At 45.0% G+C, this 136740-nt stretch overlaps 5 protein-coding genes, 1 long non-coding RNA gene, 13 other non-coding genes and 2 pseudogenes across 26 annotated transcripts; 5 read left to right on the top strand and 16 right to left on the bottom strand.

Moving 5' to 3' along the window:
• Positions 1 to 7047: 7047 nt before the first annotated feature.
• On the top strand, positions 7048 to 7121 carry TRNAN-GUU (transfer RNA asparagine (anticodon GUU)). Its single transcript has one exon. It is a non-coding gene; the product is annotated as a tRNA-Asn (tRNA).
• Positions 7122 to 8334: 1213 nt separating this feature from the next.
• Positions 8335 to 11790, bottom strand: ABT1 (activator of basal transcription 1). The gene is made up of 3 exons (XM_025986540.2): positions 11462 to 11790; positions 10659 to 10864; positions 8335 to 10501 (listed from the first exon to the last, which is right to left on the bottom strand). Exons 1-3 carry the CDS (start codon positions 11712 to 11714, stop codon positions 10121 to 10123), a joined length of 840 nt encoding a protein of 279 aa, XP_025842325.2. The 5' UTR covers positions 11715 to 11790; the 3' UTR covers positions 8335 to 10120.
• A 2531-nt stretch (positions 11791 to 14321) lies between these two features.
• TRNAY-GUA (transfer RNA tyrosine (anticodon GUA)) lies at positions 14322 to 14412 on the bottom strand. Its single transcript is given in 2 exon segments — positions 14322 to 14357; positions 14376 to 14412. It is a non-coding gene; the product is annotated as a tRNA-Tyr (tRNA).
• Positions 14413 to 21718: 7306 nt separating this feature from the next.
• Positions 21719 to 21809, bottom strand: TRNAY-GUA (transfer RNA tyrosine (anticodon GUA)). The gene is given in 2 exon segments: positions 21719 to 21754; positions 21773 to 21809. It is a non-coding gene; the product is annotated as a tRNA-Tyr (tRNA).
• Positions 21810 to 25352: 3543 nt separating this feature from the next.
• Positions 25353 to 25425, top strand: TRNAA-AGC (transfer RNA alanine (anticodon AGC)). The gene has a single exon. It is a non-coding gene; the product is annotated as a tRNA-Ala (tRNA).
• Positions 25426 to 27183: 1758 nt separating this feature from the next.
• TRNAY-GUA (transfer RNA tyrosine (anticodon GUA)) lies at positions 27184 to 27273 on the bottom strand. The gene is given in 2 exon segments: positions 27184 to 27219; positions 27237 to 27273. It is a non-coding gene; the product is annotated as a tRNA-Tyr (tRNA).
• Positions 27274 to 38888: 11615 nt separating this feature from the next.
• On the bottom strand, positions 38889 to 45002 carry LOC112910360 (large ribosomal subunit protein uL15m pseudogene; annotated as a pseudogene).
• On the bottom strand, positions 44518 to 44589 carry TRNAP-AGG (transfer RNA proline (anticodon AGG)). The gene has a single exon. It is a non-coding gene; the product is annotated as a tRNA-Pro (tRNA).
• A 564-nt stretch (positions 45003 to 45566) lies between the features above and the next one.
• On the bottom strand, positions 45567 to 45640 carry TRNAI-AAU (transfer RNA isoleucine (anticodon AAU)). The gene has a single exon. It is a non-coding gene; the product is annotated as a tRNA-Ile (tRNA).
• Positions 45641 to 46141: 501 nt separating this feature from the next.
• Positions 46142 to 46213, bottom strand: TRNAA-CGC (transfer RNA alanine (anticodon CGC)). The gene has a single exon. It is a non-coding gene; the product is annotated as a tRNA-Ala (tRNA).
• A 2048-nt stretch (positions 46214 to 48261) lies between these two features.
• TRNAK-UUU (transfer RNA lysine (anticodon UUU)) lies at positions 48262 to 48334 on the top strand. The gene has a single exon. It is a non-coding gene; the product is annotated as a tRNA-Lys (tRNA).
• A 7116-nt stretch (positions 48335 to 55450) lies between these two features.
• Positions 55451 to 65891, bottom strand: HMGN4 (high mobility group nucleosomal binding domain 4). Of its 5 annotated transcripts, XM_072728928.1 has the most exons (3): positions 63547 to 65891; positions 59818 to 59862; positions 55451 to 57161 (listed from the first exon to the last, which is right to left on the bottom strand). In XM_072728928.1, exon 3 carries the CDS (start codon positions 57074 to 57076, stop codon positions 56804 to 56806), a length of 273 nt encoding a protein of 90 aa, XP_072585029.1. In that variant the 5' UTR covers positions 57077 to 57161; positions 59818 to 59862; positions 63547 to 65891; the 3' UTR covers positions 55451 to 56803. The 5 variants fall into 5 exon arrangements, with proteins under 5 accessions (XP_072585029.1, XP_072585032.1, XP_072585033.1 ...); XM_072728931.1 differs by lacking the exon at positions 59818 to 59862 and having other exon boundaries at positions 63547 to 63716; XM_072728932.1 differs by lacking the exons at positions 59818 to 59862; positions 63547 to 65891 and adding an exon at positions 62880 to 63497.
• TRNAV-CAC (transfer RNA valine (anticodon CAC)) lies at positions 63951 to 64023 on the bottom strand. The gene has a single exon. It is a non-coding gene; the product is annotated as a tRNA-Val (tRNA).
• On the bottom strand, positions 64505 to 64577 carry TRNAR-ACG (transfer RNA arginine (anticodon ACG)). Its single transcript has one exon. It is a non-coding gene; the product is annotated as a tRNA-Arg (tRNA).
• Positions 65892 to 68433: 2542 nt separating the features above from the next.
• Positions 68434 to 68507, top strand: TRNAT-AGU (transfer RNA threonine (anticodon AGU)). Its single transcript has one exon. It is a non-coding gene; the product is annotated as a tRNA-Thr (tRNA).
• Positions 68508 to 72362: 3855 nt separating this feature from the next.
• TRNAL-CAG (transfer RNA leucine (anticodon CAG)) lies at positions 72363 to 72445 on the bottom strand. The gene has a single exon. It is a non-coding gene; the product is annotated as a tRNA-Leu (tRNA).
• Positions 72446 to 73566: 1121 nt separating this feature from the next.
• Positions 73567 to 74048, bottom strand: LOC140594610 (guanine nucleotide-binding protein G(I)/G(S)/G(O) subunit gamma-5 pseudogene; annotated as a pseudogene).
• A 2984-nt stretch (positions 74049 to 77032) lies between these two features.
• BTN1A1 (butyrophilin subfamily 1 member A1) lies at positions 77033 to 89152 on the bottom strand. 3 transcript variants are annotated; one of them, XM_025986513.2, is made up of 7 exons: positions 84882 to 89152; positions 84391 to 84738; positions 82342 to 82623; positions 79999 to 80148; positions 79461 to 79481; positions 79342 to 79368; positions 77033 to 78878 (listed from the first exon to the last, which is right to left on the bottom strand). In XM_025986513.2, exons 1-7 carry the CDS (start codon positions 84946 to 84948, stop codon positions 78205 to 78207), a joined length of 1569 nt encoding a protein of 522 aa, XP_025842298.1. In that variant the 5' UTR covers positions 84949 to 89152; the 3' UTR covers positions 77033 to 78204. The 3 variants fall into 3 exon arrangements, with proteins under 3 accessions (XP_025842298.1, XP_025842299.1, XP_025842300.1); XM_025986514.2 differs by lacking the exon at positions 79461 to 79481; XM_025986515.2 differs by lacking the exons at positions 79461 to 79481; positions 79999 to 80148.
• A 5209-nt stretch (positions 89153 to 94361) lies between these two features.
• Positions 94362 to 102472, bottom strand: LOC112910285 (endogenous retrovirus group V member 2 Env polyprotein-like). The gene is made up of 2 exons (XM_025986520.2): positions 102133 to 102472; positions 94362 to 96746 (listed from the first exon to the last, which is right to left on the bottom strand). The coding sequence occupies exon 2, from the start codon at positions 96499 to 96501 to the stop codon at positions 95158 to 95160; it is 1344 nt and encodes a 447-aa protein (XP_025842305.1). The 5' UTR covers positions 96502 to 96746; positions 102133 to 102472; the 3' UTR covers positions 94362 to 95157.
• A 334-nt stretch (positions 102473 to 102806) lies between these two features.
• Positions 102807 to 115878, bottom strand: LOC112910282 (butyrophilin subfamily 2 member A2-like). 2 transcript variants are annotated; one of them, XM_025986511.2, is made up of 7 exons: positions 115747 to 115878; positions 114658 to 115005; positions 109465 to 109746; positions 107923 to 108123; positions 107514 to 107534; positions 107392 to 107418; positions 104203 to 105862 (listed from the first exon to the last, which is right to left on the bottom strand). In XM_025986511.2, the coding sequence occupies exons 1-7, from the start codon at positions 115829 to 115831 to the stop codon at positions 105243 to 105245; spliced, it is 1584 nt and encodes a 527-aa protein (XP_025842296.1). In that variant the 5' UTR covers positions 115832 to 115878; the 3' UTR covers positions 104203 to 105242. The 2 variants fall into 2 exon arrangements, with proteins under 2 accessions (XP_025842297.1, XP_025842296.1); XM_025986512.2 differs by lacking the exon at positions 107392 to 107418 and having other exon boundaries at positions 102807 to 105862.
• LOC112910335 (uncharacterized) lies at positions 107981 to 116345 on the top strand. Its single transcript, XR_003233238.2, has 3 exons — positions 107981 to 108069; positions 114850 to 115052; positions 115674 to 116345. It is a non-coding gene; the product is annotated as an uncharacterized lncRNA (long non-coding RNA).
• Positions 116346 to 136740: the final 20395 nt, after the last annotated feature.

Here is a 136740-nt window from a genome sequence, read left to right on the forward strand (position 1 = left end):
ATAAACTGTGATAAAATACACAGACAAGGGTGCTTGTCACAGTTGTTCATAAAATGTACGTGTCTGGCACTAAGGGATCTACATGATATGTTGTCAGCACTGAAAAGCAGGTCATACAATGGTATGTATTATATGACTCCATTTTAATATCTGCAGACATACATAGGAAAAGCATTGGGAATATACACATTAAGATGGTAACAGCAATTATCTCTGTTGGTTTATAGGTTTATTTCTTAAATATCTAATAGTGAACATACTTTTGAAATTGAAAATGCAAGATTTGGGGTCCCTGGGTGGCGCAGCGGTTTGGCGCCTGTCTTTGGCCCAGGGCGCGATCCTGGAGACCTGGGATCGAATCCCACGTTGGGCTCCTGGTGCACGGAGCCTGCTTCTCCCTCTGCCTGTGTCTCTGCCTCTCTCTGTAACTATCATAAATTAAAAAAAAGAAAATGCAAGATCTATGTTTTTTTAAAGATGGTAAAATAGAACATCAAATTTACCATTCTAACCATTTTTAAGTGCACAAATAGCATTTAAGCACATTCCCAATGTTGTACAACCATCACCACTAACAATTTCCGGAATTTTCCTCATCCCAAACAGAAACTGAATCCATTCAACAGTCACTTCTCATTGCCTCTCTCCCAGCCCCTGGAAACCTTAATCTCTGTCTCTATGAGTTTGCCTCGTGTGGCTTCCTCACATTGTGGAATCATCCTATACATGTCCTTTTGTGTCTGGCTTGGTTCACTCAGCATCATGTCTTCAAACTTTATTCCTGGGCATCATGTATCAGAATTGTGTTCTAAGGATGAATAATATTCTGCTGTATGAAAATACCACATTTTGTTTATCTACTCTTCTGCTGGATGGAAATTTGGGTTGTTTCACCTTTTAATCCATGTACTTTAAAAACTGTTCTTCCTGTAGCTTCTAGGGCCCAGATGCAATGAAGTTCTTACGTTTCTGCCTATGAAATTAAACTGACAACTAGATTCTCCTTTTTTATGTTTTCTTATTTTTTTAAGATTTTATTTTTGTGTAATTTCCCCCACGCATTGTGGAGCTCAAACTCACAACCCCAAGCATGTTCTACTGGCTGAGCCAGCCTGACATCCCTAGAGTGTCCAAAAAGGCCTCTTATGTTAGTAAACATCCCTGAAAGGATTCTCTGGCACTCTGTGTCTCCAGTTGTTCTCCTCTTTTTCTCTCTTATTTTTCCTCAATGTTCAAGATGTATACAGTTTCCTTTTACTGGGGAGATAAAACATATACATGAAATGCTTTTAAAATAAGATACCAATAAAGAACTTAATTGTGATACAGAGTTTGTCCAGGCAGAACCCAGAGGAGGGAGGCATCACCCAACTGAGCTTCCGGTTAGGAAAATCCATTCTGGAAGCCCCATACCTCATATTCAGAACCTCTGGTTGGAGTTCCCACCCGAGGGCCAGAGCACCGCAGCCTCTCTGCTCCCTACAGTTGAACTTACAGCCTGAAGTGGATAGTTTCTTGCATACATCTCTCGTGATGTTTGCATGTGGAGATTTTCTGAACAGGACATCTGCTATCTTACTAGATACTTTAGGAGTTAAAGTATTAGCTGTAGGAAATGAAACAGCTACAGGGAAAGCAGCCTCTCTTAGAGGGAAGCGAGGTGGAAAGGAAGTGACATTTGTTAAGCACTCTTATATATGAAGGACTATGATTTCTTTCAAAGAACATTAAAACCTGGTCGTAGAGTAGAGTACCATCTACAGTGACTCCACACCCGTTTGGAAACAGGAGCATGCTGTGGCTCGGCCTAAAAGCATCTGATGGGGGGTTTGCCTGAACACGCAGGGCTTTAACCAGATCCAATGTAGTCTATTACAGTCACAGAACTTCTTTCATTTAACAAATGTTTACTGAGTGCTGGACGTTTTTCTAGATGCTGCAGAAAGATCAGTGAACAGTTCATGTGTTTATTAAGTTTACATTATGATAGGAGGTTGGGGTAAACGCAAAAGCCAACAGTCATAATAGCCATGAAGCCTGATCTCAGGGAGCAGCTCTGTGAAACGTGGTGCATTGTGAAAAGAATACTGAAATCGATTCAGGAAGTCAGGCAGTTACTATTTGCTCTTCTACTTATTTGCTTTTCTACTTCAAAGCCAATGACAGTAAGATGTTTTTGGTCCCTATCTTCTTCAGTAAAATGAGTGGAATTAAATTAGTCAGTCACGAAAATACATTATCCCTTGCATTCTGTGATTTCCTCACTTTGAATTTTGCCAGAGCTGACAGCATCGACCCAACTCCAACCCACTGCCCACCCTCCACAGGCTGTGAGTCCAGCTGGTGGATTCTGCAATGGAACTTCTCACAAAGAGTGCATCCACTGGTTAGTTGGATGCTACTGCTACGGTCCTGGACAGAGTTAGCCCTTTGCCCCCTGTGGGTATTGACTCAGAAAGAAACCAGAAATGTATAAGCAGAAACAGATCCTAGAGCTTCTGGAGCTATAGAGGATTTTTTTTGATCCATCCTTTCGGGAAAAAAGCAGAAGTGATGGTTCACAGGTCCCATGAGAAGACAGCCTCCAAAGACCTCAGGGGAAGGGTATGAACTGTGGGAGAGGGAAAGGGGTGAGGTGTAGGGTAGGATGGGCAGCTTTGAGCCAATTCCATATTTACCAAACTTTACCAATCCGGTAGATGGCTTAGTTAAAAAAAAAAAAATCAGTCAACATTCTCATTATGTGTCTGTGAATCTTGTGTATCACATCAACTCCAGCTCTCTCCTAGCCCTAGTGTGCAGCAAACCTCTGGGTCAGAAACCCAGGGGAAGGAAATAATTACCATATTTGCTCCAGATCTGGTAGCAAAAAGACCCTTTGCTCTTGGACATTTTTCTTCTCAACCCTCCTTTTTTTGTTTTTTGTTTTCTTAATCTGTAAAATAAATCAGTGCCACCAAGAATGTGGTTGAATACTGATTACTAGGCTTCCATTTTGCAACTAGGCTCTAGAAATTGGGCAGGTGTCATGTTCCCATTAAATCCCTGAGGAAACTGAACGGTCCAATAAATGTATTAAATGAGACATGAATTCTGCATACATAACAGAACAGGAAACATGTTTTATCTCATTATGTCCCTCTCTGGAACTTAACTGATTGATTTCTATAACCCTATACAGCAGGAGGGGAATAGTAAAAATGTGTCACTGAATGAAAACATAGGCTAAAGCTACTGTCAGGGTGAATCATACTTTGCAGAGCAAAAGGCATTTTGGGAGAATTCCAGATGTGTCCACTGTGTCCTCACTCCAGGACCAAAGCTCTGTCCTGAGTGCAAGAACAGGTGACAGTGCTTAGGAGCCATCTCTTTGATCCTGTTTTGACGCCCATCAGGAACGTCCTTCTTTTTTTTTTTTTTTTTTTTAATAGGACTAATTGATTTGATAGATTTAAATTAAAAGATTTGTCTAGAGCATTTGTAGGTTCATAGAAAACTGAATCAGATATACAGAGTTCTCATGTACTGCATCTCCCTCTGCACACAGTTCCTCCTATTCCACCTTGTATCAGTAGCACATTTATTACAATTGGTAAGCAAATATTAATTCATTATTATTAACCTAAGTCTATAGTTTACATTAGGACATTCTTTGAGTTTTGAGAATGCATGATAATGTGTGTCCACCATTACTGCTTTAGACAGGATACTTGGCCCTAAAAACCCCCTGGTGCCTCACCTTTTTATCCCTCCCTCCCACTCTGAACCTCTAGCAACCACTGACGTTTTTACAGTCTCCACAGTTTTACCTTTCCAGATTCCATAGGGTTGGAATCCTATGGTCTATAGCCTTATGCATTAAGATTCTTCCATGTCTTTTCATGGCTTGATAGCGCACTTCGTTTCAGTGCTGAATAATATTCCACTGTCCAAATGCACCACAGTTCATCTGTTCACCTGTTGAGGGACATCTTGGTGGTCTCCAAGTTTTGGCAAATAAAGCTGCAAGAAACATTGTGCGCAGGTTTTTGTGTTGACATAGCAACTTCTCTGGGTATATACCAAGGAATCCAGTTGCTAGATTGCATGGGAAGACTATGTTCAGCTTTGTAAGAAACCATCATTCTTCCAAAGTAGCTGTACCATTGTACATTCCCACCAGAGACGGACGTGAGCTCTCGTTGGGCCGTTTGGGCCATATTCTCACCAGCATGGTGCTATTATGTTTCGAATTTTAACTATTTTAATATGTGTGGAATAGTATCTCATTGTTATTTTAATTCGCAATTCCCTAATGACATAGGCTGTGGGGCATCTTTTCATGTGCTTATTTGCCATTGTACACCTCTTTTGATGAGGTGTCTAATCAGATCTTTTGCCCATTTTTAAATTATTTTCTTGCTGTTGATTTTAAGAGTTCTTTGCCTGTTTTGGATACCATTTATCATGTGTGGATTTTTTGGTAAATTTTCCACCCAGACTGTGGCTTGTCTTTTTGTTCTTTTAATAACTCTCATTTTTTTGAAGATTTTATTTATTTTACACACAGAATGAGAGCACAGCAGAGGGAGAGAGAGAAGCAGACTCCCCAGAGTGAGGAATCGAGACCCTGAGATCAGGACCTGAGCTGAAGGCAGATGCTTAACCAGTTGAGCCACGCAGGCGCCTCTATTTCTTCCTTTTTTTTTTTTTTAAGACTTTATTTATTTGACACGAGAGAAGTTCACAATTTATGTGCTATATCATTTTGAAATTATTACACATGTAAAATGTCCCATCTCTTGTGGACTGATATTCTTTGTTTTTGTATCTGGCATAGACTCAAACACAGTACTAGACACAAAGTAAGAATGAATAGACTTGGCTTGTCTTGACTCAGAATATTTTATTCTGTCATAACTATATCTCGCTTTGCTTTGTTTTTGTTTTGTTCTACACTCTATTCATCCCTGGGCTTGTAGCCCCTCAGGTTATTCTGGATTTGTTTATTTTTTAAAATATTTTATTTATTTACTCAAGAGAGACAGAGACATACAGACATAGGCAGAGGGAGAAGCAGGCTCCCCACAGGGATCTCAATGTGGGACTCGATCCCTAATCTGGGATCACCCCCTGAGCCACCCAGGCATCCCTGGATTTGTTTGGCTTTTAAGGAAACAGTGACATTTAAGGATGTGGCTATAGAATTCACCAAGGCTCAATTGGATTCTGAACAGAAGGGTTTACACTGGGATATGATGATGGAGAATGACAGAAATCTGATCTCACTCGTCAAAAATTCCTATTCCCTTTGAAATGCCTTTTGCCTCTGTTAATAGTGCTGACGTACCACAAGAATTTAATTGACTTCTCTCTGATGTGGGATCAGAATAATCAGATATTTCTAAGCACATTTTAACCCAAGAGGCAAGTGTTTCAGCTTTCCATTTCCCAGATACGTTAGTTTGAAGTGTGGGTAGACAGACACTAGCCAGTAGATTAACTTATATGACACTATTCTCTTTACCCTAGATCAGAAACTCTTTGAAATACCCCTCATTGTCATGATGTAGTAGGAAATATACTAGAGCTTACTGGTTCAGAGTTTAGGATTACGAAGTCCACCTGTGTTACCGCGTGCGAGTCACTCAACCTTTCTGAGTCAAAGTTTTATCTAAGACAAAATAGTACATTACTTGGCTTATTATTCTCCTAGCAAAGAAAAATGCATTGCATCATAATAATTGTGATCATCTGCCTCTACCTCTGCTCCCAGCTGGGGAGTCTTTCTAGGGACATATTAATGTCAATTTTGCACTACCTTCCAGACCTTTCCATGCACTCTGTATTCCAAAAACACTCAAAGTCTATACTGAGGACCTTAAGTGGATTTTTTGACCTTGAAATCTCCAGTATCTTATTTCACTCAACCAACATTTTAAATTCTTAATGTTTCACTACTTTTCTTCCTGAAGAAGAAATTCTGTCTCAAGATTGTGACATAGAAATCCTGAGTTTCCGGCTTGCTGGCCCGCTCTACACTACTTATTTGTTCATGAGAGACAGAGAGACAGACAGAGATATAGGCCTTCCTGCAGGGACCCCAATGCGGTTTCAGGCCCCCAGCCCCAGAGATCAGGGCTGAGCTGAAGGCAGACGCTCAACCGCTGAGCCAACCAGGCATCCCCATGAGACAGATTGATAAATAGATATAGAAGGAAGATCTCTATAAAGAGAGGGATTGAGGTAGGGAGGAGAGATTTATCCCTCATTAAAAGCTTTTCTGGAAGAACCATGACTCACACAGCCACTGACGTTTTAGTGTCTTGTTACACAGCAATAGCTTAATGAAGCGACAAGGCTAAGTAGTTGTCTACAGATCTGATTGCATCCAAGTTAATCCTTTTTCGCAGAATATCATGTGCTGTGTACTTCCTGTGACTTCATCAGGAAGCACACAGTGTTAATTTGTGCCGCTGTTAATGATGCTAAATTTGATCCCTAGTTTCAGTGGAGAGGTAAGTCTCCTCTCTGTAGAGATTTGTTTTTCTCTTTCCAATTAGCCAGATAGCTCTGCACTGCCACTTTGGTACCTGAGAATCTCCTGTTGCCCAGCAAGCACACTTTTATTTGATAATTTAAGGATGCATTGATGAGCCTCTAGATTTTCCCCTAAGTGGTTTTCCTTTCTGTCGCTCTTACTGCTATCTTCATCTATACAGAATCCTTAGAGGGGCTGCTCTATCAACTCAAGTGTCAGCGAAAACTCTCTTTTTGACTTGAAAATAAACTCTGTCCCGATGTCCTTGTTCTGATGGTATCACACTCTGATGGTAAAGAGAGGTCCTGCGCCCTGCTCCCCGCCTAATCGGAATTCCGAGGTTCCTCTCTATGAGTAAGACTTGTAGTACCCAAACTTGTTTTGAAAACAAACATAGGAACAAAAAAAAATCACGAGGGAACATTTTTTTCCATATATAAGCCTTACGAAAACTACACTCGTAGAATATCAGGCTGAACTGGAAAAATGAAATGATCATGTTTGAGGAGGGACTCTTTGCCACCAGCGTCTCTGTGGCGCAATCGGTTAGCGCGTTCGGCTGTTAACCGAAAGGTTGGTGGTTCGAGCCCACCCAGGGACGGTGGTTGCGATTTAAGGTTCTCGCGTAGTGGTTTTACTTCTGATATTTTGTCTGAATAGGTTGTTTCTGACCATTGTCACAAATTAAATGAAAATCGAGAATGCAGATACGCGTCATATTCTCTTGCTTGGTGATTACGGATTTGCCGAGTCCCTTCGCGGTGCCCTCAGATACAAGCGCAAACCCGTCCTTTGTACCTGATGCTGCTGACTTTGTTTCCACATTACACCTCCTGTACCTGCGTCTGTTCGTCCGGTAGCTGCATACCGAGAAGGGCAGCAGCGGGCGCTTGGCCAAAGTCCTGCAAAGCTTGCACCTTACACCGAGCCGGCCCGGCCTCCCTCAGTCGGGTTCTCAGGTCGGACCCCCACGTCCGTAAGTGATAGCGAGGAGTGCTGAGGCTTCTACCTGGAGCACCTGGATTCCAGGGACTGGTATTTTTGCAAACCATGTTTCCTCGCTTTTAAGAGTAATCCCCAAAATGGTCTCTTGCACTTTTCATAAAAGGCATTTTGACATTAGCTACCAAAATTAGCCTGTGAGTCCACTTCTGGAGATGTATAGAAGTACTGCATTTGTACAAAATTGACCTATGTCAGGGTCACTCATGGCAACATTTAAAAGAGAAATAAAATAGTAAATGTAAAAAAGGAATTTTCCTGCCCTCAAAGGGCTCAGTCCCCAAGGAATCAAGCTGACATTTCCTCGGGAAATTCATTTTCTTCCACCCGTTTTATTTTCATTTCTCACTGGACCTGTGAATTACCCAATTTACCAGGCTGTAGGTGTGAGCTAATCATGCAAAACTATTGACTGGGAGCCTGAGATGCTGACCTTGAATATGCCACCTAGCCTGAGAAGTTTATTTCAAATACTTAAGCCCTATATGTATTTTACTTTCTAAGTTTTTAGCAACCTAAGGGAAAGAAGTTTCTTAATCTTGATATTCTCTTTATCTAGCAAAGGTGGCAATGGGCACTTAGAATTCTGAGTACATAAATAGCTGATCAAATTCTGACACTGGATTTTTCTGGCTCACGTGGAAGACATTAGGACCCAAAGAAACAATCCACATGAAACAAACTCACAAGAAATGAACACAGAAACAAGGGTATGGAGTTCTTATAAGACTGAGGCTGTAACATTACACACATTTTTGTTTGATGGGTGTGAAAGGTATAGGCATTGTGGAAAATGTTACACCAAGCAAACATTTTTTACTGTATGGTCATTTTTATTCTCTCAAAACAAGTGCAGGACTAAAATTTTACTTCAGAACCAAATAAGTGGATTAATCCACTTCACCCAAAGAACAAATGAGTAATTATATTAAGCATAGTGGGGGAAAAAATAGCACAAGCAAAATCCAAATTATTACATTCTACTACTTCCTATAAGTTTAAAAAACTAGATATTGATCAGTTTGTTCAAGATTTTTTATTTTTTTTTTAATTTATTTTTTTTTTTAATTTTTTATGATAGTCACAGAGAGAGAGAGAGGCAGAGACACAGGCGGAGGGAGAAGCAGGCTCCATGCACCGGGAGCCTGATGTGGGATTCGATCCCGGGTCTCCAGGATCGCGCCCTGGGCCAAAGGCAGGCGCCAAACCGCTGCGCCACCCAGGGATCCCCAAGATTTTTTATTTTTAAGTCATCTCTAAACTTGACATGGGGCTCAAACTCACAACCTCGAAATCAAGATTTAGATGCTTTACCAACTGATCCAGCCAGGAACCCTGCCCAGTTTTAATGTTTGTTTTTATCATTTAATTCCTTAGTTTATCGTGACACTTCACTTTTCAGCTTCTCTTCGTGGCTTACATAGACTCTGTGGCCTCCAGAGCTGCTTTGAATATTGTTTGTGAACCCTCCCTCATCTAAGCCATAATTCATAAAAGTGCCCCTGAGGGGCATCATTTGGGCCTGACTACCTCCTAGGTTTTGTCTGCCTTTACAATGGTTTCTTGAACTTCAAACACTCCATCCATGGAGCTTTGTTTCCAACATCAGGACTAAACCAGGTTAATTTAGATTTTAAATTCACTTTTCAGGAATGATTTAGAAACCCGGTGAAAGTGATCCATCTCTGGAAGACTGTGATTCAGAATCAGCTCCATATTAAGCATGGCTTACCATCCAAGATAGAGTCAACCATGCCCTCCCATGGCCCCTACTTTATCCCTTATATATATCTACAATGATGCCCGTAGTACCTCTGTATATTTATTTCTTATGTATCTGTCTCTTTCTAGTGGTCTATAACTTAATGCCAAGGGCCATGTATTATATTACCTACCATTCCTACCTACCATTCCAGTCATACAGTGACTTAGTAAATGCTGGGTTAGATAACTGATAAAATGGGCTAAGAAATTAATTTGATAGATAGACAAGGTCCCAGGCTGAATTGAGAGGGGTCAGGGAGGAATGGTGTCTCTGAGACCAGGGGATGAAGTTAAGGGGAGTGAACAGGACATGAAGAAATAGAAGTCAGAACTTACAAAACGCCTCCCATTTCCAATAAACTACAAACACATTTTTTTCTTTTCTATACAAACATTTGGAAGGTGGCTCCCAACGCAGTCCCACCCCATTAACCCGTCCCTGTTAATCTTATCTAAAAAGAAAGGATGTTGCTGTTGCCCTTCACCTAACAGTTAGTAAAATAGCTTTCTGCATTAGATATTATCACTCCAGCATGAAGTAAAGGCTCTTCCTGGGTCCAGAAAGTGGGATTTTTAGAGGAGCCTATTGGGCAGGAAGCAGACAGTCAAGAATCAAACAAAATAGGAATCTGCAGTTAGTCATACTCATGCTAGTATGAATTAGGTGCCTCAGCCAGGCAACAGAAGTTGGAGGGGGGACCAGAGATCCATAAGACATCTATGTCTAAGCACCCACTAGAGATTCCTGGTCTTAGAAATGAAATGTCTGCCTGAGTGGTCATTATCATGTAGACAGGAAGCAGGGCCAGGAGATGAAAAGGGTCTCTCTCCCTTTTAAGAGTCCCTGACTAGTGAGGGTTCCTCTGTGCTCTCTGAAAGTGATGGAGCTCCAAAGATCTTGGCAAGCAGCCCTCGGTTGGAACGTGCCTGGTCCTTGGCATTAGCTAAGCGAGCCCGTTCACTTCCTCCCGGCCGAGCTGCCTTCCGGGCTCTCAGCTCTTGCTCAGTAGGACGCTGGGCAAAGTTCCAGGAGCCATTCGGGCGGGAAGAGTCCCCATCAGTAGCAAGGAAGCGCTGTCCCCGTTCCACACTTCGAAGATAGAAGTCAGTCTCACGCTTGGCCTGGGCAACCTCGGCCCTGAGGCGCTGCCTGCGCACCTGGCGCTCAAAGGCAAGATGTTCGCTGAGGTGGGACCACGTGAAACGGTGCAGGTACTGTGGACAGGAAAACAGGAAAAGATCCAGGTTAAGATATGTCAGGAATGCAGAGGTGAAGAGAGAGAGTGAGGCCAGCAAGAGGGAATGAGGTGCCTATGCTGGGGCTGGGGAGGTGGGAGGATGAGATGCGGCAGGCGAGCCTAACCCCCCTCACCTTGAGATTCCATAGGTCGTAACGGAAGGGGCTGCGCCTTTGGGCTCCCATGGGCGTGTTGTGAAGACTGGCCGCCACACGCTTGGCTACTCGCTTGTCCCGGAACTCCACCCAGCCCTCGGTGTAGTCCTTGCTGTACTTGGACCGCTTTTTCCCTCCTGTGGCTGAGGCTGACACTGCCTTCTTCTTGCGCCTCACGAACCCGTCTGTGAACCAAAGGCACAGCAGTGGTTTAGGGGGCCGACGTGGCACCCAGTCAACTTCATCTACGACCCCTAGGGCCAGGAACCCACCGCAAGGCCTTTCCCCGTACGCCATTTCCCTACGTCAAACTCAATCTTTTCTTCAAACGTCAACTTCTGCATCCGATCGGCTCAGGTCATTCTATTTAAAACTCGCACACGCCCCCAAACCCAACTCAACCAGTGCTCAGACGAAAGCTGGGGTCACCTGGCTATACACCGGTAGACTCAGGTCACGAGGGCAGAGGTGATGGGTTCCGTTGTGTTTGAAAAAGCCTCAGATTTTTATTCAGGGTGAACTCATTAACAAGCCGGCAAATCCGGTTCAGGAAACGGGGGCGTGCGGAATGACACGACAAGCCCAAGTTAACCATCCAAGCAAGAACTACTCATTGTGTGTTACTGAGCTATCCACCCCCGATCCCGCCTCCTGAAAGGTGAGAGCTTCACTGATGACCAAGGGAGTCGGGCGCCGGCCTGGAGCCCCGTGCCCCCGCAGCGCCCTGGCTCCGCGCCAGGGAACCCACCCCCTTCCCGAACATCCAGGGCCCGCGCTCTTACCCTCGGGCTGGAAAAAAACGCGTCCAACCTCTCCGAACGCGCTGAGAAGGTTCCGTACATGCAGAGGTCGAAAGCGGGGCGGGAGGTGGCCCAAGTACACAATACCCGGCACCACCCGCTTCTTGGCGCCACACGCCGCCTCTTCAGATTCCTCCTGCTCCTCCTCTGCCTCTGCTTTCTGATCTGTCCCTTCCAGGGGCTCCTGCCCCACAACTTCCTTCTCCAACTCCTCGGCCTCCATGCTAGCGCACATGAGACGTACGACAGCCGTAAAGCGCCGCGCCGTCTGCCGCACACCGCGTGCGCCGGCCGGCGGCGAAGGGCGGGGAGATGACGTCATAGTACATAGAAGGACCAGATTGGATGCAGCAAGCGGAAGTGGGGGCCTGGTCGGCCGCGGGATTCGAAGCGGGAAGGCGGGATCAAAGACTGGAGATGGTGAAGCCGGCTGCGGCTGGCGATGGGGAGGCGGGAGTGGAGGAGTTGGTCCCCGGGGGTCACTTACCCTAGAGAACGCCTCGGCTACGTGGAAACACGCAGGAGGCGGCCTCTTCTGGATACGTTGGAAAGCTTTGGGAAGTCGGGCGAGGTTTCTGTGTCTTAGCGATCAACCCGACATTTGACCTACGGACCTGGGCAAGACTCCGGTTGGGAGATGATACACCTTTCAAAGTGGACTTAAATTTCAGTTTTTAAAATTGTCTTGAGTTTTGACGTTTCCATTATTTTTTTGAGAATTCGAGCTCTGAATGTCTTTAGGTTTTGGAGATGTAGTTTAGCTTTAAAAATACACGTTTTTGGAAATTTAGATAAGTTTAAAGATTTCAATTGTGACCTCATTTAGTGTAAAACCTTTTGTTTGCTTTAAAATATTAATTATAAATTTGATTTTGTGAATAAGATTACCAAAAGATGTGCAACAGTTACTTCTCTGGTTTTAAAAACGTTATTTCGGCGCCTGTCATACCTTTGTATTGACACGTGATTCATATTGATACTACGAACACATGGTTTCCTGTGTCCCTCGGCCCTGGCGACTCGGGGCGTCGCGCTGCTCTAACTCTGGCCCCCTGGGCCCTGCCCTACCAGAGGCCGGGAGTAAGGAACCGCGGGGCCCGCGATGCTCACGCCTGGCTCCCGGCCACCCCCGCCCAGCCCCCTCCCAACCGTCTCCGAGACCTCTCCCGTGGCGCAGAAACCGTCCGGGAGGGGGCGCCGTTCACCTGCTCTTGGCGCCGCGGTTCCCCGCCACGCCCCCCCCCCCGCCCCCGCCTTTGCACCTGCTGCAGGGCCGAATGCAAAGCCCCGAGGCTACCAATGTGGACGGCTGTGCAGCCGGCTTTCTAGAAGGGGCCCCGCGCGAGTGTGAGGATAATATAAACCCGCCCTCCCTGCAGCCGGACAAAATTTCCCATCCCGTTGAGACGGACGTGTGCGCACACGAAGCCGGAGGACTGCAGCAGGGGCCGGGGTCGAGCTATCATCCGAGGGGAAGGCTCTCCCAGTGTTTCGTGTTTTTTTTTGTTTTGTTTTGGGGATCCCTGGGTGGCGCAGCGGTTTGGCGCCTGCCTTTGGCCCAGGGCGCGATCCTGGAGACCTGGGATCGAATCCCACATCGGGCTCCCGGTGCATGGAGCCTGCTTCTCCCTCCGCCTGTGTCTCTGCCTCTCTCTCTCTCTGTGACTATCATAAAAAAATTAAAAAAAAAAAAAAAAAGCAGCCCTGGTGGCGCAGTGGTTTGTTTTGTTTTGTTTTTGTTTTTTTTTTAAGATTTTATTCATTTATTCATGAGAGACACAGAGAGAGAGAGAGAAAGGCAGGCTCCATGCAGGGAGCGCGATGTGGGACTCGATTCTTCGACTTCAGGATCCACTGAGCCACCCAGGCGTCCCTCCCAGTGTATTTCTGCCTGAACACGGCGCCTCGCTCTTTGATGCAGCGGGCGAAAGATCGAATAAACCAGACTTCTCCGGTGCTTATACTAGTTTCATTAATTTTATAACGGAATTTTCTATCAGTTGCCCGCCGCTGCTTTTTTGGAGGAAGGATGGGGGCGCTAAGAGATACAGACTCGGTCCCGCATTTAATTCTAAGGTCTTCAGGGACGCCTGGGCGGCGCAGTGGTTGAACGTCTACCTTTGGCTCAGGGCGAGATCCTGGGGGTTCAGGATTGAATCCCACATCCGGCTCCTTGAGGGGAGCCTGCTTCTCCCTCTGCCGGTGTCCCTGCCTCTCGTCCCTGCCTCTCTGTGGGTCTCTCACGGATAAATAAGTAATTAAATATTTTTTAAAAAAATAATCTTTACCTCTTCAAAACACGGAGCGGCGGTGGATAAAGTGAGAGCACGTCTAGATTTTGCTTCACAAGGTCGGGGGTGGGAAGGGGGCATGAAGGGGAATAGATGATGCTAGTTGTACAGGTGTGATGCCTATGATGGTAATTTGTGCTGTTTTCTCCACCTGTGTGTATTTGAAGTTGTCATCAATAAAATGTTTATTCACTTAAATATCAACAGAGAGCCCAGAAAGGCCATCCAAAAGGACCTCCAAAATAAAATGAAAACCTTGGGCCAAGCCTGCTTTCTGGTTCTCCAGACTCCGCATGACCCTTTCCAAAACTTCATGAAAAGTCAGTCTCCCAGGAGACCCTGTCTGATATAAGCAGCTTCTTTTGTACGAACCTGAGGATCCTTTATTTTTTGTTGTTATTTTCAGGCCTACGAGTTCATCTGTGAGCACAAACGACAACCTGCCCAACTGTGTTCAAGTTTTCTTAACAAAAAAAAAAAAAAAAAGTTTTCTTAATTTTCATTCAGGGTCCAGACTTGCTGCGTCAATGAAAACCTTTCAAAAGGCTTAGTCCTCCGAGCCGGATTCGAACCAGCGACCTAAGGATGCCCACATGACCAAACATCTACAGTCCTCCGCTCTACCAACTGAGCTATCGAAGGATCGAGAGTGCAACTTCTTAGAATACTTTAAATAATGTTTATCCCAGTGGTTTTTCACTATTTTAAAAATAGGTGAACAAAAATGCTAGAAATGTTCTAAAACGGATGGAGTGGTGATCATAGAGATATATTAAATAATTAATACCTTTAAAGACTTAAGTTTTGTGCTTTTTACTGTCTGTTTTAGGTTTTTATTTTCTTAAATTTTTTGCTTTATTCTTTTTTTTTTTTTTTGTATATTTTTTATTAACGTTCGATTTGCCAACATAGTATAACACCCAGTGCTCATCCCATCAAGTGCCCCCTGCCCACCTCCCCTTCCACTACCCCTTGCTCGTTTCCCAGTTAGGAGTCTCTCATGTTCTGTCACCCCCTCTGAGATTTCCCACTCATTTTCTTTCCTTTCCCCTTTAATCCCTTTCACTATTTTTTATATTCCCTGTATGAATGAAACCATATAATGATTGTCCTCTGATTGACTTACTTCACTCAGCATAACACCCTCCAGTTCTATCCACGTTGAAGCAAATGGTGGGTATTTGTGTTTCTAATGGCTGAGTAATATTCCATTGTTTATATAGACTACATCTTCTTTATCCATTTATATTTTAATGGGCACCGAGGCTCCTTCCACAGTTTGTCTATTGTGGACATTGCTGCTATAAACACTGGGGTGCAGGTATCTCGGTTTTTCACTGCACCTGCATCTTTGGGGTAAATCCCCAGCAGTGCAATTGCTGGGTCGTAGGGCAGGTCTATTTTTAACTCTTTGAGGAACCTCCACACAGTTTTCCAGAGTGGCTGCGCCAGTTCCATTCCCACCAACAGTGCAAGAGGGTTCCCCTTTCTTCACATCCTCTCCCAACATTTGTCGTTTCCTGTCTTGTTAATTTTCACCATTCTCACTGGTGTGAGGTGGTATCTCATTGTGGTTTTGATTTGTATTTCCCTGATGGCAAGTGATGCAGAGCATTTTCTCATGTGCTTGTTGGCCATGTGTATGTCTTCTTTGGTGAGATTTCTGTTCATGTCTTTTGCCCATTTCATGATTGGATTGTTTGTTTCTTCGCTGCTGAATTTAATAAGTTCTTTATAGATCTTGGATACTAGCCCTTTGTTATGTCATTTGCAAATATCTTCTCCCATTCTGTAAGTTGTCTTTTAGTTTCGTTGACTGTTTCTTTTGCTGTGCAGAAGCTTTTTATCTTGATGAAGTCCCAATAGTTCATTTTTGCTTTTGTTTCCCTTGCCTTCATGAATGTATCTTGCAAGACGCTGCTGTGGCCAAGTTAAAAAAAAAGGTGTTGCCTGTGTTCTCCTCTAGGATTTTGATGGATTTTTGTCTCACATTTAGATTTTTCATCTATTTTGAGTTTATCTTGGTATGGTGTAAGAGAATGGTCTAGTTTCATTCTTCTGCATGTGGCTGTCCAATTTTCCCAGCACTATTTACTAAAGAGACTGTCCTTTTTCCAGTGGATAGTCTTTCCTGCTTTGCCGAATATTAGTTAGTTGACCATAGAGTTGATGGCCCATTTCTGGATTTTCTATTCTGTTCCGTTGATCAATATGTCTGTATTTGTACCAGCAGCGCACTGTCGTGATGATCACAGTTTTGTAGTACAACTTGAAATCCAGCATTGTGATGCCCCTGGCTCTGGTTTTCTTTCAATATTCCCCTGGCTATTTGGGGTCTTTTCTGATTCCACATAAATCTTAAGATTATTTGTTCCAACTCTCTGAAGAATGTCCATGGTATTTTGATAGGGATTGCATTGAATGTGTAAATTCTCCTAGGTAGCACTGACATTTTCACAATATTAATTCTTCCAATCCATGAGCATGGAGTATTTTTCCATCTCTTTGTGTCTTCCTCAATTTCTTTCAGAAGTATTCTGTAGTTTTTAGGGTATAGATCCTTTACTCTTTGGTTAGGTTTATTCTAGGTATCTTATGCGTTTGGGTGCAATTGTAAATGGGATTGATTCCTTAATTTCACTTTCTTCAGTCTCATTGTTAGTGTATAGAAATGCCACTGATTTCTGGGCATTGATTTTGTATCCTGCCACATTGCTGAATTGCTGTATGAGTTCTAGCAATCTTGGGATGGAGGCTTTTGGGTTTTCAATGTACAGTATCATGTCATCTGTGAAGAAGGAGGGTGTGACTTCTTCTTTGCCAATTTGAATGCCTTTTATTTGTCCGATTGCTAAGGCTAGGACTTCTAGTACTATGTTGAATAGCAGTGGTGAGAGTGGACATCCCTGTCGTGTTCCTGATCTTTAGGGGAAAGGCTCCCAGTGTTTCCCCATTGAGAATGATATTTGCTGTGGGCTTTTTGTAGATGGCTTTTAAGATGCTGGGGAATGTTCCCTCTATCCTTACACTCTGTGGCGTTCCAGCTGTTCACTCTTTAAATCTCAGATGGAATTTGTAGGTTTGCAGGATGATTTGCAAGTTATCTAGGTAAGTTGTTGGGGCCAGGTGTGTTGAGGACCCTTCTCCTCCATTTTCTGGTGAGGTCCTGTTTTAGGTGTTTAAAAAAAAAACACCACCACCCATGTTCCATGTCCGTTTGCTTAGGTATAATATTGATAAGACCATCACCCTTAATTCTACTGCTGTCCTGCTGTCCCTTCCGCTTACCGCCGCTCTATTTAACCAATAAATGATAATTTATCCTAAATATAGACAGCGCGGTTAAAGAGGGATCTACCACCCTGAAGTGGACATACTGCCGAGTTCATTTTGAGAACATTGCAATTCTTTTTGAAGGACAATGAAAATAATGTATAGACACAAATGTACTAGATCGAAAACAGAGGCATTGTGCGTGTGCTGGTGTGTGTTTGCGAATTGAGTGGCTCCAATACTACAGTGAGGCAAATAAATGAAACACCCGTCCCCAAGTTTAAAAAGAGAAATGTAGATATTTGTTCATAGGGATGCTGCCACGCACTGCTAGGGAGCACCTATAACGGCATTTGGCTTCCTGGCAGAACATGGATGGAGAAAGCAGGAAGCCATCTGGATGGACTTTTCTTGACGATATATTTATAGAGAAGATTTCTGGTAAATTTATAAAAGAGTATTTCTTATTAAAAAACAAAGTACTGGGACACCTGGGTGGCTCAGCAGTTGAGTGTCTGCCTTCAGCCCAGGGTCTGACCCTGGAGACCCAGGATCAAATCCCACGTTGGGCTCCCTGCATGGAGCCTGCTTCTCCCTCTGCCTGTGTCTCTGCCTCTCTCTCTGTGTGTCTCTCATGAATAAATAAATAAAATCTTTAAAATAAAAATCAAAGTACTTCATAACTGGGCTTTTGAAAAAATAAATTTTTCTTCAAAAGGTGCATGAGAAATCTGCCACACATAATTCATTTTTGTTTCAGTTATTCAGTTCCCTATCATGAGAAACTAAGAATATGTGGTCTGGTACATTTCTTTCCAATAATCTAACCTGATATGGGGGGACTGTGAGAAGCTGGAGTAGAAAAGGCTTAGAGAAACAAATAGCTTCTGTGTGAGACCATCTCTTCCATGTATCAAGTGTCCTGACAGAGCCTTGAACACCACAGGCATGAAAGCAGCCAAAATCTAGGATCTAAGTTCATGTGTCTCTCAAGTAAAAGCTTCCCCAATTTTCTTTCTTTTTTTTTAACTGGAAAAAAATGTTTAAATTTTACCTAAGTCTCTTAGAACACACACAGATGGACATGATTTTCATTACATAGGACGACATTTCCTTTCCAATGTGTCTCCTCATCTTGGAAACCTCCCTTGCAGCTAATCCAAATTTCTTTCTCTTTTCTGTCTTTTGTAAACTTCCAAACCAGTGCTCGATGATTCCATATTTTTCTCATCAGCTAGTGCTGGGTTAAGCACAGACAAGTGCTTGTCTGAGATTCAGCCACTTCTATTGCAGAGTTGATTTCAGTCTGAAATGTTTCTATAGCTAACTGATTCCTAGATGGCTCTGACTCAAATTTGCCTGCTCCTGAAGCCTGCAGACAATATTCCAGTGGAATCTCAGCAAAAAAAGAAGCAAACTATTGATAAATGTAACAACAGGGATAATTTCCCCTGCATTATCCTAAAGGCAGATACACCTACATGCGCACTGTATTATTACATTCATAGAACATTCTTACAAGCACAAAACTAAAAGAATAGAAAAGTCAGTAGATAACAAAGTAGAATGTATGGGGAAGGACTAACTACAAAAGGAACATGGGGAAGTTTGAGGGTGTGATATAACTATTTTATATCTTCATTGTCATTGTGGTTACATGACTATAATTTTGTCAGAACTCATGGCACTAAAAAGGGAGTGTTTTATGTAAATGTTGCCTAAATTTTTAAAGTCAAATTGGGTCAGGGCACACCCCACATCCTCATGTGAATGTTGTAAGTAACTTCTTTCAAGGCTCTGTCTCCAAATACAGTCTCATTCTGAGGGCCTGGAAATTAGAGCTTTAACATATGAAGGGGGGCACATAATTCAGCCTGTAATTGTAAATATTTTCTCAGTTCTATTTCTCAGTTCTATTAATAATAATAAAAACAATAAAAAAATTTCATCAGCTGGTGAATGAATAAACTAAATTATAGCACATCCTTGCAATGGATGACTGAACAGTAAAAAGGAATGAACTATGGATGTGCACACGACCAGGAAGAATCTCAACAGCATTGTGCTCAGTGGAAGAAGCCAGACTCAAAGCAGCACGCTTATATGATTGAATATAATTTTCAAAACTCATCAAACTCTACACTTAAAAGGAATGAATGTTATTGTGCTTAAATTATATTGCAGTAGACGTAATTAAAAACAAAACTAACCATGCAAAAACTTCAACATCAATTTGACGTCTTGTTAAGCAGTCGGTTTCTTGCTGCACACAGCCTCCTTAGCACAGATTCCCAATTTACTGGTTTTCTTTTCTTCTGCCTATAGTACTTATTCTTTTTAACATATTATACAATTACACAAATTTGTTTTAACCATATTTTCAAATCTCCAAAGCTTTCAAGCTGATGTTTTCAGTATTATATCCAACAGTTTTAGTTGTCCTAAATGTCACATTTGGGGAAAGTTACCTAGTTGCTTGTGTGAAAAGCAGCCAGAAACAAATGCAAATCCTTCATCAGTTAAGGAACCACCATGCAGCACTCAGATGTCCTAGACTTTCAGCAAATTGATGTAATGGACTTTTATGCTGTCTCCCACATGGAGAAGCCAAGTGTACCATATATGGCGATATATGGTGAGCTGTAAAGGACATTACTGCTTTTTAAAAATATTCTGACACAGTGTTCTAGCATATGTAGAATTATAGTCCATTACTCTTTTGGAAATACATGTGGCCATGCAACACAATTGTTTTAACAAATGATATGTCTCTTCTGGAAGTTTGAGAGTTAATGAGCAATTCACCATGTCCCTCTTTACCCTCACCCTGACAAACTAATTTATGATCTGAGTTGTAGAGGATCTACCAGTCAGGGTCCCAGGATGGAGTGGAGTCCACTAGCCAAACCATGATTTATATGACACAAAAATAAGAGTTTCTGGTTATGAGCCCACACGATTCTCAGGGGGCTCAATAATGAGGGATGCTCATTACTCCACTGTAACTTAACCTATTTAGGTGGACATATACAGGAAATCTGAAAATCTGAATCCACTAAGAAGGCTTATTCACCTCCTAAGAAAATACTCAACAAAAATGTGTGGACTGTGCCAAGATATATGGTAAGAATTTTCAGATTTTTTTTTAAAACAATTGTCCATGTTATATCACTGAGTGATGAAAAAGCTCAGTGACATTTTGCGGAAAGTCTACCTGCTGGCCTAGTGTCATCTTACACCACTTTAAGAGATGTGGGGTTTTTTTTTTTCAATTACTCCAAGAAATGGGTTCTAGGAAAGTGTTCTGAAATAATTCCTACTCATAGGCTGAGGCTCTTTGTGGAATTCCTAAATGTGTTGAGCTAAAAGTAGAACCACTTCACTGGAGCGAATACAAATTTGGATTGGAAGTTGTACATACTATGGCAATTTTTCAAGACTGGACACTGCTACGTGAGCTGGGACTCCAAGAAAATTTATATTATATATAAATTTAATTTATAAATTAAATTTAATTTATAAAAATAAAAAAAAAATTTAAAGGATTTAATTTAAAGTCTCGGACAGAGGCATTTCACCTGCTCCAGGTCCCAGCCATATCAGCCATAGTGGCCGCCAAACTGTCCAAGAATTCAGTCCAAACTGAATTGTCCAAACTTGTCCAAACTGTCTCAGAATTCAGACTGTTTTCCTTTTTTCTTGGTAGCTTCTCCCAGCCACTCGGTCTTTGGGAACAGGCTGAAAACTATAGCATGAGTCTTTAAACCCAAACTCTCCTGATTCCTTGCTGCTCCTGAAAATTACCAATCCAGGTAATTTTTTAAAGTGGAGTTTTATACCAGACTGGGAGTGAAAAGACTGACCAACGTTACATGACTACGTCACATATTTGTGCCCTGTGCACTTCCGTGGCTTGAAAGCTGGAGGAAACCTGGTGGTTGACTTGTTTCCACTTTTAGTTCTGGTGCTGGGCCTGTACACGTCTGAGCTCCACTGTTCTCCCAACGCGTCCCAGCCCCGGGCCACCCCCAGGTATGGCCTCGGCCAGCCTGCAGGGGGACAGCTTGATGCTGATGTGTGCAGGGGGGAGGGAATGAGCTGGGCCTGTCCCCTCTTTCATCCTTCACACCCGCTCCTCGGAAACACAGAAGCCGGCGAGATGAGAACACATCTCCAGGTGGTGCAGAGGTCAGGGTGCGGGGTGGGGGTGGGGGCGTGGATTTAGTTTACCTGGTGCCGACAGGGTGGCTGCGCCGGGGCTATGGGCAAATGAAGTTCATTATGCTACTTCCCACCTTGGGGTATGTCTGAAATTTCTTCAATAACAGGCCCCTTCAGGGATCCCCAGGGTAACCGGGGGCCCCTACTCCCCAGGGGCGCGCCCCCTTGGAGCTGCGCTGCGCTGCGCAGAGAGAGGTTGCGGTTCGCGCCGGACTAGTAGGACGGAGACGGCTGGGAAAGTGCCCCGCAGACCCGCCGCCCTTCCCAGGCCACCGCGGCACAGCGGCCGCAGTCGTCCCGGATGTACTTCGTGCTCGTAAATAAGAGAGGTGCTCGCGTTCTTGTTTGAGCGGAAAGTGCGACCTGTCCTCTGTAGACGCGCCAGGAGGTGGGATCAAGGGCCTAAAGGTTAGGGCGGCTTCGCTGGAGGAGCCCGGGATCTCCAAAATTGTCGTCCTTCGAGCCGGATTCGAACCAGCGACCTAAGGATGCCTCCTCCCTACTCCATCTACAGTCCTCCGCTCTACCAACTGAGCTATCGAAGGACCCCGGAAAGGCTTCTTGCAGGATTGCTAAAATAATGTCTATCCGGAGGGTTGCCGTGTTGGTAACGTTCAGATTCGCTTCTAAAATTGCAACTTTGAGCTGTCTTCCTAGATACCGAGTGTATTTTCTATAATGAACTGGGTAACTGGTCCATGGCTTTAGAAATACATGAAATTCATTGGGTTGTACATCTCAGACGTTAGGATATAACTTATGTCTATCTCAAGGAAAAAACCCAAAGGGTACCCATCCCATGTCCACTTACCCTAGGAATAGCAGAGCTCAAAGTAATGCCCTGGGTTACACCCGGCTTCCTTCCTGCTCTCTGGTGACTTCCTTCTTCTTCTCTCAAACGCGCCAAAGTTTGTTCAGTAAGTGTTATAGTTGCCATAAATACAGACAACTAGGCTGAAGATCTCTGGGTTGGGAACAGAGCAATGCCCCTGGCATTTTGGTACACTGCAGTACTTCATTCTGAAAGTCTAATGGGAAATCGTGTGTATTCATAATGCCAGCGGCGAAAAATTTGGAGTGTTGAGTGTGTGCACGTGTGTGTGTAAAATTTTTTTGGTTGATGTTTGGGTGGTTCATATTATATTGTGTAATTATAGTAGAGCAATTAAAATGAAACACAAATCCTGAAAATTATTAAATGGAGATGTAAATATTCCTTTTCAAAGTTCAATCATTCAACGTTGAAGTTCAACATAGATTCATCAGTTTCCTTGCGTCTGCTGCAGAAATAGACACAGATGGAGAAGATACTACGCTATCTGGAGCAAATATATATACATTTTCCTTTGTAATATATTTAAGGAAAACATTAAGTGGATTTTTGTATGCAATATCTGTACTTGGGATCCCTGGGTGGCGCCGTGGTTTAGCGCCTGCCTTTGGCCCAGGGCGCGATCCTGGTAACCGGGGGTCGAGTCCCACATCGGGCTCCCGGTGCATGAGCCTGCTTCTCCCTCTGCCTGTGTCTTTGCCTCTCTCTTTCTCTGTGTGACTATCATAAATAAATAAATAAAAATTAAAAAAAAAATCTGTACTTATTAAAATAAAATTTCTACAAAATTATATTATTGAAAACATTCCAAAATTTTCTTCAAACAGCACTCACCAATGCCTATTAGAAATGTTGAAAGCACATGGTTGCTCTTGAACTTAGTCATTAGGTCCTTTTCTGTGAGAAACTCAGAGAATAGGACCTAGTGACTTTTTTCAGTGTTTCTAGCCTGATAGAGAATTCACAGCTAGACGAAAAATAATCTTAAGAAGTGGACTGTTTCTCTTGACATTATCAGGTGTCCTGCCCATGCCTTGAAACCAAGTGGAAAATAGCAAAGTTGCCAGCAAGTGACAGGATTTCGGAGTGCTGCTAGATTCATTACTGGGGTAATGAGGCACAGGAAGTCCACAGAAAGGAAACAGGAATGTATAAGCCCACTCTCCCCTGCTCCCAGGCTTGCATTCTTCTTCTAGCTTCCTCCTGGCAAAGCCTAACATGGGGTGAGGGGGCCTCCATAATGTGGTGTACAGAGTCCCAGCCCCTGCCTCACAAGGCAGATTGAAAAATGATTATTGTTTTAGTCTGCTCAGGCCACTGTGACAAAGTATCACAGGCTGGGTAACTTTAACAATGGAAATTAATTTTTCTCACAGTTTTGAAGGCTGGAAGTCCATGGCCAACGTGATGACCATTGGATTCCTGGTGAAAGCACTCTTCTTGGCTTGTGGATGGTCATCTCCTGGCTGTGTCTTCACGTGGCAGAGTGAGCTTTATAAGGGTCTCCCCTTATAAAGACACTAACCCTGATGTGCCCTACCCTTACAACCTTATTAACCTTAATTACTTTGCTATTCCAAACACAGTCATATTGGGGATTAGAGCTAAAAACATTTGAATTTTGGAGGGAACACAACTCAATCCAGAGCAGAGAGCTTAGAGTTGAGTCAATGGTTTAACAACTGGTGAAGCTTCCATGTGAACTTTAAAATAATATTCTTGATTTTCATTTAGTATCTGTGGAAACTGAGTGTTGGAAAATGTAATACCCAATTCGGTGTTACTGGAAACCAGCACTCCCAGCTCACGGTTGAAAGTCCCCAGACAAACCAGTCACTTCCAGCTGAGTTGTGCCAGTGCCCCCATGGATCTGAGCTACGTCCTGTCTCTAAATTCTGCACCTGCACCCCTAATAGAGTCATGGAAAATAAATAGGGAGGGAAAAAATGAGTGGAGGCCCAACTGACTTGCGTCTGCAGCCAGGCAAATTCTGTGCAGGGAAGAGTAAGGAGAAAGCACGCAGGTGATGGAGAGATTCAGGGTAAGGCTGACCTTGAGCCAAATCTTGAAACGAATGGTGGGTTTCTACACACACATTAGGACACCTGAGTTGTGGACTCTCTGGTCTAAGTTGTGGGGAGGAAGGTAGGTGGAAGGTTTTGTCCCTCAGAAAGTTATTCATCCCTTTTAATCAGTCGTGATTGCAATGAAAAAGGAAAAAAAAAAAAAGAACAAACGTAAAGGGTATTTTAAGGATCTCAGAAATGCCTGCACTGCATAGAGACATAGAGTCACTTTCTTGAATGAGTTGTTTCTCCTCCATTTGAATTTTGATCACTTGCTTTCAATGTCATTAAGAGTAAAAATAACAGTAAACCAAAAAGAGGAAGTCTCCCACGATGGGATATTAGGGCAAGAAACAGTTGAAGGTTTGGATGTTGGTTGAAGGCCTTCAGATGGCTTTCTGGAATGTGATGGGTTTCTGGCAATGCCCAGCGAGTCCTCCTCCCCAGAGCTAGCTCCCAACAGTAACCAGCACCTAGTACCCAATAGGTCCAGTAAAAGTAAAAGACACGACTACTACCTTTGTCTTTTTGCAAAGACTCTGCATCTAAGCCTGCAGTCATAATTATCTTAGCATCCTTGTAATGTTTTCCTTAGAAAAAAACAAACTTGTTACACCCTTTGATCAAAATCGGGATTGCAGAAACCAGAATGAAGAAGAAATTAACTGGGACGCGCGCCCCCTCGTGCCCATGTGTCCACAGGAGGTGATTTTAAAAAAGAAAAGAAAAGAAAAGAAAAAAAGCCAGGCAGGGATAGATGTAGGGACTTTGGAAAATCTGTTTCTCGGGCCAGCTGAGTCAACTAGTGGAAAATTTAGGGGTGCAGGGATTGTCGGGAACTACTGCGAAGGCCAAAGCCGCGCCTCATTGCTTGAGAAACTTGGTTTTCCCTCCTGGATGCGCCTGCAGCTTTCTTCCGGTTCCCTGTTTCCTCAGATAGGAACCCAGGGTTAAACTCTCGCCCAGTTTCTAAGACTAGCGTTTCTGAGGGTTCCCTGGCCTGGACTCCGCCTGCACTCCCGGGTCTTCCCGACAGGATCCAGACCCGCAGGGCAGGTTGGAGGTGGCTCGGAGGAACATCACCACTGATCTGCAGTCTGGCGCTTCGTGCGCGCCGAGTACTAACAGGTGGCTCCTGAATCACCCCCAGGTATCTAAGGGAGTGAGAAAGGCGCGGCGACGTCTCGGGTGGGGAATTAGCTCAAATGGTAGAGCGCTCGCTTAGCATGCGAGAGGTAGCGGGATCGATGCCCGCATTCTCCAGTTTTATGCTTTCTCAAACAGGACCAGCATAAAGTTTGCCCAGGGCAAGCCATGCTCTGGTGTCTCCTTGTCTTCGGACAGTGCGGGATAGGCATGGCTAAGTTCTTTATGGAGGATTTCTCAAACGTTTTGCAGATTTGAATATCAGTGTCTGCCAAGTGGATTTACACATCTAAATTTATGCATTAATATTATATTTGCATTCTCAGAATCTATTTCCCACATGTTGCCATCTATTGAGGGCAACCTGAAGTTCTTAAAACTGTGACGAATGATTCCCATTTCTTAATGCGATGGTGAAGAGCCAGATAATATGTAGGTATGTTGGAGATTTGTTTTCGAAACATGCATTTTTCCTCTTCTGGGGTCGTCTTTGGAGGTGGTGGTGATAATGCTGATGCTGATACTGATACTGGACTATGGCAGTATACTGGACTATGGCCCAATTATGGGAGATGGAGGACCTCTATGGTGTTTTGGGGAGAAGCTCAGACCAGGACTATCTAACAAATTTTGCATCCAAAGCCCAAATATTATCCTTGAAAAGAAAACTGGGCCATTTTTCTTCTTTATTCTTTTGTCCCAATTTGTTTTCAAAAAGCAAGAAGTGACTCAGGAGCTACCATTTTAGACCAACCTTCAGCCCTTAATAGGGGTAGTTTCCAATACATTTTAGAGAGTGGTTCTCAAACCACTACCTCAATTCGAGACATCCTGACCTACATCAAAGTTTGAGAATCATTAAAGAATAAGAGTTCTGAAACATGGTAAGGAAAATACAAAACGTTATCAAGGACAAAATTCTCACACAGCTTTTTAAACTTTGGTCTAATATATTTGTAGCTGAGAACTCTTCCATGGTGCTTAGTATCACATTTTTGAGACAGGGTACAAGTGTGATTAATGTATCTTAATGAGATTGACCCAAAATTAGCAAATGCTTTCTATTGTTAAGAGAAATCTCTCTTTTGAGCTAATTCCCAAAATGGGTAGAAAATCCTGCCAATCCCCCTGTCTTGTCTGTTATTTGTAATTGTAAAATTTTTGTTTGTCTTGTATCTATGGTCCTCAAACCTTGCAGCCCAGTAATATCATCTGGAAGTTTTTAAACTACCAATGTCTAGATCCCATCTCCAAACTATTCAAGCAAAGGCGCTGTTGTAAAATCTGCCCAGGTAACTCTGTATCCACCGACTTTCTTAGCCAGGTTGAAAACCACAGTTACATTTAAGAAAAGAAAAGAAAAAAAAGAAAAACGAAAAAAGAAAACCACAGTTACATAAGTAAACAGAGAAGGGGGAGTAGTGCCCCTGAATTTCATACCACCCCGGAGCCTTCTTCACCTGGAAAAACCCCTTTCCAGAGACTCGGGACTCCGAGCCCACCAGGGGGCGCGCGTGTTCCACCAAGTACCCGCCGGTCGCGGCCTTCCTGCCGGGGTCCCGGATCGCGGGAAGGGAGAGCGGAGACGCGTCTGCCGACCCCGAGCCCAGCTGAGCCGCCTCTGCTGCGCCTGGTCAGGGACCGGTATTTCTCGGCGGCCGGCAGCTATCCTGTATGGAAAGTATGGGGCTGAAATGAACTCTGATCGCGCGGTGTTAGTCATTGTTCCAGAAATGAAAAAAAATTGTTTAAATTGGACTCGCTGTACATCGGGATAGTCTTAGTAGATGAGCATCGAGGATATATGTATATGTAGCTAGAATACACCATTAGGGTGGAGGTTTTAAAAAAAAAAAAAACCCGCAAAATTTGAACTCCTTCGAGCCGGATTCGAACCAGCGACCTAAGGATGGCCGTACGAGCTTCCACTACAGTCCTCCGCTCTACCAACTGAGCTATCGAAGGAATCACGCCGCTTGCCCTTCTCGCAGCAGATGCCATCTCTGCGCAAGGTTGGGCGCCTACAGGCGCTGATGGCTCGAGTTAGCTGCGTTGTTCACAGGTCTGCCTGCCCCAGCCGCGTCCATTTTTTTTTTTTAAGCTTCTTTTTTTTTTCTTTTTTAAATATAATCCAGCAACCTCACGGAAGTGACACTCAAAGGTACACTGCCCCCGACGAAGAAGAAAACGGGAGCATCCGCTGGTTTGCATAAAGAAAAATAAAACAAGGAGACACAGGAACGGATAAGACCTGAGCAATGAGCATCTTTTATTAGGAGGAATGAAGGGAGTCAATATTGACTCAACCTACAAACAGGATTTGAAATACTTCAGTCTACAATTCTAACAGGATAATTAACAGGAGGGGGAGGAGGACGAGGAGGAGCTGATGGAAGAGGAGGGGGAAGAAAAGAGTATAGGGTTAAACTCTCCCAAACCATACTAAAAAGTTCCTTCGTAGATAAGCCAGACCAACACACTAATTGTAAACCCAGCAAAAGTCTATCCATAAGGAGCTAAAACAATGTTTTTGAATTCTCTATGTTAACACAAGGTAGAAAGTCATGTCATTCGAATACTAGTTAATTTTGCAAAATGTGAGATTTTAGTTTTCTGGGACTGTCTGAATCTCAAAAGGTCTATTATTCTCTGTTAATGAAATCGATCCGAAGTGGCCTCCGACATGAAGAATGTTTTATTCTTCATGTTCCACTAAACCTCATTCAATTGTCCTATAATGGAGCCATACACGTAGAGCAAACAATCCTCCTTGTGCAAGTAGAACATTGAGACCATCTGTGACACAAAGAAACATTTCTCTTTTCCGAATAAGAATTAAAAGCGAGTTGCTAATCCTTTAATTTGGCCATTAACCTCCTCAAGTCTTTATGAAACATCTATTTGAAGAGGGGTCGATCTGAATGAATTAAATATAAAATTTTACCTCCTCCTCAAGCCCCACTGACTAAATAAGTAATTTTGTAGGTGTAGTATTATCCATCTTGTCAAAGTACACCTTTCAAAAAGTTAAATGCATGATCCTTCCTTATACAGATTTTTTTTTTAAGTCCTTCATTTTGTTCCGCTCCACATTTGGGGAGATTCAGAGGTAAAGAAGACAGGCCTTAAGGAAGCCCTGACGAAGGGGGGGGGGGGGGGCGGAGGGCAGGGGGCAGGTACAGGAGGTTTGAGGGATTCTGAGATGCGTGTATACACATCCGGTATTCTTGCAGGTGAAGAATCTTGCCTGAGTCACATACATGATTCTTTTCTACATATTTTCAAAATAAACTCTATAATTCCATGTGAACACAGGAAGAAGCAGAAAAGTGTGGGTGTCCCATATTTTTTCTCCTTCGTGAGTATCCTTAGACGCAGGTAGGAGAGGAATTCGAGCCCTCCCTCCGCACTCTCTGCCCCTGTCCCTTCCCCCAGCGAGAGAAGAGCGGGGGTGGTGCGGGCTCTGGGCCCAACAGGTGAGGGGGGCGCGGGTAAGCGCGGGCGCTCGGTACTCCCGGACCTGACCCAGAGCGGCGGGAGTCTGGAGACTGGGGTGCAAGGGCTTGCAGGCACCTCCAGAAAACCAAAGCGCGTGGGGGTGCCCCTCGGCCGGAAGGGTCTCCAATGTGACCGCGCCGGGCTCCCACTTGCAGGCACTCGCCCCCTCTTCCACTTTCCTCGGCTTCTTGGTCTGTTCCCCCTCCGGGCGCCGCCCCCCTGCCCGGGAGGAGGGGACTGTGGGAGGGAGCTGCGGGCCCTGGCGCGCGGCGGTCTCGTGACTGGGGCGCGGCCCGAGGGGCGGAGGGCCCGGGCTGCTGAGCTCCGCCCACTCCTCATTGCGCCTCGCCCCCGCGTGAGCTGCGCCGGGGGTTCCCCCGAGACGGCTCCGCGGAGCGCTGTGGGCGGCGGCCTCCTCCCGCTGAGTGCCCCTTGGTTTTAAGTGCGGCCCGAGCTGCCGAACCTCAGGTCGCCCCTTCCTGGGTCTCTACGGTCGGGCTCAGTGAGCGCCTGCCGGTCGAGGCCCCGCGAGGTTGGAACCGGTGCTGGCCGCCAGGTGCGGGGCGGCGGGGCGGGGCGGGGCGGCGGGTGCGCTGAAGGCCGCGGGGCGGCGGGGCGGCGGGGCGGGGCGGCGGGTGCGCCCCGCCGGCGTCCCCGGGAGCTCACGGCGCCCTGCTGTGAAATGTGTCCTGAGGCTTCCTGGGTTGTAATACTTCAAAAAATAGATACATGCCGACCTTTTCTATAGGCAAGGCCGGTTTAACACAATTTAAAAGTAAATACCGAATTATACAGCAATACGGCAGATTATTTATTAGTGTGTGATGATGTAATGGAAAGAACAAAGGCTTGGAACCATTTGGGCCACTTTTTTTTAAAGTTCAAGTAGAATTAGCAGTGTTATGTTAGTTTCAGGGCTGCAACATGATTCAACATTACTCATTGCTCAGTATGGAACAACTGTAGTCACCATCTGTCACCAGACATTAGCACAATATTATTGACTCTATTCCCTATGCTGTACTTTTCATCTCCTTGATTTAATTTTATGACTGAAAGTTTGTACCTCTTAATTTTCTGTATCTATTTCACTCATTTCCCCCACCCACCATCCCCTGGCAACCACTGGTTTGTTCTTTGTATTTACAAGTCTGCTTTTTTGTTTGTTTTGTTTTTAGATTCCACATATAAGGGGAATCATGTGGTATTTGTCTTTCTTTGTTGACTTATTTCACTTAGAATTATACTCTCCAGGCCCATCCATGTTGTCATAAATGACAAGATCTCATTCTTTTTTTATGGCTAATATTCCATTGTACATATGTGTATATACCACATCATCTTTATCCATTCATCTATTGATGGACACGAGTTGCTTCCATATACTGGCTATTGTAAATAATGCTGCTATAAATGTAGGGATGCATACATCTTTTCAGATTAGTGTTTTCATTTTCTTTGGTTTAGTACCAGTAGTGAAATTGACTGGATCATAGGATAGTTCTATTTTTATTTTTTGAGGAAACTTCATATTGTTTTCCACAGTGACCACACCAGTTTACATTCCCACCAACAGTGCAATAGGGATCCTTTTTCTCCATATTCTCACCAACACTTGTTATTCCTTGTCTTTTTGATTCTAGCCATTCTAACTGGTGTGAAGTGATATCTAATTATGCTTTTGATTTGCATTTCTTTGATGATCAGTAATGTTGAGCATCTTTTCATGTGTCTGTTGACCACTTATATGTCTTCTTTGGAAAAACGTCGATTTGGGTTTTCTGCCCATTTTTAATCTGATTGGTTTTTGGGTGTTGAGTTATGTAAATTCTTCATATATTTTGGATATTTACCCCTTATCAGATGTGTCATTTGCAAATATCTCCTATTCAGTAGGCTACCTTTTCATTTTGTTGATGGTTTCCTTCACTCTGCAAATGCTTCTTGCTTTGGTATAGTCCCGTTTATTTTTGCTTTTGTTTCCCTTGCCTGAGGAGATATATCTAGAAAAATGTTGCTCAGTCTGATGTCAGAGAAATTATTACATATGTTTTCTTCTATGGTTTCCTATCTCACATTTAGGTCTTCAATCCATTTTGAGCTTATTTTTGTGTGTGGTGTTCATTCTTCTACATGTAGCTGTCCAGTTCTCCCAGCACCATTTACTGAAGAGACTTTTCCCATTGTACATTCCTGCCTCTTTTGTCATAGATTAATTGGCTATATATATGTGGGTTTATTTATGGGCTCTCTATTCTGTCCTATTGATCTATGTGTCTATTTTTGTGCCAGTGCCATACTGTTTTAATATGATTATTACAGCTTTGTAGTATACCTTGAAGTATGTATCTTATACATAAAAGTTATATGTTTATATATATATATGTGTGTGTATATATATATATATATGAACTATATGGAGTTGTGATATCTCCAGCTTTGTTCTTCTTTCTCAAGATTGCTTTGGCTATTTGGGATCTTTCATGGTTCCATACAAATTTTAGTGCATTTTGTTCTAATTCTGTGAAAAATGCTGTTGGTGTTTGATAGGGACTGCATTAAATCTGTAGATTAGGTAGTATAGACATTTTAACAATATTAATTCTTCTGGTTGATGAGCATGGATTATCTTTCCATCTGTCTCATCCTCATTTTTTTTTCTTCTGTATTTAATTGTTTTCAGAGTATAGGTCTTACACTGCCTTGGTGAAGTTTATTCCTAGGCATGTTATTCTTGGTGAAATTGTAAATGGGATTATTTTCTAAATTCTCCTTCTGCTACTTCACTATTAGTGTTTAGAACACTTAGACCACTTTTGAATCCTATCTCTTTCTAGCTGTGTGACCTAACTTCCTTGTGCCCTATGCAAAATGGGGATGATGACAATAAAGATAGTATGGATCTTTAGGGGCATTGTTGTGGATAACAAATGAAATAACATTTGTAAAGCAAATTGCATGGGGTGTACTGCTCAGTCCCACCCCTGCTGGGTCAAGCAGGGGGAACCCCCACAGGGTGCTTTGACAAATTTCTATCTGGGCCCCACCTTTGGGTAACTCAGAATGGAAACTTCCAGAATATACCATCTGAATCATAAGGGTATCAGGTTAATCCTTAAAACAACAGGTCCCAAACAATGTCACAAAAAATACAGGGACATGGAATTTAGACTACGTAAGTGATCAGATTCGAGTGAGATTAACTAAAGAAGCTTTCCTAGATGGAGTGAAATTCTTTATATGGGAATTTTGGAGAAGTGATTGATAACAAAATCACTTTTGACAAAAAGTAGAGACATATGTAAGCAAGGTCTTAAAGTTACTTGATTTTTTTTTTTAACATTGGGCTCAGTAGTCATAATTGAATGAAAAGTCAGCAATTGGAGTTTTAAGACCAAAATTAATGAAAAGCAGCAATATATACACAACAGTGACCTTTATATTCACAAACACGTATTGGGCACTGACTATCCAAGTGTCATGTGTGCTATGTGCTTGGAACACACAGTGCTAAATAAGACACTCTCTGTCCCCAGGAGCTGTCAAAATGTAAAAGCCCACAGAACAAGTTTGAGTAGGCCATGGAGTTAATAGCTTTGAAGGTTTGACTCAGAAAGTGTGGTATTTAAGTTAATGGAACCTTTGTGGTTGGACCAAACTTTAGTAAAAGTGTATTATTCTACTATTATAAACACTTGTTTTTTAGAAAAAGTCCTGGAATTTCTTGACTCTTGACTTCAGTTGATTATGCAAGCATGTGCTGAGACACAGGTAGTGAAGATGACTGGACAAGGCAAAGCTAAACTAATTCTATTTGCCAACACAGGCCCTGCCTTAAGGTAGATCATTTTGCCTGTAGTACACTGTATAGATTGATTGCAAATATATTATATAAAGACTGTCATAAGACAGTGAAAATACCAACAGATGTAAGTATTTCCAGGAGTTTCTCAAATTAAAATTTAACATTGTTTTCCCTTGAGATTTTGTTTTGATTGATTTGTAAACTTCTTCCTCCAGGATTTCCAGAAGCAGTATTACTTGGAAGTGTAAGCTTGAAGAAAGGAAAAACAGAGTTAGGAATGTAAGAAAAGTAAAGGTAAAGTCTATGAAACTTTGCTAGACATTAGATAACTGTCAGGAAAAAAAAATGTTAACATGTCCATACTTGGACATGTTAGGCATGGCTTGCCTGATAGGCACTAGGCATTACATACTCTTTACTAACTGAGGTCAGGGACTTTCTGGGCTGATGTGTTTCTAGTTAGCTCTTGACCATAGAGATTGCATGGAATCTTCAGTGTGGTGAGTTCCTTATAAGTGGTCATTGTTATTAGTGCTCCATAAAGAAATCTTAGTGAATAAAAGAATGGTCATATATAGCTCTTATGACACTATATGAGGCAGGAATTAATATCCTCAAAGGGGTAACTGGTCCAAGATTTTATTGCTAAGAAATAGTGTCACAGTCTATTCTGATGTCAGACAATCTGTGTGCTAGCTTAACCTATTGATGCTGAACACAGCAATACGTGCACGGAGAGAATCAGGGAGTTTGGCAGATTGCTCTAGAGAAAAAGTACAACACAGAGAACTGTGAGAGGACTTTGAGTTGCAGATAAGTTTGGTGAAAGTTTGGTAATGTAATTGAAAGCTGAATGTGAGAACTCATTATCTGATTGTCCCCAACCCTCTTGGCTACATTGCCTTTCCTTTCATGCAGTCTTAGAGCAGGGTCTTCTCCCTGGAGAAGCTTTGTTGCAATATGGCTCTCCCAGGCCTGTTCTGGCTCCTCTGTGACCCTGTGACTCTGGGCAAGCCTGTTAGCTGGAACAGGTCCCCTTCACCTCCCGCTCTTTTTTCACACCTACTGATCATTAGTTAAGATCTGTGGAAAGTAATTTCTTGTCTTCTACTTGGATTCTTATAGGTGTTTAGAAGAGGTATCCCTTTTATGATCTCCTTTTATTTTATGATTTTCCCTTTCCAAAGCCTACTTTGAGTCTATTGTTTCCACATTGAACGCGGATATATTTCGTTATTTTATTTTATTTTATTTCATTTTATTTTATTTATTTGAGGAATAGAGAGCAAGAGAGCCCAACAGGGGGAGTGGTAGAGGGAGAGGGAGAGGAAGAAGCAGACCCTTTGATGAGCAGGGGGCCCACCATGGGGCCCAATCCCAGGACCCCAGGATCTAACCTCAGCCAAAGGCAGATGCCCAACCAACTGAGCCACCCAGGCATCCCTGAACACTGATATATTTCCTATGAGGGGGCTGAGAGGGATTCAGGCATTATGCCCAAAGGATGATTTGTATGCATTGACAGCCCTTACACGAGTTACCCTGATTCTCATAACATTATGAGTTAAATACACAGAACAAGTATTAGACCCCTTTTAATGGGTCACCGAGATTCTGAGAATTCCATTGGTTTGTCTAGCACCAGGAGATTTCCAAGTGACACAAAACTGTGTGTATCTAACACCTAACATCTTAACCCTTGGCTCAGTGTTATTTTCATTCTCTCTTTCCACCCATTTGCTTTTATACCAACCAGCACAGAACTGCATTAAAAGGTATGGTGTGCCATTCTTTTTTATATAATAGGTTCATGCAGCTAATCAAATTCATCCTATTTTTACTCTTCCCTTGTAGAAGGACTACAGTGAATTCTGTGGCTCAGTGGCCAAGGTCAGTGTGTACCACGATGGTGGCAGTGGCATCAAATTGGGTCCAGCTTTGTGGACAAGTACTACAGAGTTTGGATCTCATTGATCCACATATTGGTGCCTTAAGAAATTGTGATCAAAATGCAGTTACTATAAGATATGCATTTTGTGTTCCTTTACGTGATGGTCATTCAGGTGGGGGACACAAGAGAAATCACAGGGGAGGCTCAGGAAAACAAAAGTTTATTCTACTCACAGGCTCTAGAGCCAGAAAGTACTGTACACAGTGTAGGGTCATGTGAGGAAGCTCCAAGGTGGTCAGGAGGCAGAACCAGAAGTAGGAGACATCTAGACAAAACAAGGCTCAGTAAACAGAAAATTGGCTAACGTGAATAATTTTGATGGTCTCTAAGCAATAGGATGGTCCCTAGTTGCCTTGTACCTGGCTCTGGAATGATCCAATCAGTTCATGATCCAATTTCTCCAATTATCCCAAGAATATCTTTTATATATTTATTTGGTAAATGAGAATTCAATATAGAATCACTCATTACATTAGGTTGTAATGCCTCCAGTCTCTTAATATTCTTATACCCTGACTTTTTGAAGGTGATTTGTCTTCTGGAAAGTCCTGCATTCTGGACTTGCCTCATGGTTTTGTTCAACTTGCTCTATTTTTTTTCCTACAAATCAGAAGTTAAGTCTAATTAAGTCTAACTTTATTAGATTCAAGTTAAACTTTTTTAGGGACAATACTCCATAAACGAGGCTGATATTTCATATGGCAACACATCAGGAGGTGACCCAAATAATTTCAACTTTCATTTTAGATCACCTTCCCACACATGCCTAACTTTTTTGGATGCTATTTCTTCCACTCAGATCCAAGGATTATTCACAGAAGCATAACCAATGGGGGTAGTGCTTTTCCTTAATGAGACATGTGTGATGGGTTCTGACAGGCTCAAAAGAACGAGTATTAATTTAACCCTCAGATTACAACGTTAACGGATTGGTTCCTTGTTCTTTGTTACATGACAGTTGGGGCCTCTTTCCCAGAGGCTTTACCCTGGAACCCAGTTGTGTGTGCAGATCTCTGAGCTGCAGTCCCTGATACTGGCTGACATCATTCATTACATTTCCCTTTTTATTTCACAATCAGAAAATGATACTGTCTTTTCTTTCTGGAATGCCAAGGGGGTTGTCCTGTGGAGCTGCTGGTGCAGATGACCTCTCTTGAGTAGGATATTTCCTTGCTCCCTGGCCTATGGTCCAGCCTCTGCCAGGCTTCCAGGTCTGCCCTGGAAACAGGAGTAAGCTCCTACCTTCCTGTACTTTCTACTCTGCTCACCTACCCAAAGCTTCCAGAAGCACACGTGGCTGTACAAATTGCTGTTGATCTCTTTCCCTGAACAGGCTAACCTAGAACCTTATATTCACAACATTGTGATTTTGTCTCCCTTTGCTTTTTTTCAGAGACTCACCTCTCAAGTTTGAATTTATCTTTAAGCTCACATAGCTTGGTAGGCAGCCCCTCAAATTACTGATGTCTGGCATTTTTTTTATATCTGGCTCAATCCAGTACCATTCCAAGCTCTAGTTATGAACAGAGTCTGTGCATTCTACTTCCAGATTATCTGTCCTGAGGAAAAGCTGCTGTAAGATGGCCTTTTAGGTAATTTAGTAGTATTTATTATACAGTGTTAAATGTATAAAATATTGTGTCAAGGGAAACCTGGGTGGCTCAGTGGCTGAGTGTCTGCCTTTGGCTCAGGTTGTGATCCCAGGGTCCTGGGATCGAGTCCACATTGGGCTCCTCTCAGGGAGCCTGCTTCTCCCTCTGCCTATGTCTCTGCCTCTCTGTGTGTGTCTCTTATAAATAAATAAATATTTTTTAAAAAAAGATTGTGTTAAGTGTCATAAAGACAATGCAGCTAAATCATTCATTCAACAAATATGTGAGTGCTTACTATGTGCCAGAGAAGTTTCTGTCCAAATGTCACCTAGTGTTATGGGTGTTTTTTTTGTGTGTGTGTGTCCGCCTGCTATGAACTGAATTGTGTCCTCCCTTCCTGCAAATTCATATGTTAAAGCTTTACTAAAGTTTACACTAAATCCCCTGTGTGGGTGTTTTTGGAATATAGAAGTAATTAAAGTTAAATGAGGTCATAAGGGTGGAGCCCTGATGCACTAGGGTTAGTTTCCTGACAAGAGAGGGCTCACCCCTCTCTTCCACATGAGGACACAATGAGGAGGCATCTTCTGCGAACCAAGAAGAGAGCTCTTACCAGAAGCTGAACAGCTGGTACCTCAATCTTGAACTTCTCGGCCCCCAGAACTGAGATAATAAATTTCTGTTGTTTATGCCGTCCAAGGTATGGTGTTTTGTTTTGGCAGCCCAGGAATAATAAGACACCCCACCTGCCCAACACTCTTTCAAACCTCCTTTCATCAAGGACTCCTTTGCAGCTAATATGTTATATCAAAGGAGTTAGGTTAGCTGGTGCTCAGGACAAGGCTCAGGGACAGCTTTGGCCTTGGAAGTGATGCCACAGGTCTTAGGTTCAGAAATTCAATTTTTAAATATGTCAACTCAGTTTTAACAATACAGCCAAGGAGCTGTAAAAATAGGAATCAGCCTTCTGTTCTAAGAAACTCAAAAGATGTTTACAAGCCAGAAATCCAGTAAGTTCATTGACAGAAGCATATGTGGTTTATCAATAATACCTGTTCCACCCAGGATAACCCAATATAGATTTTCTGGCACCCCAGAAACCAGAACATTAGGCAGAGGCTGCAGGGCAAGGAAAGGGAGTTCAGGCTTTACAGTAAGACTTAGGGCTTCTTCATATGCACAACATGTGGTCTGGAAATCCTCCACGGTTGTTCCATTGTAGGTAGAATATCTATAGGAATCAGACATGAGGTCTTTGTTCCTTTGATTTGACGTGGTAAACACTGGTAATTTCTTCATGACCCAATTCTGTCACTACCACCTATTTTTAAATCAGCCACAGCAAGGCCCTCCTCTCCTAGGGCCAGGAAACACAGCCGGGGACTCGGTTCTCATCCAATCTGTTACATCCCCTCAGTAGGTAGGAGACAACCTTATTGAAGGCCCAGACCATGTTGTGTGTTTTCCTGTTAAATATCCAACATGAGAAAGGTGCTTATGATAAACGTGTTCATCAGTTGATGTGAAAAATTCCTTGTCTGGTAAAGGGGATTTGGAAAACAGTCAAGGTTCAGTGTACCCTTGTAGGAAACTTCTTGTTCATGCATTTTCTTTTAGGTTCTTATAAGTTCTGGTTTGTTAAGGAATGGTTTAATAACAAGCCAAGTTATGGAATCCTGAGTAAAAATTTAAATAGATAAACTCTTGGTGCATAAATTACTTTATAAATTGAATCCCAGATTAGCAATATAGAAGGTAGATAAGTTAACAAACCAAAATATTGCATCATTTAGGTTTTTAAGTTTTTTCTTTTAAAATAACCAGGAATGATTTCCTGGGTTTTCCTCTGGAAAAATTGTCATGAATCATTCAAGATTTAATTGCAGCAGGATAAATTGAGCTTTTGTACTGTTTAGGTATGACACATTTCTGTAAAGCTAAATAAGCTAGCTGACTGCTGAGTCTTTTACATTAACTGAGTTTAATTTTCACATTACCAGTTTTTATGGCTTATATAATCACCAATTTTGCAAAAATCATTTAAATGAGAAACAAAGGTCTCCAATATCTATGAAATAAGTAAAGTATCAGAATTAGAACACTTACCTTCTTCAAGAAAAAGGCTGATAGCTTCATCATTATTGTCTACTCTTATCAGATGAATTGAGAAAAGGAATGCACCTATAATTTCTGTTTCGGTTTTGCTAGCAAATATTGTAATACTTATTCACTGGTCTTAAACCTCTAACTCACATCCCACATCTTAATAATCCAGAGTCAAAGGCTTTTCACCTTGACACTGGATAGGAGACCTTCCTGGAGGCTGTTGACAAAGATGAGCCAACACTACTAACCGCTCTAACCTTGACTGAGCAGGCCTAGTGGTCACACCCATTCCACCTGCACAATTCATACTGATTTGCAGCAATGATAACACAAGATTTGGAAAAAATATCATGAAAAAATGAACAAGAAATACACTAAAAGCTATCATCTTCCTCTGGCAGAAAACCAGGGAATTTGTTTCTTTAATTGAGAAAGAACCCACACCAATTCAGTTCCTCTCTGCAGCCCTTGCTTATTACATTTAATTTTAGATAAAAATGGAAATAGGGCTACATAGAAATTAAACATCAACATCTAGAGAATCACAAATGAAGACAAGACAATGAGAAATATGCATGTTTCTGTCCTTGTTCTTCCAGAACTCTAACAACTTGTTTTTCTTTTAAGTTCATGAGCTGTAATACTTGAGATTCTCATCTGTAGGTTTTAGGATTTTCTTATCTGCTGTATTTATCACCCAGAGGCAAGATCAAAGAAAATCTGCCTTGGATTCTTTCAAATACTAAGCATTTTGAAGAGTTCATCTTTAGTGATATCAAGTAAAATGTAGCGATACTCTAGGCAAGTTCAACTCTTGCTTTGAGAAATTTGGCAGGATCCACCAGGTAACCACGACTTTGCATCAGTATAATATGGTATCAATGCTTCAGATGGAAGCATTTGTTTTGGAATGGGTTGTCTGTGCAGAAAGAATAGAACAGGTGGGTACAGAATTTCTAGACTTCTTGGATCATAGAAGGCCATAGTAACGACACTACTATTTTTTTCGATTGCAGCAATGGCTAATTCTGATGCCAACCGTACTCCAATTTTAACTTTCATCATAACGGTGTCAGCTCCCTCCTCTACCAGCTGGACACCATAATCTCTTTTAAGTGGCTGGATAGTCATACATCTCCCATTGACAAGCTGAGTTAATTCAATTGGTTGAGCAGGATCCACTTGGCCAAATCGATAAGATACTGCAATCTATTGAGGCTCAAAGGCTGATAATGGCATCTGAAGCTATGATGACCTTCATTAAACTCATATTTTCGGATTTGAATGTAAAATGGAGTCTGGCCCCCCCCCAAAGGCCAGTCTGGGCTGGGTTCCTCTCTGTTGTTCTCCTTTATGGCCTTGGCTATGTTTTCTACCTCTTCTCCAATCTCCTGCCATCTTTCTGGTTTCCTGGAGCCTGGATTGGGCTTTAGGTTGGCGAAGCTCACATGGGGCAGGGTCCGGAGCAGGCGCAGTGCCCTGCCCCCACCCCCTGCCCTGCATAGGACCGGCCATTACCTGCACGGTCCAGGCCCTCCAAGGGCCTGTTCATGCATTTTATATCGACTCTTGATCCTTGCTTTTACTGTGTATATAATGACAATACCTCCAAACACTAGGGAGTCCACCTAGTTTAAAACATGATTCCCTGTACCCAACGTATAGGTGTGATTGATCTAAATAGGCAAAATACAGAAGAATTTTAGAACCTAATATAACATTACACAGAGCAAGTGATAGATTAATGACAATATTCAGGCTCCTGGGTAAGGAAAAAAGGAAGGTTTGGTTGGGAGAGGATGGAGAGTGGTAATTTGTCTTGACGCCATCGTGCCCGGAAGTGGACATTCTTTCAATGCAGTCTGGATATTCCAAGGCTTGTGGCAGTCTCGAGGTGCAGACAGCAGGCAGTATCAGGTGTTCACATCAACACAAATAATGTTATCATCTAACTCCTTCTGCTCTGATTAGACAGACACTAGCCAAGCTTTTATGTGAATTTTGTCTTCCTAAATTTGAGGGCAATTACAACACATACACAGACACACACATGTACTGGGCCACCTAACAGTTTGTTTCTTGGCATAAGTTCATTCATAAAGCAGGCACTCTATCTTCAAAGTTATCCTTGACCGTCCTTCACGTCTCCATTAAAATCCCTTGGACAGTCTGCCAGACATACCCAGAAATCAGGTCACTTCTCCACACCTGCCCTGTGACCACTCAGGTGTGACTTGACCCTTTCGGCCACCAAGAGCCTTCTAACAGGTGTCCTTGTTTCTATCATGTCTCCTTCAGATCTGTTTCTCAACACAGCAGCCAGAGTTATTCTTTTAAAAGCTAGGTTAGTTCCTGTTACCCTTCTACACAGAAACTTCAGAGACTTCCTATCTCACCCAGTTCAAAGTCCTTACAAAGACTGTAAGGCCTCACATTTTTTGACCTCCTCCCATGACTCCTTTCTCCTTAAATGTTCTGCTCCAGCCACACTACTGCAAACATGCTTTTGCCTTCGGCTCTGCCTGATTCCTCTACTTAGAAACTCTTGAAAATAACACTGTGGCCCCTCTGTGTTCAAATGTTACCTTCAGTAAAGCTAACCCAATAATCCTGTTTAATACTATGATGAGACTCCCACCTATTCCCAGCACTCTGATCACATTCTAACATCAATTTTAGTTTACTTGTATCTTTGTTTGTTATTGTCTGCCTCCTTCCATAGAACGTAAGTGGCAGGTATCTTTGGTTTGTTCACTGATAAATCCCAAACACCCAAAACAATGCCTGACACACAGGAGTGGTCAAGAAATGTCTAGAATGAATAAATGGATGAGCATGTTTTATTTGGGTTATCAGGACCTCATCCCTCCAGAGTCTACATGAACTGGCAAGAGGAAGAGACAGAGGCAGAAAAGCATATAACATCAAGTTTCTGAACCCAAAGCTAATGATAAACACCTAGAATCAGTGTTTTCCATCAGATATTGGCTCCTTGTGGAATTCTAGCCTGAGTAGGCAGCCAACTTGCCACATCTATCATGTTAAAATAGAAAGAACAACCTTAAAAGCGCTCGTTTCTAAGTCATCAGAGATTCAGCCTCACTAAGACTGAGATGGGGCCCAGGAATCAAGTTTTTGAAGCTCACCAGGTGATTCACATGTATGGTCATATTTGGATACCCAAGTTAGAGCATGCCCACTGAATTGTCCTGAGGCCTGAAGAGAACATTAGGACAATGTTAATGAAGAGAGAGGAACATAAATGATTAATTGTGCTTTTAGAATAAACGAGGAGGTATGTATATGTGTGCTTTCTCTATTATGGCCATGGGCATTTTGTCAGTAAGTGCTAGTAAACCTAGGGAAGCTTCAAAGGAATGATAAAGGAGGACAGTCATGATGAAATTTTCAGAGGAACAAGGAAATCTCACAGAAAGGGTCAATTTCACCATGGGAATGATTTTCAAGCCACTCCGGAATAGCACAAACCATTCCTATCAGGGATCATATTGCCCAGGCACAGAACTGAGTTAACCTAGTCCATAACCAGAATGGAATTAGACTTCATTTTGGACCTCATTTCTCAATGTGCAGAAACTCAGTTAAGAAAAAAGGAGTGGGCAGCCCCCCGTGGCGCAGCGGTTTAGCGCCGCCTGCAGCCCAAGGCGTGATCCTGGAGACCCTGGAGAATCCAGTCCCACGTCAGGCGCTCTGTATGATGCCTGCTTCTCCCTCTGCCTGTGTCTCTGCCTCTCTGTCTCTATAAATAAATAAAAGATCTTTAAAAAAAAAAAAAGGAGTAAAAAGGATACACAGTAGGAATGAAATGAACGAACGAACATAACTGGTTGGACAGGGCAGGTTTTTCCTCGAGGGTGGAGAGTTCAGAGAAGTTGGAGGTAGAAATGCAATTTGGATTCTGAAAAACAAGCTTAAATCTTTGGATTTTATTGTGAAGGTAACTGCAATCTGTTGTGGGTTGTTTGGTTCTTCCATTTGTCATATATGAAGGGAAGAAAGGTTGGAAACAGCATTACCTATCAGGAGGTACGTTGTGCTATCCAGGTGTGGGTGAGCAGGAACCGAACAGGTGGGTGAGGCAGTGGTAATGGGAAATTCATCTCCCAGAAAATAAGATGAAATTAGAGAGGGAGACAAACCATAAGAGACTCTTAACTCTAGGAAACAAACTGAGGGTTGCTGGAGGGGAGGAGGTGGGTGAGGCTGGGGTCACTGGGTGATGGGCATGAAAGAGGGCACGTGATGTGATGAGCACTGAGTGATATAAGACTTATAAGATTTATAAGATAAAAGACTGATGAGTCACTGACCTCCGCCTTTGAAACGGAAGGAAGAAAGAGAGAGAGAGAGAAAAAAAGAAAGAAAAAGAAGAAAGAAAGAAAGAAAGAAAGAAAGAAAGAAAGAAAGAAAGAAAGAAAGAAAGAAAGAAAAGAGAAAAAGAAAGAGGAAAAAGAGAAAGAAAGATCGTTCATCTCCCATTATTCCCTAACGACACTTGTTGCTTGGGCCAGAAAGTGGAGTCTCAAAACTCTGCGCGGACATTGCCGCCTCTCACCTCTGCCCTGTGTTTGGATTATTTTTTACACCTTCAGATTATACCTTTTCCAACATTTCTGCATCCTTCTCCCTGTATCCGAAACCTTTTTTTTCGTGGGGGTAGTACTTCTGATTCATCCGTGTAGCTTAAATACACAGAGCCCAAGCCCTACCTCAGCTAGGCCAGAAAAATGCATTCCCGCCAGGGGGCGCTGCGCCTACACTGCAAGATGAATAGAGCAAGTCAGAGCAGTTTAGCAGAGAGCTGGTGAACCGTGGCCACTTGCTGTGATTCCAGAATTCCACTCCTTAAAAGTGTTGACCTCCAAAATTCCTCATGTTCGACAGCGGTGTGGGACTTAGTTTCTCAATGTGCAGAAATTCAATTAAGAAAAAGCACTGAGAAAGTAAAGCAGTCGCCCAACGCGGAGCTCAAACCCACGGCGCTTGGATTAAGGGCTCTATACCTCTATTGACTGAGCTAGTCAGGGAACCTAAGGAACGCCTTCCTCAACTTATTACGAGGACATATAAATTCTTCTTGGGCCTGCTAGGAATGCAGGATTTCATATTTTGCTTGATTATTTTTGTTTTATAAAGATGGCATGAAAGCCAAGATGTATAAGCATTATCCTAAAGTACTGTGCACATCCCACCCACTTTCACTACATCTCGGCCCACCTCCATTCTCACCACATGCTGCGATAGACCCCAGAAGGTTTCTGGGATCCAAAGGTCGGCATCTCTGGGCGCTGTTACACTTACCCCAACTCTGGCATTCCCAGAGCCCCGGACTGGTTGCCTATGCTCTTCCAGGCATGGAGGTGAGGAGTCCAGGCCTCCTGGGCCCTCTCTGTGCACCCCCCCCCCCCCCCCCCCCCCCCGTCACCTGCCAGCCTCCACGGTGCCCTGTGGATGCGGCCCTGAAGAAAATCTATGCGGTTTTTTCCCTCCCTTTCAGGCCCCCATGTTTCCTCATTTTTGTACTTCTTCACCATCAAGGCTGACACACACTTCAAGAGAGGAGGTGCAAATTCATTTTAATATAAATTATTTGACAACCACTAGAATATGGGATCCAGTGTTTTTTTTAATGTCTCATTTATCACTGACTACAGAAGTTCATCGAATATAACAGATGCTAAACCAATTGCTGTGTACCAAATATCTGAGTGTACCAACAGTATCTCCAGGAGGCGAGAGAAAGCGCCCCTTCCCAATAAGGAACCAGAACCTGGACCTCCTGAAAGATGGGGGAATAGGCAACGCTATGCTAACGAGGAAAGCCAAGATATCTTGTACAAAGTTTGCCAAAACCCCAACTCTGTAGTTCGGTGTTTTATTTTTCCATAAAAAAGCGATGCATGAATGGTGGATGATACTGAATTGAGATGTGCATCGTCTTCCTATACTTTCCTATGATCACATCCCTGGGTTGGAACTCTAGAGGAACCAGAAACATCAGCCTTTGCAAGAATCCGTTTAGAGTTGGTGGAACACGGAATAAAAGGCAAAACTGAAAAGTGCTTGACTCTCTCAAGTAAGAGTTCCCGTGTTACTCAGATTGAGGGAATATGCAGCCTACACACTTCTACCATAAGTTATAGCAGTTTACTGAATGGCCTCTGTATCCCTTTGCGTTGTGTGAGAATTTGAAGGCCGAGTTAGTAAAAGTGGAATCACGGGAAGTCACAAAAACTGGGCTCGTCCGGGATTTGAACCCGGGACCTCTCGCACCCTAAGCGAGAATCATACCCCTAGACCAACGAGCCACTTATACCGAGGCGCTCTCTGAGTATATTAAATATTTAGTAAAAACAATTTTTTGGTACTCCATTCACATTTGGGTGTATGTAACTATAACCGACCTTTATTTGGACTCTCCCTCCTTTCCTATTTTCAAAACCGGGTAGACGTGGCTTTCAGCACTTCCCCAGTCCTCGCAAGGAGCGCATCAAGCCTTAGTGCTTCGCAGAGGCCGCTGACCCATCCCGTGTAAGCAACAGCCACGGCGGCTGCTCCGACAGTGCAGCAGCCTGAGCTCCTCCTCACCTGCACCGGGCCAGCGTGCGGGGTCGAGGCCCGAGCAGCCCCCTACCTCCGCAGGCGGACCAGGCACGCCGCCGCTCGCACGTCCCCGACCCTCGGGGGTACTCGGCCTGCTCCCGATGTCCCCCACGCCCATAGCGGACGCGTGGGAGCTCCTACCGCTGTGAGGTCGTGGTTGAATACAGGAAATCAGCGGCCCTAGGAACACTGGGAGACACAGGGAGCCGGAGCCGGCTTCGGTGGAAAAGTAGGCTGACACGGAGCCTAAGGACAAGAACTGGCCAAAGCAGAGGGGCTGCGGCCGTCGCCACCCGGCCGCACGGGATGGTAAGTGACGCAAGGCGAGGAGACCGCGCCGGAGAGCCTATAGGTCAAATTAGTGGGAACCTGCTCGTCTCTTAGACGGATTCCTCCCCTGTCCCGCGCGATGATGGACCCAAACCGCCATCCGACACCGTTTTCCTTCTAATGAATTTAACAATTCCTACGGTGTCCGGCTGCTTTTCTGCTTCTCGGAGCAAACTTTCTGAGCACGAGGGCTTGCCCAGAGGGGTTCCCAGGGCTCTCCTACGATGGAGTGGACTCATGGCAAAACGTTTCTTATGGGGACGCAGTCTTCACTTAGAACGCGGGCCTCCTTTTCCACCGGAGAGTCACCAAGAGTATTTAACTCAAGGCGAGGGCAAAGAAAACGTAGTAGTGGCCCGTACGGGGATCGAACCCGCGACCTTGGCGTTATTAGCACCACGCTCTAACCAACTGAGCTAACCGGCCAACTGCGCAGAAAAAGCGTTCAAAGTCTTAACAAGAAGGTATTGTTGTAGCTTTTTACGCTGCAAGCTGATTTTGCCCGCACCGAGTTAGGCTTCGTCCCTTTCCCAATACTTGTCCTATGTTTTTCGTGCCCTGACGCAGCAACGAGGCGCTAGCAATACCCCCCTACTCCCTCTTTGTATTTTGAGGCCAAGATTATCTCTGCCTCTGAAGACCAGCCGGATACTACAAATTGCCTTTCATTAATGGGTCCTGGGCTAATTTCCAGGCTGCTCTGCTTCCGCCATCTCTCCTTCCGGTGTTTTTTTCAACGTTTCCAGGGCTACTGGTTTCAGGTAAAGATGAACCCAAATACCTTAGAGTTATCCTGTTTTCCTCCCTACATACACAATTCTAAAAGCAGTGGCTACAAGGACACTGTGGAAATCGATGAAGAGGATATCAAGTCTAGTGATTCCACATTTTAAAAACATGGTTTCTGATTGTGTAGGTAAAACATCTTGGAGATGCCGGGGATCGAACCCGGGGCCTCATACATGCGAAGCATGCGCTCTACCACTGAGCTACATCCCCAGCTCTGCAAGCCCTGCCTTTCTAACTCTTCCCAATTCTTTGACTCCTATTTTTCTCCCCAGAAACCAGAAGATATTTCGAACGCTGAGATTCAATTTTCCTTTATCTGCTCAGCAAAATCATAACATAGTTAAAAGAGCAACATCCTATTCCAAGTAGAGGAGTCTTCCAGCTATGGGACGTTTGTCAAACACTTAACCTAGAGACTAAGGGATGGAACCAAATACCTAAAAATCTGATGAGAAAAAGGACAGAGAGACTCTAAAAGCTTCTTTCTCATATGTTATCTAACTCGAATTTAAATAAAAATTTGAAAATAAAAACCTTCTTTATTTCCTTTTTTTTTCTCTCTCTCTCTCTCTTTTATTTTAAAGACACGTGAGAGGTACTGCAGTGATCTATAGGCTAATAAGATCCCTGGCAACTTGAAGCTGAATTGAGAGAGAAGTGGAAAAGTGTCTCAGAACAGGGGATATTTATTTACTTGAAGATAAATTGGCTGAAGAAATAACGACCTAAGGCAAGTCTTCCACCTGGATAAAACGGATCCAAGTACTATAAGGGGCTCTCACCCATACAGAGCAGAAGGTCTTCTAGAGTCACAGTTGGCCTTGGGACTCAAGACATCCAGTGCTAAAACTGGGAAGTTAGTCACCCCACTGCGCTTGGGTCTAGTCCCAGAATCCAGAATTTCCAGGCCAAAGCCCTAAGCGGGCTTCTAGAAGGATAGATCTCCTCTAAGAGTCTCTGGAGCACAAGGCTGGGAAGAGGAGGAAGGAGTGGGTCAACAGCAGGCCTCCTGTTTTCTTCTGGACCCTTCTTCCCAGCCCTGGAAATGTTAGGGTGACCTAGTGCTTGCAGGGCATGTGTTCAGGGATCAATAGAATCTCATGCCCAAATTGTGCTGGTACTCAAGGACACCGACTGAGAAGATGATTAAGTAAACAGAGATGACTAAGTAAGCCTGAGATTGGTTTGTTTGTTTATAGATACATAAGTCTGGATTTTATTATGGAAATTTCCATAGTATATTGTTCACAAACTTAGAAACACTGTAATAGACACCAAATTATAAAGAACAAAAGAGAGAGAATAAACCCCAAATTTAAGACAGTGTTTACCTGGGAGGGTGAAGAGATAGGACCCCAGAGGGACAAATGAATATTGGTAATTGTCTAAGCTGAGAAATGCACATGTACACAGTATTCTAATTAGTTTTCTTAAAACCCATATACAATGTAGGATGTGGACAACCAAGGACAGTGGGTATATGGGAACTTTATATTTTTGCAACTTTTTGGTAAATATAAAACTACTCAAAAATTAAGAGTTTATTTAAATTAAAAAGTAATAAATAAATGAAGACAGCTGACACCCAGCACAAAATCAAACCACTCCCTCTGTTTCTCGACCCATATTCAGGTGCCCAAAGTGCTACCTAAAACCTTAAGAGCACCAGCAATGAATCAGCTTCATTTTGAAAGTGCTCTGTTTGAGGCCAAATGTAGAATATTTGAGATATTTCTCTGGGAAACTGAGGAACTGAAGGCCAGCATTCCATAGTTCTTGACTGCACTGAATTCTATATAGTATAGTATATATCTCTATATAGTATTGACCTATACAGATAGTGTGTGTGTGATATATAGTGTGTGTGTATATATATACACATATAGTGTATATACATATACATGCATATATACATATATACATAAACATATACTGTGCGTATATATATATATATATATATATATATATATACACACACATATATGTATCTCTATACTTTATAGGGAGAAAGAATTTGGGGCAACATTATAATTAATATAATATGGTTAGACCTTGGTATTAAAGAAGACCCTCCTTGTGACTTTCTATGCTAATTAGTATATTTCTAAGCATTTTCTAAACGAGCAATGCTGAACCAGAATCACAGGTGAAACTTCTAAAATAATTTCCTCCTTCAAGTTTAGGGATAGATTGACTACTTTTGATGTTTCAGAAGCATTTCATGTGAGCCGGTTGAGGTGCGCAAAAACTTTATGTGAGCCCGGATAGCTCAGTCGGTAGAGCATCAGACTTTTAATCTGAGGGTCCAGGGTTCAAGTCCCTGTTCGGGCGGTTTGTGCTTTTTCTCCCCTGCTCTTGCATTTTTAACGCAGCAAGTTATGTAACTGGAAAGAAGATAATCTCAAATCACAGGCTGATTTCACTAAAAAATGAGAGGGGATCCTGAGCACAACACAGATATCATAACCTAGGATTTGTCCAGAATGTAGAAGGGCCTTTTAGTAAGGTGGCTGTAAGCTGCAGCATGCTAAACATTTCATCCAGAGCACAAGTAAAAGTTTCATTAACAACGGTCACAAGTTATCAAAAGTCAAAACAGAACTGCTTCCTCTGCCCTACACTGGAGTGCTCCTTTCCAATCCTCTACTTTGCTCAGCTCTGGGAAGCCCACATCAGCCCTTAGAATTCAGGTCCCAGTTGCAGCAGCTTCCAAACTTTTTGGCCATTTCCAGTTTGAACTTGAGTTTACATCTGGACCAGACACACAAATGTAGCAGGAACAAAATTGACTAACCACTGACCCTCACATATGCACTGCATTCTGATATTTCAGATTCCCTCCTATTTACAATGCTGGGAACTAGCCACCAGTAAATTGATTCCACATCCCCCTCAGTGGGAAACACTGGGTTTAGAGTAATCACAAAGATGGAATTACAGGGTGATGCATCCTGTGCCAAGTAACCTGCCTGCTCTGCCCCTTCCTGGAAATCCCAGGCCCCAAAAACCTCAAGTGACCTGAGCGCACTGGCAGCAACATCATCTCTGCCCTGCTTGGAGTCTCTGAAGAAACAGAACCTGGCAGCCCTTGCTTGAGATTTCATTTGGTCATTGCCCAAAGCAGAATTTTCAACCTAGAGGATCCAGAAGATAATAGAGAAAGTGGATTTTACATTGCTATGAAAAATCATCAGAGTTGCTACAAGCAACTCATATATTAGATCATTATAACATGGCACTGGATTAAGGTAATGGATATGTTGTATTTCCATTCTCCATTATTGTCCCGATCCCTAAACCTGTCTCCATTAATCTTTAAACCTACAAGTCAACTAGTTCTAATCATTTGTTTTACTAGAAAAAGCCAAATGTGGCAGGCACCTTCCACTCAAGAAACTCAGCTACTTTGAGGTTGGTGTCCAGAGGAAATAGCTACTAGAAGTTTCCATGGGTCATTTACCCTTCTATTGGGCAGATGAGTTGAGGAAAACATCCAGATTTGAATTTTCCAAGCCATGCTTCTAGAAGAAGAAGAAGAAGAAGAAGAAGAAGAAGAAGAAGAAGAAGAAGAAGAAGAAGAAGAAGAAGAAAGAAGAAAGAAAGAAGAAAGAAAGAAAGAAAGAAAGAAAGAAAGAAAGAAAGAAAGAAAGAAAGAAAGAAAAAGAAAAAAGAAAAGAAGGAAGGAAGGAAGGAAGGAAGGAAGGAAGGAAGGAAGGAAGGAAGGAGAGAAGAGAAAAAGAAAAGAAAAAAGAAAAGAAAAGTTCAATGAGTGAAAGTAACTCTTTGTTGGGACATAATTCTTCATGAATCTCTCACATTTCTACATGTATTGCTAGCAAGGCACTGACTGCTCTTTGTTCTGGATTTTCTTTTCAAATATGCTTATACAGCAAACACTGTAGAAGTGAAGACAGAAATGTCTCTCCAGAGCAATGGGTAGGCATGCTTACTGCTCATTATAAAAGAATAGAGATCCATGGTTTAGGGTTTCTTTCTTAGAATCCACTGCATGTACAGATGTCATTCATGGTTTTGCCCTCTGAGAACTAGAGCCAGGGAACCAGAGAAAAAAATGCTCATAATCTGGCTATTGCTATTACTAGAGTAATGGACTTTCCATTGTCTCTAACCCAGGAGTCTTGTGAATTATACCAGCATCCACGGAACCCTGTGTAGCAAGTTTAGCTTTCACGCTGGGTAAAATTTCAGACCTTGCCCATTTCTTGGCACCATCAACCCGACGCTCTCCTCTTCCTTCTGTGTATTCCTTATCTTGGTTAGTTATACAACCACCCACATAAATCCAAAGCTAGAAACTAAGTCCCGTCTCAGACTCCTTCCCTTTCTTCATCCCTATTCCTCCTCCTCTGGATCCAACCCATTACCAAGTCTACCCGTTAAGTACTTAAGAGGAAGGGGTGCAGGGAATTCTGCGAAGAGTTCATTTCCTTTTCTGCCCCCATCCTATCACGCAAATTCAGGCTCTTGCCATCTTTCTGAGGATTATGGCAATAATTTTATTACTATCTTTTTTAGTATAGGGGACAGCTGTTTTTGCCACATCCTCTTGAAAGTCTTCATTTCTAGGCCTGAATAAAGCAGTATATTTCATAGTCAGGAAATCTCCACTTCCAACAACCTCCCTCTAATTCCACCATACAAAGGCCAACTGGCAGAGATTTTTGTGAAATGCAAGTTTGCACAGGCTTTTCCCCAGGGTTAAAACTTTTAAGTCAAACAGGATAAAATCTGAAATCCTTTGCAAGAGAAAGACTCTTCCTGAACTGCTTTGCCTCTACGGTATTTCTATCCATGACATCCTTCTTTTCTCTTGTGTTTCATCTAACCGTATGTTAACCTATGGCTCCCAGGGCAGCACAACCAAAAGTGGTGCTTAGAGCTAAATCCTTTATGCAAAGTCTCCTTTGCAAGTCTTTCTTTGTAAGGATGTATGGTTTAGAAACTGTGGAGCCAAATCTTGGAGCTTTCCACTTTTGTTTTCTTTTCTTCTCTTTCCTCAGGATGTGGACAGCATTCTTTAGCATGCATATCTAAATGAAATAGCATACATATAAGTAAATTTAGATATGTTATATATTTAGTACATATTATATTACACATTTAGTTACATATATATGTAACTAAAATTAATATAGTTAACAATACTGTGTTACATATTTGAAAGTTGCTAAGAGAGTAAATCTGGAACCTTCTCATCACACACACAATTTTTTCTGCCACTATGTAAAATGACAGATGCTTACCAGACATTGTGGTGATCATTTCACAATGTACAAAAATACCAGATTGTTATGTCATATAATTGGAACTAGTACATTATATGTCAACTGTACCTCAGAAAAAAAATAAATTAAAAAAATGACCAAATTAATGGGCTGAATTCTGACTTATTTTTGTGCTCCCTCAAAACCTCATGTGATTCATGTCATCATGGTCACCTAAAAGAAATGTGACCAGGTGCAAGAAAAGTAATACTTAAATTACTAATATCTACATCTCCAGGGAGAGATGGCTCCTCAGTGCCAGGTGCTGAAAGAGGTACCTCTGCAAGGTTTCTTAACCTGGGGCCTGGTCGGTCAACCTGGAAGGAATAAATATTGACATCTTTAACATCTCTGACGTTGAACTAAAATCTGGCATGCCCTTCACATATGAATGTAGAGAGCAAAGGACAGTCAGAAGTCCCTGTGGTTTCATCACCAAGAACAATCACAGGTTACAGCCTGCAGCCCACTGATAAATCCCCGAGACAGGAAGAGTGATGCTCCTCAAGGAACTCAGGGCTGCCTTACTGCTGATGTTTTTACCAAAACCCTAAAGCTATCTTCCCTTAACAGCAGCCAGACCATCAAGGTCTTATGGAGCCTGCTTCCAGCTGACAGATTCCCTAGAAACGGAGGTTTCCTCCACCTTCCCTCCTGCACAAACTAAAAAGTGTGTCACCATCATCCACTCCTCAGGATCACCCCTTCTCCTGCTGTGGATCCTGTCCCAGCTACCATGGAAACACCTGCTGCACCGGTCCCGGGCCCCTGTCACCGGAACCCACATCCGATGACAGCAGCATCACAGACCTGAGCTAGGAGATACGTTGTAAATGGCTCATACTTACTATTCCGACGTGACAGTGGCCGTAAGACACGGCTTGATGTAGAACATTCAATATGTCAACACAGTGTTATTTTACATGCTTGGTAACTGTTTTTGTCGTATAATTGCCCTTTCTCTATTTGTTACTTTCTTAGAATATAATTTTGAGGAGGGCTCTATGGGCAGTATCGCGAGGCCAGAGGGCACTGAAGCCCCTCACGGGTGCACAGGCCCCAAGTGGCTTCCGGCTCTGACAGTCCCCTTCGGTGAGGGTACTGAGGGTTGGCGCCCTGAACCCCAGGCCTCTGCACGGTTGTGAGGGGTCCAAGGAGCAATCCCGGGAAGGAGCTTCCCAGGGCCGGCCTCCCTCAGCCGGCTGGAGCCAGGCCGCGACGCCGGAAGCAGAGGCCTCCCGAAGCCCTAGAGAGGCTGGAAGTGCTTCGTCCTGCGGTCAGGGCTCTGGGCGCGCATGCGGGGGCGCTCGTACTTCCGGGTTGTGCCCCACGTGGGGAGCGCTGGAGCGGGTTGAGGGCATTTGGCGCCGGTTTTACGAAGATCACTGCGTCCACTGTTGAGAAGAGGGCTTTCAGAGCCGGCAGTGAGGCTCCAACCTGATAGCCGGAGGCCAGCCTGGCAGCGCACCTCACAGGCCCCAGATGGTGGGGCCACCACAGGAAACCTGTGAGTGGGTTAAGGAGAAAAACTGGGTACCCTGCTTCCTGCCCCAACTAATAAATATCATGCCTCCTAGTTAACAACCATCAATAAAGGAAACCTTAACCCGGAGGTGGCAGCGCTTTCTCTTCTCTCTCAAGGTGCCTGCTCTCATGTCTGGAGATTGTACTTTTTGCTTTAATAAACTGCCCCACTTGTGTCACTTTGCTGTGCTGTGTGTCTGTCCTGGAGTTCCTTCTTGCGACCAAGAACCTGTGGTGATGCCTACAGGTCTGGCTGAGACAAGGCTCCAGGACCCTGGGGTACCCCCAGTTCACCAGGCAATAAAACTAAGAGGTACAGAAGTGGATACGGGAAAGTAAGTTTCCTTCTCTCTTTCCAGCTCTTCCAGGACCAGGGCCTCCATTTTGAGAGTCACAAATTTTATTATGGAAAACTCTGGATCACTCAAGCTGTTTGGTGTCAGACACCCAAATTCTCAAAATATTCATAAACCAGGATGTCAATTTATTAATTTACAGATAGGAATGTAAGTACCAAGTGGGTCAGAAAAGGGGGCAAGGAGGTTTAAAGTGTAATCACTATTTCCTAATTTGCTCTTCCCCATTTAGAAATATTTGTCTAAAAAACAACCATCTTTGTATAGAAAAAAATAGGCCTATCTAGTTTTATGTTGCTAGAGAAACACTGAAATCCTAAATTCCATATGACCACTTCCCCATTGAATTTAGAGTCCTTTTATTCTTTTATTACTACCCTTAATATATGTGTGTGTGTGTATATATATATATATATATATATATATATATATATTTTTTTTTTTTTTTACTTATGAGAGACACAGAGAGGCAGAAGCAGGGTCCCTGCAGCGAGCCCGATGGGGAATTCAATCCCAGGACCCCAGAATCAGGTCCTGAGCCAAAGGCAAATGCTCAAAACCGCTGAGCCACCCAGGTACCCCTCATTACTATCTTTCTTTAGTGGAAATTACAACCGTTTAACATGCAGAATATTATTTCTTGCACTTGATTGTTTCCTGATGGTGTCTTGGGAAATGCCTTAATTTACACAGGAACTGGACAGATCACATTTGAAATTTAAACCACTGATCTTTTCAACAATGGAAAGCTTCCAGGCCCTGCAGTTGTAGACCTGGCTCTTAATTTGGATTTTTCTACTCATTGTATTATCTCAAGGGAAATTATTTCATTTCTATTTGCATCAGTTTCACTAAATGTAAAGCAAAATGGGGATACTAATATTCAGCTCAAAGGGTCATGGAAATCACTGGACAGATACAGTGTTTGGCAAACAATAAGCACTCAAGAAATACCTTATTGTTAAAAAAAAAAAAACCTACTACAATTTGGCTATGCATTAATTTTTTTTTAATTCAACAGTTCATTGAACATCTACTATGCACCATATTCTCTTAACATCTTCGCAAATGTTATTACTCTTACTAGAAGGCTTTCCTCCACTCCTTCCTTGCTTGACCACTCCTGTTTTCATTTTGCTGCCTAGGTGTCAAAATTACCCAGGAAGTTCTCCCTGAAACCCCTTTATACGCTCTGGCATCAGGCTCGGGGCTTCTGCAGCAGTATCACCACAACACCAAGCACAGTACTGTGTGGTGACTTTTTGCATTTGACTTTGGCTTCTGATGACAGAGAATGCTTTTCTTTGGTCCTGACCTGTTCTTGCTTGGCAAAGAGAAAGCACAGATACAGGTTTTGCCGTTAACCAAATAAAATGGGGCAGAAATAGTTGAGCAGAGGGAAGGACAGCAATACAGCATGGTAACATAGAATTTCATGCAATTCAGTGTGACGGCCATCTAATTTGTCTTCCTTCTTCAACTCTTGCCCTCCCCAGATGGCTGATTGCTTGCCCCCCTCCCCACACTTAGAATGTGTTCTCTGTTGGAACGCTAATGGTATCCCATCACTTTCAGAGAAAAATTACAGCTTGGAGGGTCTTCCATTTCCTGGCCCTTGGCTTTTTCTGCAATCCTATCAGCTGTCACTCTTATCCATCTTCTTTCCAGTTTAGCCACTTCTGCGGCCTTATTCCCTATTCTTCCTCAGCGAGCCAAACACATTTTCACCTCCTGTCTGCTGGAGTGCTTTCCTTGCATATTGACATCTCTTGTTCCTTTATTTCATTAAGTGCTCTGCTCAGATGCCATCTCATCATGAAGGATTTCCCTCACCAGCCTATCTAAATGGCACCCACTTTTACTTGTTAACTTAAGGCCCCTCCTCACATAAATCTGTGTATTTTCTACTTCTCCCCCCGACCCTGACCCAACCATAATATCAGGTTGGTGACAGTAAAAACTTTGTTTGTAAAAAAAAAAAAAAAAAAAAAAAAAAAAAAAAAAAAAAACTTTGTTTGCTCCTGTGCGCTAAGCAGTTGGACAATGCTCAGCATTAGAAAGAGTAAAAATGGGAATAAAACTGTGTAGAAACAAAATTGTCTGTGTATGGTTTGCCTATGTAGAAAACCCAAAAAAATAGAGACATATTACATGAATTAATGAGAGTTTAGCAAGGTTGCTGGATCTAAACATCAAGTTTAGCTAAAAACAGAAACTGCAGTCATTAAAAAAAATACCATGAAAATAGCATAAAAGTCCCTAGGAAATATTAATAAAAGACATTTATGGAGAAAATTATAAAACTTTATTGAAAGACATTTAAAAAGGCTAAATAAATGGAGAACTATATCATGTTCATGGATTGGAAGACTCAACATTGTAATTAGTCTACAAATTCAATACAAATCCAATAAAAATTCCAACATTTTAATTTTGTTTTAGAACTTGTCCATCTAATTCTAAAAGTTGTACAGGAGAGCAAATGGCTAAGAATAGCCAAGATATTCCCAAGGAAGAAAAACTTGGTGGTGATTTTTTTTTTTTTTTTTTGGAGGTGGGATTTGTCCTGAGATAGCAAGATCTTTTCTTAAGTTGTAGTACTCAGGCTTGTATAGTACTGCCACAAAGCTAGACAAATTGGCCAGTGAGTTACCCACATGTGTAGACTTCATTTATGAAAGAGCTGGTGTTATAGATCAGTGGGAAAGAATTAAGTCATTCATAGAGTGGTGCTGGGACAACCACCACTTATCCATATGGAAAAAAAAAAACAAAACATTCAACTGAACTATCTCATACTTTTCACAAAAATCAGTTCAGAGCAGACTAAAACCAAATGTGAAAAGCAAGACTATAAAATGTCTACAAGCAGTAAAGAATAGCTCTATAACTTTGGGTAGGAAATCTCCTACCACCAAGCTAATTTGTATTCAGCTTAGTAAGATATTTTTTAAAACCAGTTTCTTCCAGGAGAGAGTTGATAATCCACAACATTTTACAACTTTCAAACTCCCCTCCCCCAAAAGTCAACAGTCTTCGGTTGCTGTTTTGAAAAGGCAGAGTTCTCAGTAGGGGTGGATGTTTCACAACAGATATGTAAGATCTTTTTGCAGGTCAACTCCAGCATGTTAGAAAGATGCTAAAACTCTCAGATTACAAAAGGGATGATCTGCAAACTACAAGCAGGAACCTTGGCTCTTTTGAGCAACACCATGTGGATGTCATCACCAGAAAGCCTGAGTATTTTAGGAGGCCCAAGGCCACATCAAAACTATTTCAGGAAGTCATGTATATGCTGATGGCATCAGGAAAGAAGACAAAGTTTTGCTTCTCCACAATGTAAGGCTTCTAAGCCAAAGTGGCTGAATTATGTGAATGTCAGAGAATCCCTCCTGGGAACCAAGAATAATCTTCAAACACATCTCATCTTCCCCCATTTCAATCCAGCTTCTGAGACATTCTGTTAGTGGTATTTGCACTTTGCATGAAAGAAAAGACAACAACAATGTGTCTTGTAGGCTAACAACAGAAATTTGAAAAAAAAAATTCTACATTTTTATAAAACTTGATTAAAGAAAAATAGTATTTCAAACAGTATAGTCACTAGAAGGACAGCGCTATCAAAAAAGTACCCTTCACTTGGCATCCCCACCACCTTCTGCTTTCTGTGACTGGGCTGCAGAAGCATCTAAGTTCTTCGCAGCATTGTTGCCATCCTTGCCACCCTCTGCTTTGCCCTTTCTCCTTCTGGGCAGCTTCTCTCCTTTCTTGGCAGGGGTCTTTTTAGGCCTGGGTTCTGGTTTTGGAGGAGCCGGTTTAGCAGACAACCGTGCTGATCTCCTCTGTGGCTCATCCTTCACCTTCCCTTTGTCACCTTTAGCATCTCCTTTTGCCTTTCTCTTGGGCATGGTGGCAGCAGTGCTCCGCAGGTAGCTCTGTCAGTCCAGGGAAGGGGTGGTTTCTGTCTCCTTCCCACTGCTCCTAGAAAGATTTCTTTCACAAACACAGAAAAGTATAAACCATGATGGGAAAGACTGACAAATTTAACTACATTAAGATTCATATTTGACTATGTTAAAATGCATAATTTGTGTAAATCAAAGATACTATAAAAAAGTAAACAAGGTAAGTTGCAAGCTGGGCAAAGATATTCGTAACATATATGACTGACGAGGGATTTGAATCCAGAATATATAATGAATTTCTACAGATCCATGAGAAAAGGACAAAAGGAAAATTTTAAACAGTGAGCAGAAGCATTAACAAGTACTTTTTAGAAGAAGCATGAATGGTGAATAAACACAAAAAAGTACTCTTAAAATGCATACTAACATTTCACACCCATTAAACTAGCGGAAACTAAATTGTCTGACAAAATCAAGGGCTCAGTAGATGTGTAACAATGAAAACACCAAATACTGCTTGGATGTGTGTTTATGTCTATACAAATTAGTGTATTAAATTTGAAAACATACTGAAAAGCAATTTCACTTCTGGGTATTTCCTAGAGGAATTCTTAGAAATGTGCACAGGAAAGAAATCCCTAGAAGAATGTTTATGGCAAATTTGTAATTTCAAAACACAACACCACCCACTGGCCTTCAATGATAGAATAGGTAACTAGTAGCATCTATGCAAGGGAATGCTATTCAGCAGCAGAAACGAGTAGATTACAGTGACACGCAAAAACAGAGATGAATCTCGAGAACATAATGTTGAGCAAAAATGACAGGTTGCAAAATATGTACAGTATAGGTCCATTTACAAGTACAAAAGTAAATGACATGTTTAGGCTACAAGCATATAGTAAAACTAAAAAGAAAAACAAGGGATAAAGATAAAAATCGAAACAGTCACAGCAAAAGGAATTGAGAAAGGGATGGCGGTTGGAGAGTAAAAAGGTCCAGAGAAAGGGGTGGGGGTAGCATTCTCTCCCTTGAATTGCGGGTGGGGTGGAGGAGGAGTGACATGGCTGGTGTACTATTCTCTAGATTTTACACAGAGCCATTTTATGTATCTGCTCAAGAATTAATAAAAATTACTTTTAAAAAGTACATAGCCCAAAGCATAGGTTCAAGGATATACAGAATGGAAAGTGATTTGAGTTTAGGTAATTAGGGCCTAGGCCTATGGCTGGCATTCACAAGCACTGTGTGAACTTTTTTAAAGCTTTACGCTAGGACTAGCTACTCACACTTCTGTCCCACCCCTGAAAACATTTCCTGGGGAATTCTGTAACCTATGCCCTGTCCCATTCCACCATGTTTTATTTTAAGAAAAAAAAAAAAATTATCTTGTCCCTAAACTGCTCCAGAGTATTGTTTTGTTGTTTTGTTTTTGCTGGACCTCAGTATCTAAATACATAAAGGGCAAACATGATGCTTGAGCAAACTTGGTTTTGATTTTTATGTTCCTTGGCTAACAAAAATGATCACCTACAAATGGTGCTAAAACATCAAACTATCTATTTTTCTCCTCAGTTTTTCACCATGACTAGAATTACTGGAAATGTTGCATTTTTCCTTCCTTCTTGTGCAATAGAGGGAGAAGTGTATTAGTATAAAGAAGAAAAGAAGAAGCAAAGTGCCTTGAATCAGTCAGTATTTCCCTCGGTACCTTATAAGAAACTTTGGGAACTGAGATTGAAACTGAGAGGAGAAATAGTTCTATGCTCATGCTGAACAGCAATTCACTGAAAAGCTAATGTGAAATTAGCTGGACCCTTCTAATCCCTTACTGTGCTCTTCCTTTGCCTCTAAATAATTGAAATTACTGAGGGCCGAACAGTCCCTGTTGCCACAGATACATGCTGCAGTTCAAGTGACCCAGTAGACTCAACCTGCTCTTTCCTGAGGACATGCTTCCCTAGGCATTTTGTGAATTTATGCCTGATTTATTCCCTTTTTTTCTCTCTCTCCCAAATGTACCACTAAAGAAATGTGTAAGCGATTCTTAGAGAAAAGTTTTTTTTTTAATCCAAATTCTGACACAAAAAAGAAAATACTTTATAAAGAAAGTAATTGAGAAGGATGCCAGAAATCACATAGGTCAACTCTGGGTATGGTAAAGGTGTGCCCAGAAAGGAACAGGTAGGAAAAGACAGCTGTTCTTATGAGGAAGGAACCAACGTTGCGAGATATTTTATGGTATGAAAATCATTTGGTCTCCTATTAGGGTAACTTGGTTTACATCCACTGCCCTGGTGTGATTATTAATAATGTCCCCATTCACTCTCAAAAGTGTGCCAATGTGAATAAAAAATGATAATGTCACTGTAAACATTCTGCATATATTTTTAGAGGCCTTTTCATTACCAGAGGATGAGAGAGAGGAGACCAAAGGGTGAGCTTTTCTTCTAGGACACACTTCCCTAAAGAATGGACACTTCATACCATTCTCCTTCCATCTCACTCCAAAACTGTGTATCTTAGCCCATGTCCTGGTGTGGGAACGCTCACAGTCTGTTTCCTGGGCTCAGTCTTCTTCATGTTAGATCCCTTGCAGTCCGTCCCAAGCAGGGGGGCCGTGATCGCCACATGTCAAAGGCCGAAACACAGCAGGTAACAATAAAGATAAATTCAAGGAAAACAGGCCACCAGCTAGATGCTGTATCTGAGTATATGAAATGGATTAGTTCCTTGAAACTCACCTTGCAGAAGCTTATCAGGAGACAACAGGCTGACTCTCCAGAGACCTTGCAAATCAGGAGACAGATACACAAATAAGGAAAAAGGGCCAGTGGAATAAAGTAATTTCATTTCCATGAAGGCCAAAGATAGATGGGTAGGGAGGGTTCTCACCACCCAGTGGTGTTAACTGCATAGAAATTATTGGTGGTGGAGTGCCAGGGATTTTTTAGGATAATGAGACTAATCTGTATGAACTATAATTGTAGATAGATGACATTATGCAGTTAACAAAACTCAACTGTATACAGTGAAGCCTAAATAAATAATGGACTTCCATCAATTGTAACAGATGTATCCCACGAGCGCAAGCTGTTATTAATAAGAGAAACTAATAATAGAACCTACGTCCTGCTCAATTTGTCAAAAAGCTAAAACTGCTCTTAAAAAAATAAAGTCTACTAATTAAAAAAAAAAACTATTTTAAGAATTTAAAAAAAAGAAGTGATAATTTGTTAGGCAATAAAATATAGAAGTCATAGGATTACAAATATTCCATCATGCATGTGAGAGAAAATAAATATTATAAACTGGCAGATAAATCACATAAGTAATTTTATAACTTTGGGAATACAGAGATAGGACTTTCAATACTATCACCAGGGCAAGAAATTATCAAGACATGGCAACAATTTTTAAAGTTTTAGGAACTTAACAATTCCCCTTTGTTAAAATAACACATCCAAGGACATAATTATATTAACAGAGAACAGAACAAACAAAATAGTTCATGAAAGTGTTGAATCATTCATTTTCACGTTGTAAAGAATCAGACTGAAATTCTTAAGAAAGCTCACAATTCAACTCTTCATTTAACCAGAGTGCTTGTTCTATAATGTGGAAAGGTATCTTTCCCTCAGCAGCCTCAAGGGAGAGGGAACATCTGTCCCATCCTTTTTAAAAAATATTTTTGTTAGCTATGAAGACTTGCATTTTTCATTAGAAACAGACCCATGAAGTTTAAATTAACCGGCAGAAGTAGCTTCAAAGACCTAAAAGTCAAATAAGAAGCAAATAATCTATTTCATCTGCAACAGAAATATGCAAATGATGAGTAAAATGAGGAGATGCAGGGTACTACAGTTTTCTGTGAGATTAACTGGTGGAAATTTTCCAAACTGTGGCCATAATATATATATAAAACGTCAATCTCAGTCCCCAAAAGTGAGCTGAATTTGTCCCTCACCCAGCCCCCACCCAAATTCATCGGTTGAAGTCCTAACCCCTAGGACCTCAGACCGTGACTGTATTTGGAGATAGGGCCTTTAGAAAGGTAGTTAAGGAAAAATGAGGACATACGGGTGGGCCCTAATAATAGTAGATTAGAACACAGACAACACAGAGGGGTGACCGTGTGTAGAGGTAGCAAGAGGGTGAACATGTGCAAGCTAAGGAGAGAAAGGCCTCAGAAGGGACCAAAGCTGCCACCATCTTGATGACTGACTTCCAGACTTTAGGACTATGAGAAAATAAACTTCCATTGCTTGTCATACGTGGTCAGTAGCACTTTTGTTACAGCAGTCCTGGCACGACCAACACAGGAGAATAGAGCGTAAAGACCTTAGTGGCCTGTGACACATCTTGGATTAGGTTCATTCTGAAGTTTTGCATAGCTCTCAAAATCCTTTTCCTGTTTGTTTGTTTTTTTTTCTCTTTCACTGTAAGCTTGTCTCCAGTATCCCTGGAGCAAATCCTACCTCATCCAATACACACACACCCTTCCATTTCCAGCAACCATGTACAAGGCACATTTAAGCAGCATTCTTCTGCTCCCTTGACTGTTACTGACCTGGATCTCAGGGAGATAGTTCTAACTTGGGTTCTAGTCTCAATCCCACCCCAAAGTCAGAAGGCCACCTTCTTCTCTCTGCACCTTGGGGTCGGAGGGAAGACCTGGAAGAAGACTGCTAACACCAAGGTTAGGAAAGAGAGAATAAAGGACATAACACAATTAAATAAAAAAATTGTAGATGCAGGGTGTGGTGTGCCACAGGAGCAAGAGCTCACATGGCGTCAGCCATTACCTAGAGCCTTTTTGTTCTCCACCTTCCAAATGAATTATCAGCCAAGGTGGGCAGCCTTAGCTTCCATTTGGTATTAAGTGAGGGAGGCAGGGAGGGAAGGGTAGTAGGAAAAGGTAAGAACAGGCAGGGTGCCTCAAAGGGTAGGGCTGCTTCTGCATCTTGCCAGAATATACCTGGTTTGAAGAAAAGCAGAGAGCCACAGGCTTCCAGTAAAACTGTCCCTCATCTGCAACTAGTTGGCTTGGGGCACACATGGTCTCCCAGCTAAGGTACTCCTGCCCACTGGCATCCCAGAAGGATGGGAGAGGACAAATCTGCCAACATCTCCCAGGTTCCTGAGACCCGTGCCTCCTTTCAGGGCACCTCATTCACTCACTTGTATTTCTGAGTGATACAGGAGAGATTTCAAATGAAAATGTCTTGGGTACATTTCTATTGAGCACATGCCAAAGCTTATTATCTTGCTAACAAGGGAATTAAAAAGATGACAAAAGCAAAGGTTTTGGGATGCCTGGGTGGCTCAGCAGTTGAGTGCCTGCCTTCCATCCAGGGCAAGATCCTGGCTTCCCAGTACAGAGTCCCACATCGGGCTCCCTGCATGGAGCCCGCTTCTCTCTCTGCCTGTGTCTCTGCCTCTTTCTCTTTCTGTGTCTCGCATGAATAAATAAATAAAAACTTCAAAAAAAAAAAAAAAAAAAGCAAGGGTTTTTGGAATAGGTATGAAAATGGAGGAAGAAGAGGGACCTGGGGAGGGAGAAAGAAAAAAAGAGTGAAAGAAAGAAACAGCTCATTCGATAAAGACTGCCCTTTCTTTTTTATATTATGGCCGTAAAAACACCGCATTCATACCAATCATTTCAGGGAATCTAGAGCAATGGGACCTGAGAGACCAGGCTTGGCTAACCCCTAAAAATAGCAGCAGTAGTAGCAGCGGTAATAAAAATAATACAAGTATTAATTGTAGTAATAATTCATCTAGGAGGGAAATCCCGAGGATATACCTGAAGCTGTCCACTGGAATGTTAAGACTTCTGCACCAGAAAAGCCTTTGACGGATCCCATTAACACGGAAGCAGGCCATGTATGGCAAAACAGAGGTAGAGGCCAAACACTGGGGCTCAAGACCTGATTTTAAACGGGGGCTACCAGGTACTTTTCTCAAGCTTCAGGGCAATACGCGGAATCCAGCTGGTCCGTTTCTTAACTTTGGGATCGTTTTCTTTCTTTTGGCGGGGAAAGCAGAAGGCCACGATGAAGGTAGCCCGAGGCGCAGCGAGGGAGAAGGCGGGGAGAGTACCTGCCCGCCGCGGCCCGCAGCTCACGGCCTTCCCAGAGCTCCCCCGCCCCGGTCCTGCCCCGGCGTCCCCGCGGGGCTGTGGGCTCGGGGACCCAGCGCCGGCACCCCGCCCCCCCTGTCGTGCCCTGGTCGCCCCCCACCCCCGGCCGTGCCCCAGCGTCCCCGCGGGGCTGTGGGCTCGGGAACCCAGCGCCGGCACCCCGCCCCCCGGGCCAGCAGCGGTGCCGTTACTCCGGAGAGGCGGGCCGGGCGGGCCGGGCGGGCCAGGCGGGCCCTCACGGCGACCCGGCTCGACTGCGGAGGCCCCAGCACCCGAGAGTTGGGGGACCTCCCCACGCACCCAGGCGCGCCCCGAGGCCTCCGCCGCTTACCCGAGTCCGCGACCGTCCGGAGGCGAGGGCGCCCAGCTGCGGCCCGGGCCGCGCGGGTGCCCTCGGCTGGGGCAGGGCGGGCACGGGCCGTGGCGCGGAGGAGAGACGCGTGCGGCGGGCCCTGCCGGTGACAGGAAGGGGACCCGCGGCGAGGAACCGCTTCCGGGACTGCGGGCAACCAGCTACCTCGCGTCGGGGCAGGGGAGAGCCGTCTCTCCCCTCGCGAGACGTCAGGCCGCCGCCCCGGCCGCGGGACCCCGACCCGCCTAGGGCGGCGCCGCCTCAGTACTATGGCCCGGCGACAGGACCACCAAAGGCTGGGGAGCGTATTTCTGAAGACGTGGTGTTTTTAAAAATTACATAAAACAAAATTTTAAAGAATGAATTGCAAAACAGAGCACACCTGTTTCCGCCCGGTTTCGAACCGGGGACCTTTCGCGTGTGAGGCGAACGTGATAACCACTACACTACGGAAACCAGCCGCGAGAATCCTTCCCTCGAAGGTAGTTCTCCCTGCGGAACACGCCCCGCGCTCGCTCTCCTCCGCGCCCCTTCCCCAATCCCTGCAGCCGAGCTTCGTTCGCGGGTGCGTCGGTGCTTGGACCCTGAGCGCTCGCACCTGACAAGGCGGTAAGACGCGCAGATCGAGTCCTTCCAGAGTACATACCTGAGGCCAGAGCCTTAACAATTCACTCTCAAAGTGGCCAGACGGAGGAAAACTAGAGAGACCACGATCTTCACGAGTTTCGACCGGAATGGGCACGCCCCAGGGCGGCGCACACTCAGCGGCCGAGCCGCGGCATCAGCTCTGCAGTGGCGTGGTGATCCCCACTGTGGTAAAAGCGGGGGCTTTCTCGCTGCGGAGAACTTGCAAGAGACTCCGTCTGCCCGAGGTCTGGAACCCTGCGTTGCTCGTCGACGAGGCGTGGAGAGAAGAGTAAAATGGAAGCGCGCACACCGAGCCAGCCAGGAGTCGAACCTGGAATCTTCTGATCCGTAGTCAGACGCGTTATCCATTGCGCCACTGGCCCCGCATGCGGAAGAGGGGGCGCCTGCAGGTCTTCGTGAGGACTCGGGATCCGGCGGGTCCCGATGCCAGGCGTTGGCGCTCTGGTCGCGCTGCCGCCGCCGCGAGGTCGGTCCGGGGCAGCCACCCGCTCGCCGCCCGCATTCCCTCTTCATCCACGCGTTCGCGCCCCAACCTGTGCTCCAGGGCTCTGGAAGCGGAGCCTAGGAGAAAACAGGTGTGATCCCTGCCCATCGAGGAGATTACAACCGTGAATCACTAAATATGTAAAATAATTATGATAAGCACTTGGAGGAAAATAAACCGGGAAGTCTAGGAAAGCCCAGCGGAGTCGGGGATCAACGATAGAGAAACGCGGCCACCGGAGGAAGGAGCCATTGGAACGCTGGAGATCAGGGCGGAAGCCAGGAGGTACCGGTGCGCGCAGGCGACCCCGCGAGGGCTCTGCGTGTGACCTGTAGGAAACTGGAAGTCGTTGGGGGATGGCGTGATCGGACATGCTTTCTTGTCTCTCCTCCAGTCGTTAAAAAATTTCCATCTCAGTATTTACTAAGCAAGACTCGGTGCTAAGCACCTGCTCTGCCTGTGCTTCTCCCGCTGGGCCCCACCGCACAGCATCTGACACCTGTAAATGGAGCATCATCAGCCCCGACACAGGAACGCTCACGGGTTTGCCTTCTCAAATAAGCATCTCTATTCTCTTACGTGTGCGGTTCAGCCTCTGTATTCCTGAGGAGTCAGCGTTATCTCCATGCCTGGGTTGAACGCTGTGAAGTTGAGGGCTGGTCACAGAGAGAGTAAAACTGCCTGACGTGGAGAACATACGCGCTGAGTTTAGAAAATACTTGCTTTCAGCTCGTAAGACTGCAGCAGCCCTTAAGAAGAATATGCATCTTTTCTGCATAAGTCAAAGTACACCTCGTTAGGAATTACACACACACACACACACACACACACGCCCATGGTAGAACAGGGGACTTCTGACGGGGTTTTGTCCTTGTACCCCTAGGGCACTTTGGTGGTTATTGATTGCTTCACAGAATAATACTTTTAAATATAAAGAAAAAAATAACGTAAGATTTCAAGGGGAAATCAATTATATTGAAATATGTTGTCAAAGTATTAAAATGGAATATATGGTAATATTTGTGCTCCTTTATTAATGCACTAAATGACAATATACAGCAGGGGGTCTAATAAGTACTGTAATTTCAAAGCACTTGTGAGCATAAATGGTATTTAAAGAAATTTGTAACAACTGTTCTTATAAAAGAACATGAAATATTCGTGATTTCCAAAAGCGATAAAGTAAAAAGGACTGAAATAGAAGTGTGATTTGTTGCCTGCATTCATAATGGAAGAAACCCCAAAATTTCAGTAATAAGTAAGTCAAAATAAAAATGTATTTTCCCATCCAAGTTCACAGACTATCCGGTCCCTAAAGGAAGCAAAAGACTTCTAAAGAGAAGTTTGGAAACATGAACAATTTGCCTGAGTTTTCAGAAATAAAGCAAACTGGGGTACTTCTTGGTTCTGTTTTATCCTCATCACATACTCAGGATAGGCAGGCCAGATCCCACCGTGTCCCTGGAGCCACGGGTCCTATCCTGCACCTCTAAAATGGGCTTCCACTCAGATAGCTGGAGGCCCTGTCCACATTTGCTCTGCTCATCCGCTCACCAACAAAGACCTCCCTTTGTTTTGCAGGTTTTGAAAGCTTCTCCTGCTGCTTCAAATTTCTTAGCCATGTTCACAAATGGACATGAGCTGGGGGCAGGTTTTCACTTTGTTTTTGGAGATCTTTATACTGCGCCTTCTTTTCTGAGAGTTCCAGTTTCTAGTTTCCAGTCTTTTCTTTAGTGGTTGTATCAGTCAGAGGAACAGAGTCCAGAAAAAATAGAACCAGTAGGAGAATATAAATGAGTGAATGAATGAATGAATGAATGTTTCTAAGACTGGCATGTATGAAATCTGCAGGGCAGGCCTGTACTTTAATAAAGTCTCAGGCAGAAGCCGAGGCTACAGTCTTGAAACCAAATTTCTTCTTCCTCAGGAAAACCTCCATTTTGCTTACTTTCAACTGGTTGGAAATATTAATTGGTTAGAAACAATAATTGGTTCAACTGGCTAGCTTATCCATATTACTGTGGATACTTAGGGTCAAGTAATTGTAGATTTAACCATATTTACAAAATATCTTCACAGTAACATGTAGATTATTGTTCAGTTGAATAACTGGATAGCATAGCCTAGTTGAGTTAATACACCAAGCTAACTGTCACGGTGGTAGACTCCTCTCCTTTTCTGTGTCCCAGTATACTTGTTCTTCTGGTTTCTCTCTCAAGCATATGGAAAATGGCACTGTCTGCCCCTCCCACTCTTGTTTACATTAATGTCAGCAGGCTGTGACACAGAGATCCCCACCTTCTCCAATTTCAGATTTGTGGGATAGAGCTAATGTAAGAGGCCTTTCCATGGTCTTTGCTGGTCACACTTGGAATTGAGTAGAAGAGAGAATTCACACCCAGATTTCTGGAAACAATTGCTCTAAGTCTCAATTTTTTCCCTCTAGCTTGTTAAACAACTGCCTTCCCAGAATTTCAGTGTGAATGTAGACAGCTGCTAACCAAAGGGAAAGCCAAACAAAATACTCTCGGCTCTGCTGTCTTTCTGACGGCCACAGTTTGGTCAAAGCCATATGAGGTGTGGCTGTGCTGCTTATGACTATATTAGCTCCAAGTGCACTAATAATATAGTGGCTACTCTTATCATATTAAGGAAAATAGGTGATTATTCCTTAGAGTCTCAAACTAATTGTATAGACTTTCTATGTTTTACTGAAATGAGAAATCTGTAGAGTCATGGGCTTTTACACCTCACTCCCCCACCTCCCATCATATATGTAGGTGGAGGTAAAGGCCTCTTATAGTGTGACAGAGAACTCCTTCAAATATTGATAGAGTTTAGAAAAACTAAAATATTGATTTCAACATTATCACCATGACAATAGATTTCAAGCAACACAACCAATCATCATTTCATAGGGGAAGTTACTTTCACAGTTTACGGCAACAATTGGGAGTTTCACTGGTGCTTACTGTTCAAATTTTATTCCCAAGGACAGATTTATTTTACAGAGAATAGAATAAATTGGGAACACTTACAAATACTCACTTGAGACCTCATGACAATCTAGAAATTCTTATGAATGTCTCAATTTGACATCTTACCAAACAGATCCTTTGGACAAGTTTTGGGACAAGAAAGCTTCTCTCCCTCTGTAGTTGCAGAGGAGAAGGGACTGCTCTCTCCTTTCTCTCTAAGACTAGGTTTAATTATGAAGTCTTGTATTTTTAAGGTGTGACTCTGGAATTCCACTAGCTAACATTATAAGCAAGAAGCAGGCAGGTGGAAACCAATTTTCTGGAAAGAAATGAGGTTAAGGAATGACTGAATTTTTAATTAAAGACTGAAACATAGGACTGAGAGCTGGCTCCCTTCGGGGACCAGTTCTGGGTGCTGGGAGTATTCTGGTGTCAGTGTGGTGTGTTCCCTCCCTTGGGCCCCGGGTCCCACTCCCACTCCCCGCGGAGGCAGGAGAACTGCCCTGCTCGCAGTTTCTGGGACAGGATGCCTCGGGCTCCCGCGGGAAGGAACTCAAGTTTTCCTGTAGCCGCGCGGTGTCTTAGGTCTTCGTGGTGGTGAAGCGGGATTGACTCGTCGTTAGGGTCTGGGGTCGTCATGGAGGTGAAGCATTTGTGCTGCTCCTGACCCTCTATAGTGAGAAAATCCAGAGATGCACACAACAAAAGCAAAGATCATTCCCTTTCACAGTCGATTTAGGAGCCAATGAACGTGTTGGCTCCGTGGCTTAGCTGGTTAAAGCGCCTGTCTAGTAAACAGGAGATCCTGGGTTCGAATCCCAGCGGGGCCTTTTGTGATTTTCCCACCCTCAATAAAGAGGATGAGTGATCAAAGTGTAGTATTTGGGATAGATTACTCTGCAGAGTTTGGAATTTGACTCTACTGTTTTATATGGGTCTGAGGGTGGCCTCTCTGTTTGCGTAGAGGAAATGTAAAGATGAACTTACATTTCTTTAGGGAGAAAGAATTTCTACCTTATGTCAACATCTTTATTGCCCATGTAATATATTTTTAGCACTTGCTAAAGGAACCAGGGAAAGCTGAAGGCAAAATCACCACGTTTAAACTACAAACTACATCATCATCTCTGGTCATTCTATTCTCTTTCACCTGGGGGAATTCCAAAGGGATGCACTCTCACAATCTGCAGGCAGTATTTTTAGAAAGGTCAATCTCTGGCATGATTGATAAATGTGTTGTTGAAAGCCACCAAAACCCAACCATATAACACAAGCTGTAAATGAGTATTTTAAAAGGTGATTTTGTGCCCAGAATTTTTTTGGAAGGGAAAATCAAACAGAAACAAATACTTGTTACCGTGATTTCAGAAAAGAGCGTGTCAGGGAGAAGCATCTATGTGATTGTCCATCAGAGTGGGTGGCCCACTAGAACAGGCAGACTTGGAAAAGGCAGGCTGACTTGAAGAAGCTCAGAAGAGCTGAGGCACCTACTCCCAAACTTTCCAAGAGGGAAGAAAAAATGGAAAGAAGGAAAGAAGTCTGGAGTTCTACTTGCAGCCAGGCCCCTCCAGAAACTAAGACCAGAGAGATGGAAGCTCACTGTAGCTGTTACCAGCCCTCTTATTCATCTCCCACCGCCAAGCTCCCCACCACCTGGCACAAAAAGTTCCACCAACCTGCTTTTACCTTCAGAGCACATTATTTTATGTAGGTGGTCAAGGGTTGAAATATGATCTCTTGTTCTATCTATGGAAACAAAATGTCACAAAGCTTTGAGGAAAAGTTCAGACACCAACTCTATTCTTATGGAGAATTTCTCCGCTCACTCTGCAGCTTAACTGCCCCTTTTCTTTAGAGGCATCAGCAGTAATGAAAAGGCAGACTCTTTTTCACTACACCCTCCCATCCTCTGCTCATGAAAGCCTTTTTTTCCAGGCCTAGAGTACAGAATTCTATCAAATGCAGAGGATAGCTGAGTCACTGTATAGAAGTCAATACTAAACCACTACTTCATCCCGTTACTGAATTTGACTTAATCTTTACCCCCCTGCTCCATAGGGGTCCAGGAACACCTTTACTGGGATGCTTCCAGCCAAGAGGCCCTCAATTGATTGCATGAGGTAATAGTACTGGCTACTAAAATGTATAGAATGTTCCAGGTGATGAATCTAGCCATCTCTCCCAAAAGCTTAAAAGCCTTTCTAAGTCTCCATATTTTCAATCATGAAAGTGATTTATACGTACCGGTGGAAATGACTTAATCAAATGCTTGTTTATTCAAGCGGTGCTTATTTGTCCAGAGCCAACTATAGGGCAAGCACCATGCTAATCACACATGGGTCCTGAATTCTGTTCTAAAAAGACTAGGGGACGGTGTGGCAAACAACTCAATGGCAGTTCCAGGATGGTAGTATTTAATAATACTGGGAGTGGGGACACTGTGGGCCATGGTTTGCTATTTAACCCAGACTGGCGGAGGTAGAAGGAAGTGGGGGAGGACTTCATGAAAGAAGTGACATCCAGACTGAGCATGAAGGAAATGTAGGAGACTTCTTGCAGACATGAGAATGGATTGAGGAGAAGGAGTGGAAAAAGTGCTCAGGGCAAAGGGGAAACTGTGTGACCAGAGGTGTGAAAGGGGATGCCCAGTGCAGGTAAGTGGAAGCAATGAGGGGGGGAGGTATGTCTGCACCTGAAACTCTTCTGTGTCTGGAGATGACCAAAGGCCTTTGGGCATCCTCATCATTTGTGGCCTCATGAAGATCACAGATGGACATGACCTGATAATTGACAGTTATCAAGTACTTCATTTGTTTTGTTTTGTTTTTGCTTTATGGTTTTGTTTGTGTTTATGTTTGTGTTTTTTCAAAAAGACCATGTGTTACCCAAGCAGAAAGGGTGGCATTTGGAATTTACCAGTTGTGAGTAAGTAGAGTTTACGGCTGGACTGCTGAGATTTTTCTGTGAGGAGGTGGAGCTGGAATTCTTATTTCACCCTGGATAGCAATACTCATCTACTTGCTTTTTATCTTTGTTGCCATCCTGTCTACTTCTTGGGGCAAGGGCTATATCTCTGGATCTCCAGAGTTCAACATAGGCCCCAGCAAACAGCAGGTGCTCTATTGGAACAAAAAAATATCATTTATCCAGTGTTGGTTATTTACCAGGCCTTTATTATTTGCCAAGTACTTAATACATACTAGGTTATGCAATTCTCACAGCATACTTACAAAGGATTGTTCAATTATTTCCCATATTTTAAAGAGGAGGGCACCAAGGCAGAGGGATACAAAGTCACTTGCCTGGAAAGTCATAGAGTTCATAAGTGGCAGAGTCAGGGGTGAGCTCATGTAACCAGAATAGCATTAAATCAACCTGTTGGCCCCCCAAGTATCTCTGAATGCTTCTCCTCTTTGCACCTATTTGCTGTTCCCTCCTTTGTCATGTGCTGCTGAGACCCAAGTGGGGACTCAAAACGGGCAGAAATGGACTGAATATATGGCCACCTGGACAATAAGGAGAAACCTACTTTAGTTGTTCTTTACTAACCTTATTGATGACCATCTTTCTAAGAAATACCAATTCATTTTTCTTTCACTATATGTATGAACATTCCTGTGAATTTTAAGGAGTTTGGGAGAGGGCAGAATGATTCTGAATGTCAATGATCACAAAACAGATTTGCCCCATTTGCTGTCTTTCTAAGTGAGTGTTTGATTAGATTTCTTTTTTAAAAAGGAACAGTGGGGAGAAAATTCCAGTTACCTGAGATTTTTTATTATTTGGGGCTTTGCAATAAATTGTGTAAGAATAATAATATTCACTGTCCAAGTTTTGAGTTCAAAATAGAAATACCCTATGCTAATATTTGTAATTAGCTATTGATGCTTAAGATAAGCAGGCTGGACATCAGGAACCTTGAATTTGGGGAATATTTCTGAAGATGTCACTACACACGAATTTCTGTGTTTCTAAATCACATTCCCTGGGTCCTGAATCCTTTTCTGAAGCTCAAAGTTTGCAAACCGTCAGACTCTCATGCTGTTATGACAGGGAAAGCTCCATAATGGAATAGATGGGAGGATGTTCATTGAGAGCACCTTTTCTGTGGTGGGGAGGCATGGGACCCAAACTGGGAGTCATCCCTGGGTGAGTAGGCAAACACACACTTGTGGCAATTGATCTTTTTTTCCAGGCCTAGATGTACATACAGCAGCATAAATAAACCTGAAAGCCATGGTAGGACATAATATGGTAAAAATAGAATGAAATATAGGAGGCAGCGTCATTTATGTAAATTAAAGAGGGAAGCACTGAAACCAAAAACAAATGTTCTACAAAAAAAACATTTAGAAAGGAAAAGATGACCTCTCTCCAGTAATTTCTTATGGGGGTGAGGGATGGGAAATAAGCTTGAAGGTGAATATTAGAAAGAAATCTATAAGTAAACAGAACAAAAGAGGGGCCCTGGGAACATCAGTGTTTGTGATTTAGGAGTTGACATGCCTTTCATTCCTTGAATGTGAGAAAGATAGGAGATGAAGGTAAAACTACTAGATCTTATGTCTTCTAGATAGAGTGCATAATTTTAGAGCGTTGATAAGAAATTTTAAAATATTGATCATTTCACACGAGGGAGAATATAGGAAAAGGAGGCAGGATACATTCAATTGCTAAAAACAACTTGTCAGGAGTGGGATTCGAACCCACGCCTCCAGGGGAGACTGCGACCTGAACGCAGCGCCTTAGACCGCTCGGCCATCCTGACTCACTGGAGGTCGTTCTTGCTCTTAATATATTTCTGGGTCTCCGGAAACACTATTAATTTATTCAAGAAATTAACACTATTAATTTCTTCTCCGGAGAAAGAGTTAAAGCGCGCCGGGGTAAGCCGCCGGCGCGCCCGCCTGGGAAGCACCGCACGCGGCCGGGTTCCCGGGGCGGCCGAGGAGCACCTGCTCTGCGACCTGGATGCCAGGCCCCGCGGAGGGCGGGGCGGGATGCCGGAGAAGAAGGGCACCCTCCCTCCACTCTCGGGGAGTCCTGCAGAAGGCAGACCGCGTTCTCCCAGGTCTTAGGGCACGGCAGGTGAGTGCGGGCTGAAGCCCAGCCCGCAGGTGCTCACTCTGGGAGCCAGGTTAGGAGGCCGGCTGGTCTAGCTCCGGGTTCTGAGTTCACTTTGCTCTATGCACTGAGGACTTACGGTGTTACTCTATGGATGTTTTACTGCAAGAGGTAGTTTGAAAAAAAAAGGCGGGGGGGAGTGGGGGGAGTAGTTTCTGTATCTAGTAAACCTGGCACAGGGGGCACTTGATACCATGCAGCCACCTTTCTAAACATACCTAATATCATATATGACCTTTTCTCGCCAAGTGTTACAATCAGGATCCTGTGGTCAGAAAAGCATTCACTGCAAGTCCAGGAACCTGACTGCGAGTTTCAAACAAAGCTAGGACTAGTGTATTAACTGCCCGCAGTATTTCAGACGAGACATTTTGTCTCTGTCCATCTGAGAAACTGCTTTCCTAGGTGCTTTACAGTTTCATCTAAATTCAGTTAAGGAAATACAGTGCTTCATCTCATAAATGATGCAACAAATCCTCCTCTCTGGGGAACCAGTTAGAGGCAAATTCTTAGTCTCAGCCAGACCTACTGAATCAGGCATTTTGGGGACAAAGTCCAGTAATCTGTGTCTAATAACCGCTCCATGCAATTCCAAGGCAGGCCCAAGTGTGAGAGTCACCCGCTTAAAGCCTAGCAACCTGTAGTTCTTTTTTTTTTTTTTTTTTAACTTTTACACTTAAGTATTTTATTATATGCTGCTGCCAGTGTATATAAAATAATTGCCCTTGTGAAATAGAAATTTATGAAAATTCAGAGAGGTAGATGTTAAGGACTGACAAAGGTAGAAGTTTATATAGTATGGCACGTGTTATAGGGATAAGCTTTGGTACAGGCTTCAAATTTAGTTCTCCTTTGAATATTCACTGGTTCATGTAAAGTGGTTTAGAAAACCATCAAAAGATTCGTTTTACTACAAAAAGGAACAGACTTTCTGGGGTCTGAAGGGATTCGTACTTGAAGACACACCAGTTTGCAGGGGGTCGTGTTGGGCATTCTGCAGACAGAATTATTTCAAATCTGCAGCTGCCTGGGAGACTTTCACGCGGTTGAGCCCCGCTTCCAGCCGGAGCTACTGAGCCACTTTCTTCATCTCGGCGACGCTGGAGGAACCAGACATGGTGCTCGCAGGTGCTGGGCAGGCTCATCGGTGGGTGGATCCGTCGCACAGTGGGTCCCAGGGGCGCAACCTGTAATTCTTAACAGATCCACTGCTCTGCCGGTAGCAGGAGGTGACATGTGAAAGCATGTAGCTATTGCCAACATCCTCCCCACCTCAGACCTGAGAGTTCCACCTGGGAATTGTATTTGTTAAGAATTCCCCTCCACCCCTAGGTGATTCTCCTGTGAACCCACGTTTGAATCATTATTTTAGGAGCTTTAGAAAAAGGCTGAATCTTTCTTTTAAGGGTAAAGTGGAGGAGCCACATTCAAAAGAATGTTCAGACCTCTGTGGTACAGGCCTCTGGCCCAAAATATTTGTGAATCCTAGAGTGCCAGAGTCCAAAGCACAACTTACGATGGATGTTCATAGGCTCCGTATATGTGTACCCACGTGCACTGGGAGGTCTGGATATGAATCATTGGAAATAGCCAGGGATGACTATAACCAAAGGAAGGTGTCCCCTGGTACCTGAAATGCCAGAGCCCACCTGTCCAGGAGAAAAGATGGAAATAATCTGTAGAGAATATTAAAATCCGATTATTGGAGTGGTTGTACAGGAGGAGGCTGTATGTAAGCGTTTTGTGAAGACAAATATAATCTCTCAAGGATACAGATAAACTTTTTGGGTTTTAGAGGTCTAGCAACATCCGATGTCATCTCTTCTAGAAAATTCAGAAATAAAGCCAGGACTACCAAGACTGATTGTTTCCTCTAGGCACTGGTAGCTGGTGCCAGTTGGAGAGAGCCTGGAGGTAGCTGGTGCCAGTTGGAGAGAGCCAGTTGGAGAGAGCCTGGAGGAGATCAGATAAGTTCTTCCTTAGAGGTGTCTCATGAAAAGAGGTGAGAGCTGGGGGTGGAGTGGGTGAGTGGAAAGGAAGGACACAAATGTTTCCTAAGAATCTACTGTCAGCTCAGTACTGTACCTGGTGACCATTTTCCTTGAGTGGTCAGGGAAATCATGGATCATGGGTAGGTCAAGGATTAGGAGGAAGGGGAGAGGAGTCACAGAGCTGATTAAAACCTATGATGTCTTTCTATTCTCAGAGAGGGGTTCTTGTGGCAGCCTTGTCTATTCTGAGTGAGATTTCACATAAACATTTCAGGATACACGTTATACATTAAACCAGCAGAGCAACTGCCTAAGATTCCCAAATATTTTTAAAGAACTTTGGACTTTGTTTTTCTTTGACTTTCTAGAAGTATAATTTGAACACAAATGAATACTTAAAGCCGTGATAAATAATGTTCTTCTCCCAAGGGTATTGGGGTGTGGGGCATGGCATGAGGTGGACAATGTGGTGAGAAGTGTTTGAGGCAGGGGCTCCAATGGAAAGGAAGACACTGGGTGTTAAGGATCCATGAAATGATGAAGGGGCCCTTTCTATCTGGTTCTCCAGGTCCCTGCTCTTGGTCCAAGTAAAAGGTGGCACATTTCATTGTTTTTCTTCTCCTGACCCTCTTCATGCCTAAGACTCACCCAATCAATGGATCCCCCCTTGGTAATCTCTCTAAGTCTCTAGTCTTGCTACTCATCGTGGTTTGTTCTGTGGAATATGTCCTAAACAGAGAGAGAACAAGGACACTCACTTTCAGATCCTAGCTTGGACACAGACTATATGCTTTAATTAGATATCTTTATGACTCCTGGCTTCAGTTTCTTATCTCTGAAATCCCCAAATAACACCTGTGTGGGTCTCCTGATGTACAAGCCTTTATGTGTATTCATAAAGGGGTTGGGGTCTCCGGGCTGATAGTAACAAAGATGAGTAATAGAGAGTTGTTGACAATGTCGTATGTCACGATACACAGTGAATGTGATGATAATAGGCCTGTTTGGTGTTTAGAATCGCCCTCTAAGAGACAATGTTGGGCTTTACTTTGTCACAGTCCTCTGTGAGGGTAGTTAGTAGACTGAAAATTAAGAAAAATTGGTTCTTAGCTTACTCATGAGATATGTCATGTGGTACAATGATGGAAATAATATGTCCAGTGTGAACATAATTTGGAAGCTGGCTTTCTTGTTGTTGGATTTGTAATAGATCTGATTTTGATGATTTCTTGGCAGGCGACACACATATCAGGTGATATGGTCTCCCACCATTTGGTGGACCTTTGGAGATTCACAAATCTGTCCCCTTTGGGCTGTGGACATGCTTGAATTGCATTAAGGTCAGGCCTTCTGTGAAGGAGACCCTTTTCGATCCTTGCTTGGGACCACACAGGGGAAAGTGGGCATCTTACTGAACGACAAGGGTCTTGAAATAGGAAACCATAGGGCTTCCCCTCTGGAAGAGTGGTTTCTAAAGATCACCCAAGTGTTTCTGGTTTTCCAATTACAAGGCATTACCATTAAAAATTTCCCAAATCTTTCCTCCTCCTGGAGGAGTACTGTTAACATCTGAAGAGGTGGCCTCACTCACCTATAACAGGAGTCAATTACCTTTTTAGTAGTAGACATGGAGTCACCTCCCAAACAGAGGCTACAAGTCAGCAGCCACGGGTACTCCCGCCTTTCTGTAAGCAGCTAGATGCTAAGGGGACAGCAGCCCCTAGTGCCTGCCTGCCCCTGCCAGCCCACTGCCATCAGGCCTGCAGAGGAGTCTTGGAAACAGAAACGCACGCTGCTCTGTCCAGTCAGCTGCATTCACATGCAGTTTCTCTTTCTTTCTTTCTTTCTTTCTTTCTTTCTTTCTTTCTTTCTTTCTACGCATGCAGTTTCTTTCCTGTTTTTGTTTCAGTTCCACTCATTGGGGTAAAGAAAATGTGCAGATGCCACTTTCAGCAATCAACAGACTTATTAGGCTAAAACCATGGGTGACCTCTCTTCTGGAAACTGGAAAAACACAATGGAAATGGAAGGTGTAAGCAGTCCATTGGCATGATAAGCTACATGTCTACAGGAAAATGCAGACATGAACAGGCGTGGTCAGCCTAGCTGTGCTGAGCACAGGGACATGGCATCTGGGGACCCAGGGGACAGTGCACAGGGATGCTGGGTGGGGAGACTGAATGCTGGCCTGGGGTGGCCATGAACTGCAGGGGGAGCAAATTGAAGGTACATTTGGGGTCTTTTTTTTTTTTTAAGATTTATGTGTTTATTTAATTGACTGAGATAGAGAGCACGAGCAGGGGGGAGGGGCAAGCAGGCTCCCACTGACCAGGGGGCCCCATGTGGGACTCGATCCCAGGACCCCAGAACCAGGAGCTGAGCCAAAGGCCAACACCAAACCAACCGAGCCACGCAGGTTCCGAGTCTGAGGGGTTTAAAACATCTGAGATGTTTAAACCAGATGTTGGGATGAGGGCCGAGGGGCCCTGAGGCTGACCCTGGCTGATAAAAGGGTGCAGTCACTCAGGTGGATTCCTGTAAAGCCTCTGAGATGGACAGATTCTAAATCAAAAGGAAGGAGAGAGCTGAAAATGTGTGTGGAGTCCACAAAGTGAGACTGGAATGACCCCTGGGTGACAGGCAAACAGGAGACAGCAGAGAGGAAAGCAGGATCTGGGGTATGGCAATGCTTGCAGCCTGGCTTTTGTCTGAAGTTTTCTCCTGGATCAAATGTTCAGTCTGGCCCCCAGCCCTGCTCATTTCATCCCTTCTCTAGGCCCCCAGGCCAACTGCTCAGATCCCACAGAAGTAGTGCCAGTGGTCTCCACTCTGGAGGGTGTGTCTTAGGGAACTGGAGATACAAGCCCAGAAACTCTAGAAGTGGGCCAGGTGTTCATCCTTGGCCTGGGTTCCCCTCACTGTCCTCCTTTGGGATGCCCCCCCCCCCCACAAGTTACTTTATGGGATTTCAACCTTGGATCTTCTCTTCCCAGAACCTTTTGGGTTTCCTGCTTGCTTAAAGCATGTTCCTCTACACATCCCTATTCTGGACACCCAGATGTTTCTGTCATAACCCCATGCCAACCCAACCCCCATCTTATTGCTGAGCTATCCCTCCCTTTAGGATTTGGCCTCTGGGGATAGGAGAACACTGGAAGGAGCTTCAGAGTCACCTCCCTGCCCCCTGAGCATCAGTACAGAAACAGATGAGGAAGGTCCCACACCCCACACTCTCTAGCAGCAGCAGCAGCAGCAGCAGCAGCAGCAGCAGCAGCAGCAGCAGCAGCACAACCTCCCCAAGACCAACTGATCCCTGCCCAACAGGAAGAAATGGAGGAGCTGACAGGTGGTGCTTCAGAGGCATGGAGGGAAGGCCTTAGGGCAAAGGAAAGCAGTCTGGCTGGGATATTCCTTAAAGTGCCCTTTGGCTGGGCTGGGTGGGGATTAGCTTAGAATGGAGGGTGTCTGTATCCCCAGAGGCAGAGTCCTGCCCCATGGGGGACAGCGGGATCTCCTTAGTGAAGTCCTTGGCATCAGCAACCACTGTGACTCTCTCAGGCCCATCAGTGATTGGGCAGATGGTCAGGGGCTTTTTACCACAGGACCACAGGCAGAAGAAAGGCTGGAGGGGACCACAGAAGGAAGCATTGGAGAAAGCATAAATAGGGGACCCATCAGTCATATTGTAGAAGGAGATGTCTCCTGATTCATAGTCCAGGAAAATCCCCACCCGACGGGGGTGTCCTACCAATGGGAGAGGGGTCCGCCGTGGGGTGAGGGCCCAGTACCCATTCCCATACAACTCCACAGCCCAGAACCCATTCTCAGGAGTCATGGGGTCAAACCCTTTCTTCACCACATTCTCCCTACATACGCCGACTGCCCAGTCAGCCCTGTCTCCCACCTCTACCTCCCAGAAATGTCGCCCTGATGTGAAGGTCTCACAACCCAACACACAAGGCCAGGAGTCAAATCTCTCTGGTTTCTCAGGCAGTTCTTGACGTGAATCTTCCAGTCGGACAGACTTTGAATCCTCAGACAAAAAGAGGTGGGGGTGGGCGGTGTCTGGATCCAGAGTCACATCAACTAGAGACAGAGAGCACAAGTCTGAGCATCAGTGACCATTAGGGGTTACAAGACCTATTCTTTCTTTTCCAATAAATAAGTAAGTAAGTAAGTAAGTAAGTAAGTAAGTAAGTAAGTAAGTAAATAAGCACTGTTCTAGATGTTGGCAGGTCCTCTTAGGAGGAGAACTGTTTGGCCTGTGCAGCTGTCTCTATTTTCCTCTTCCATCAAAAGTCTTGGGGTGAAGTGTGAGCCGACTGTCGCCAATGCCCAATGGTCCCTGTCAGAGGGGCTTGTCTTCTCATCATCTCCCAAGGGCCCTCTATGTGCTTCAAGGAAAATGTGGAGGCCATTTGCTATCATCTTTCCCCTATCTATCCTTACCAGGAAAATGGGTTAGTGTTTTTTATTTCCAAGTATGATAGGACTTTGAATCCCTGGGGGATTGAGCCTCAGAGCTCCTGAGAAGTTCAGAGCCACTGACCTCTGTGCAGTGTAGCCTTTTTCCATTCTGCAATGAGAGAGAGAGAGAGAGAGTCAGTGACAGGTTTTCTAACAAGAGAGAACATCTTGGTGAAATAATGACAAGAAGAGAGAACTTACTGAGCTCTTCTAGGAGTTTCTCTGGAAAACAAACAAATACCTTAATGACCTTTTATAGTGGGCATGAGGGAGGGTAAAAAACTGGTGTGAGGAACACTTTATGTGAGTAAATTGTTAATTCATGACTACCTGATTACAGAAACTTTGTCAATAATAAGGAACAAGGATTATGGTGGTGTTTTTTTTTGTTTTTTGTTTTTTTTCCTAAGAAATGTGTCAGCAGGAAGTTCCTACTGGTTTGGGATGAGATCTTCAATCTTTACTGGGAAACTGAGTTAGAAGTGAGAAGAGAGTCTGGGGGCTGTGGAGTGGCGATAGTGAGTGAATATCAGGTCTAATATCTCAGTTAGCATTGGTTTTGACTCCTTCTACACCCCAGACCTTCATATTGGGTATTGGTGGATTCAGGTGTCTTATAATCCCCCCCCTCTTGACTTTCAGAATTCTGGAATCAAATATCTTCCTATTGGCAGCCATCTGAAAGGACTTGGATCTAACCCCATTTGGAAGCACGCCTGACAAGCAGCCCACGACTTACTCTTAGAGCTGAATTCATCCTTTCTGTGTCTAGATCTTTCCTTGTATAGTCTCCAAGTACAAACTATGGACCCAATTGTGAGAAGTCCCAGGACCATCAGGATGACAGCCACTGCCACCATCCAAGGAGTCAATCTTGGGAAGAAGGGAGCTGAAACAAAATCCCAAGAAGGACAAGTTGTTGTACAACTCTGAATAAATCCAGCTCTGTTTTCTGATTCCAAAGGGTTGGAAGAGAGGATAATTTGGACCTCTCCCACTCCTCCCCTGGCAAAAAACAGTCCTTCCAATGCTGCTTTTAGCTCTTCAGAAAAGTTTCAATCTTAAGTAGGTGAGGGCAGAGAAAGAGAGGAATGAAATGAACAGGAGTCATTTCGGGCCTGATGGCATGCTGCTCACTAGGGGTGTCACCTTAGAGATTGGGACTGGCTGCCTGTGAAAGGATCAAAATGCCTTTGTTTGTGTGTGTGTGTGTGTGTGTGTGTGTGTGTGTGTGTTGTTGTTGTTTTTCATGCCTTTGGCTAAGGATTTACTACACCTGCCCTTGGAAGGGATAAGAAAAAAACGTAAAAAAAAATAGCTAGCTCAGAGCCCAAATTCCTAGTTTATGGATGTCAAGGTTGCTACAAGATTACCCTGTTTTTCAACCATGCTCAGATGGTGGTTCCTTGTGCAGGCTATTTAACAGTGCTGTGATAGCCAACAGGACAAAAGGCCACTCACACAAGTGTATTTGTTTAGAAGAAAACAACATGTATGGTCCACACAACCTCTTGAATTTCTGTTATATTGCAGAAAGCCTTAATGGTTTAGTAATTCCAGTTAATATAACCAAGATGATGTAATTATGTTTAATTTTGCAAGGTATACAACAGTGATCTACTTTGGTGTCAGTTTTTCAAGAAAGTTTGAATTATGGGCAAGAAAAAAAAAAGTCATTTCGGGACAGGACCGGGGAAATAAAGAAAATAATGGATCAATTCAGGTTATTGTGAAAATTCTTTCTTAACTGTCAATACAGGATGGGAGCCAAGTGGGTAGAGGAAGTAAATCAGGAAGGGAATTGTCACAGAATGGGACTGTGTGCCACAGAATGGGACTCAATGACCAAAGAATAAGGAAATGTTCCTGCCTAAGTCAGAGATAGTTTGGGGGAATAATGAGAATACCTGCTTTCCTGAGGACCCTGGAAACCTAGACAGAGCTCTAGCATGGGATGAGAAAGACAGAGGGGCAAGGGTGGAAATGGGTTTTCTTGTTACTTCAGGAGAGGAGGCCCACCCCCAGAGACAAAGTTTCTGTATCTAAGATCTATATCCCAAAATGGAAAATCTGGACTTTCTATGAGATCAAGGCAGATTTTATGGATTTAGGATTTAAAAAAAAAACTTTTAAGATTCTATTTATTTATTTTTTTATATTTTATTTATTTATTCATGAGAGACACAGAGAGAGGCAGAGACACAGGCAGAGGGAGAAGCAGGCTCCATGCAAGGAGCCCAATGTGGAACTTGATCCTGGGACTCCAGGATCCAAAGGCAGGTGCTAAACCGCCAAGCCACCCAGAAACCCCTAAAGATTCTATTTTTTGGGACACCTGGGTGGCTCAGTGGTTGAACGGTTCAGTGTCTGCCTTCAGCTCAGGGCGTGATCCCAGAGTCCCAGGATTGAGTCTCACATCGGGCTCCCTGCATGGAGCCTGCTTCTCCCTCTGCCTGTGTCTCTGCCTCTCTCTCTCTCTCTCTCTCTCTCTCTGTGTGTCTCTCATGAATAAATAAAATCTTTTTAAAAAATATTCTATTTATTGGACAGAGAGAGAGAGAACAAGCAGTGGGGAGAGGCAGAGGGAGAAGCAGACTCCTGGCTGAGCAGGGAGCCCAAGGTGGGGCTTAATCCCAGGAACCTGGGATCATGAGCTGAGCTGAAGGCAGATGTTTAACCGACTGAGCCACCCAGGGCCCCCTGATTTTATGCATTTAGAATCTTTTCTTTTCTGGGGCACTGTGTGGCTCAGTGATTGAGTGTCTGCCTTTGGCTTGGTTTGTGATCCCGGGGTCCTGGATTCGAGTCCTGCATCAGGATCCCCCCCGTGGAAGCCTGCTTGTCCCTCTGCCTATGTCTCTGCCTCTCTCTCTATGTACCTCTCATGAATAAATAAATATTTTTTTTAAAGAATCTTTTCTCTTCTAATGAAATTGAGGGAGGTTCCTTTATGCCAGTGGTCCTTTATGCTTAGGTGGGGAAAGTAGACAATTGTACCATGAGGGCATGGCTTGGGCAGGTGTCCCAGGCAATATGGCCCTGAAATGGCATCAAATAGGAACTCAGCCTTGATTTCACTGACCTGGTATCAAAATGTCTACTTCCTTCTGCTGGCCAAGAAGGAGGTTCTGGATACAGCAGGTTACATTCTTCATGGAGGGGTCTCTGATGACCACTGAAGCAGCCACACTGAACAGGCCTTCTTCATCAGGATTCCTAGACTCTGATGTGGATGAAAACTTTTCTCCCTCGGAAGTTCTCCACTGTATCTGGGGTTCTGGGTACCATCCTACTGAGGTACACTCCAGCCGGACCTCTCCACTTTCTTGAACTTCCATACGGATGTAAGGATCGGAGCCCAGAGCTATGGAGAGAGAAACTGGCCTTACTTCTTTAGTGGACGTTCTCCTGGGAGTCTTATAACCATAGGGTTACACAGTTTTAGAAACAGAAGCACGCAGGGACTGGGAGTGAAGGATCCATCTTCATCTCCTATTCCATTACACAAGAAAGCTGTGCTATCAATAAAAGAAATTTCCTGCCTTATCGGAGAGGGATGCCATATCGGGACTTAGTGCTTGAGATGTGGGCAGGAGTTTGATGGGCCAACAAAGGGAGCTTTTCTAATCGGCAGGAAGAGCAAGACCAATGGCATAGATACAAGTAAGGGAGCTCCAGAGATGGGAGAGGGCTTTGGTCAGAAGTATTATGAAAGCCTTGGGGGGTGGGGGGCGGGTAGGAGAACTAGGAGTGGGTATTTGAGGATGATCAGAGAAGGAGTATCCTTGAAGAGAAGGAGGTTGGAGGTTCTTTGCATTGAGATTGTAGCTGACAATTTAAGTTTCCTTTATCTGTGTTACTGATTCAGGGATTTTCTTAAATGGGTTTCAACCTCATCTTCCCTACACACAGTTATGTCCTAATATATATCAACATAAAGCTGTTTTTCCTTTCTGTCTTCAGCCTGATTATTTTCTTACACTTCTACAGAGTAAAAAAACAAAACAAAACAAAACAAAACAAAAAAAAAAAAAAAAAAAAAAAACCAAAGACAAAAAAACCAAGCTGCAGAGAAGAATCCTCAAACATGTGTCCACAACTGTTGGTTTAAATCCATGTTCCAATTTGTGTGAAAATGTGGATTCTTTTCATGAAAAAGCTGCCATCTACAGCAGATTCTCAAAGATGTCTATCACTCATAAAAGGTAACAACGGCAGTTTTATGCTATCAGATCTCTAGGGTTTTATAATCAATGTTTAAGATACTTTCCGAAGAAGGAAATGTGAGTTGTACATAATGCATTATGTCCCTGTTCTGAGGCAGGGACCCAAATTACACCCAAGTATTTTTTAAACTTTATTTTAGTATAAACATAAAAGGTAATATATTCATATACTGGAAATTATAGGGCAGTCTGAGGCATAGTAATAATATTCACAAGTATACAATACTTCTACAAGCATTGATAATGCAGTTTCTTAGGTATTGTCTAATTTTATTTCATTCTTGAAAAATCTCCTTTTGACAGTTTTACAGCAAGGAATAAGGCTCAGAAAGAGATTTGTTTGCTGCCATTCACTAGTAAGTGGGAAAACCAGAGACAGTGCATGCTTTCCTCCTGAATGCTTACCATTTCCTTTATTGTTTCGCCCTGAATTTTGGCTTGAAGCAAAATAAAAGGAATCAAAAACCAAAAGCTTGTCTAGGTGGGTCAAGAATGTTAAGGAGCAGCCAGGCTCTAGGATCTTAGGAAATCAGTCATTGGGTGCTAATCCGTAAAGCAGCCGCAGAGGATGTGCACCACAGCCTCATCGTAGTGGGTGAAAAGTACGTAGTGAAAAGTAGATCAAAATGTTCAGGGCTGAGCCTGAATCACGGAGACTAGGTGTGCCCATGGAAAAGAGTGTTCTAGAGCCATTACATCTTACATTTATTTGATTAATAATACGGGGAAATGCTCTGACCCCACTCCCAAACGCCCCTCCCGCCCCCTCCCACTCTGGGCCTGCCCCCTTGTCCATCCTAAAAGGCATCTGGGCACTGCATCTGGTGGTTTCCAAAGTACCAGGGCCACAGGATAACCCACCCCGCCCGGACGCCACCGCGCCGGGTCAAAGCAGGCGTACTTACCGGCCACCTTCAGGTGCACGCTGGCCTCCTCGTAGCTCGCGTCCTGCCGGAAGAAGCAGCGGTACTCGCCGTCGTCCGAGGCCCTCACCCGGTGTATCCTCACCGCGACGCGCCCGGCCGCGATGTCGGCGTCCACGAGCGAGGCCCGGCCGCGGTACTCGGCCACCTGCTCGGCCTCTTGCTCGCGCCCGTCCCTGCGCACCAGCACCACGGCCGCCGCCTTCCCGCGGAACCAGCGCAGCTCCATGCGCTCGGCGCTCACGTTCGGGGACAGGTGGCAGGGCAGCTCCACGTCTTCCCCCACCGCCGCCACGACGGGCTCCGCGGGTCCGATCACGTCAAAGCGGGCTGCGAAAAGCGGGCAGGCAGACAGCGTGGACGCGGGAGCCCCGCGGCCGCACAGACCCAAGTCGGTGTCGGCAGCGGGAGTGCCCGGCGGAGGTCGCCGGGGCCGCGAGCGGGAGGCCCGGGCGGGGGAAGCGGGGACCTACCCGAATCTGGCTTGGACAGCTGGAAGAGAGTGAGGAAGAGTAGACACGACTTTGGGGAAACTGCCATCTCCAAGCCTTCCTGGGGCAGAAGCTACTGGTGGCCTACCGGTGGTCGTCAGAACTCCCGCCTGGGTGATAACGAACGAATGAATGCACGGGAGATCGCGCCCTTCTCTGCGTCCTCCCCGCGGCTCCTTCCAGCTTGGAACGCCCCGGACCTTTGCACCTGAAGCCCTCCGCTCGCCCCCTCCCACTACAGACCCTTGGTCCCGCAGCCACGGCACCGCGCACCCACTGGCCCTTTGGTCCGCCGCGCATACCGCCGCGCAAGAGACCCTAAAACCCCAGGAGAATCTTAGAAGAGAATGGTGAGGCCTAGTAACCATGAATGCGCTTCGTATCAACGAACAAGGCTTGGGACCACGGCTTTTCAAAAACCTCTTTTCCTCCCAAATACAGTAGTTTGGTATTCGCTTTGAGCAATGCAGGCCAAGACAGAAACCGGGGGTTGAAATGGAAGAGAACAGAGAAAAGATGAGGGGAGAAGGCACAAGAATGGGAACCGAGAGAGCAAAGAGTAGAGGGTAGAGGGATAGAGGGACTGGGAAAGAAATGGGGAAGAAGGAGCCAGAGGAAGAGCAAATGCGCTGCTGGCTGCGGGCTCTCGGGTTCTCTGGAGGAGCGGGAGCGGTCACCGTACGGATCTCTGATCTGGCAGGAAGATGCACCAGGGGGTCCAGCGAGCAATCGGTAGAGCTGGCTGTGGCCCCAGGAGCAAAAGTTAAAGACAGCGGAAGAAGGAAGGGGGAAGTGCTCTCAGGAAAGCCTGCCCCCAGGTCCCAGATGCCTTTACTTGGGGGTGGGGGGGAAGTTTTCCAGACAGATGGTGAGTCTGTATATTTGTGGTCTTCAGCTCAAAGACCAGAATATACACTGATGAGCTGGACTCAATCAAAGGTGACTGGACGAAAAAGAGAGAGGATCAAGAGAACACTAAAATGAGACGTAAGGCCTTAAGCCTGTTCATTCACCTCTTCAAATCTAATCTCCTTTTACCTCTAAATTAGGAATATTGTTGATAATACCTTCTTTGGAAAGGCACTGGATTAAATGAGATGAAGCAAGTAAAGTGCTTAGAGAACCGTAGGGATTTAGAAGACGGTAAGTTGTTATCCTGTTTGTTGTTTATGTGGGTTGAAAATTTAAAGGTAGGCTGGGAATGCATGTGTGTGATGCAAGACCTCAAAGTGACCTCCCTGCAAGCAACTCAACCTGCATCTCCCTATTTTGAACTAAACCTCTTATTGTTATGAAAAAAAATTTAAATATGGAAAAACATTTTTATTTTTTAGGATATTATTATTATTATTGAGAGAGAAAGAGAACATGAACTGGGGGGTGGGGTGGGAGAGGGAGAGAAAGAATATTAAACAGGAGCCCACGGCAGGGCTCTATCTCACAACCCTTAGATCAGGACCTGAGCCAAAATCAAGAGTCTGATGCTGAACTGACTGAGCCCCCAAGGAGTCCCTTTAAAAGACTTTAAGTAATCTCTACACCCACTGTGCAGCTCAAACTGACAACTCTAAGATCAAGATTTGCTTGCTCCACTGACTAAGCCAGCCAGCCACCCCTGGAAAAACATTTTTAAAAAGTAGAAATCACTGGGGCACCTGGGTGCTCAGTTGGTTAAGCACCTGCTTTCAGCTTGGTTCATGATCCCAGGTCAAGCCCCATATCCACACTGGGGGTGGGGTGGGGTGGTCCCTTGCTCAGCGGGGAGCCTGCTTCTCCCTCTCCCTCCCTCTGACCCTCCTCTCCATTTGTGCTCTCTCTCTGTCTCAAATAAATATATAAATAAATAAAATCTTTAAAACAAAAGCTCATTTAAGGTCAATCTCTTCCAAAAGTAAGCATGTGCAACCACTCTTCTAGAATTTCTCGTTTCTTCACTTGTATCTTGCTGTGGTCCCATCTGAGCACGATAACTAGAGGGGTTTTAGGAAGAAGCTCCCAAGTATTGCCCAACGCAGGTGAGAAACACCTCAGGTGTTATCTTGGGTCTTATCCACAAATTTAAAGTAAATTACAGCATTGTACTTCATCCTTTATGAGGTTTGTTTATATATGACTCTGGATAGCTTATGTCCCCTCCAAGTGAAACCAAGTCTCCAGGATGATGGTTGGGTTTATTCTGTGACAGACAACTTCCTGGCCCCTTTCTCTGCTAGTGCACACCTGACCTGAGTCTTGCTTTGACAAGCTCATATATTTACTTCTGTCTTTTCTTTGCAAGTCTATCTTCCTCTCCTAACCTAAACTCTTGAAGTTCCTATTCTCAGGCTTTTCATCAGCATATAAACCAAAATAGAATTTGCAGCTCAAATCAAACCAGCTGGTCTTTGCCCTTCCTAGTTTGAAGTGCTTCTGTCTTGTTCTCAACCTGGCTTTTGGAAATATCACCTATAATCAGTTTCTTTTCCTCAACCCACTCTGACTAGACTTCTGACATCTGCTCTACATTGTCAAAAAAATTGGGGGGCGGGGGTAAAAAAAAAAAGAGCTTTTACTTGTCTCAAGGGAGCTAGACTGACAAGGAAGAGGCCAGGGGAATAGAAAGCAATGGTATCCAGAACTCATGCTACGTGGCAGCCACAGTGTCAATTGGGTGACCTCTGAGTCATCTCTCCATAAACTAACAGCCCTAGACCCCCAAAGGCAGGATCTCTGAATCCAGGCTCACTCAGGGAAAGTCTACGAGCCCCTATCCCTCTAGGCTCACGCCACCGTGTGTGAAGTCCTGTATGATGTGGGGCTGCTATGGGAAAAGTCCTGCTACTGCCCAGCCCCCTGGAGACTGGAAACACAAACTTCTCCCTTAGAGACATGAAAATCATTTGAGTTGAGGAATGTGATGGGCTCCACACGAACAAATCTAACAGCAAAAATGTCAGGACTTGCCTCCCCTTGCTCTTTTCCAGCATGGCTCTAATTTCCCAGTGCTGTAGATCAGTTGAATCCAGGGATTACGCTCATCCTTGTCCTACGGGACCTTCATCTGCTCTTTATTGAGGCAACTGCTTGCTGCTTCTCTCTCTCTCTCTCTCTCTCGTTTTTAAGTTTATTTATTTCTTTACTTAAGTAATATCTGCACCAGGTGCGGGGCTTGAACCTAGAACCCCAAGATCCAGTCACAGCTTTTCCCACTGAGGCAGTCAGGCCTGCTGCTCCTTCTCTTTTTAAAATTAGTTTTTTTAGGGGCACCTGGGGGGTCCAGTTGGTGAAGTGTCTGCCTTCAGCTCAGGCCCTAATCCCAGGGTCCTGGGATCCAGCCCCACATTGATGGATCCTGCTTCTCCTCTCCCTCTGCCTGCCGCTCCTCCTGCTTCTCTCTCTCTCTCTCTGTCAAATAAATAAATAAGATCTTTAAAAAAAATTAGTTAAAAAAATTAGTTTATCTTGCTAAAGTAATCCATACAGATTTTTAAAAATCCAAACAGTTAAAGAGCTTTTAGGAAAAGCATCTATCTCACTTCCACATCTCATTCCCCAGAAACAGCTTCTTCACCTGCTTGTATTATCTGGCATTTATCTAGGTATTTCTCAAGACTATAATATATTACCTTCCTTTTTTTTTTTTTTTTTTTAAGATTTATTTACTTGAGAGAGAGAGAGCATACACGTGTGTGTGGGGGGGTGGGATGGAGGGCAGAGGGAGGGAATCTTCAAGCAGACCTCCCCACCCCACCCAGGAGATCACGACCTGAGCCAAAATCAAGAGTCCATCCCTCAACTGACTGAGCCACCCAGGCGCCCTGAAACTATAACCTATTTCTGTTGCTATTTCTTGACATAATCATTTTTAGATCTCACTTTTCAAAGCCCTAGCAATTAAGTCGATGATGATTTAGTTCTTGTGACAGTTAATTTCCTTTGTCAATTGACTGGGCCTAAGCAATGCCCAGATAGCTGGTAAAACATTATTTCTGAATGTGTCTGTGGGAATGTTTCTGGAAGAGATTAGCATTTGAATCTGTAGACAGGTTAAAGTAGATTTCCCTCAACAATGTGGACGGGCACCATCCAATCCATGCAGGGCTGGAATGGAAAAAACAGGAAGGGCAAATCTGCTCTCTGCTTGAGCTGGGACATCCATCTTCTCCATCCCTCAGACATTGGTTCCCCTGGTTCTCAGGCCTTGGAGTTTGGACTGGTAGGCCATCACTTTTCCTGGGCATCCAGCCTGCAGGGCACAGATCATGGGGCTCGTCTGCCTCCATAATCCCACAAACCAGCCCTCCTAACACATCTTTTTCTATACATTTGTATAGATCCTGTTGGTTCTATTTCTCTAGAGAACCCTGATGGATACAGCTCTTTAATCACCATTAGAAATAGATCCCTTTTGTTCCATGTTTCCAATGCTATGGTTCTGTAGCTATAATTTTATGGATCCAAGTATCACATCTGATTCATTTCTTTTCCTATACAATTTCTTGGGTTTTTCGTGGATGGAAGAGGGAAGGAATTAAATGGTTCATCTTATTTTTTTTTTTTTTTGTTTACCTTTCTGTGTTCCCATCACAGGTTTTTTCCCACCCCTCCAACAGCCTCTAGGTATAGTTTCCACAGTGAAATACATCAGATGGTTTATTAGTGCTAGGACGTGTCCCCCTGCCCCCAGCGTCCCTCCCAGAGCGATGTTTAACTTACCTGAGCCTATGTTTCACTGGAGGGTTTTCTAAATAACAGATTCTGATTCGATAGATCTGGACAGGATCAGAGTGGTCCTAACTGGGCTGCTGGTCCACAGGAGTTTACCCTGATCATTATTCAGAAGTCACAAGTGAGGAGGCAGCTGGCAGCTTTACATGAATTGTGGAGCTGCCCCTGAGGGGTGGCTCTGGCTCAGGGTCTTGGGCTAATTTCTGTTGCTAAACCAAGCTACAACAAAGGGTGAGGGCCAACGGGCACCGGGTATAGTACTGAATTCAGTGGTTTCTGAGGGAGCTTCATGGTCAACTGCTCTTTCTTGGGGCACACACCGTTGACATGCAGATAATAATTAGAAGTGATCTAATGATATATCCACATTGTAACACTAACCTCATTCCCCTATTTACCAAGCCTGTGTTAAATTCAGGTGTGGGGACACCTGGGTGGCTCAGTTGTTGAGCATCTGCCTTCAGCTCAGGACATGATCCTGGGATTGAGTCCCACATCAGGTTCCTCGTGGGGAGGCTGCTTCTCCCTCTGCCTATGTCTCTGCCTCTCTGTGTCTCTCATGGATAAATAAAAAATAAAATCTTAAAAAAAAAATTTCAGGTGTGTGGCCGTACCAGGGTTTGCATTTGGGAAGGGTGGCTAGAAAGGAAACAAAAAGGCCTGGAGAAAATACAGGGATAGATTTCTGTGTAGAAGAGGGGCTCCTGGAGTTGGAGGGAGGATAAGTGTGCCCTGGGAGCAAGACACTGAGGTCTGGTTGAGTCGGGACATCTCTGAGTCAGGTTCCTGGAAACCTGAAAAGGAAAGTTCCTGGAACACAGAGGGAGCAGACAGGGAACTCATGGGAGCCAACAGAGTGAGGTTGGACTGGACAGGGGTAAATAGGAAGATCCTGTGACGGGGTCAGGGTGGTGCGGACCACTTTTGAGTTGTTTCCAGAATCTCTCCCCTGCAGCCTCTTTTCCTGTTACCTGGGAAGCAAACCCTCCAAAGCTACATGCATTCACCTTCTGCGAGGAGGCTCTAAAAACATGAAAATACAGAGTTTAGCTCTTCTTTGGCTGAGGATCTTTTAGGGTGAATATCACAGAGAGTGTACGCAGGTGATTACTGAGAAAGACAGACACAGAGAGAGACAGAAAGAGAGACAGACAAGTTAAGAGGAGGGGGAGGGGAGGGGAGAGGAGGGAGAGGGGAGAGGAGGGGAAGGAAGAGAAAGAAGGGAAAAGACAGAGTCAGTGAATGTGAGAGATTCAGAAGGCATCTCTTTTTTTCTTCAAAGAATTGATACACCATGCTAAGAATTGTCAGTTATCCTCAGGAGAAGACCTTCCCCAACCTGTTCAGTGGCTTCCATTCCCAGCCCCTGGCCCCCACCCAGCCTGCCTGCACCCCCCACCCCACAACTTCTTTCCTAATTATCAGTTACAGATGAGTGTACCTTCAAGTTACTCAGGGAAAGAAATGCATGCACTAATCTTACGATCATATTTAGAGAGGCCTGTATGTCTGTCTCCTAAGGACAAAGTTGAGGCAGTTTACACTCTCTCTTCTCTCTGCCCTCATTACTACAATGCTGTCAGTATTTTTCACTTCTGTGCATCCTGAGGCTTCGAATCCATGGTTGGTAGGAGTTCAGAGGCCCAGAAATGAAGAGCCACTGATGTGCATACAATTGTGGTTTTTCCATTCTGCAGTAACAGAGACGTTTTATACGAGATGAAAAGCCTTGTTTATAGAAAAAAGTGGGAGAAACCCAGAATTCTTCCAACCTGTTTTAGGAGTTTCTTTGAAAAATAAACCGAACAAAAGCAATCTTAATGATTTGAGCTAAAATATGAGGAGGATGGAATGTGCTTATGAATCACACAATGGAGTCCCTGTTCCCTTCTGTGAATACCTGATTATCAAACACCTGTCAATAAATCATGAACAGGAATCCATGTGTTTCAGTTTAAGTTCTTAGAAATCTGCAGGAAGTTCCTTTTGGCCGTAGATACTAAGAGATGTTGCTGTATCTGGGGAAGTTAACTTGAAGTCTAGAGCCAAGTTTGGGAGGGATGGGTATGGGGGCTGGGAGGCTGACAGGGGTTCTGACTTCCTGATGGCCATGCTGGAGCCCACCAGCCAAAGCCGACCTGTGGCCAAAATAAACTGAATTTGATGGTACTTGTTACAGCAGTAAGGACTCCACATGCCGTGGGGAGGCTGGGAGGTAGGGTGTCTCAGTGAGAGGGTGTGGGAGGAATTTATAGGATTTCAGTTTGTGTTGGTGCTTTCAGAGAGGGTCAAAGAAAGAAAGGTTGCTCTGGATGAATGCTGTTGGAAATCAGGCAGCTGTTGTATGATCAGATATTCCAATTTTTATTAGGAAGCAGAACAAAGTGGGTTAAAATTTTAATTGGTCAAGAAGCAGTTAGCCGAGACAGGGATGTATAGTCATTTTTGTGGTTTGCATGTGGGTCTTGGATTTTTGTCTGTGCTATAACATGATTACACAGGGGACCTATCTATTTTGTCTCACTCCATTACAATCACAGAATGGTCTTGTCTGATGCTGACCACAACTGTCATACCTGCTTTTTGCTTTCTCAATTACAGGCCATATTCTTTCTCAGATCTAAAAGTATTTGGAGTTTTATAACCTTTAAAATCCCTTCTAGGGCAGCCTGCGGTTTAGCGCCACCTTCAGCCCAGGGCGTGATCCTGGAGACCTGGGGTGGAGTCCCACATCAGGCTCCCTGCATGGAGCCTGCTTCTCCCTCTGCCTGTGTCTCTGTCTCTGCCTCTCTTGGTGTCTCATGAGTAAATAAAATAAAATCTTGGGCAGCCCCGGTGGCCCAGCGGTTTAGCGCCGCCTGCAGACCAGGGCGTGATCCTGGACCCTGGATGGAGTCCCACGTCAGGCTCTCTGCATGGAGCCTGCTTCTCCCTCTGCCTGTGTCTCTGCCTCTCTCTCTCTCTCTCTGCATCTCTATGAATAAATAAATAAAATCTTAAAAAAAATAAAATAATAAAATAATAAAATAAAATCTTAAAAAAAAAAAAAACCTTCTATAGGGATCCCTGGGTGGCTTGGCGGTTTGGCACCTGCCTTCGGCCCAGGGCGTGATCCCGAAGTCACGATTGAGTCCCACGTTGGGCTCCCTGCTTCTCCCTCTGCCTCTCTCATGAATAAATAAAATCTTTATATGTATTTCTAAAGATTTTATTTATTTATCCATGAGACACAGAGAGAGAGGCAGAGATACAGGCAGAGGGAGAAGCAGGCTCTCTGTGGGGACCCTGATGGGGGACTCATCCCAGGACCTTTTGACCCTTTGCCCTGAGCCGAGAGCAGACGCTCAACCATTGAGCCACCCAGGTGTCCCATCCCTTCTATTTTTAAAAAAGGGTTATTTATTTATGTAATCTCTTCACCCAACTCGGGGCTAGAACTCAACCCTAAGTTCAAGAGTTATACGTTCCTCTGATTGAGCCAGCTGGGCACCCTGAATTTTCCCCTTCAAATTTTGAAAAATCCTAGAATCCTCTATCTAGATCCTAGATTGGCATGACTTTTGACTGAAAGTCATCTTAAAGGATATGGAATCCAGGCACATCTATGGTGTAAATGTTTACAAGGCACAAACACCCCTGACAAGCAGCCTGATATGGTGTAACAGGAATCAAACTCATCCTTCCCATGTGCTCCCCACCCCAATTCACTTCCAAAATAAAAATCCTGTCCAAATGAGACACCTCAGGCATGTGATGACCACTAGCAGACAATTAGCCTTAGATATACAGGAAGAAAGAAAAGCCCTTGAAATTTTGATGATGAAAGACAGCAGAATAGGCCACCCCAAATATGCCATTTTGTCATAGACATTATTTTGAGCTAAAGGTAATTTAGAAGCAGCCGACGCAGAAGCAAAGATTTCAGAATTTTGTTCTGGATGCTGCAGGGAAAATGCATTTTCTTTGGAATTATCCATTATGTGCATTTAAACTCTGCCAGGAAAAAAATATATTTTTTAAATCTACTTTTTGTAGTTAGTAGTTATTTGTATAAATTAAATGTTTTCAAGTTAGAAAAAAAGGAAGCAACCCACACAGGAAAAGCTCTTTACCTTCACCCCCCTTTTCTGTCCAAAGGATATAAATTCTCCTTTTACTGGAGACTGATTTACTAATCCAGAGAGGAACCAGAAGAATCTGCAAAGAAACCTTTCTCCATTACTTCCCTCTCTTCTTTTTACCTTCCCTTGGGGCCTAAAATTGTTTTCCTTGGTCTGTTCTTTATTGAAGATAGTAGATAAATTGGAATTCTAAACTGCTATTCTGAGTTCCTTCTCATTGACGTTTCCCTCTTGTGATGTACACCGCAGGCATTAACCATTTTTCTCCTTTTGATCTTGTTAGAGTCCTGGCTGCATCCTAAAATGGGGAGGGGTGGAGTTTTGCCTCCCCTACAAGGCTATAGGGAGAAAGGGCAGGTGCCCCACTAGGTGAGCCTCTGGCACACGGATTATCCTAATGAAGTTACTCCAGAAACAGTGGGTTCAAGGACGCTCACGTCCTCCCCCGTCCCACTGAAAGCAGGAAGCCTATCTCCCATACGAAACATACCCTCCCTTTATTAAGTAAAAAAGCATCCGCATCTCCAGATGACAGAGGCTGGAGAAAGCCAAGGAGATACTGGAGGGGGGACTGCTCCCAACCCCAGGGCTCTTTGGCTCTCTCAGCAAAAGCAGTAATTGACGCGAGGCCAAGGAAAGATCAGGCCGTGTTTATTGGGGGTTTATGCTCCAAGACCAGGGAGGCGGCCCAGGGAGCTAAGGTCTCAGCCCGCGCTCGCTGACAAAACCCCAGAAAGCCTGTAAAGAGGCCGAGGAGGGAAGGATAGATGTCCTGGAACCGAGGGGTGGAAATTCGGGAAGCTGTGCGCAGGCGCGGAGGCGGCACCAGCCTCCCACGCCTCATTAGCATCTTAAGCCTCCACCCCAGGCCCTGACGGTGAGCATTACAATGAGGAAAAAAGTAGGTGAAGGGTCGGCGCCAAGGTCCACCAGGGCACAATCTGGTTTCCCCCGGTTTCTTCTGGCAGACATCCTGCTTCAGCATCCCTGGAGACGTGCTCACAAACGGGTAGCTCCGCCTTGTCTTCTGGGTGACCCGCTGGGAGCACCGGGCTGGGCGGTGAGGGCAGGGGTGGGGTACCAGACACAGCCCCTGTGCTTGCTAGCTCAAGTCCCCTGAGAGATTTTACTCTCCTTATTTCTGAGGAGGAGGGGCTGAAGGTCTCCTGAAACTGCTTCTTGCGGAGCCCGGGGCGTTGTCCCTGTCCTGCCAGGAGGAGTAAAAATCTCGCTGACTGCTCTACTGATCTATAGGGTCCTTGTTCTTCTTGGGACTGGATAGGTGGGTCCCTTGTGCCACCATCAGTCTGACAGGAAACTGCTGTCTAGAAGACACAAACTTAACCAGAAGATTAAAGAGGCAAGGTTTGAATATTAACAAAAGAATTATTGGCACAAGCCAACCTAGGAAAGGAAGGTATCGTGTGATGTTAGGAGTCCTGAAGAGTTTGGGGATTGTGATTATGGAACCCATGCAACCATCTGGTTTGTCTGTAAATCTCCTGAGTATTTAGTTCAACTTCTCCAGAGATGCTGATGTATGTACAGCAGGTGTTGTTGACCACTGCACAGACACCCCCTTGTTCAGCCCGAAGATAATCTAGAGCTAACCGATTGTCAAGTATGTCATTAGCCAAGGAATCCAGGGACTCCTGGAGGCCCTCTAAGGCATCACCAGTGTTTGAGGCCAGGTTTTCAATGACCTGAGTAAGGTTTTTTAAGGTTGTTTCATGATAGGCAAACTCTCCCCAAGGGGCAGCCAGTCCCATGGCTTCTTCAGTTGCTCCCAAGATTAATCTGAGTGCTCTCGTATGTCTGGTTTGAGAAGTGACATTATATATAGTGGCACCTAATCCTTTAGGGCCCAATCGTCCCAAAGTGCATTCTCCCCGGAAGTGAACATTATCTAAACATGAATAGGCCACTGCCTGAGGAGGCCAAGAGAAAGAGGAATTGGGGCTCCCTTCATAGGGTAGTTTATTTTGTGGTGGACCGCAGAGAAACAGATACCCAGGGGGAGCACATGCTTGGTGGGGTGAAGAGGAATTAAACCAGCTTCGTAAATGGGGACCCCAATTAGGTGCAGTTTTGCATCTGGGCGACAGGGGCCCTCCATCCAGTGGCCCCCCACCTAGTTCTGAGTCCTCTTCTATTCCCTCCTGGCTATCAAAAGCAGATGGGGTCTGGTAGGTGAGCCTCCAGGAAGGGGTTGCTGTTCCTTTCCAGTATGTACAAGAGAAGTTAGGTTGGTCGTCTGGAGAGAGTAGAGATGAGTCTACACACCAGTGGGTCTTGTTGGGGGTACATGTAGAGCTTGCAGAGGAGAATGACATAGGATAAATGGAGGGCAAGCTGCCCACATTGGTGAGGCAGGCGTTTGTCTGGCAGGGACAACAGGGCTGTCCCTGTTTTTTACAGAGAAGAGGCCGCTTAACCTGGAGACCAGTTTGATTCCAAGAGTCTGTAAGCCTGACACATGGCATAGCATCACGATCGTCGAGTTCTACCACTAGAAGTGGTATGCTCCTAACAGACCCAGAAGTCAAGGTGAGAGTAATATCCTCATTTATAGGTACAAACTGGAGCTTAGGAACCCCATCTTGTGGGCGTGGATGACAGATCCAACAATTGGAGAGATTATTTCCAGAGGCCACAATGCTAGAAAAATTGACAATTGAGTTTTCTCTCCAGGTTGCCCCCACTTTGCTATTTTCTTCCCAACTCATTCCCAGGAGAAGGGCCAAGAGGAGGGTCCACTTCATCCATCCCATCATTGGTTTTGATCTTCTAGACCCTGTAAGGGCAGAATGGGTCTTTCCCAGGGATGGGAGGTAACCGGAAACAGTACTCACAGAGAAGGAAAAGTAAAACAAAGGCAACAAAAAGCAAAGTTGGCAAACCAAAGCACCAAGGTATAATCACTTATCTGATTATGAGGGTCGCTTCTCAAATAAGTACTTGAGATCTTCTACAGGCTCACATGAGTAAGATGGTCCAGGCCTTTCAGGAATTTCTGAGGCTGTCCAGGAGAAAAAGGTATCAGCCTGGAAAGATATACGCAGCTAAGAATTCCTTGCAGCTTAACTGCTATTGGGGTGGCTAAAATCACCCAATAAAGGCCTTTTCACTTGGGTGGCAACTGATCTTCCAGGGAGTCCTCCTTCCAGTGTTTTAAGGAGGTTTTAAGTGTTTCCAGTGTTTTAAGGATCCCCTGGATTAATTGCAGTGGTGGTGGTTGGAGGGTTCTCTTCTAAATTACCTCTAGGGGGGTGCTGGTGGTATGTGATTAGCATAATCCCTAAAGCTTTTTGCACCTAGCCCAAATAAAATGCTGCAAACTCTGGCTTATTTTCCCATCTAGTAAAATACCAGAGTTGAGCAGGGGTCTCCCATGTCATTTCAAATGGGTTGAGTCTTAGGTTAGTCTTAGGGGCAGTGGCAATCCTGAGTAGTGCCATAGGAAGCAATTGGACCCAAGGTTCATAAATTTCTTGACAAAGTTTTGCTAAAGTCCCTTTTAGGGTAGGATTCATCTTTTCATCCTTCTCTGAGGAATGGAGGCGCCAGGGAGCATATAATTTATAATTTATTCCCACAGCTGCTGAAAGGCTCTGGGTGATTTTAGCTGTAAACGGAGGCCTGTTATTGCTTTGGAGAGACTTGAGAGCCCTAACCAGGGGAATTCTCTTTTAGGAAGGAGTTCTTGACCTTGCCTTCCCAGACTAAGTGGGGAAGGCTTCTACCTATTTAGTAAAATTATCAACAAACATGAGGTGGTATTTGTAGCCCACTCATGGTGGAAGCTGGGTAAAGTCTACTCACTTGTCTTCTCCAGGATATGTCCCCTGGTGTTGGACTGGTGTAAGAAGTGGGAATCAAATGGACGGGTTTGAGATGCATAAATTATAGGCGAGGGTAACTTGTTTTATTGTCTAAGTCCCTATCCTGAAAAGACCCTTTGCACCAAGTCCCAAAGGATGTCTCTTCCATAATGGGTGGCATCATGGAAATGTTGGGCTTCTAGAATGAGAATTTTGTTCTCTCTCCTAAGCCACCCAGTGCTTTGTTCTGTATATCCCCATGTCTCAGATCTTCATGTTCCAGCAGCAGGTATTGAGGGCAGCTGGGGAACTGGTAATAATCTGAGCTGGCTCTTGTGCTCAGGTGGCCTGTCTAAACAGTTGATTGGTCAGCCTTAATACTTTCTTCAATTACAGAGGTCTCATCTTTCTGACAACTTTTACAATAGACTCCAGCTACCTGATTGAGAAGTTGCGCTATCTCCAGGAGGGTGAAAATTAGGGCTTTATGTTTTATTGATAAATTTGTAACTGTTAACATTCCCCTTACTTTCCAGAAGAAAGAATTATTATTATTATGAATCAGTATAGAGACTTCATCTTTTCCCTTCTCCCAACTGTAAGGCCCTAATTTGGGCTATCAGTTTAGTCTTTTGGGTGGGCAGAGCATTGAGGTGGAAAAGCTCAAGCCTCTCTGACTCTACTTAGGCTCATTATGTAGCCTGGCTTCCAGATGTCTCCTTCCGCAAAACTGCTCCTGTCCATAACCGATACCAGATCTGGATGGTCAAGGGGTTTTTCTTGAGGTCAGGTCTACTAGAATATGTCTGTTCCATTGTCTCCACACACCAATGCTGGAAACCTTCCTCTTCTACAGACGGGAGCAGGGGAGCAGGGTTTAGTTTGGCATACGTTTAAAATAACATCTGGGGAATCTAGCAAGAGGACCTGATCCTTACTTAGCCTTTCTCTGGTCAGCCAGTGGTACTCTTTCATTTCTAGTACTGTCTGAACCTGATGGGTAGTCAGCAGTTGACCCAGGTCAGCTTAGGGGTCTCGCTCACTAAGAGAGCTGGGCTGCCACTGCTCACAAGCAGCTGGGCCATGCCTGTGCAACTGGGTCTAGTTATTTTGAAAAACAGGCACCAGTCTCTGATCAGGGTCCAGCTTTTAAGTCAGGACCCCCAAAGCAATTCCCTGCCTCTCAGGGACATCTAAGTAAAAGGCTTATCCAAACTTGGGTAGGGGCACCACCCAATCCAGTTTTCAAGGCTTTAAAAAGGCCCAGTGACATCCGTGTTGTTGGGGTCCCTTTCTCCCCACTCAAGGCCTATAAGGGGAGTTAGCATCAGACCATAATTAGGGAACCAGATGCAACTGAGCTCTGCCATATCCTGAAAGCCACAGAGAGCTGCTTTCTGGTTTGGGAAATGGGCACAGTGCTGGTGGTCCTCTTGGGATCCCCGGTCTGGTGTGAGGATCAAGTCCACATATTGGCCCTATTGTTGTGATATGTGGGCTTTTGATGGGGGAACCCTATATCCTCTCTTAACTAGAAAATTTCAGGTTTTTATAGTCTTATGATCTGAGGCCTGCTTAGCCAAACTGGCTATTAGCAAATTCTCAACATACTATAAGAGGATCCCATCTCTCACTTTTAATTCCCATTTAACTGTCTTGCATAGTACATTTCCAAATAGATGGGGGCTGTCTCCAAAGCCCTAGGGAAGCAACGTCCAGGTGTACTAAGTAGCCCCTTAAGTACCAGGAGTTTTTCATTCAAAGACAAGTAAATCTTGACCCTCCTCGTGAAGGAATATGCAGAAAAAGGCATCCTTCAGGTCTGGCACAGTGGAAAACTGAGCATCACCTGGGACCTGGCTAAGCAGATGATTCAGGCTGGGTACTCTTGGGTTTAGGGGAACAATTATTTTATTCACAGCCCTCAAATCTTGTACAAAGAATATTCCCCACTGGGCTGCCTCACTGCAGGATCTGGGGTATCACATGGGGATTGACAAGGTTCAATCATCCCATACTTGAGAAATTGTGAAATTAATGACTGTGTTCCTCTTAAAGATTTACTCTGTATGGGATCCTATTATTCCCAAGGACAGCCTGCTCTGGGTTTTAACTTTATCTGAATGGGGTAGACATTTTTTGCCTCACCCAGGACATGAGTGTCCCACACAGGTGGAGCTACTCGGTTTTGTGTTCTGAGCAATATTTGAGGGCTCAAATCTGGGACCATCCAGCAGTGCCTGTGGATGAATTTGGGTTTCTGTTCAATTTTCATCTTAGTACCAACCCTTTTCAAGGTAAAACATGGCTCCAGAATCATTTAGCAGACCTCTCCCCACCGGTAGGGTCATCAGAAAAGAATGAGTAATAACATTTGATCCGGCTTCACAAGCCAGGGGAAGAGTAAGCTGTCTTACCTTTGACTGTCCATCTATCCCAGTTACCGCACAGTCATGGTTAGAGAGGGGCTGATCATCAACAGGGTGAGGTGGGACACAGGAGGCGGCTATAGTATCCACAGGGAATTTAGTTTTTCTATCCACCATGTCAAGGGTGACCCCAGGCTCCACTGGCATGATGGTGATGGGCCTGGTGGGCGCTCAGGCCTCTTCTCTACAGCTGTGTGGCCCTGCTTCCAAGAGGCTGGCCAGGAGGAAGCCAGTCAGCTAGGGCAGCCAGCTTTCCCTTCCACTGGCCTTCCTGTCTGCAGGATGCACATTTGTTCCATCCAGGTGGCCTCTGCTCTGATCAGATGGCTCAGGCTAGAGTCTTCCAGGCCTCCTGGGATCACCCTGAGGTGGTGGGCTATACCAGGGCAGCCAGATCTGCACCTTTTTGACTAACCTTTTGTCTTTATTGGCCTCCTCTACCCTGTCTCAATTGTTCAAAACCTTGAAAGCCTCCTCCACCAAGGGTGACAGCAGGGTCTGAGAGCCTAACTCTAACTTTCATAGAGTCCTAATATCCGAGGCAGATGGGGTGATAAAATGCATGGCCAATAAAGACTTCCCCGCTGCTGACTCTGGTCTCCACTGGCATATTATCAGAAGCTCTCTATCACTGGTTCAGAAAGACAGCTGGATTCTCATCCTCTTCCTGAGTTGTTTCCCTCACTTTGTCGTAATTAACTGGTTTCACAATGCACTTCATCCCTTCAGAAAGGCAGGTAACAAAGTGCCTCATCTGCACCTTGTCTGTTCTGCCCTCATAATCCCATTGTGGGTCCTCATCAGCGACAGCATTTCCTTCTACCCAAAGCACTCTGTCCCCTGGGCTGGCGGCAGTTTCCAGACTGACAGCATACTCACTAGCCTCCTAAAGATCCTGTCTTTCTCATCTAGGGTGCAACAGTAAGGACTATGATGACACCTTGTCAGGTGAGAAAGGAGGTTAGTTAAATAAATGCATCTCTAAATTTAGAGGGTTTTCTGGAAAAATGACCAAACTTTTCTTTCCACAGCCCCAGATCTGTGAGGGAGAAAGGGATGGGAACTCTGGTCACTCCTCCCTCGGGGATGGCACAAGTCCCTTAATTTGGGGTCTTGGTATTTCTCCCCACTTCTGAGATCTTTTGCAAAACAAGTCCAATTGCAAGATTGTATTAAAACTTAATGATCCATTTTGGGGCCACAGTTCCTGGTCTCCTAAGTTATGTTGGAGCCAAACAGTATTGTAAAATATATATATATAAATGTGTGTATATATATATATATAAATTTCCTTTTCTTCAAACCATCCAATTTAAATTGATCCCAATGATTAAGAATATATCCTAGAAGGGAATCCTTTGTCACATCTAAGGTGCTGACCAGGTTGGGTGGTTAGACAAAGCTGGTGACTTAATTAAAAAAAAAAGGTGAAAGCTGACTAGCAGGTGTCATCCCTGGGACTTTGTGTCTGTGTGAATAGTGGACCTGTTCTCGTCCCACTTGGGCTTTTGGTAGAGGCAGACCAGTATGATGAGGCAATCTTGATTTCTTAAAAAAGGCAGCTTCCAGTACAGAAAACGATTAGTCCCTTGAGGCCCCCGAATCCAAATCAACGTCTGGATTTCTTCCATCTTAGACCAGAACCAAGTCTGGCTCACCAAGAATTTTCCTTCCCTCTAAATAGAATAAATTACCAAATGTTTCACAAGACAAACAAAAAGGGAAAAGACAGGATGATCAGCGGCAAGACAAGACATGGTAGGAAGTTAACATGCCACTTTCACAAAGACAATGAGATTTCTCAGGGCGACAGCTGATCTGAACCCCAAAGAAAATAACAGAGTCTGGAAATAATTCTGGGTTTTAAATAAACCCAGGAAACCAGCTGGTCTAGAGACCAGCTAGAAAAGCCAGGGGAGGGGCCACGAGCCATAAGCCACGAGTCACGGGGGAAGGGAACACTTAGGTCGGGCTCGGCCCACCAGAGGACCTCCAGTGACCCCGCAGGGGATCAATACCGGGGAGAAGGGAGTGTGGGCACAGGGGACACTCGGCCCCGGAACGCTCGACCATTTCCGCCGGGGAACTGCAGAGCGAGGTGACAGACGGGCAGGAATCCGCGAAGCCTCTGAGCGGAGGCAGGGGCCGAACTCACCGCCGCGGAGACGCGGGATCAAGCTCCAGGCCGCTCAGCCACTCCGCAGGGCGGACGGGCACCATCCGCGGTCCGCCAGGGCCGACACTCGAGCACCGGGCGTCCTCGGGAGCAGGAGTCCCAGCGGGCTCCCGGGACAGACGCCGGCGACTCCCCAACAGGCTGAGGCGGGAAAGGCGCGGAGCCGGGAAGCTGCGCGCAGGCGCGGGGGCGGCACCGACTACCACCTGCCTCGCGCGCCTTATTAGCATCTTAAGTCAACACCCCTGGCCCTGACTGTGAATATTATAATAAGGGGAAAAGTAGGTGAACGGTCGGCGCTGGGGTCCTCCGGGGCAACAAGCCGGTTTAGTCCGGTTTCTTCCGCGGAGTTCTTTCCGGCAGACATCCTGCTTCCGCATTCCTAGGAGATGTCCAGAAAGACTTGCTCCGCCTTGTCTTCCAAGGTGACACGCGGGGAGCCGGGGGGGAGGGGCGGGGGGGGGTGTCCAAACACAGCCCCTATTCGATCTTGAGACCACCTTTGATGGCAAAGTTAGGAGGGTCTCCTGGAGGAAGTGATGGTTCTGGGGAGACTTGTCTGCTGCGTGACTCACCTCCTCTTAACCCCACTCATCCCCCTTCTCATTTCCTGCCTCGCGTTAGTTTGGAAGAATTTAAATGCCTAAACCAAGTGTTTGATGTTATTCTTTATTATACAAGCGATTTCCCACAAGGTACCCCACAGTCCACCCCCCACCCCCCACCCCGCCTTTCTCAGAGTCAAAACCTTTCTGATAAGGTCAGGGTTGAGTTCGGCACAAGTGAAAGCGTTTTTTTGTTTGTTGTTTTTGTTTTTGTTTTTAAAGCGTTTAAAAGAAATACAAACCTGCTCAAAGCTTTATTGTCCGGAATGCTGAAACACTGGAAAGCTGTAATTTGCTTAAAATCAGCATAGCCAGTTAGTGACGCAGGGAAGGGGAGGGACTCCATTGTTAGGAAGGCTCCATTTCCCTTCTCTCTGCAAGGCCCAATTTACTCATGTTCTGTATTTCCCCTTGCACCTGAGTAAACCGAAGAAGCTCTGTTCCGACTCCAAGAGGGAGACATGAAAGTTCATCATTCTGAGTTTCCTCCTAGGCCCCCATACACCTGGTAACATGTAAGAGGAACCAGATCCCGAGCATGTTCCAGAACATTAGCTTCCAACAAACCTCGGTTTTCACTGGTGCCAAACCCCTACCTCCATGATTTATGGAATTACGCTTGACACCTTTGACTGAACCCAACCTTGCATTCCTTAAGGAACATATGCCCCTTTCCAGTATAAACCCCTAAATCCAAGTGAGGAGGAAACTCACTTCTCTGAGCCTCCAAGACACTCCCATCTGCTATACTCTATCACTAATCCTAGTCAATAAACTCTGCTCTTGCTTTTTCCTGGCTCACATTTGATTTCTATCCCACTCAAAGCCCAGGACCCTCTTGGTGGGTCCAGCAGAAACCCCGCTGGGTCTTCGGGCCTGCCCTACCTACTGCTTCTCTGACTCTACTTTTTTTTTTTTTTTAAGATTTTATTTATTTGAGAGAGAGAGAGAGTGAGCACAAGCAGGGGGAGGGAGGAAGCAGACTCCCCACTGAGCATGGGGCCCCACATGGAGCTTGATCCCAGGACCCTGAGATCATGACCTGAGCTGAAGGTAGAAGCTTAACCGACTAAGCCACCCAGGAACCCCTAGCCCACTTTCTACAACTGGATTACTACTATTTAAGCCATCACTTTAGATACCTGACTTGGTTCCAGGATCCTCCATCCTGGTTCTCAACATATGATTTGAAGATTTCTGGCAAGGTGGGGGGATCCCCTGTTATACTTTCAAGGAGTCTATAAGGTTAATACTCACTAGTGTACAGTGAAGCTTCTAGAGATGACGGCCTGTGATACCTCAACACTAAGTACAGACGTACCTGTGAGGGTCTAGCCCATCTTTTAGTGAAAGCCAGATATTAGATTTGTGAAAACCTTAAAGAATGCTACATTTCTCAATAAAATCTATTTTACTTTAGAAACAAGTTATTTTTCATAACACATTTTTATATTAACTTATAATGGGTTTATTATTGCTATTTTAATATAAATTGCAAATACATTTTTTAAATGTCTCAGTTTCCATCTTTAATGCCATAAATATTGGCAGATATAACCCAGCTGAGCAAAAGCTCTTTGAGGCCCTCAATAATTTTTAAAATTTTTGTTTATTTTTAAGGTTTTATTTATTTAGTAAGAGTGGGGGAAGGGCAGAAGGAGAGGGAGAGAGGGAATCTCAAGCAGACTTCTCACTATACACAGAGACAAGGGGCTGGATCTCAGGGCCCTGAGATCATAACCTGGGTTGAAATCAAGTGTCGCACGTTCAACCGACTGCACCACTCAAGAGACCCTCTCCATAACTGTTAATGTTTAAAGGCAGCCTGAGGTCAGCTGCTTTCCCCACTGAACCTGAACCTGGGGACCTGCCAGGTTGGGGGTACTCACCTGCTCAGGTGGGACCATGAACCTTAGGCCATACTCAGGAACTGAGTATTGACTTCTAGTCTATTGAGGGAAGACCTGAGCCAGGCTGAGATGTGTCTTTATCCTCATCCTCCTTTAGCTTGGAGGCCAGGAGAGTTGTGCTGTGTGGTCTGGAGATGCCAGGGGAGGGGTAGGAACGGACCACCAGCTCCAGAGCTCCCTCAGCTGTCATGGCAAGGCTCAGAGCACCCACACCCTAGGTCCCTATGCACCCCCTGGCTGGCTTCCTCTATGCCTGACCTCCACATGTGGCTTCCCTCCCCTGGCAGCCTGGTGTGTTCAGCTGCCTTCACCCTGAGTCACTCTGATCTGAAAACCTGTCACTTTCTCACACGTTCCTCTTAGGTGTGAGCCATGTGGTGGCCCTTCTTGGAACTGGCCCCTACCCCACGATACCAGCAAATGAGTTCCTAAAGCAGCAGCCTAATGAGGGGCTGGGCCTGAAAAGAGTGTGAAAGGAGCCTCTGGAGGAGGTTCTCTCAGGTGCCCAGAGGGAAGAAGGGCCCATTTCCTTCCAGGGGTGCTGTGCTATGGTGGCAGGAGGGCCAGAGCTTCTCTACTTGGGTCTGAGGCCAGGGAACTGATGGTGGCTGCGATGGGGCCCCGTCCTGTGGAGGATCAGGCCGCCCTCAGGCACCGTGACCCCCCGGGCCCCAGTGAAGGCTGGGCAGATGAGGAGCAGACTATCATCAGACCCCAGCCTGAAGAAAGGCTTCAGGGGCCCAGAAAAGGGTGACCGGGGACATGTGTAGATATGTGATCTGTCCCTCATGTTGTAGAAGGAGATATCTCCAGCTTCATAGTCCAGAAAGATGCCCACTCGGCGAAGACGCTCTTTCACGGGGAGAATCTTCTCGGGGGAAGACAGGGCCCGGTACTGGTTTCCAAACATCTCCAGGGTCCAGAAGCCATTCTGAGGAACCAACAGGGCCTCCCCTTTCCGCTCAACGCTGTCTCTACAAACCCCCACGGCCCACACCATCACATTTTCCACCTCCACCTCCCAGTAATGCCTCCCCGAGGAGAAGCTGTCCAGGCCTAGGACACAAGGCCGGCAGTCAAATCTCTCCAGGTTGTCAGGGACACTCTGCCTGGAGGGGCCTCGTCTCACTCCTCTTCTGTCCTCTGTCAGGAAGAGCTCAGGATGAGCAGTGTCGGGGTCAAGCACCACATCAGCTGCAGAGGAAGTGTCAGTGTGAGGCCTGGGGTCTCAAGAGATGGGCTATCCCTGTGCTCCAGAGAGGTCCCAGGAAGGTGGTGGGAGATCCCTGTGTGGCCGCCTTTTCCATGGAGGCCCCTAGGTCCCAATTCCCAGGCAGCTAGCTCACAGAATCTGGGAGGTGACACTTCTCCCTCCTGTGTGACAGGGGCCTGGCCCCAGGGAGAGGACAATCAGGGCTCTAAAAAAATATGGGAAGGGAACACCTGGTGGTTCAGTAGTTAAGCATCTGCCTTTGGCTTAGGTTGTGATCCTGGGGTCCCAGGTCCTCAGATCTGATTGAGCTCTGAATGTGGCTCCCCACAGGGAGCCTGCTTCTCCCTCTGCCTGTATCTCTGCTTCTCTGTGTCTTTCATGAATAAATAGATAAAATCTTAAAAAAAAATGCAGGAAGTTTAACGAATGGAAATTAATGGCTCCCACTTTTTCTCCACATTCTTAGGTCAGCCCCCTTTTCTATTCAAGACACAGGCGGGGCAGGGACTCTCTTGAGTGAATGAATTTTACAATCTGGCCTAAACCAGAAAAGAGGCCCATCCTGCCCCCTCTCCCAGTGAAGCAGTGAATGCAATTTTTTCCCTGCAGATTCCCAAGTAGTGAAAAGTCCTTTCATTGATTCTCTGTACGGCACCAGTTTAACCAGGTAACAACAGATTTCAATGACTCACAAGAGCACCCCACACAGGGGACAAAGGGAGGGTGATGTCTCCACAAGCCAACCTGCTTCTGCTTTAGCAACATGGGTCTGCAGCCTCTGTCTCTGACTTCTCTGGATGTGGGAAAGGCTGCATACCCCGACATTCTGCAGATTCCACCCCTATAGGTATTTCTCAGCTGATCTACATTCTTATTGTATTAACGTGATTTGTTGATATGTCTGACTCTGGCAGTTTTGAAATTCACCTACAAAGGAAAGGTGCAAGTACGATGGTATCTGGTAGAACCAGGATTCCTCAGTGCTTTTGAGCAGAAGGGGAGAAATCATAAGATGCAAAGCACTCTCTAGGATGGGGCCTTTGGATCCTATGCTCTCCACTGTGCTCAACCCTTGCTTCCATCACAGGCCATACACAGAGCATCAGTGTTCCCAAGGAGCAGGAAGGTATTCTGGTTCCCCAAGCAGCCACCCTTACAGGGGGCGTGAGGAAGCTTATTGCTTTTCCAACCCATGGTTCTCCAACCCTGCGGAATCTATACCATATTCCAAAGTAATCCAGGATTCAAAGAGTAACAACTAGTAAAATGTAACCTATGGGGTGGTCCATTATGTATGGTAAATGTCTGGTAAGCATAGATCAAATTATTCTAAACAAGAGGACAGTGGGAAGTAAGCCACAGCATCCTTCAGGAGCTGTGGGAATTCCTTAATGGCAGAGCGGACCAGCTGGTGAAGGAACCCCAGTCCCCTGTTTGTGACCTCTAATGTGCCCTGTTGGCTGGCCTGGGGTCAGGGCTTGAAGCCTGAGGGCATGTCCAGGGTGCTCACCAGCATGTAGCAGGGATCGTCTCCAGTCTGCAAGGGGAACAGAGATGTGAGCTGCAGGAGCCAGTGACTAGCCCAGCAGAGTACAGAATAGCATGGGCTACCCCCGGACATGGCACACTTACTCAATTCTTCTTGAAGTTGCTCTGAAAAAAGAAACAGAAGCCAACTAATGTCCTTGAAAGAAGAAATAAGAGAATTGGGGTTTGCAGTAAACAGTGGGCCCTTTGTGAGCATCCCTCCTCCCCTGCCTTTCCCTACGGAGCTGTCAAGATTCCAGAAACCATCTGTGAGCCAGTGGCAGTATTATCAGTACTTATTAGGTTTGCTTTTGTTAGATGGTCTGGGGCTGCACACAGGTGAGGGCCCAGTGTCTGCAGGAGGCAGCAGGCAAGCCGGTAGGGTCAGTCCCCAAATGCCACTGTCCCCAGTCCCTGGCTGTGGCCTCTATTCATTCCCAACTCCCCACCCCCAGGCTTCCAGCTGTCAGAGCTGTGTCCCTGTGTGGCCGTAACCTGTCCTCCCATCTTTTACCTTGGATTTGACGTTCTTTCTCTTTTTCCACTTGTTCTTTTTCCGGTTCCTCACATGCAACTTCTTTCGCTTCATTTTCGACCTCTTTTCCCCTGTGGAGTTTCCTGACGAGACAGATGCTTCCAGCGGAGAAGAGGAGCAGAGAAGGCAAGACAGCAGCTAAGCTCACCATCCAGGGGAATGTGCTGGGAACAAAGGACTCTGAACAGGGAGCCAGAAAGGTCCCACTTAGATGAAGGAGACCCAGAACAAGATGCACATGGAAAGAGCTTCCTGGGGTCCCTGCTCTGCCAGAAACCCCACAGAGGAGGTGCCTGGGGGGCTCAGTTGGTTAAGTGTCTGTCTTTGGTTCAAGTCATGATCCCATGGTCCCATTGAACCACCACAGCCGCCACCTGGCACAAGCTGCCATCCCTCCTTGCCTGAAATATTGCAGGCAATATCATCCCTACCCCTGCTTCTGTCCTCAGCTATCAGCCTAAGTGCCATCATGTTACTTCTCTGCTCCAAGCCTTGTAGTGTTTCCTATCACGCTCAGACTAACTCACTGCCTGTCCACCAGCCACACCTGCCTCTTGGGGTTCCTTGAAGCTGCCAGAGGAGCTCCTACCTACCCATCCCTCCTCCAGGCTCTAAGCTCCAGGCTCTAAGCTCCATACTCCTGCCTCAGGCCCTTTCCATGTGCTGTTTCTGCTAATGGCGTTGCTTGGTTCAAATATCTGCACAGCTCATGCCTCACTTGCCCAAATGGCATCTTTTCAGTGAAGACTTCACTGACCATCCTATTTATAATGACAACTCCCTCATCCCCCAGCATGCCCTGTCCCCTCCCCCAATTAGTTTCTTCTATAGTACTTATCACCATCTGATACAATCTGCAGTTTCATTATTTCACCTATTGCTCTCTGCCACTCTAGAATGTTAGCTCCATGATGGTAGGGATCTTTATGTATTTTGTTCATTGATTTACCTTTGGTCTTTAGAACAGTGCCTTGAACATAGGTGATACTTGTTATGTATTTGTTGAATGGATTCATGCATGTCTGTAGTTAGACTCCCACCCACCGACCCCTACCTTAAGAAATTCCATGGGCGGGAAGGGAGACACTCAGCAGGCAGCACCTCTGGGTGTAGCCACTTGCTCAGGCCACTCTACATTTACGATTGTCCTAAATATTTAAAAATTGCTGCAACGGGGCACCTGGCTGGCTCAGGAAGAAGAGTGTGTGACTCTTGATCTGGGGGTGTTATAAGTTTGAGCACCACGCTGGGTGTAGAGATTACTTAAATAAATAAATAAAATTTAAAAAAAAATTGCTACAGGATAAGAACCGTGACAGAGAAAAGACAATCAGAGAAGACTTTGATTTTGCCCTTGAGAAAAGACAAGGGGAGAGGTCTCACCTCAGCTGCAGCTGCCAGCTATTCAGGGCTTAGGACCCTTCCACCCCACGCCTCTACCTACCCATCCCTCCTCCAGGCTCTAATATGTCTGAAGATCCTGCCTCCATGTGATGAGCCTCCAGAGGGCAGGGAACTAACCTGGGATGAAAATCACAGTTTCCCTCTCCTGGCCAAGCAGGGTGTTGTTGACAGAGCAGGATGCGTTCCTCACAGAGAAGTCCATGATGATCACAGCCATGCTGACCATGAAGAGGCCATCCGCATCCACAGTGTGAGCCTCCTCCAGGGCTGGCATGATCTCCCCATAAGGGTCCCTCCACGTGGCATGGGGCTCTGGGTACCACCCTATGGATGTGCACTCTAGCCGGATGCCTCCATCCTCGTGGCCCTTCATTTCAATGAGGGGCTTAGAGCCCAGGCCTGGGGACAGAGACCAGGGAACAGCTAAAAAGGCAATGGTGTCTTAGCCTGAGTGTCTTAGATCAGCTCTCAACAGGGAATGCTAAGGGGAAGAGGAAGACAGCAAGTCACCAGTGGCCACTAAAGCTGGTTATGGGTATTCTACACATTCCCACAGTAGCCCTTCTGTGAGGCGGGGAGAGATAGAGGAGAGGAAGGAAGGAAAAAGACCCTGATCGGGGATAACATCAGGAGACCAATGTGCCAATAAATCATGAGATCTCTGAGGACAGGATGACATGGCACTTCGCTTTGGGCTCTGACCCCATCACAGTGGCACACCTCCATCTGTCTCATACTAATTGTTTGTTGATTGCTTCATTCAGTCAGAGAATTTAGTTTTCTCCCTTCTGGGTGAGTGTGTCTGCTCTGACCTGAAACAGGCCGGTTGAGGATTTCTCTTTCTGTCCTGGGAGGACTGCTCAGTCTTGGTGGTCTCCTGAGGCTCTGGAGTCACAGGAGAAGGATAGAAGCCTGTCAGGCCATCAGAATCTTAGGAAACTTTCTGACCTCAAGAGATTGTCCCTTCTCTCCTGGCTCAGGGCTTTCCAGGACCACAGGTCATCAGGAGTGGCAGGTTTTTAGGAGAATGGACAGAACTAGAATCCTGAACGAACCCTTACCCCAATTCAGAGATGATTACTTCTGGGGGGGGGGCCCTGTCAGCCAGGGGATTTCCTCTACAACATCTACCTATTATTAGAAAGATCTGGGTGCTCCTGGGATCCTCAAGCTAACAGTATCATCTCCTCGACGTCAGCAGAACATCACAAAAAATTCTGACTCTGAGCTCTTCCCAACTTATTGTCTTTAAAAGAATCTCTAAAAAGGGGCACCGGGCGGCTTAGTTGGTTTAGCATCTGCCTTTGGCTTGAGTCATGACATAATCTCAGGCTTCTGGGATTAAGCCCCGTGTCAGGCTCTCTGCTCACCAGAGTCTGGCTTTGCCTGTTTGTGCTCTCTGTCAATAAATAAGTAAGATCTTAAAAATAATAAAAGCAAAATGTTTAAAAAAATACGAGTCTCTAATAAAAGAGAATACTGGTACAAGACCTGCAAGTGCACAGTCCTAAGAAACTTCTGCTCCTTTAGCCAGGGGTCTTGCAGTCACCAAAGTCTTAAATTAAATTAAATTAAATTAAATTAAATTAAATTAAATTAAATTTTAGAACAGCTCAGCAAAATAAAATTCCTGTTTATTGTTGGACAATATTGTTTCATCCAAACTTTTTTTTTAAAGATTTTATTTATTGGGGCTCCTGTGGTGGTACAGTCAGTAAAGTGACCGACTCTTGGTTTTGGCTCAGATCATGATCTCAGGGTGCTGAGATCGAACCCTTGTCTGCCTCTACTTCGGGCTCAGCTCTACACTTAGCATGGAAGCTTCTTGTCTCTCTCCCTCTACTGCTATCCCCATACTCTCTCACTCTTTCTTGCTCTCTCTTGAATAAATACATAATCTTTTAAAAAATAAAGATTTTCTTTATTCATTTGAGAGAGACAGGCAGAGCAAGCACAAGTGGGAGGGAGGGTGAGAGGGTGAAGGAAAAGCTGACTTCCTGCTGAGCAGAGATCCCTGACTAGATGCTCAATTCCAGGACCCTGAGATGACCTGAGCTGAAGGCAGATGCTTGACAGACTGACCATAGGCACCTCATATTCAAATGTCTTTTAAATAATTTCTTTGTTGGAGAAGAAATGGGTAGGAAATATCAGAAAGGGAGACAGAACATAAAGACTCCCAGCTCTGGGAAACAAACTAGGGGTGGTGGAAGGGGAGGAGGGCGGGGGGTGGGGGTGAATGGGTGACGGGCACTGAGTGGGGCACTTGATGGGATGAGCACTGGCTGTTATTCTGTATGTTGGCAAATTGAACACCAATAAAAAATAAATTTATTATAAAAAAGTAATTCCTTTGTTAAGGCAATTCAAAAAATTAAAAGACAAAATTAAAGCAATCATGTAAGTCTCAGCTACCTGCTCCATCTGATTTTTGCCAAGAAGAAATAAACCAAAAATAAAAAAAACCTGAAAGACTGGCACAGAAACTCTAAAGTGTGAGAAGATTTAAAAGAATTTGGCAAGCTGGAAATAAGTTCTACAAAATGAGGTTCCATGGGGTTCAGCCAGGGCAAGATTGAGACAGTAGACATAAGGACAAAATCAGCCAGCCAGTCAACCGACCAAACAAAAAACCGATAAACAATTCTACAGCTCAGCTCAGAGTGGGGCAGGTCAGACCTGAGTCATGCTCACAGGGAAAGAATAGAGGCTTCCTGTTACATACAAATCATCCTACTCAGCTGTGCAGTGTTGCTGTGAAGAATCAGGCCACCAGGGTTGAGAAATCCTCCTGCCACAACATTTTCTATTCATCCCATACAAGGTTGCCCTTCTAAGTGACAAAGATGGGGTCTCCTGGGGAGGCCACACTGTCCCCTAAGCCTTCCTTCCATTGGTCTAATCGACTGAAATGCCATTGATTTATGTGTATCTTAAAGGCTCTTCCAGCCTTCAAATGTTCCTTTTAAAGTATAATACACTGGCCCCGAGAGCAAGGTCATGCCTTAAAACCATTATTAATAAACTCTGGGACATGCCACTTCTCCCCTACAGCCTTGCCAAACTCCTCCTGATTACATTGTCACTAGTTCTCCTAGGGGGCCAGCAGGCTTGGCACTGGAACACGCTTTAATAAAATCATCTGGATGCGTCAGTCATTCTCATATGATTAGGATTTGGGGAAAGGGGAGAAAAAACAAAATTAATACCTATTGAGACAAGGGATGTCCATATGCCCTCCCCCATGTGGTTACTGACAGGGGCTCTTCTCACTCTCAATGTCAGAGGGTTCAAATGACGATGTATATGGTCCACTATCTGGCCCCCAGACTCTCGGCACTGGGCCAAATGGGACATCCCATTGGTTCCTCTGGGGGAGCCCCCAGAGAGGTACAAATCTCTCCCTGACTTTGCTCCAATTGTGGTCATTTGCCATCCTTTCAGTGAAGATATTCCCCTCACTCCCCCTTGGACTCTCAACCCCTTCTCTGCTTTTTTCCACAGTACTCACCACCATCTAAGGTACAGTTTAATTCAGTAGTTTATTGATGGGCTCTCTGTACTCTCTAGAACTTGGGCTCCATGAAGTCAGGAACCTTCCTGTATTTTGTTCACTACTTTGTCTTCAGTTACTTGGAATAGTGACTTGAATATAGGGGCTTGTTAATAACGGATTTGTTCAATGAACTTATGAATGTCTGTGATGTGAGGGAGCCCAAAGATAAATTTTCCCACTCTGCCTTTTTTTGTTTTGCCTTTTTTAAATGTGTTTATTGAAAATTTAAAAAATATATATGTGGCTCACATTTGTGGCATATATTTTATTGCTAGTGAATTGTGTTGCTTTAGATGAACCACCATGCATCATTCTGATTGCCTCCAAAGTCTTGATGGTTTAAACTGACTCTGAAAGTTTGATATCAACAATGTATTTGTTTTTCACTCATTCATTTTACAACTATTTATTAAGTATCTACTAGGTGTCAAGCAACTTGCTAGATGCTAGAGATAAAGTGGTGAATAACTGCTATTGTTAGATCCTGATTGGTTCTGGTTATGATTAGGACAATAAAGCTTAAGAAAAAAAAAAAGTCCAAAGGGGCACCTGGGTGGCTCAGTTGGTTGAGTGAGTATCTGTCCTGGGCTCAGGCCCTGATCCAGGGGTGCTGGGATGGAGCTCCACATTGGGCTCCCTGCTCACTGGGGAGTCTGCTTCTCTCTCTGCCCCTCCCCCACCCATCACTCGTGTTCTGCCACTCTCTCAAATAAATAAAAACTTTAGGAAAAAAATTTTAAAAAGAAGAAATCAATTGAAAATCAAATGAGAAACACTAGTCTTTGAACTTAATGAAAAACATATGGAGCATCATATGCTATTGGTAAGAGTGTATATTGGCATGAACATTTTGGAAAATAAATTTGTAGTATCTATTACAGAGGAAGAAGAGAAATACTTCTCATCATACAACACTTCTAGGAACATGCTTCAGTTGGGGATTTTGAGAGGGGGCATGTTATGAATTATACCCCCCCCCCACCCGCATTCAAATGTTGGAGTTCTAACCTCCAATACCTTTGGATGTGAAGAAGAGATCAGTAGGTACAGAGAAAGATACCAGGCTTGTGTCCACACAGAGGAAAGGCCATGTGAGGACACAGCCAGAAGGTGACCATCTGCAAGCCACGGAGAGAGGCCTCAGAAGCCAAACCTGTGGGCAGCCTATCATGGTCACATGGGTTATTGTTCATAGTTCCTGAATCTGTATATTAACTTTTTTAATAAGGATTTTATTTATTTATTCATAAGAGACACAGAAAGAGAGACAGAACCACAGGAAGAGGGAGAAGCAGGCTCCATGCAAGGAGCCCAATGTGGGACTTGATCCCAGGCCCTGAGCCAAAGGCAGACGCTCAACCGCTAAGCCACCCAGGTGTCCCTATATTAATGTTTTATAAGTTTTTCTGGATGTGTATTAAATATCACAATAAAAATATCCAATTAATTATAAAACAAGTTGCTGGGAAAGACCCTTAGAGATCTCTTAGTAGGCATAAGAATTATCTGTGGGAGTTAAACCTTCACTCTGGCTCAAGGCTACAGTGGAATTCTGCATATGCTTCTCAGGAACTGACGCCCACACTGAAGCAAGGCAAACCCACTCATTTGGTCCTTGGGCCAGAAGAAGGTACCTTCCTGTTTAAAGGGGATGCTAGGCAAAAATCTGCTGGGCTGCAATGGTCCTGAGGTTGGGAGAGAAACTCTTCCTAAGGGTCACACTGAAAAAAACTGAGCAAAACGAAATGACGCACTTGCCACCATCAGGTGCATAACAGCCTCATCATAGGATCTGCCTTCTTGGAAGTAACAGTGGTAGATGCCATTGTCATGGGCTGTGACATTGTGTATGATGAGTGCCACACTCCCCTTGTTGATACGTTCGCTCACAAAGGTGGTTCTTCCTTGATACTCCTCCATCTGCTCCTCTGTTCTCTCCCGTCCAGCCTTATACACGAGCACCGCCAGGGAGAACTGAGCTCGGAACCAGCGCACCTCCATGTGCTCTGCATCCTTCTCGGGTGACAGGTGGCAGTGAAACCTGGTGTTTTCTCCCGCCATGGCCAGGACTGCATCTGTCGGCCCCACAACAGTAAACTGGGCTGTTCAACAAAGGAGCAGAACAGGGCATGGCCATCAGATATCAAAGGTAGGAAAGGCAGTGGTTATTCCAGGGGACAGATGTATTCTTTCTAGAGCCACAGGGGCTTCCTGAGCTGAGCCAGTCAGTGTGGTTGGTTGGCAGTGACAGATGCCTGGTGGGGGATCCACCGAGGTTGTGAATACTTATTAAGAAGCACACACTGAGCACTGTCCCTGCAGACCCTGTGCTTACAGAGATTTTTCCCCTATTCCCCAATGTAACACAATGCCTGGAGTCTAGGATAAACTTGATCTGTCCATTGTGGTAGCCACTAAGTCCCCACTGGAACGTACTTTAAATGAAAAGTACACACACACACATTTTAAAATGTTAGAATAAAAAATGTGAAATATCTCACTGTTAATATCTTACATTAATTAAAAGTTTACATACGAATATTCTGGTTATTTGGGGTTAAAAAACGTGCATTATTAAAACTTATTTCATCTGTCCCTTTTTACTATTTTAAATGTAGCTACCCAAGCACTTAAAATTGTACGTGCAGCTGGCCTTTGGGCCCTGCCTGTATTTCTATCTGATGGCGATGATGTAAATTCGGTGTACACGAGGGGAGTGAAAGTTGCTTGAACCCCAACCGCAGTACTGATGCATTTTACCTCTCGGCAGACTGAAGTGTTGATCCCCCACCTCCCACTCCCGCCCGGGAAAGCCGACGGGAGCCAGAGGCAGGCGCCCTTACCTGAGAGCAGTGCAGAGCCGCCGAGCATCACGAAGAGCAGAAGGGAGCCGGGCGCGGTGAAGCGCAGAGCAGCCGCCCGCTCCATCGGCGAACCCGGAGGGTCACCCGGGGGCGTCTGCGACCCGAGGCCGGGGCGAGGGGGCGGTGCGGGGTGCAGACGCAGAGGAATCAGCCACGGAGCCTGGGCACCCCCTCTGATGGATATCAGACCTTCCTGTGACCCGCCCCGCGATGCTCAGCGCCCCTCCTCTCCCGGCTCGGTAGTCTCCAGATGGACCCGTCAGACATCCCAAGGAATAAGCCAACCACGCGACCGTCCGGGAGGCGGGTTTCCGCCCTCCCCCGCTCACTCCTCTGGCCAGAGTTGAGTTTCTTCAGGTGTCACTTGATACTTTTCCATCGCCTCCCCCCACCTTCCACCCCTCCCCGGGGATCGCTCAGAGTGATGGCGGGGAAAGCCAGACCCCTCCCGGGGACCCTGCCTTCCCCCAAATCACTTCCCACCCACCCCCCACCCCTGCCCCCGAGGGGCGAGCGCGACCCTCCCTTTCCGACCATCTCGAAATAACTTCTGCGTTATTTCTCCTCTGACGCTCAAATGATTTTCCTGTCGTCCTTCTCTCTAATCTCATAGTCATAATCGGAGAACGATACATCCTGAAAGCGGAGGGAAAAAACCTTTATTCGCTTCCCACGAGGCGCGGCGTGGGCAGCGGCGGGACCTGGGACAAGCTCCACTCTATTCTGGCCGCAGAGTCCCAAGAGGTCAGTGAAGGGTCTAGAGCCCAGGATTGGCCGGCTGCGGGCCAACCAGCCAATGGCATCCCTAAAGGTATCTTCTCGCCGGTCACCAGGCAGAATACACAACAGTGGAAACTCGTACAGCTGCGCGTAGCTTTTGAGATTATCTGGAGTTTTAAAATGTCCTTTTTCTTCTCTCCAGAAGGAAGGGCTAACCACCAGGAAAGGCGTCAGTGCGTAGACATTGGGGGTGCGGAGGGGGTGAAGGAAACAGAGGCTTTCTTCCTTCCAAAGCCAGAGAACTGTTCCAGGTGCTGGACTTGTGAGGGCCTAGGCTAGTGAAGGAGAGAGAGAGAGACAGAGAGAGAGACAGAGAGGGGAGGGGTAGAGGGAGAGAGAGAGACAGAGAGAGGGAGAGAGACAGAGAGAGGGAGAGAGAGAGGAAGAGACAGAGAGAGAGGAGGGGGAGAGAGGGAGAGAGGGGGGAGGGGGAAGAGGAGAGGAGAGAGAGAGATACACAAAGAGAGAAAGAGAGAGAGAAGAGGGACGGGGGAGGGAAGAGGGAAGAGAGGGAATGCAGGAAAGAGTAGGGAAATTGATGAAGAAGGAAGCCAGACAGCAGCTGCAGTAGCCATTATGGACGCCTTATCATTCATTCAAAAACGACTGAGTTTTTGAGATACCAAGGAGAGGATGTGAGATGCGGACATCCCTTTCCTGGAGGGTTGGCATCTAGTGGAAGATGGCATCCAACAAAAACTTTCTAGTTGGGATTCATGGCCTGCCAGTAGAGGGTTTACACCCACACAGTATTCCCGGCCCATGCCCCACAGACCCCAATCAGGCCACAGATAGCTTTCTTCTAGAACAATCTTCCCAAGGCACATTTCTTAATATTTCCCCAAGTGCCTAAATGCTTCCTGGAAAGGCCTCCAAATCCCTTCTGATCCACTTCAGGCCTACACTGGCCTGGTACAGCAGAGCTCACAGTCCTGAGGCCCACACTCCTCACCCACGTGGCTCTCTATTTCTGCCTCTAGAGTCCCGTTCTTGGGATCCCTGGGTGGCGCAGCGGTTTGGCGCCTGCCTTTGGCCCAGGGCGCGATCCTGGAGACCCGGGATCGAATCCCACATCGGGCTCCCGGTGCATGGAGCCTGCTTCTCCCTCTGCCTGTGTCTCTGCCTCTCTCTCTCTCTGTGACTATCATAAAAAAAAAAAAAAAAAAAAAAAAAATAGAGTCCTGTTCTCCCTGAACAATTCTACATGTTCCCCATTTGCCGTGTTCTCAGACTTTCTGGACCCCCAAGGCTCTGGCCATTACTCTGTTCTGTCCTGTGTTATTGCTGTGTAGGTGCCATTATTGTACAACTTCGCAGAGACTGGAGTTTGCACCCCCAGGAGCAGATATTCACACTCTGTGATTCCTCTCTTCCTTAGGGTCAGCTATTGCTCTACACACAGCAGTTGTTGGACAACTGAGTGAGAAAGCTAAGTGGGAGGCCACTCCCCAACTCTGTATATCTGTACATCTGCTTTGGGCCAGTCTCCCTGCAGATCACCTACCTTTGCTTCTCTGGGTCACAGTGTGAAAAATGCTCCCCCGACCCAAGCCTTCCATGCATACCTGCTATAGGTGTGACCCGTTATATAGCACTGAGTCATTCAGGCAAAACATGCAAGGCATACCCTCTGGCCTGGCCTGGGTCATGGTGTCCATACCAGATCTAGTCCATGTGTGTAGGGGGGGGTGGGCAATGGGGCCAAGTTAGGGGGACTCGTACTGGAAGACTGGAAGTCACCCCTGCTAACTGGATGGGGTGGCGGGGGCGCCAACAGATCTTACCAGAGGCAGAGCCTTGTTGGTGTCAGTGCTGTTGATGTGCAATCCCATGTCCTCTTGGTCCTAGCAGGTAGACAACTTCCTACAAGGTAACAAGTCTCCAGGTGCCTAACTTTATTCTTCTCCATCTCAGAGCTTTCTCTAACACTGATGATGAACAGTAGAAGCGCAGGGGAGTTGACATCCCTAGGGGCAGGGGGATGGGAGGGGTGGGTACGTAGCCCAGGCCACCCACACCTGCCAGGAAGATTCTGAGAGTAGGGGTGGGATTGGGCCTGGTGGCCAGTACAATAACCAACCAGTTAACATACACCCTTTCTGCCACATTTCATTTAGTTGACTTTTTCCCCTTTATTTACTTCTGAACTGGGGTTTCCTGGGGTCACTTCCCAAGTAGACTACCTGAACCCAAGTCCTTGACTCAAAAGCCAATTTTGGGGGAACCTGGGCCAAGAGACGGAATTAGGTAGCAATCTTATTGCACATCATATCTACCAGGGTGAACAATCTTTTCTGGAGAACTGCACTTGGTCATATACACCTGTTTCTCTACTGAGAAACTTTTGTGTTATTTTCTTTTTCGTGAACTAATAATTCATGTCCTTGGCTCATGTTCCTCATAGGTTGTTTTCTATTTTAGGGAGATTGGCTCTTTCTCTAAGATAGGAGTTGTATATATATATTTTCCCATTTTATCATTTAGTCTTTGCCAAAGGGTCTGTTTGTACCAACTCACATTGCCTGTCATAGATTCTGGTTCCACAGTAAATATTTGTGGAGGAAACAGCTCTGTGTGGGAAAGAAATGTCTCTGGAGCAAGTAGGCTAGGGGTGCTGCTCTGTGCCTTACAGTCACTGCAGAAACCCAAGTCAGCAGCAGAGAATCAGCACCCTCCTCCCAGTAGCCCAGCTCAGTGCACTGTCCTCGCATAGGGGCAGATACAGGCTGTCTTTTACTGGCCCAGGAGGGACTTTCTTATGACACAGGATCTATCTGCTCCAGAGTTCTTTTCAGGTTCTCAGCTGCTGCGGCAGGGGCACAGATCTGCTCCATTTGCAACCAAAGAGGCTGCCTTGCTTGGCTGGCAGGCTCTCTCACTGGAGGTGGCTTCCCCGGGCTTGGGGCTGGGGACACAAGCAGGGGACATGCCCTCCAGGCGGATCCTGCCATCTTCATAATGCTTCATTTCAATATGAAGTTCTATCAGAGCCCAGCGCTGCAGAAGGGTCTATGAGCCTGCCATCTGGGGAGCCTCTTGCATTGGGGAGGTTCCCAGCAGGCATCAGTCAGCACACTCACATTGGATAATTCAAGAAGGGTTTCCCTAAGGAGCTGTTTACAAAAAGGTAGGATGGAGCTATACCCCAGGCCCAGGAATGCTGGAGCTGTTATCACCAGCCCTAACACCAAATAGATGAGGAGAAGAAACTATTGTGAAGATGTAAAAGAACAGAGTCATGTAGAGAGGGCTCTCTTCAGAGGAGCTGTGACCTTTGAAGGGGAATGTGTAGCCAGCTACAGGAGCCCTGCAAGGGGAGAGCCCGGGAGAATAAGTTCCCAGACTTCTCTCTCCTCTCTCCCCCTTCCATCGTCTACTATGGCTGCCCATTGACCAAATCCAGCTAGAAGCTCAGGGAGCCCTGAGAAGGGGACATGTCTAACAGCTGGATATGGGCCTGGTCTCAGTGTTCTGTTGAACATAAGCAATTTCACACAGCAGCATCAGACAAGAGCATTTTGTCTTATGATGGATTGAGATGAAAACAAGACCCTCCACAGCAGTGTATGAACGTGGAGGAAAACATGAGTGTGTCCACTCCATAGCTGGGACCAAATATCCCCTTCTGAGAGGCTTTGAGAGACTGCTGTGCTTTCTTCATCAGTTACTGCTGTAGCCTCCCTAGATCTAGTCTTCCTCCTACATAAGACCTATTAAGATACCTGTCTACAGAATTACACGTGCCCCACCGCCCCGGCAGCATCCAACCCAGAGCAAAGCCCCTCTTCCATAAGCCCTCCCCCAAATTCCCTACACAAGCCCAAATTCTATGCCAAGTCCTCTCTGACACCTCTCAGACACTCTGACTTCCTGAGATACCCTGCAGTCCCACTTGACACACATTCCCCCTCGCTGCCACGGGGAATAAACACCACTTGCCCAGGTGCAGCTGTGTTCCTGGGGGCCTTTGGCTGGTTTTCTTATCCTTCCTATCCCTGCCCTTCAACTCCCCTGCTCAGACCCAGGAGGAAGTACTTTACTGATATGTTTGCGATTGCGATGGCCTCAGAGGGAGTTTTCAAAGTCATCGCAGAAACAGTTGGAAGGAGATGGAGGCAGTTCCTAGTGAGCAGCCAGGAGTGCTCCAAGGTGGATTTGGAGCATGAACTCAGCATTTGCCCCCAGGTCCCTCGGAGAAATGAGCAGAAGCCCCGGAAACCACAGGCTGAGATGGCAGAGAATATAGTCAGAAGGAGGCAGGGGCATAGATGTCTCTCGGAACTGCCAGACTGGCTCTTACTTTGTTAAAATCCATCCTTCCATTCGTCCCCTTATTCACTCTTCCATATGTATTTCAATCTTTATTCATTTTTTTGTTTCATGCCCTTTAAAGAAAGCGGCAGAGATATCAGTGCATTTTCCCCTGGATACTGCAGCACACCTGTCAAGTAGAAGAATACAGTGGTGAAATGCTCAAGGCACCAATACAGTATTTGAAATATGTGTAGGAGTAATGTTCAGTTGTATGCTCTAAAATGATTAGTGTAGGGGTGCCTGGGTGGCTCAGGTGATTAAGTGTCTGCCTTCAGCTCATGATCCCGGGGTCCTGGGATTGAGCCCTGAGTCAGACTCCCAGTTCCTCCTGCTTATGTTCACTTGCTCTCTCTCTCTGTCAAATAAATAAATAAATAAATAAATAAATAAATAAATAAATAAATAAATAAGTGTTTAAAAAATAATCAGTGGCTTATTTTTATTTGGGTATCCATAGCTCCTAAATTCTTGGCCATTCCTAACACTATTGACAGTCTGGCTCTGGGTACCTGACCACTCCTAGTTAGAATCAGGGGTGCCTCCAATAGGGCTCATGGAAGCAGGAGGTCTCTGGAACTGCCTTGCAGGACACCCTGAGGCAGAACAAGCCCTGCTTGTGTTACTTTCTGTTCATTCTCTGGCACCTGCTGGGAGAAGTGTTCCACAGGAAGGGACTGGATGTTCTTGAGGACCTACCTGTAGGATGGGGGGGTTGGGGGGGGGCCACAAGCCACTGGAAGAGGGATTGGCATAAAATCATAAGATTGCAAAGGACTGAAGACAGGCATGGGGTTGAGTCCAGAGACACAATAAAATAGAAGAATGGGCATTGCATTACGGAGGACTGAGGAAGTACAGGGTAGCTCAGAATGTAAACATGTGCCCTGCTGGTCAGCAGGCTGGGGATAGCAGAGGTGTTTGCTAAAGCCAACTACATAGTGACTGGGAAATACTATTTCTCCCAATATCATGCTGCAGTCACAAAGACACCAACAAGCCCCTTCTCTGAGTGCTTCGTGCTTTCTTACTCACTGGGAAACTTGGTCTGTAATATTAACAGTCTACCAAAAAGCTTCATGCCTGAAATCATATCAATAAAAATGAAACACGGGCAGCCCGGGTGGCTCAGGGGTTTAACACCGCCTTCAGCCCAGGGCCTGATCCTGGAGACCCGGGATAGAGTCCCACATCAGGCTCACTGCGTGGAGCCTGCTTCTCCCTCTGCCTGTGTCTCTGCCTCTCTATCTTTCTCTGTGTCTTTAATGAGTAAATAAATAATAAAATCTTTAAAAATAAATAAATAAAAATGAAACATTCCATCCTTGCCTGGAGGATCCACATTAGTTTGACAGGAGGTAGCAGCCTGATTTCCAAACTCCATGCTAAAGTTCAGGCAAGGGCTCCAGGAGGCATGTCCACCACTCCCCCACCACCCCATGCTGCATCATATACACACCAGAGCCCCAAGCTTGTTGATAAGCTCAAGGTGTTCTTGGCCCCGGGGAACCTTGATGACAAGGTGAACGTCACCAAATTCCTCTGCTGTCATTTGCATTTGGGGTATTTAAGGATGGGCTCCAAGGCTGGAGAAAGTGAGGAAACTTTTTGCAAACACTGCCTCCCTGAAGGACTGTTGCTATTTCTATATATTCTAGGACACGGAAGGCATATACTTGGTTAGACTCTTGTGAGTGGCTGTAACAAGTATATTCCAACATGCCAGGGGCTCAATTCAACAGTAATTAATAATGTTGTACTCACATAATTGTCAATGCAGTTGCTCCTAGTTGGCAGGTAGGTTTTATCCGTGTTACCCCTTTTATCTGTGAGTTCCCATCCCTGACAGCAGAGTCCTCCACCTGTGGCTAGAAAGAAGAAAGAGAAAGTGGTCATCTCCTAAAGGCTTTGGCTCAGAAGTGACACACTTTATTGCTACCATGTTCTATTGCTGAGAATCAGTCCATCCCCCTCCCGCCCATGCAAGAGATGCTGGGAAATGTATTCCCCCACTGGACCGCTCATTACTAGTGACAATGTTACACTCTGGAAGGTGGACAGGTGGATGGGTTCCTTGGCCTCAGTGAGGAAAGCTGTTGTTATTCAAAGCACACCTAAGAAACAAGCCCCACTTTCTAGATTAACTACAATGGGGAACACAAATGAACCTTGCAGACAATCTCTTCTTTGTCTCTCTTTTTAAAAAGATTTTACTTATTTCTTCATGAGAGACAGAGAGAGAGAAAGGCAGACATAGGCAGAGGGAGAAGCAGGCTCTCTGCAGAAAGCCCAATGTGGACTCTATCCCGGGACCCCGGATCACTCCCTGAGTCAAAGGCAGACGCTAAAAAAAAAAAAAAAAAAGGCAGAGGCTCAACCATTGAGCCACCCAGGTGCCCCCAGTCTCTTCTGCCTTGTTTTTGTGTTTGTCTGTTTGTTTGTGGGCTATTGTCAGCTAAGAGAGAGGTACTGTTCAGAAACATTGGTCTCCGCTCCAGGGATGGCAATTTCTAACTGACATCAAGAGTCAGAGAACTTGCACAGCCTCATCCCTGCACTGAACGAAGCACATACCTTTAGACCCTATTTCTGTTTGTTTTAAAAATAGACTGTATGTGAGGCCAATTTGTGGAATCCGAGAAGTTTGACTTCAGGATATCCAGTCTCCTCGGTGTACTCAGTTTCAGATGCCCAGGGCCTGCTGACTTTTTAACCCTATGCTTATCTGTAAGATGAAGCCTCTAGTATTTCGCATTTCCATACTTGAGGGGAACTGGAGTCAGTGCCTGAAAGACAGTGGTAGATGCCCAAGCCACTGACTGAAAAAAAAGAGAAAGAAAGAAGAAAGAAAGAAAGAAAGAAAGAAAGAAAGAAAGAAAGAAAGAAAAGGAGAGAGAGAAGGGGAGATCATCATTACTTTCCTTAAAAACTCATTTGCTTTACTTTTTTTTTTTTTTAAGATTTTATTTATTTATCCATAAGAGACAGAGAGAGAGAGAGAGAGAGAGGCAGAGACATAGGCAGAGGGAGAAGCAGGTTCCCTGTAAGGAGCCTGATGTGGGACTCGATCCCAGATCCTGGATCCCAGGATCAGGCCCCGAGCTGAAGGCAGACATTCAATGGCTGAGCCACCCAGGTGTCCCTGCTCTACTTTTTTTATATTGCCTTTGAAATCTGTGATTTCTAATCATTGAATAAAAGGCTATGTCTCTTATTAAAAAGACTTCAGGAGGGGCACCTGGGTGGCTCAGTCAGTTAAGTGTCCAACCCTTGATTTCAGCTCGGGTCATGGCTCAGGTCATGACAGGGTCATGGGATCAAGTCTCACACTGGGATCCCTGCTCAGTGGGGAGTCTGCTTCTCACTCCCTCTTCATCTCCCCCATGCCCATTCCCCAGCTAGTGTGCTTACTTTCTCTCTCTAAAATAAATGAATCTTTAAAAAAAATAAATAAAAAATAAATAGACTTCAGGAAATAGTGGGCAGGTTAGGAACAGATTTCCAGGTGCAAGGGAGTCTTCTCACCCCTGGGGTTATCCTTCATAACCAGATCCTGCCCTGGAGTTAAGCCTGTTTTCCCTGTGTGGGGAGGGCCAGGGCCCTGGGTCTTTGGGTTCTACCCCATCATCATGCTCAGCAAGATGATTAAGCTGCTCTGATTCACAAAATAGGAACCTCAGACATAGCCAAAATAGATCCCCAACTGATCAGTGGCAAGGATTTACCATTTTTATAAAATTTATCATTCTTATATCTAAAAAAATAATAATGGTAATAACACCAACTCCACACTGGATGTATGCGTATTAGACTGTTTTCTATTGTAATCATGCCTCCAAACAAAAACCAAACATCTTAGGAGATTATATCAACATTTATTTTCTCCTTCATGGTGAGCAGGTGACTGCGGTAAAGCTGGTCCGGGGTGCACTTACTTGAGATTCACTGACTAGGTTGGACTCCACGCTGGAGGTAGAGTTCCGGTCAGCTGAGAAGTCTCTTTTGTCTGAGACCAGACCCACAAGGCATGTGCAACTCCCACTCCTGGCAGGTGGCAGAGGCTAAGGGGCCAAGCCAAACTATGAAAGCACATTTAGAGTCCTAGTCCATTTCACTGATATTCCACTGGCCAAGCCCCAAGTTAGGGAGGTGTGGCACTGCAAAGACACATGGTTGACAACAGGAGAATTAGGAGCAGTGATCCTATCCACCACAGGAGAGAGCTCTGACCACAGAAGTAGCATGTACCAAACACAGAACGCGCACATGGAATCCCAATCCCACCAAAAGAAACTCAGTTGAATTATTCTTTTCCTAGTGGCTGCCGTCTACACATCTGCTCAAGCCCGAACTGGAAAGTCATCCCTGCTTCTCTCCTCCCCTCACTACCAGCGTCTAACTCCCCAGCATCTAACCCACCAGCAAGTCCTATCAGCTCTACTTCCAAAGAAAGCCTATATTTACATTCTGGGACTCCATGGTTCCCACTACGGCCCAAGCCTGCACCATCATCTCTGGCATAGCCGGCTGCAACTGTCTCCTGAATAGTCTCTCTCCTCCAAGGTTAACCCTGCCCCATGGCTCTGCGCCTCACAGGGAGGGAAGGTCACCGTGGCAGGCTCCCCCTGTACCCGCCAGTGGTCCTCCTGTCGGAGCAGGCAGAGAGGCTCTAACAGGATGCCTGGAGGCCAGCAAGGAGGAGGTGGTGGCCAGCCGCGGGGAAGGTCCAGGCCTGTCCTGGCAGCACTCCACCACGAGAGGAGCCGCATCACACCAGACTGGCCCCAGGTGGCAGAGCCACCACAGGAAATCCCTGAGCAGGTTAGGAAGAAAAAGCCGGAAACCCTGCTTCCAGCCTCAAGTAATAAATATTCTGCCCCCTAGTTAACAACTGTCAGTAATAGAAACCACAAACCCGGGGCAGCAGCTCTCTCTCTCTCTCTCTCTCTCTCTCTGCCTGCTCCCACGTCTGGAGATTGTACCTTACTTTTTGCTTTAAAAAACTTTCCCACTTGTTCTCTGTGCTGCGCATCTGTCCTGGAGTTCCTTCTCATGACAAGAACAAGAACCTGTGGTGATTCCTTCAGGTCTGGCTGGGTCTAGGCACCAGGGCCCTGGGGTCTCCTCAGCTCGCCAGGCAACACTTGCAGCTTAAATCAGGTCCAAATTCCTTACCATTTTTCAGAGCATGCTTCCCCCACTGAAGTGTGGATCTCAATGCCCCTGGGGCGTGGCATCTTACTAAACTTTACCCGGGCTGGGTAAATCTTGAGACTTGGCAATTTTAATGAGCTTGGCGCTTTGTTCCCAGTGGAACACCCTCTGTGATCTGCACCCCCCCCACTTCCTCTACAGCCACATCCCTCCAAAGGCCTTCTGTCAATTCGTTCCCCTCGCCAAAGCCCTCCTGCTCCAAGGACTCCCCCCTCTGCCTGCAGGCTCTCCTCTCAGCTCTGCACGTGGCTCACCCCTTCTCATCACTCCAGTCTCAGCTCAGATCAGGCATCACTTCCTCAAACAGGCTCCTCACCTCCTCATCTGGCTTGAGAGCTTCTAGCTTGAGAGTAAGAATCAATAAGGTCTCCATAGGTTGCCAAATGTTCCCTGAGGGATGCAAATCATCCTCAATCCCCAGTTGAGAGCCCCTGCTCTGTCTTACCACGATTTTATTCCCTCCAGACATCTTGTTTATTTGTTTATTTTCTCTGTAGAGTGTGAGCTCTGTATGTGTCTCTATCACCTCTTTCCCTGGTGCTTTGAACAGATACCTGATTGCAGGTGTCTCGTAAATATTTGTGGAATGGACCAAGGAATGAATGGATTTTTTCTTCCCCTCAAATAAATTCTTAAAGTTTTGTGCCATTGAATTATAAACAGTGTACTAGGAAGATTCTCATGCCATTTTTCAGCACATTTAAAACATTTTTATTAAGGAAAATTTCAAGCATACATAGAAACAGAAAATTGTATAAAGAACTCCTCAAGTGTCCATCCTCTGCTTCAGCAACTCCAATGTTTTGCTGGATAGAAAATAGTACATCCCTCTTCTCTTACTTTTCTCCCCACACACTATTCAATTTTATCTATAAGGTTAAATCTTTAATACTTAAGGACTCTTAAGGACTTTTTTTTTTTTTTTACATAACCACAATGCCTTTTTCATGCCTAAGAAAAGTTAAGACTACTGTAATTTCTTTGAGTCGTCTGAATCCAGTCATATGTAACTTTCTGCAAATGTCTCAAAAATATATTTTTACAGTTGGCTTCTTCAGATTGGGGTCCAAACAAGGTCAGATCATTGCCATTAAATGTGCATCACATCCAATGGTGTGTGGGACTGGGGATGAACTTGGCTTTACTGCTAATTACTGCCTTGCTCTTTTACAAGCACTCTGCTAATGTCTTGTAAATGCACTATTTCACGTAATCCTCAGATCACCACTTTTAAATAGTAAAAGGTAAGCTCATTCTACTCCAAAGAGACATCTGATGCTCAGAGACAAGTAAGCTGCCAGATCACTGACAGATGGAGAGACTGCTTAGATATAAAGCCAAATGTCTTATCCCAGAGTTTCTACTTATAACTGGTGATGTGGGAATGTTGGGATTTGGAGCAAATGGTCCAGAAAGAATTCTTGAGACGTCTTCAGTGTAAAAATAAAAAGGTGGTTTTATTAAAGCATGGGGACAGGACCTGTGGACAGGAAGAGGTGCTGTGGGATTATGACAGTTGACTGATTACTTTCAAATTGGGAAGGGGTTAGAGACAGTGTAAGTCATTAAGGGGCTGGCTATTGTTAGGAAAAAGTCATTTATTACCCTTTAGTAAAAACTCAGCCATGAGACCCTTGAAATGTGGATCAATGAGTCATGCTTGGAGGATGATTGCCAACATATATCTTGGGAAGGGGAGGTTAGCAATAAAGGAAATATAGAGGAATTTTTATATATTAAAGAAGACTTACAGGATCCTGGAGGTTGGGATAATGTTAAGCTATCATTGCCTTTGGCCCTCAGCAAATTATTAGCACCAAGGCAGTTGAGTCCCTAGGGGAAGGTCACTCAGCTTATTTTAAGGACTTGTCAATGGGTTGTAAGTAGTAAGGAAATAAATTTTTTTCTTTTGCCTTTGTTTCCCACATCAACTCGCATGCTGTTTTGAATCTACATAATAGAGAAAATAGTAGACAATCACTTAGGTTGTAGATATAATAACACAAATAGAGGAAAACATTTTGAAGGAAACATTTTGACTTTATGAAAGTAATGCAGAAATGCATTATGCCACCTGTTATTTGTTGATCATGATGTACATGATGTAAATGTATTTCCACTATCCTATAAACTCTGTGCTTGGGCACCTGGGTGGTTCTATTGGTTAAGCATCTGCCCTCAGCTCAGGTCATGATCCCTGGGTCCTTGGATTGAGCATGGAGCCCTCTGCTCAGCTGGGGTGGGTGGGTGGCTGCTTCTCCATCTCTCTCTGTCCCTCCCCCTGCTTGTGCACACACACACTCTCTAATAAATAAACAAAATCTTAAAAATAAAAATAAATTCTATGTTTAATCTCCAAAAATGACCAGCAGAAGAATTCAAAAACCATATGTCCAGTGAATGTGTATCATTCAGTACAGGTCAGATTAATTTATGGGGGGCAGCCTGGGTGGCTCAGGGGTTTAGCGTCACCTTCAGCCCAGGGCCTGATCCTGGAGACCTGGGATTGAGTCCCACGTCGGGCTCCCTGCATGAAGCCTGCTTCTCCCTCTGCCTGTGTCTCTGCCTCTCTTTCTCTCTCTCTGTGTATCTCATAAATAAATAAATAAATAAAATCTTTAAAAAAAAAAAAAGATTGGGATCCCTGGGTGGCGCAGCGGTTTGGCGCCTGCCTTTGGCCCAGGGCGCGATCCTGGAACACTGGGATCGGATCCCACGTCGGGCTCCCGGTGCATGGAGCCTGCTTCTCCCTCTGCCTGTGTCTCTGCCTCTCTCTCTCTCTCTCTCTGTGACTATCATAAAAAAAAAAAATTAAAAAAAAAAAAAAAGATTAACTTATGGGTAAATTTTCATTGAATCCTAAAGTTTGATATTTGAAAAGAATGATAAAACTTGGCTGTGTTAGTTGCCCACACAGTGCAGAAAGCCTTTCAACTACATCCTTCAGTGGCAGCCATCAGATCTCTGCTTAAACATTCCCCAAATGAGCAGCTCACTACCTTACAAAATGAACAGGGCTAATTGTGAGAAAGCTTTTCTCACACAGTACAAAATCTGCCTCCTCATACCTTTTTTTTTCCTTTAAAGATTCCATCAATTTATTCATGACAGACACATAAAAGTAGAGACACAGGCAGACAGACGGAGAAGCAGGCTCTCAAAGGAGCCCAATGCAGGGCTCAATCCTGGACCCCCAGGATCATGCCCTGAGCCAAAGGCAGACACTCAACCATTGAGCCACCAGATGTTCCCTCCTCATACCTTTCTTTCATCTTTTAGTTATAGCTCTGTTCTGTGGAGCTAAACAAAACTAATCCGATCCCTCAAACAGTACAGCTCCCAATGTTGATTACAGTAATAAACTCTCTCATTTTCTCCTGTTACTCACATTTATGGAGCACTCGCTTAAGGCTTATACTAACTCACTTGTTCCTCCTCATCAGAATCTTATGAGTTCTGGGCTACTGTCCCAGGTTTGCAGATGGGGAGACAATTCAAAACCTCCCCAACCACTCCCTCCTCCTCTGCCCTTTATCTTTCCTTCATGCTTAGTTTTTCTCCATAACTTATAGGTCACCTTCGGATATGCTATGATGTTTACTACTTGTTTATTTTTTCTCTCCCTGTCACTAGAATGCCAACTCCATGAGGGCAGATGTCTGTCAAGTTTGGAGTACTGCTCTGTCCTTTTGTCTCTGTGTCTGAGCTCTGACAGGATTGCACTCTTGGCCTGTTACTCAGAATAACTACAGGAACGGATTTAATGAAACTAAAATAGAGTAAAAGTTCCAGCAGTCTTGACATTCCCAGCCCAAATGTTTCTCTTCATTTTGTTACGTACAACGTATGTTCCGTTTTAATCCATAGTATTTCAGGTTGAAATAAAAGTAGGAATTATTATCCAGCTGGGTTGTTGCTAGGAGAAAATGAGACAGCATTGATAAACATTGTAAAACGTATCAACAAGAAAACCACGGGCCCCAAATGAACACATTTAGGCCAAGTCATGAAACCAGGGCTTTTTACCTCACCCAACTGCTCTGTCAATCTCCCAGAAATGCTGTCTTTACAGGTCAGTTAGCTTTCCGGTCCGCACCAGGGAGGTGCTCTGCCACCAGGGCCCCCTCCCACCCCCCACCCCACCCCACTCCTAGAGAAAGGTGACTTTGTCAGAAAAGATCTTTCCTTTTCTTTTGCTAATAACCTCTTTGCCCCACCCTCCTTCCTACACAGCCCTTCCAAGCTGGATGGGATGCTGCCCCGTTCACAAGTCTCTTAAAAGAACCAATTAGATCTTCAAATTTACTTAGTTGAATTTGTATTGTTCAACTGATGTGAAGTATCCTAACTACCATCCAGAAAGTTATGTTTTCCCTCCAATAACTTGCTTTCTCTCCTCCCCTTCTTCCACCTCTTGTTGCTTCTTCGGACGACTTCCCCGCTCTTTTTCCCCCCTGCCCCTTCCTCCTCGCCCTGCAAGGCCCTAGTCCCTCCCCTCTTCCCCTCCTCCCCTCTCCCTCCCCTCTCCCTCCGTCCCTTCCTCCCCTCCCCCTCCTCTCCCCTCTCCCTCCGTCCCTTCCTCCCCTCCCCTCTCCCTCCATCCCTTCCTCCCCTCCCCCCCTCCCCTCTCCCTCCGTCCCTTCCTCCTCCTCCCCTGCCCTCCCCTCTCCCTCCGTCCCTTCCTCCCCTCCCCCTCCCCTCCCCTCTCCCTCCGTCCCTTCCTCCCCTCCCCCTCCCCTCCCCTCTCCCTCCGTCCCTTCCTCCCATCCCCCTCCCCTCCCCTCTCCCTCCGTCCCTTCCTCCCCTCCTCTCCCCTCCCCCTCCCTCCGTCCCTTCCTCCCTCCTCCGCCCCTCCCCTTCCCTCCTCCCAACGCCTCTTCTCGGTTCGCGTCCCAGATGCTCGTCTTTAGCCTTCTCTGCCCCCTAGTGGCCGCCGCGCGGCCGCCCGCGCCCAGGGCCGGGGAACGAGCCACCTGTCCACCCTGATGGAGGAGTGTCGGGTGAACCCACCAGCCGAGGGCTGCGCACAGTGGGATCCTAAGAGCTGAGAGATGTGGGGTTTTCCGGCAAGAACGCTGTAATACAATCAGAAGATCCCGTGAATAGGTTTGAATGTTGTGGGCCGCAAACTCAGGATTTAATGTGGGGGCTCCCTGCCTCCCAAAGTGGGGATGAAGAGATCTGACTTGTCGGGGGAGGTGGGGAGCGCTGGCTCTGGACTGCCATCTGCGCGTCTTCCTGCACATCCCTGTGGCCCGGTTTCTCAGCGGGCAACGGCGAAAATTCGCTCTTCTCTGGCATCCGGGCGAGGTGGGCCTCTGGGCCTGTCAGACACCTGCACATCTGGAGGAGCGGCTTTCTTTCCCTCCTCTGGTTCCAAGTCCTGTGGTTCCTATGTCTTTGTTCTAACACAACCTCACACTGGTTTGTTTTTTCACTGTGGGCCGCAGTAAGAAATTCATTTCATGTTGTGACTCACGGCCCACATTCTAATCTGTATGAACTGTATACCCTTGATGTGATGTGAGACAGGACCTGTGAGCAGACAGAGCTGCGCTGTGCTTGTGATGAGTCACTGATCACATACCTTCTGGTTCGTGGGGGTGGGGGTGGGGGGAGGGGAATTGGGGGTGGGGGGTGTTTATAGGGTGGCCTAAGCCTTTAAAGAATTTGGAAATAAAACTTTTGGGACCTTGAGGAGGCTAGTTGCTGCTCAGTTCAAGTTTTTTACTACTGATGTGGGAAACAAAGGCAGAAGGAAATGTAGATAAAATCGAACCTCCTTATAACCTGTCACCCATTGACAAATATTTGAAATAGAGTATAACATTCCTCCAGGATCCTGAGTCTTCTTTAACATATGAAAGTCCATTTGGAACTGCCCTATCTTTACTTCCCCCAACTCCAACATATTTAATCATTTGCTCCTCATAATCTGGGGACAGCAGCTCTTCCTGCCTACGGGTTCTGTCCTCGTACTTTAATAGAACCATTTTGCACCAAAGATGTCTCAAGAATTCTTTCTTGGCCATCAGCTCTGGTCTGCACCAAACCTCACCTATATTGCAAAAACAACATCACTACTGCCTATTAGAACATCAGTCTTGAGACTCTTCAGATGTCTAGCAGTGAGCCATGTGCTCAGGAGACTATTGTAAATATGTCTTGGGGAGTGTTTACAGCCATCAGAGAAAGTGACAGTAATGAGAGCAAAGCTATGGTGGTAAAGCACTAAAGGAAGTCCAGGAGGGTGCTGTCCGTGTTACCATCTGCCAGCCTCAGGAATTCTACCTGGAGACTTCAAGCCGAGGCAAAGTCTGGCCTTGGTTTCTTTGTCTCCCATAACTCTTAAAATTCCACTCTGTTCATGCTTAAAAAAAAATCTTGGTCACTTGATATGCTCAATATATTGATTTTACAACCTGGGAATAGCCTAGGACCTGCAGGCTGAAAGCCTTGTTCTGTGATCATTATCTTAGGGCATAAACATTATGGCCCAGGTCCTGCAGGTTTCTGTTTTTCGAAGACAGAATTTTAAGCCTCAAGAATTTTTCCTTCAAATTATCATTTCTGATACAGGTTTTTATTTATTTTTTAAATATTTTATTTATTTATTCATGAGAGACACAGAGAGAGGGAGAGGCAGAGACACAGGCAGAGCTGGAGAAGCAAGCTCCATGCAGGGAGCCCAACATGGGACTCCATCTGGGGGCTCGATCTGGGGGCTCCATCTAGGGGCTCCAGGATCAGGCCCTGAGCTGAAAGCAGTGCTAAACTGCTGAGCCATCTGGGCCACCCAGATACGGGTTTTTAAGCAAAATTTTGAAAGCTAAAAATGCACTTATTTTTTCTTTTTTTTTATTAAGGCTTTTATTTATTCATGAGAGACACAGAGTCAGAGACATAGGCAGAGGTAGAACAGGCTCCCTGTGGGGACGCTGATGTGGAACTCGGTCCCAGGACCCCAGGATCATGACCTGAGCCAAAGGCAGACACTGAATCACTGAGCCACCCAGGCATCCTTATTTTTCTTCATATCAATGTCGTGAGAAACTTTTCGTTCAGGGATGAGGCCAAGTGGAGAGTTTCCTGGTGCAAAAGGATATAAAACATGGGTTAGCATTTCTTAATATTGTCTTGCCTACCTCCCATTTACATCTATCAATCAATCGATACATCTACAAACCACACATCTATGAAAGTCATTATAGGGGTAAAGAAGGAACTGGGTTAGTCTTGTATTTCTTGCTAAACGAAATAGATTTCCAAAATTCCATTTCAGTTGTCTCTTAGAAGGGCCTCTCTTGATTTAACTTGGCTGACACCATCTCCTCTGGAAAGTCACCTCTCTGAGCTCTGTTATTTACTTTTGTAAGCCCACATGTGTGAAGGAAAAGATATTAATACCAAAGTTATTGAAGGGGCGTAGGTGTGGGAGAATAAGGTTGTGGTCCAGAAGACCTAAGCCCTTGTACTCTAGCTGCCAGTAATTGATTTTATACTCTGGGGTGTCAGATTGCTTTATTGGCCTAAATAATATTTTTTCTCATTTAACAAGAAGTTCTGAGTTACGACATAGGGAGGGATCAATCCCTCCACAGCCAAGCCTCTCCTCCCTGCCCCTGGGGTCTTCAACACTAGAGAGGCAGGAAGACGAAAAACTGCATTTCTCAGGTTCTCATGCAGCTATGATTTGGGAGAGATTTAATTTTGGCAAAACAGGTGCACTCATGTGGGATTTAGAGGATAGAAATGAGGCAGGAGCTGCCATTTCTTGTTTCCAATGTTTCATTTTCCTGCGTCATGTGAGCCTGAGTCCCCAGTGACACATCATTGATTTCCTGGGAACTGAGAAGCAGGCCAGAAGTACCTGTTTTGCTGGCGCAGGCTTAGCAGGAGCCCCATGGTCCTGGAGCTGGCAGTGAGCAGGGCTTCCTGATGCTCACATTTCTTTGGCTGTGGCAATGGCACTGTAGTCCCAGTTCTAAAAGGGCTGGCAGCTCCCTTGGGGGCTCAGTTCTGCAGTATAGCATTGGGGAGTCAATTCTGATTTTCAGTGTAGACAGAACTTTGTAATAAATCCCTTCCTCTTTAGACAAACTAAAGTACATTCTATTCTCTACAATTGAACCCTGACCAACTCATGGGACAATTTCTGGGTGATTCACCAGGGACCAGATTCTTTCCAGCTTTCTACTTTGCAGGCTTAGAAAGTTGGCTTAGCTCCCCTCATGGTCACCAGGTACCTGCAGTTGCCCTGGGATCACATCCAAGCATAGCAACGTCCAACAGAGGAATTGTTTTTATTTATTTATGATTAAAAACATTTTTTTAAGTCACCTTTACACCTAACATGGGGCTTGAGTTCACCACTCAGAGATCAAGAGTGGCACAATTGACCTAGGAAGCCAGCCAGACACCCTCAGAGGAATTCCTTTGTTTGTTTTGTTTTGTTACCTGAAGTATCCCCTGAGTCTAGAAAAGTGCCTGTCACTAGTAGGTCAATAACTATTTTTAGAATTAACAAATGAATGAATGAATGAATGGGTCACTAGAACCACAAAAGGGCCTTTCTACTTTTCTGGGAAGAAGGATATAGTAGCCTATCTTCCCTTTAAAAGAGAAATAATTTTCTTCTAAAGCAAAACAGCAGTTTGAATTTTTTTTTTTTAAGATTTTATTTATTTATTCATGAGAGACACACAGAGAGGCAGAGACACAGACAGAGGGAGAAGCAGTCTCCATGCAGGGAGCCGGATATGGGACTCAATTCTGAGTCTCCAGAATCATACCCTGAGCCGAAGGCGGAGCTAAACCACTGAGCCATGGGGGCTGCCCACCAGTTTGAATTTTTATATCCAAATACTTTTGTTTTGAATAAAGCAACTCAAACTCAATTAAGAAGGGAAGAAAAAGGAATGTAGTATAGCATTATAAGGACATTGTAATAATATACTGGTGACTTGGGGACTCATGAACAGAGCTCCAACAGGGCCCCCAGAGGGACTGGGAACCCATGCAGAGGCAGGGGGTGGGCAGCCCTGGTGGCCTGGAAGTTAGAGCAAGCCCCTAGACATGTGTAGCTCTGGTAGGTTGCACATGTCCCTCTGCCTGCCCAAACCTGCGCTGCCCCAACAACATTCTGCAGATAGTTCCAATGCCAAGAGAGGAGCAATCACTTCTGTCCTCCCCAAAATGCCCTCCTCTAGCCCAGGGACCTGGGATTTTTTTCTGTACCGTCAGTTTTGGGAGCCACGCAGTCTTCTGCTCTCACTGCTCCTGTGATGCAGCGGTAGATGAATGCGCATGGCCGTCCTGAAAAAACTTTATTTGAATTTCTTTTTTTTTACTTTATTTGAATTTCATATAATTTTGACATATCACAGAATATTATTCTTCCTTTCACTTACATTCAACTGTCTAAAAATATAAAATATAGAAAAGAAAAAATATAAAAAAGGAAAAATATAAAAAAGAAAAAAGTTAAGGGCAGTACAAAACAGGATGGGCAATATATTGCCTGCCAATGATATTTGCTGACCTTTGCTTTAATCTAATGACTTAGGTGCTTGAGATCTTTTCTTAGGTCTGGTTTTCAAATTTTGCAACAATATTGGGAAGTGAGTTGCTCAAATAAAGGGAAAGTTAGTGAAAGGATTGACCTTTAATCATGGCCCGACTCTTCGTTAAAGTGCTTTATTTTTAAACAAAGCATTGAAAACCCTACTAACGAACCAGCCAAAATATCACTCTTATATAAGTTAATCATTAGTCTCTCTACTTGGGATATGGTGTGAGTTTTATATGCTGTATGTTTACATCTTAAAAAGGAAAGCTTTTTAATTGAATGAAATATTTGTAATTTTTCCCTGTGACGTGTATGTTGTAATCCTTAGGCACTTCTATAAATACATCTAAAATGCAGACGTGTTACACTAGAATTTTTATAATTGGGACTGCATACTTGAAAGACTTGGTCCATAGGGCACATTCTAATGAGAAGGCTCATTTACATATTGATTAAAACAGTTTTGGGGAGTAGATTTGAATACTGCGATCATAGCTGGAGGGATGTTAGATTCATCCCTTCCCTTCTCTTGCGCTTCTTGTGTTACAGGAACTACATCTCCCAGGCTCCCTTGCTCTCTGGCTTCTGCGTAGGTTTAGCCAATGAGAGGACTGAGGAAAGATTGGCCAGCAGGAGGAAGGCAGAAACCAAGAAATTTCTCCTCCTTCTCTGCTTCCTGCAGCATTTCTGCCGTTGCTACTGCCAGATCCTATCCTCTGGCTTCCTGGCTGCTGCTGCTCCTTTTCCCGGGCATCCTCTGTCCTCATCTTAGCTCCCGCCCTGGGCTCTAACACCACCTCTCCCAACCGTGCCTCCATCTTTAGCAGCAACACCAGCATCTTTCTGTTGCTGATTGGAGCTACTGTGCTCATCCTGGCAGCCTGTTCATTCACCCTCCCTCTGGCAATGTCTTTCAACGGCAGCTCAGGTCATCTGTTCCTTGTTGGCAGCAACCTCTTGTATGAAATCCTACCCCCCCCCCCCAAAAAAAAGAAGAAAAAGAAAGCCTACTCCAGAGGACAGACTCCCTACAGACTCCTAATTTAAACTTTAATTTTCTCCCCTGTCAAATGAAGCCACTAGTGTGGTTAAAATCCATT

This window comes from Vulpes vulpes, chromosome 12 (assembly GCF_048418805.1).
Source record: "Vulpes vulpes isolate BD-2025 chromosome 12, VulVul3, whole genome shotgun sequence".
Lineage (NCBI taxonomy): Eukaryota > Metazoa > Chordata > Mammalia > Carnivora > Canidae > Vulpes > Vulpes vulpes.

Coding starts and splice junctions, on each gene's coding strand:
- LOC112910285 (XM_025986520.2), bottom strand. CDS start 96,501: ATGATGGGATGGATGAAGTGGACCCTCCTCTTGGCCCTTCTCCTGGGA.
- ABT1 (XM_025986540.2), bottom strand. CDS start 11,714: ATGTGCGCTAGCATGGAGGCCGAGGAGTTGGAGAAGGAAGTTGTGGGG. Junction 10,865..11,461: donor CGTTTTTTTCCAGCCCGAGG/GTAAGAGCGCGG, acceptor TTTGGTTCACAG/ACGGGTTCGTGAGGCGCAAG. Junction 10,502..10,658: donor ACGACCTATGGAATCTCAAG/GTGAGGGGGGTT, acceptor TCCTGTCCACAG/TACCTGCACCGTTTCACGTG.
- LOC112910282 (XM_025986511.2), bottom strand. CDS start 115,831: ATGGAGCGGGCGGCTGCTCTGCGCTTCACCGCGCCCGGCTCCCTTCTG. Junction 108,124..109,464: donor AACTGTGATTTTCATCCCAG/GTTAGTTCCCTG, acceptor CTCCCTGTTCAG/AGTCCTTTGTTCCCAGCACA. Junction 105,863..107,391: donor ACGATCCCTGCTACATGCTG/GTGAGCACCCTG, acceptor CTTCCTCTGCAG/CTGATGTGGTGCTTGACCCC.
- BTN1A1 (XM_025986513.2), bottom strand. CDS start 84,948: ATGGCAGTTTCCCCAAAGTCGTGTCTACTCTTCCTCACTCTCTTCCAG. Junction 80,149..82,341: donor AGTAGACATTTTGATACCAG/GTCAGTGAAATC, acceptor ATTTTGTTTCAG/CTCCCTTCTTCCCAAGATTG. Junction 79,369..79,460: donor GAAACTCCTAGAAGAGCTCA/GTAAGTTCTCTC, acceptor CTCTCATTGCAG/AATGGAAAAAGGCTACACTG.
- HMGN4 (XM_072728928.1), bottom strand. CDS start 57,076: ATGCCCAAGAGAAAGGCAAAAGGAGATGCTAAAGGTGACAAAGGGAAG.